General features: G+C 45.2%; 1 protein-coding gene across 1 annotated transcript; it reads left to right on the forward strand.

The window, feature by feature from the left end:
• The first annotated feature begins 57935 nt into the window (after positions 1-57935).
• On the forward strand, positions 57936-121454 carry LOC309550890 (zinc finger protein 777-like). Its single transcript, XM_082251272.1, has 8 exons — positions 57936-58022; positions 66812-66899; positions 69149-69275; positions 72155-72265; positions 72438-72551; positions 80038-80142; positions 85924-86037; positions 120137-121454. Exons 2-8 carry the CDS (start codon positions 66828-66830, stop codon positions 120979-120981), a joined length of 1488 nt encoding a protein of 495 aa, XP_082107398.1. The 5' UTR covers positions 57936-58022; positions 66812-66827; the 3' UTR covers positions 120982-121454.
• Positions 121455-121896: the final 442 nt, after the last annotated feature.

The following is a 121896-nucleotide window of genomic DNA, read 5'->3' on the forward strand; positions in this document are numbered from 1 at the left end:
AAACACTATTTCTTAGACAACAGCGACACCTACTGGTGGAACTGGATCACTGTTCTCTTACCACCTTCTCAGATATCAATTCGTTTCTAACTGTGATCAGGAATACCACCATTTGAGATGTGCTGATGGCGTGATCTTGTGGCCTTATCTCTAACTTTTTACCCCTTTCCTTCAAGGTTCTTTATAGTGAAAATCTGAGCATTGGGACTGACTATGCATGAGGTTCACTCTTATTCTCTCCTTAAACCATCTTTATCCTCAGGTATCAACAAGCAATAACATAGGAGATATCAAAGAGTAGTGATTCAATACATCATTAAAAGATTCAACCCTATTTGAACTCATACCCTCTCCGTGTCAAGAACTTAATAACTGATTAACTGTTCATATATTATGTCATCACATATTCTGTCTCTATTACATTTTTTTATCGTTGCCTACTCTTTCCAGCTGCCCCGCGCTTGCACAAGCCGCACACACTCGGCCTAATGGGAGCCGGTGGGGCTACAGAGGCAACAGGGAGTTCCCTTCCGACTCTGATTCCAGGGTTGGTTCTCTCTGCTGGCCACGCCGGTCCCCTGAAGGGCTGTTTAAGAGGATGTTTTCCTCTAATATGTTTTTTCATTTTGTTTCAGTACCTTTTTGGTCAACTGAACCCTAGTTCAAATTTCTGGTTTATTATGTTTCATACAACAGGCTACGTTCCAAGCCTGCTTAGTTGTATCAGATATAGATTAGTTCATATTGTCGATGGTAATAACTTCGCGATAAGTCTCAGATCATATTATTGCATCAGTTCCTCGTCCCTAATATCTCAGAGTAAATTTGTTGGAATATTGTATAAGGGTTGTTCTTTATTGCCCAGCTGTCCTTCTGCAGACCTCACTCCTCTGATGGCGTTTACTACTATCTTGCGAGGTATAATTTCCAGTAGTGCTGAGCCCGGATCTACCCTTATAAATGATGATTAAATGCATTTCGCATAACGTCCAAGGTCTTAACTCCCCCAATAAAAGGAAAAAAGCCTTTCACCAATACAAACGATTGGATGCGAAAATCATTTTACTACAAGAAACACATTTCGCTGAAAGCAATCACCCGAAATTTTTTCATAAGGCTTATTCTAAATGCTATTACACTTTATTCTCAGCGAAAAGCAGGGGAGTGGTGATTTTTGTGCATAACACTTTGCCATTGGAGGTCCTTGAGGTCTGTAGGGATAGCGAAAGTAGATATATCATCCTTAAGGGCAAGATCCTAGGAAAAGAGATAACAATTGCGAATGTATACGCCCCCTCAGATTCCCCCACCCTATTTTTTCTTCAGTTCTTTGAACAATTAGACAAATATCGTTCATCACATATGATACTAGGAGGTGATTTCAATATGGTAGCACACCCTTCTCTAGATCGCAGTAATCCCTCTTCTCTATCAAAAACTTTCCCCAAAACTATTACTAAGAAGCTACAAGAATTTCAAATGACGGACACCTGGCGTTGTATGAATACGGGCTCTAGAGAATATACCTTTTACTCCCACCCCCATAATTCTTCAGCAAGAATCGATTATGTATTCTCTTTCCAAGTTATTTTAGCAAATTCCATCTCAGCAGAAATCTATCCGTGTGTCTGGTCGGACCACCACATGATGATTTTTGACACTAAACATATAGGCTTCCCACCTTCCTCCTATACTTGGAGATTAAATGATTCTATACTTTCAGACCCTCAGGTTATACAAGAATTTACAGAAGCAATTACAGACTTTTACACACATAATCTACCTATTGATACATCAAATGCTAATACATGGGTCACCCATAAGGCATATATTAGGGGCATTGCCTTTGCGGCAAAGAAAAATAAGGAAAGATCTGCAAAAATACAGGAACTTAGCATAGACCTTCAAAGACTATACAAAAACCCGAACACACTTCATGACCCTCTCATCAGGCAACAAATTAACGATAAAAGATCAGAATTAAACAATATTCTGTCCGAAAATGCGGAGAAGTCATTACGCTTTTCTAGATCTAAGTTCTTATTATATGGCAACTCTGCCTCCACTATGTTGGCAAGAAAACTCAACCTTTCAATAAAACCCCCACACATTTATAAACTGAACACCCCATCAGGCTTACCCTCCTCTCACCCTAAGGAAGTACTAGAAGTTTTTGAAAAATTCTACTCTAATTTACTTTCCCCCCAAACGACCGATACTTCACAAGACACCATGAATTGGTTTAATAACATCCCACTACCGAAAATTTCTCCCTCAGATTTGAATATACTAAATTCCCCCATCTCTGAGCAAGAAGTATCCAATACCATTCGAGATCTAAGAAACTCCTCGGCCCCTGGACCAGATGGCTACACTGCCATTTATTACAAAAAATTCTCTTCAATACTTGCCCCGAGGCTTTCGGCCTTATATAATGATATATTTCAAGGTACAAAATTTCCTGCGGAAATGTTATTGGCCAACATGACGCTCTTGCCTAAGCCCAATAAAGACCTCTCACATCCCCAGAATTATAGGCCCATATCGATCATCAATAATGATTTAAAAATATTCAGTAAGATACTAGTCTCCAGATTATCCTCAATCATCCATAAACTGATATCTCATGCACAAACTGGTTTCATACCGAACCGCCAAATTACTGATAACATCAGAATGGCATGTAACATTATTCAAGATGCGGGGTTATACAACAAAAAGTTACTATTGCTTGGATTGGATATCCATAAAGCATTCGACAGTGTGTCTTGGACATACCTTCAGGGACTTTTACCTGCCTTTGGATTTGAAAGGGAATTCCTTAATGGCTTTTCAGTGTTATATAACAACCCTAAAACCAGAATAAAAATACCAGGCTGCAATTCCCAATTCTTCCCATTAGGCAGAGGCACGAGACAAGGTTGCCCCCTGTCCCCCCTCCTATTTGCCCTTGCTCTAGAACCCCTTTCCTTGGCAATTGAAAATCACCCTGAAATAATTGGCTATAAGAAAAGAAATGACAACTATAAATTGAGTCTCTACGCAGACGATGCCCTTTTATTCCTTTCAGACCCCCTCACCTCGCTACCAACACTTCTACATACCCTGGACAAATTTGCATCCCTCTCAGGTCTAGGTATAAATGTTACCAAGACAGTAGCACTTCCTATCAATATCACTGAACCAGAACTCTCACAGCTCAAAACAATATATCCCTTCTCTTGGTCCACAGATAAACTCCCATATCTTGGTATAAAATTAACTAAGGAATATAATAACCTTTTTGAAAACAACTTACCCCCCTAATTCGCAAACATACGAAATACCCTCAAATCCTGGTCTTCATACCCGTTATCATTTCTTGGAAGAATAACAGCAGTCAAAATGAATATTCTCCAAATATTAGTATATTTGTTCAGAGCCCTCCCCATCTACGAAGACGTATATCTCCAAAATACAATCTTCATTGAATAAATTCATATGGAATAACAAAAGACCCAGATTTGCTCAAAACATATTGTATCATCCTCAACCCTCAGGTGGGATGGGTGCCCCTAACATTTGGTCCTATTACGTTAGTTGTAGATTATCTCAGATAACGCAATGGCACATTAACAAGAATACTCCTCCATGGGTCAGCTTTGAAGCGAATGCCATTAAACCCTACCAATTATCTAGTACTCTATGGCACAGAAATATCCCTATTAGAAATATTTCCATACGAAATAAAATTGTCTCAGATACCCTGAAAATCTGGGTTAAGATAGGGGGCTATAAAGATTTATCCTCTAACCCTCCTTTGGCAACCTCCTTTTTTGGGGACCCCAGATTTAGGGAAGCATTTCAGAATCCTGAGCAATTTACTTGGTGGAACACCGAAAATCTGCATATGATGAAAGACCTCTATGATGGAGGAACATTTCTCTCTTCATTTTTCATTTCTCTCTTCATTAAACTTAGAGAAACTCGCAATATCCCTGAATCAGAATTATCTAATTATAATGAAATTTAATTACATTTTGAATCCAACTACCCTCTCCCCTCTCTCAATTCCTTGAGCCATTTCGAGCACCTCTGTTTGAACAATCCTAAGGGGAAGGGTCTTATCTCTACTATTTACACTAATCTTATTACAAAAGCTCCATTATATGATCAAATGGGAACAAATGGGAACTTCAGTCCACTTTCTCTTCAGTGGAGTGGTCCACAATGTCGCAGAATATTCGTAAATCTACCATATCCTTAAATATTAGAGAAACGGCATTGAAAGTCTTTACCCGTTGGTATTACACTCCAGAACAACTTAATAATCTTTTTCCGGATACTCCACCAGTCTGTTTTAGGGGTTGTGGCGAAATAGGCAACCTGAAACATATTTTCTGGGATTGTAGTATAATTACCAATTGCTGGTCCCAGATTTTTGCAGTGATAGAGAAATTGACAGACAAGAAAATCACTTTTCTGCCACAACACTGCTTACTGTTTCACAGCATTCCAGAGATATCCCCCCATTTCACAAAGCTAATTCACACCATATGTGTTGCAATGTTGTGGACAGTGGCCTATCACTGGAAAGACACTGTGGTCCCATTTTCTCAGGTACTAAATAGAGTGGAAGAGATCAAATCTATGGAGAATCTACACCATACAATAACTAATTCTAAAAAACCATTTGATCTGAAATGGAACCCATGGTTTCTTTATAAGAGTTCCTTAATCTCATAAGACATATTTTATATCACCTTTATGGTATTGTCCACGTACAAAGTACCTTAATATATACAAATCTATGTTACAAGGATATACTTGATAAATCTCTAACATCGACTCCCCGCAAGGTTTGGAGAACAATAACCGGTATTATCCTTTATAGTCTTACTTTGATTTGTGGATTACTTTGAAGTTCCTCTAGACTTGTACCATCCATAATAATTTTTATGACAATGTGATATTTTTCTGATACCTTTATTTTCTATATAAATATAGTTATTTAAAAAAAAAAAAAAAAGTTCCATAAGAGAATCCTATTTCATTCATATATTATTATATAATGATGAGAATGCTAAGATTTTATGCATTGTAAAATCCTAATGCTAACTTCTACTTCACTGTTGTTGTATTTCAAATTTTTCAATAAACGTTTTTAAACAAAAAATAAATAAATTAGACCCCAGAGATGACCAGGGCAATGCACACCCACCCAATCCGCTTATGGAAGTAACTGAAAAAAACGATCCATCTGGAATCGAGTCAAAGAATCCGCCAGGTCATTATTTTTCCCAGGGATAAAAGTAGCCTTGATCCAAATATTAAGTGATAAACACTTAAAAACTAAATATCTTAAAAATACAATGACCGGCCTAGAGGTCAAATAATTTATTGCATATAGTACTCCTTTATTGTCTGTTCTGACCATAAGTCGTTTATTTCTAAAATAATGACCCCATATTTCTAAAGCCACTATTATGGGAAAGAGCTCTAGCAACACTATATTTGTAAAGCGGAGTCCCGGCCTCGGAAACTATTTTTCAATAAAAATACCCCCGGGACAGTCGGGGCTGGTGCATTTAATAATGGATAGCCTCTGAACTGTCCCAGGTTGCACTTACCTTTTAGAAGAAATACTTACCTTGAAAATGTCTTGTCCAGCGCTGCCATCTCTATATATGGAGAGAGGGTTGGGACTTTAAATGAGATTACAACAATTGTACCTCCATCCCTAATTATTTGGAAACAAAAAGAAAAGATTGGGACTTTAGATGAGGCATGAGACCGAGTCTGATTGTAAAACACAAGAATGTGGGAGTAAAAATAATAACAAATTTATTGAATACAACAGATAGTAACGATGCATAGAATCGCATACATGAATGATATTGATCTAACCAAGACATATTAAACGTATACAATGTATCAATGATTTAAACGAGACAATGATAAAAGACAGACACATAAAAATTGTATAAAATGTTATTTCATGAAGATTGCATCCTGTTCTGCTCTACGCGTTTCGTGTTTCCACACTCTTTAGGGGCAGAAGCAATCGGTTGTCTATCAAAAAATGATGTGTATGTCAGAAAAAGTAACAAAAATGTATAGCAGTTTCATTGCCTGCTCTGGGCAATGTCTAACAATGGATGATTTACTTACAAAATGGTTCAAATTGTTGCCACATGGGGCTTATGAAGGGGGGTCCTCTGAGACCGTCTACCCCGGGAACTGAGGGAGCAATGCCATGCGGATGTAGGGGTAAAAGCAAAGAGTAAAACAAACACCATCTCCATGGGAAGAAAACCACAGCTGAACGTCCAATATGATCCTAAAAATGTATATATTGAAGTAAGTATATACATATATAAAGGGGTATGGATATGATGGAGTATAAATGCAATAACTGAGTATCATGCATGGTGAGGCTGGGAATAAGTCCCAAAACCAGGCCGGGAAAGAAAGAAAGGAGCATAGAATCTATGCAGAAAGTCTGTACTAACGGAGTTTTTCTCCATTCCGGATCCTTCTGTGTGGGCCACCAAGGGAATACTCTATTTATCCCACATTTGCCGGGGGAGATGCTTGCGACATTTGATCAATTGAAGACGGACTTCTCCTTGCCCAATTCCCACCTTTTCTGCTACCTGCAGCTCCGCCATGCCTTTCACAAACAGTTCGGTGACTCTCCCTGCGACTTTACTCTAGCTGACTTGGAGGCTATTCTCCGGAATGAGACGTTGCAAAAACCTCTCTCTACCATTTATAGTACCCTACTCCCTAGCGTGCATTCTGGGTTGGAGGCTCTGCAGGCCTTTTGGGTGGTGGAGGCTCCCGACCTGGATGCGGAGGATTGGGAGGATGTCTGGGATTACCCATTCCGTCACTTGGTGGCCACCAGAGACCGCTTGGTGCAGTTTAAAATCCTCCACAGGTTTCACCTGACACCGACTAGACTGCATAGGGCCTCTCCTGACACACCCGCGACCTGCTGGCGCTGCGGTGCAATGGACCCCGCCTATACCCATATGCTCTGGAATTGTCTGCACTTGGTTGCATACTGGACCAAGATTCTGGACTTTGTAGCTCGAGTAACCACCATCCGCGTGCCTCTCAAGCTTGAATATTGCATTCTGGGACTTGTAAATGATTTGGCTCATTCTGTGGCGTCTCGCACTCTTCTGGGCCTTTTGCTGTTTTACGCAAGGAAATTGGTGGTTCTCAGATGGCGGAAGCCTGATGTGCCCACCCTTTCCTCGTGGAAATCCCTGGTAAATTCGGTGATCCCGCTTTACAAGGCAACTTATGTCAACAGAGGCTGCCCACAGAAGTTTGCGAAGGTTTGGGACATTTTGTTGGAATCTGGTGACACAACTAATGATGCTGAAGGCTCTGATGGGGTGACCTCGGAACCTTGATTGGTATAGATATTTGTTCCCCCATGTGCAGTGGAACCTGGACTTTTGCCATCCTTCTAGACTAGGAGGAGTGCCCAAGGATAATCACTGGTGTGGCAGCATGAAAAGGGTGAAAAGGGTGATGGGAGTGGGAGTGAAAAGGTGATGGATAAGAAAGTAACCTAAACCCCAGACACCCAACTGGGGTTAGAGAGAGAAAGAAAATACACATAAGAAAATCAAGTGGCAAATACCGTGGAAGGATTACCTTGTCTGGATAAATATAATCATGGGAGTGATTAAAAAAAGCAAATGTGCATCCAGGAAATGCCCACTGAAAGTGACTGGTAGACGAGGTACATATGTACCCCCTCAAATCCACACAGGGTATGCTCCCAGCATCACATGGCAGTTCGTAGGAGGGGGTACGTGCCAATCCTGTCAGGAAACCCGACAGGCGTATGGCGCCACAACTCCCTTGTGAATGAATGCTGATGGAAGTATCAACGTGCCGGAGGTACACCACCACCGTAGTGATGTCATGTCCGGTACGGATAGGATGTGGCGCCGATGCTCTGCGGCCGCAACGCGCCCACAACCTGTCCACCATCACAGAGAGGAAGGTGAAGGAAGTGAGAAGAGAGCGCCAGGGGCGCATCGCAGCTCCCGGAACAAGGCAGAGCCCAGACCATCCATCCCTTCATGATCAAAAAGAGAGAGCTAGAACCAAAAAATCAATGTCAGGATCATGTCATAATGAATATCAACCAAATGTATAGTAACAATAAATAAGTAAAGAATATAAAATAAAATGAGAAAATAATTGCCGACCCAGGTGTGGGCAGCTGAAGCCAGCACGTCCTCTTCGGTGTCCTCTTCTGTGTCCTCTTCGGTCCCACAATGCTCTGCACCGGCCCCACTCATCACTTCCAGGGCAGGTGCGTCATCCCTGTACAGCTTCAGTGAACAGGGACGGCGCTCCGCAATGACATATCGGAGTCCGGGACTTGAACAGCGCATGCGTAGATAGATTCTATCTACGGATTTTAAATTTCTAACTATATTACAACCTGAACCTTTGTATTGCAGGAGTCTAAAACCATCTCTAAAACCTTTAGTTAATAGCTGAGCCTTCCACCTGTCTGGGAATATTTGGAGCCAAGGAAGCATTTCTTGCCACTTCACTGGGGTTGAGGCTTTTTTGAACACCTCCAGTTTGCTGCTGGTTAGCTGCCATTCTCTTAAAGCACTTGGAAACTGGGTGGGTGCCTGCACAAAAGGCACACTCATGCCTGTATTTGCAAGAACCCGGCCATTTACACTGTGAGTCATTGAAATTGAAGCAGATCCCTTTTTTATAATTGGGTAACCCACATGTGGATTGCTAAGAATCGGTTGGCTGTTTATGAAAGAGGGGTCTTTGTGGTAGAAAAAGATCCAACCATAGCCCCACATCTTTCAAACCCAATTTAAGACTAGGGTGAACCGCCAACTTCTGACGAAAAGCGACATCATAATTAAACCAGGCGGAACCCCCAAATTTTTATAGGCCTCTAAGATAATATCCAAATGCTGGAAAAGACCCACACTTTTAAAAGGAAATTTTTCACACATGACAGATAAGAAAACACAAAATGCCTGTAACCAATTGTAAAATGTTTTTGGAATATACCTTTTCCTATCATTTTCATCATCCTTTTTGTCACTCTTAACAACAAATTCTTTAGCAGAAGGCAAAAGTGATAAAATATCAATATATGCACCCTGCCAAATCTTTTCCTTTAACCACTTGCCGACCGCCCACAGTATATTTACTGCGGCAGGCAGCCCCTCCTGGGCAAAGCGACGTAGTACTACGTTGCTCGCCCAGGAGCCTGCAGGGGGCGCGCGCGCACCGCCGGAGGCCCCAGCCCCTGCTCGCCCCCCGCTCGTTACCCTGCATCCCCGCGCGTAGAGAGGGAGAAAGGCAGGCGGCTGATGTAAACAAAGCCGCCTGTCTTTCTCCCTGGTGTAACAGCAGAGATCATACGATCCTGCTATGTAGGATCGTATGTCTCTGCAGTTACATCACATGCCACGCCCCTTTACAGTTAGAAACACGTCCCTAGGGACACACCTAACCCCTTGATCACTAATAAAATTAACCCCTTCCCTGCCAGTGTCATTTTTACAGTAACAGTGCATATGTATAGCACTGATTACTGTAGTAATGTCACTGGTACCCCCAAAAGTGTCAAAAATGTCAGTCAGGGGTCTGATCTGTCCGCCGCAGTGTCGCAGTCCCGCAAAAAAAAAATCGCAGATCGCCGCCATTACTCGTTAAAAAAAAAAACAATAAAAATTACATAAATCTTTCCCTTAGTTAGTAAACGCAATAACTTTTACGCAAAACCAATCAAAATATGCTTATTGCGATTTTTTTTACCAAAAATATGTAGCAGAAAACAAATTGGCCTAAAATGTTAAAAAATTTTGATTTTTACATTTTCTTTTTGGGGAATTACATATAAAAAAGTGTGAAAAATATTGTTATTTTTTCAAAATTGACGCTCTTTTTTTGTTTATAGCGCAAAAACGAAAAATCGCACAGGTGATCAAATACCACTAAAAGAAAGCTCTGTTTGTGGGGAAAAAAAAAGGACATCAATACAGCGTCGCACGACCGCACAATTGTCCGTTAAATTCACGCAGGGCCGAATCGCAAAATAGGCCCTGTCTTTGAGCAGGAAAATCCTCCGGGGCTTAAGTGGTTAAAGAGTCTGATAAATTAAAGCCTAGAGGGGATAACTCACAAAGAAATTTCTCTTTTAAGCATTTTTCAGGTAGATTCTGAGATATTGCCATATTAAAAGCATTGGATAAAGTGTTAGAATTGTCCTACTCTAAAGCGCCACTAGATGGCGCCCATACATTAGCTGCAGAAATGATGGTACTGGGAATGTTCTCTGTTAGGAACAGCTGATTTAAATTAAAATTTAAATTAACCACTTGCAGACCTCCCACCCACAATGTGTGTATATGTATATTACATATATATATATATATATATATATATATATATATATATATATATATATATATATACACACACACACACACAGAGATGTGAACACTCCCAGAAGAGCAACATGCATCCACAGAATTTAACATTGACTTTCTTCGGTGATTACACATCACACAATATGTAATCTATGTAAATTAAGATTATATTTATGCTTTGCACTCTGTAAAGCTGCATTCACAGCTGAACGTTTTCTGGACGCTCTCAAAAGCGTACAGATTTGTGTGTGTTTTCACGAACCGCGTGTAAAAAGACAGGGGTTGTCAACTTTTAGTAGATTTACACACACTCTGTAAAATCCATATTTTTACATCTTCCTGTCAGCGTCACCTGCGGGACCAAGTGACAGGGAGTGCACCACTGAGGTTGTGATCGCAACGGCCGACTGCTGAGGGTCAATGGCTCAGAGAAGCAGCTGCACAGGGTCACAGCCACGGTCCTGGGAGCTAGAGCATAAGATCCCCCACACCGCATTGTCTAAGAGCCAGCAGGTTTTCACCAGAGCCTCTGAGGGTGAGGATGGACTTGGCTGTAGCTGTCTCCAGGTCACGGTCCCCCGGCTCCCATAGCTCACACTCACTGCTGGCGCTGGTGGATGGAGAGGAAGCATCAGTCCAGGGCAACAAGGGATAGTCAGGAGAACAAGCCAAAGGTTGCGTCAACAAGCAGACAGGGATAGTCAGAATGACGAGCCGAAGGTTGGGGGCAACAAGCAGACAGGGATAGTCAGAAGGACGAGCCGAAGGTCGGGGCAACAAGCAGACAGGGATAGTCAGAAGGACGAGCCGAAGGTCGAAGGCAACAAGCAGACAGGGATAGTCAGAAGGACGAGCCGAAGGTCGGAGGCAACAAGCAGACAGGGATAGTCAGAAGGATGAGCTGAAGGTTGGGGGCAACAAGCAGACAGGGATAGTCAGAAGGATGAGCTGAAGGTTGGGGGCAACAAGCAGACAGGGATAGTCAGAAGGACGAGCTGAAGGTTGGGGGCCACAAGCAGACAGGGAAAGTCAGAAGAACGAACCGAAGGTTGGGGGCAACAAACAGACTGGGATAGTCAGAAGAACGAACCGAAGGTTGGGGGCAACAAGCAGAAAGGGATAGTCAGAAGGAAGAGCTGAAGGTTGAGGGCAACAAGCAGACAGGGATAGTCAGAAGGACGAGTCGAAGGTCGGGGCAACAGCCGACAGGGATAGTCAGGTGAACAAGACAAAGTCGGTACATGGAGATCAGACATAGCGCACTCGGCAAGAAACACTCAGGGAAGTCTTCACACAATTGTTGCTCAGACAAAGCTGACTTGCAGTGCGCACATTAATATAGTTAGAGGCTGGGATGGAGACATGCTGAGAGAAGATTACCTAAACACACAGGTGTGAGAGAATGGTCCCTAAAGCTGATACACAGACCAGAGAGGTAAGCAGACAGTGCATAAAACATTACTGCAGATTCATGACACCGCCCATATTTGTCCGATACGTCGTCTATGGAGATTTTTAAGTACCATAGTTTGTTGCCATTCCATGAGTGTGTGAAATTTTAAAGCGTGATATGTTGGGTATCTATTTACTCAGCGTAAAATCATCTTTCACATTATACAAAAAAATTGGACTAACTTAAAAAAAATTTGTTTGAAAAACCGCTTCGCAAATACAGTATGACATAAAATATTGCATCCATAGCCATTTTATTCTCTAGGCTTAAATATATATATATAATATTTGGGGGTTCTATGTAATTTTCTAGCAAAAAAAATACAAATTTATACTTGTAAACAAAAAGTTCCAGAAAAGGCCTGGTCAGCAAGTGGATAGCAAAGTGCTAATTAGGATTTTATGGTAAACAAAATCTATGAAACGTGTAGTGTGGGACTCTCAGTTTTACTGCAGCAGGCAGCCGCTCCCAGGCAAAGCGATGTAGTACTACGTCGGTTGCTCCCCCCCACTGTTTGGGCGCGCTCCCACGCGCCCCCGGCACCGCTAATGGTCTGATTGGGTTCAGAACCGATCAGTCATCAGGTCCAGGCCAATGATTTTTGGACTGGACCTGTTGATCGGTCCTGCCCAATCAGATACTGACTTGTGCCTGTGTAATGTAAACACAGGCACAGAAAAGACCCGCTCTCCCCTCCCCAAATCCTTTTTGGATTCATCGAGAGAAGAGAGAGGATCAAAACTGTGAGTACTGCACACAGCACACCCACACACACCTAGCTAGGCACACTTAACCTCCCATCCCCCCCCCTAGTTAACCCCTACACCCCCTGTCACAACACATACTGTATACAGTATATAGCTGTTTCCTATATTCCTGTATTAGTGTGACTTGTGACCTAGTTTAGCGCTTGTGGCCATTCCTTTTAGGGTTAGGATACCCGCAACACCCCTCCCCCATAAAGATTTAACCCCCTGATCACCCCCAGTTAACCCCTTCCCCCCTGTCACATTGCACACTATACACATCCTAATTTCAGGCACTTTATATATTTCTATCTGGTAAGCAGTTTGCGCATACTAGTGATATTTCTTGTATTGAAGAGCGATACTTCACTCTGGATGCACTTATCTCATATGGACTATTGGACACCTCTAGTCAAGAATTTTCTACTATATTTTTCACTTATTTTCACTAATTTTGTGCTAATAGGACTTTATATGGACTATTGCATTTAACACTATATACAATTCCACAATTGTTCAATTTTTAGCGCAGCTTGTTTTATATTACTTTTGCTGGGTGTATGTCACACTTTAAGTTGCTACTTTGATTTATTATTATCTAGCGCGGTTACCCCCCACATATATTGATCTCTTAATTTGACAACATTAGCTGGTGCTGATAAATTTTCAAAGATATAGATCCATTCAGTATGGACATATTTGAGTATCGAGCTGCCAAGGTAGTCAATACCGATGGGGTATTTGAAGTTTTTTCCACGAATAATGATGATATGAGTGGTCTCTTTAGTCGTTACAAGACTGCCTCTGCTGATCTCCTCAAAAATCTAGAGAAGGAGGAGAAGGACCAGAAAATAAAAAAGAGGAAAAAATACAATAGGGATGTATTAGACTATCAAAATAGTTGTGTGTTCGAGTGGCAGAAAAAACTTCTTGAACATGTTAGGGGTGAGGAGTATGAAGTAATGGATGTTACCAACTCAATTCCATCTACCTCTGCCCCAAATTCCTCTAACCAAAAAGCTAAGTCTAAGACACCTAATGGTAATAACTTCAAAGCACCTTTTCCTAATATAAAAAGGCGCTCTTCATATAGGTCACCATCTAGGGGCCAGAATCCGTCCCGAGGGAAACCTCAATCCTACCAGGCGAGGCGTGGAGGACAATACCCCCCTTACAATCAAACCTGGAATGGTAATGATAGAATGATAGAGGACCACGGGACACTCCGTGGAATGGACCACGGTGGAGAACAGGTCCTAATAATAATCAGGGCCCCTACCGTGGGTATGGACCTCAATGGAGACCTTATCAAAACCAACAAACGGGATCTGGATACAACCAGACTCCGCAATGGAGACAGGGGCCACCACAATTTAGACCCAACCAACAATGGGTTGACCCTGAGTATGGTCCGGACCAGTATCTGGATTTTGAGGAAGACCGCCCCTAGACAGCGTCCAATGGAATACCAATATAATGTACCAGTCAGAAATCAATTTTTCCCATTAAAGGACAGTGAAGGTCCTGATGACATAGAACAACTTAATCATCAATTGATCCAACAGCAAAGGGAAATTGATGGAGGGGCTACGGCTCAAGCACTGTTACCCAATCAAAGCTATCCTGGTTGGGGTTTTCCCAGGGAAAGCTAGGGCACAAAAAGATTAGCAGAACCAAGCGAGGCACAAGGGGAGGGAGGCGAGTCCAGTACAAAAAAGGTCAGGATGTAGCAGGGACGGGCATATTTAATTTGAGTAAGGCGACACTCTGAATCAGAAAAGCGAATCCTCGATAAGGGTTTAAAATATGCCCCCCCTAGAACTTTAAATAAGTTTGAAACATACATGGACTTTCACAAGTTTATAAGAAAAATTAATATCAAAAGATATGTTGTCAGTAACCCCATCAAGGACAATCATATTGTATCCACTAATTTCCAACACTCTGGACTATCTAACGCCTCTCTCTTTAACCACTTGCCGACCGCCGCCCGACTATATACGGCGGCGGTCAGCCCCTCCCAGGCAAAGTGACGTACCGGTGCGTCACTAGCCTGGGAGCGAATAGGGGGAGAGTGTGCGCCGCCGTAGGTAGAGAGGGAGAAAGGCAGGCGGCTAATGTAAACAAAGCCGCCTGTCATTCTCCCCTGTGTAAAAGCACTGATCACTCGGTCCTGCTATGTAGGACCGTTGATCTGTGCTGTTACACACACAGCAACATCCAATGACAGTTAGAAACACGCCCCTAGGGACACACTTAACCCCTCCCTCTCCAATAAAGTTAACCCCTTCCCTCCCAGTGTAATTTTTACAGTAACAGTGCATATGTATAGCACTGATTACTGTAGTAATGTCACTGGCACCCCCAAAAGTGTCAAAAATGTCAGTCAAGGGTCCGATCTGTCCGCCGCAATGTCGCAGTACTGCAAAAAAAATCGCAGATCGTTAAAAAAAAACAAAACAACAAAAATGACAAAAATCTTTCCCTTAGTTAGTAAACGCAATAACTTTTGCGCAAACCAATCAAAATACGCTTATTGTGATTTTTCTTTACCAAACATAGGTAGCAGAAAACAAATTGGCCAAACATTTTATAAAATTTAGATTTTTGCATTTTTTTGGGGGAGAATTTCATATAAAAAAAGTGAAAAATATTGTTATTTTTGCAAAATTGTCGCACTTTTTTGTTTATAGCGCATGATCAAAAAATCGCACAGGTGATCAAATACCACCAAAAGAAAGTTCTGTTTGTGGGAAAAAAAGGACGTCAAATTCATTTGGGTACAGCGTCGCACAACTGCGCAATTGTCCGTTAAAGTCACGCAGTGCCGAATCGCAAAATACCCCCTGGTCAGGAAGGGGGTAAAATCTTCTGGGGCTTAAGTGGCTAATCCCCCCGGCTCTTTGGCCCCCTTCAAAGTTTTCAGAGATGTGGTTCTCAGAGACCTAGACAAAATGAAGATCCATAAATGCAATATGAGAAGGGACTTACAAGTTGGCCTAGTCTCCCTTTGTAACAACAAACAAATAATTATTAGACCAGCGGATAAAGGGGGTGCCATAGTCATTTTGGATAGGCAAGACTATATAATGGAAATGTATCGTATACTCAATGATCGTCTGACTTATACCCCCCCTCTTAAGAGACCCTAAATATCAGTACAAATGGGAATTGGAATCTATTGTCAGTAAAGGTTATCAGCTGAATATTCTAAATAAAAAAGAAAAATCCTTTCTAATACCTAAGTGCCCACGCACACCTATAATATATTACCTGCCTAAAATTCACAAGTGTCAGATTCACCCCCCCCCCCCCCCCCCCGGGGCGTCCCATTGTCAGTGGCATTGATTCTGTGACGTCCCGGGCAGGGAAATACATTGACTTCTATTTACAACCATTAGTGCAGAATATGCCTTCTTATATCCGTGATAGCAGACATGTAATCAACTTAATATCAAACATCACCCCTACCAAGGACATGTGGATGGTTACGGCTGACGTATCCTCATTATATATAGTCATACCACATGAATTAGGTTTGGATGCGGTCTGTATGTTTCTAAATAGAGACTCCACATTATCGCCGGTGCAGATTTCATTCATCATGGAATTATTAGACTATGCTACCAAACATAATTACTTTTGGTTTGGCGGCCAGTTTTATAGACAAGACACAGGTGTTGCAATGGGCGCTAAATACGCCCCATCTTTAGCCAATTTGTTTATGGCACAATGGGAGGAGGATGTCATCTATGCCCACAGCAGACCACAGGTTTTGTTGTGGGCTAGGTATATAGATGACATCCTCCTCCTATGGGACGGAACTGAAGAGGATTTGATCTAATTTTTGGATTCTTTAAATATCAATTCCAGAGGCATTTCTTTAAATTACGATAGGGTGTGAGACGGCTATCAATTTCCTAGATTTAACTATTGCCATTCATGATGGAACTTTTGTCACTTCCACACATTTTAAGGCAACGGATAGAAATGCCTACATACCAGTCGATAGCTGTCATCGTAGCTCCTGGTTAAGGGCAGTGCCTAAAGGCCAATATATGCGCATGCGTCGCAATTGTTCTAACCAAGCCGATTTTTTGAGGCAAGCCAAGGTACTCACGGAGAGATTCATTGATAAAGGTTATGATCGTGACTTTCTCCGTGGATCCCTGGAGCAAGTAAGCCAGATGGATAGATCCCGGATGTTACAAACACGTCCTTCTGGCGCCCTTGAGGAATTTACGTCAAGTCCTTGCTTTATCAGTACATTTTCCAATTAGTCTATGGGAATAAAAAAATTGTTGATGCGTCATTGGCACATTTTAAACAATGACCCGATTTTAAAAAATGTTTTACCTGAAAAATTTTAAGGGTACCCCAAATCTGCGAGACGTGGTGGCACCAAATGTGATTGAAGTCCCTTCAAATAAACCTACCTTTTTACATCAGTTGAACGGCTTTTACAAGTGCAATAGGTGTCAAGTTTGCCGTCTGAATTATATAAAGCAAAAGAACACTAAAAGTTTTTTATCAACAAGTACTGGGAAACCAGATAAAATTAACCCCTTTATTTCCTGCACTAGCACTGGAGTGGTATATCTTCTCCAGTGCTGGTGCGGTTTTCAGTATATTGGGAGGACCAAGCGTCCTCTATTTCTATGCCTTAATGAGCATATTGCAAATATCCGTAAGGGCTTTAGAAATCCTTTGGTTTCTAAGCATTTTCTGACATCTCATAATAAGGACCCTTCAAATATCATATTTCTAGGCATTGACAAGTTCTCTCCCAAGTGGCGGGGTGAGCCTTTGGTGAGGGGCTTGTCTAAGATGGAGATGGCCTGGATCTATAGGGTCAAGACGTACACGCCCTTTGGACTCAACGTGGATATTGATGTCAATGCGTTTATAGATAATGCATAGCCCCCTTCTATTCCCTGTCTGTTACCTTTGCTGTTTGAAGTTTGAGGCATGGTAGTAACATCTTGTTATTAGGGACGAGTGATGACACATATATTGTGTCTCTCTTTTGACCTGATTTGAGACGTGTATGTTATCTTTCACTGAGGGAATACTAATATGTTCACCACATAATGAGTCTATTGATAATTTTTAATTTGTTTTATTGAAATGTAATTTTCCCAGTGCTATTTTTTGTATTTATATATGGATCAATCCCAGTGTGACTTGTGCAAACTATGGGTTCAGTTGACTAATAGTATACATACTGTTTGGTCATCATGTATGCAAATTGATTGTTGATGATATCATATTTTTCATATTTTTAATATTTTTGTTTTCCAGTTTATATAGTTCAATTTTACTATGTAGTATCTGGCTTTGTATGGTACTTGCTTTATCCATATATATATCGGCTAATCAGGTATATGTTTTGAACAGCTGGTTTGATTCTTATTGCTGTTTAGCACACAAAATGTATCTGGTCATATCTAGCTACATATTTTATATTAGATCCATTTAAAGCATCTTGTGGATTCTAATATTGTTTTTCTTAAACGATCTTTGTGGAATGTTCACTAATCCCAATTGATGTGTCAGTATGTGAGGGCATATCATTGAGGCATACCTTAACAAATATGGTGGATGGTTCTCTTCCTGGAGGTCACGCTGGGAGGATCCTTTATTGCAAGTGTATTTAATTGGTGTCGTCAGTGCGCCGCCCGTACCTTGAAAACGTCATTTCTGACGAAACGTACGTCTGTCGCGGCGTGCTGACGTCACAAACACAAGACGGAGGACGGGTGGTAGAGTCGACCGGCCGGCGGCTCAGACAAGCGCTTTTATCCCTGCTGTTTTTAAGTGGCTTTTCAGTTTATGCTGATTAAAATGTATGGTTTTACACTATGGGGCACTTTATTTCTTTTATGTGACCATATGACTTGACGCCTCTGGGGAAATCCTTTGGAAACAGTATCTTCTCTCATTTGGGACCTGTACAATCCATGCTCCTGAGGGGATCAGTATCTGCTGTTTGCATTTCAAAAGTGTACATCTGGTAAGCAGTTGTATATGTCAGAGGTGGTCGCGGCTTTGGACTGAAGTTTGGCACTCCTATGGGTTCTACCCTTCTTTGGCTATATAAGTGAATTGGTATCTGCTATTTGGCACTTAATTGTGTACATCTGGTAAGCAGTTTGTATATGTGGGTGGAGGTCACGCTTATGACTGACGTCTGGCACACATCTGGATCTGTATACCTTTCTTTGGCTATACATATTTGTATGTCTGGTAAGCAGCTTGTGGGGTCGGTGGAGGTTACTGTCTTTCACTATAGCACTTAATCTCTAATCTGCAGAGTGGATTACACTTATAGGTGCAAGTCACATTACTAGGTGCAATCTATGTGGTATGTGCACCTTCTAACCTAAATACAGTATCACGCTATGAGTTTCCATATTTTTTACATGCACGTTTGACGCCTGCTGAGTGTACCTTGTCATCGGAGACCGGAATTTAATCTTTTGTCTACTGTGGATCCGGAGAATATACATTCTAATTTCAGGCACTTGAAATATTTCTATCTGGTAAGCAGTTTGCGCATACTAGTGATATTTCTTGTATTGAAGAGCGATACTTCACTCTGGATGCACTTATCTCATATGGACTATTGGACACCTCTAGTCAAGAATTTTCTACTATATTTTTCACTTATTTTCACTAATTTTGTGCTAATAGGACTTTATATGGACTATTGCATTTAACACTATATACAATTCCACAATTGTTAAATTTTTAGCGCAGCTTGTTTTATATTACACTATACATGGATAATATAGTGGTTTACTATATATCTGTGATAGTGTGATTGTGACTTCAGTTAGCGCTAGCGAGTTAGTTTCTGTCCCAAGTATGATTAGGGTCCCCGCCACCCCTTCCCAATAAAGATTTAACCCACTGATCACCCCCAGTTAACCCCTACACCCCCTGTCACAACACACACTGTATACAGTATATAGCTGTTTCCTATATTCCTGTATTAGTGTGACTTGTTTAACGCATGCGGCCGTTCCTTTTAGGGTTAGGATACCCGCCACCCCCCCAATAAAGATTTAACCCCCTGATCCCCCCCTGATCACCCCAAGTTAACCCCTTCCCCCCTGTCCCATTGCACACTATATACAGGTAATATAGTGGTTTACTGTATATCTGTGATAGTGTGATTGTGACTTCAGTTAGCACTAGCGAGTTCGTTTCTGTCCCAAGTAGGTTTAGGGTCCCCCCCAATAAAGATTTAACCCCCTGATCCCCCCTGATCACCCCCAGTTCATTGAAAAATGTGTAAAGGGTGCGCTGATAAGGTAAAAAAGTGCTGCAACCAAAGATCCAAATGTGGTCAAAATTATGAAATAAATAGTCTGGTGCGCTAAATAATTATGATGTCACTCTAAATGTCAACCACACAGTGACAAAGAAAATATAGGTGCACTACAACAAATGTAACCAATAGTTACCAAAAATCTTATAGTGAATATTAATATAAACACAAGTGAACAATAATAAATTGTGCAATAATCCAAAGGAATATACAAAAGTCCCATATACGGTGTCTCTAATGTAAGTCCCAAATTTTGCAAATGTTGAAAAAAACAAATGTAAACAGCTCCAAGTGATGAGAATAAAATATGATGTGTTGAGTGCTCCAAACAAAACACGTGTCAGGTGCTTGTGTCCTGCATCCTACCACCTTAAAGCGAAGTTCCGGCCTTGGGGGTGAATTCTAGATAAAAATACCCCCGGGACAGTAAGGGCTAGTACATTCCACAATGGATAGCCTCTGAACTGTCCCAGGTCGCACTTACCTTTTAGAAGAATTACTTACCTTGAAAATTTCTTCTCCAGCGCTGCCATCTCAGGTGTGGGCAGCTGAAGCCAGAGCATCATCTTCTGCTGCCTCTTCAATGACGTCGGAGTCCCAGAATGCCATGCACCGGCCCCGCTCGTCACTTCTGGTGCAGACACGGCATCCCTGCACAGGATGACGTTCAGCTCCCAGGAGTCATCGCAAGCCGGAAAAGACGGCGCGTGGCCGCAGAAGGAGGAAGTGGAAGGAAGGTGAGTATATTTTCTTCTATAACGAGGTAAGTGAACAAAAAAAAAAAAATCAGGAGCATCCATTTCTTTTTCAGGTGACCCTCAGCAAGCGGATTGCCCAAAATCAATTTTTTCGATTTTGAGGCCGAAACTCCGCTTTAAAGATTTACTTCTTACCAGCTGGTAGAAGTCAAGGGCAGAGAAACAGCCATCTCAAGAGTAAGCCCCTAATACTGTGAGGGTGATAGATTATTTCCACACCTCCTGCAGGGATTTGGAAAGCCTCTTACCAGATGGATGTGGATCCAAGGCGTGTGTGCGTCCCCTTAAAAGGGGCTCTTCCCTGTCACAGTGAGTCTGTTCCTGGGTGTGATGCGGAATATCCCTGGTAGCCTTTATATTCCTTCCTGGTCCCCAGATGTTCTCATATGCAAGGAACAGAAGGATGGCCCAAGGAACAGGAGGATGGCCCATAGGTGCTCCTATCTCAGTGGATACCCATGTAGGGAAGAAACGCGTCAGGGAGGTGGCGCCACGCTGTTACACATACATCCACGGTCTGCACTGCAGGCAGCCGTGGACTTCTACATTTAAACGGCTGATTGTTGCGGTGATTATGTAAGTGTTTTACCCAGGGCTTTTTTTCTCAGAGAAGAGGTGCAGGAACTCCCCCTTCTGAGTCACCCCTTGTCTCCGCCCCTACCCACCTCTGAGCAGCACCCCTTGGTTCCACACCTACCCACCTCCCAGTTCCGCCCCTTTTAGAGAATACAAAACCCAAATATAATTTATGCTAAATAATTTGTATGGAATTTGCTAATGATAACAAGAAAAGCAGTAAAATACATCTCCTGTAGCCAGCAACAATAGACCCCCCCCCAGAAACAATAGACCATACCTTAGCAACAATAGACCCCTCACACTACAATAGACTCCCCAGCAACAATGAACCCCACCCCAGCAACAATAGGTCACCCCCACAGCAATAGATCCCCCCTACAGTAACGATGGACCACCTATAATAAAATACCACCCCCAACAAAAAAAGATCCACTCTAGCAATATTAGACCCCCCCAGCGGCAACAACAGATCTCCAAGCAGCCAGTATCAATAGATCCCACAGCGGCAAGCAACAATAGACTTCTCCCTCAACAGTAAATTCCTACCAGCAACATAAATCCCCCCCAACAACAATAGATTCCCCACTAGCAACAATAAACCCTCATACAAAAACAGATTCCCACCAGTGACAATAGATCCACTGGCAGGCAGCATCAATAGACCCTCTAGCACACCCCACACCCCTTGCCATTACATACATTCAGTGATGGAGGTGCCGGAACTGCGTTCCCCCACGTTCCCGCTGAAAAAAGCCCTGGCTTTACCTAATTTTTAATAAAGTTATTTGGGATATGCACTATGGGCCATCCTTCTGTTCCTTGCATATGAGAACATCTGGGGACCAGGAAGGAATATAAAAGCTACCAGGGATATTCCGCATCACACCCAGGAACAAACTCCCTATGATGGGGAAGAGCCCCTTTTAAGGGGACACACACACACACCTTGGATCCACATCCATCTGGTAAGAGGCTTTATAAATCCCTGCAGGAGGTGTGGAAATAATCTATCACCCTCACAGTATTAGGAGCTTACTCTTGAGATGGCTGTTTCTCTGCCCTTGACTTCTACCAGCTGGTAAGAAGTAAATCTTTAAGGTGGTGGGATGCAGGACACAAGCACCTGACACGTGTTTTGTTTTGAGCACTCAACACATCCTATTTTATTCTCATCACTTGGAGCTGTTTAAGTTTGTTTTTTTCAACATTTGAAAAATTTGGGACTTACATTAAAGACACTGTATATGGGACTTTTGTATATTCCTTTGGATTATTGCACAATTTATTATTGTTCACTTGTGTTTATATTAAAGCGGTAGTATCCCGCTTGTTGACACTTTTACCTACAGGTAAGCCTATAACCGTGCCGGTTTAGGAGATATTTGCAGTGCATGCAGCCGCTCACACGAGTGGTGCATGCGCTCTGAAGGTCGGGGGGGACTTTCAGTTTTCCTTGCCGGGAGCTTGCCGGAAAATCATGCATGTGCGCGAGTGACGTCATCGCCGCTCCGGCCAATCACATTGCTAAAATGTCCAAACGGTGGTACAGTAGTGAAGAGGCCTACAGGATACTGACCATGTCAGATGAGAGCGATGGTGAAGCCTCACTGGCAGAATCAGGGTCAGTATACGAACCTGAAGAGAGCAGAGACTGGCAGATAGCTCCGACAACGGATGGGTCCCTGTTAAGGCCACGCGTACCCAACCCCATTCTGGAGTTGCTGAGGTGCAGGAATTGCAGGGTGCTCGTATGGAACAGGGAGCCAGTACTAGTGCCGCTCACCCTTCTGGTGAACTGGCAAAAAGCAGCGGCCTAGTACACCCTGGACCTAGAACAACCAGCACTGCATTATCACTTGGTGACGTGGCGAGTTCCATAAGTGCAGTTGAAGCTTGTGCGGTCGCTAGCACAAGTAGTGGCCCACAGCCACCGCAAATTCAAAGACAGGCCCGTAGAGCCCATAGTGCCCTCCCTGATGCGCTGGCATATCCTAATTGGCAGCCCACTGATACTACAGCGCCCGTACTTCCCCCATTCACTGCCCTACCTGGAATCCACGTGGAAACAGCCAATTTTACTCCCCTGAATTTTTATGAGCTGTTTTTCACGGAAGATCTTTTCAGATCTATAGTGGACCAAAGCAATTTATACACTGGTCAACACATCGCCGCCAACCCAAATGAGTCCCTTGCCAGACAATTTGGCTGGAAACCTATAACGGTTTCCGAGTTTAAACCCTTTCTGGGCCTGAATATGACCAGCTCCACAAAATTCGGCCCCTCGTAAACCACTTCAATCAGCGTTTTGCAGCCTTGTTTACTCCCCAACAAGTTGTCTGCGTTGATAAATCCCTGATTAAGTTTACTGGCTGCCTTGCTATGAAACAGTATCTACCCAGCAAGCGTGCCAGATAAGGGGTCAAGCTGTATAAGCTCTTTGATAGGGCCACAGGCTATACAGTTAGTTTCCGGGTTTACGAGGGAAAAGATAGCACTGTGGAACCCCCCAACTGCCCAGACTACATAGCATAGGGAGCAGCGGCAAGATAGGTTGAGATTTGGTGTCACCCTTATTCGGAAAGGGGTACCATTTGTATGTGGACAATTTTTATACAAGCGTGCCACTTTTTAGTCACTTGCCTGAATTACAAATTGGCGCATGTGGCACCGTGCGACCTAATCACCGGGGCTTCCCACATTGGCTTGTAAATTCCTGTCTTAGTCGGGGTGAGAGAGCCTGCTTGAAAACGGACAAATTGCTTGCAGCGAAGTGGAGGGATACACGGAATGTTTTCATTCTGTCCTCCCTTCACGCAGACACGACGGTCCAATTTCCTACGGCAACTGGTGTTTTGGAGAAACCCCTCTGTGTCCACGACTATAACCATAAAATGGGAGGGGTGGACCTCAACGACCAGCTTTTGGCGCCGTAATTAGTTGCCCGTAAAGCCAGACGCTGGTACAAAAAAGTGTCTGTTTATTTATTCCAATTGGCTATGCTGAATGCCTTTGTGCTATACATAGCATCAGGACACGCTGGATCCTTCCTAGAATTCCAGGAAGAGATTGGAGCCTACCTGTATCCAGGAGGTGCTCCTGCCCAACTTCCCCTTCCAGATGCAGTAAGCCGGCTGCATGAGAGGCACTTTCCACATGTCCTCCCGCGTACCCCTAGCCAAAGACACCCCCAAAGAAGATGTTGTGTCTGTAGCAGGCACGAATTTAGGCGTGACACCCGTTATTATTGTCCCTTCTGTCCTGACCAACCTGGGGAATGTTTCCAACGCTACCACACACTAGTGGAGTATTTGCATAGGGTACAGCACGACACAGTGTAGCCACACTAACACAGGGTCTCGAAAGATGTTCGATGGCTATCGACATTTTGAGAGACCCTAACCTGGAAAGTTGCAGTTCAGAAAAAAAAAGTATAAAAAAAAAAATTAAGTTACAAAAAAAAATATAAAAAGTTACAAAAAAAAGTATAAAGTAAAAAAGCCAAAAATAGTTGTCATTTGAGTTATTTTTCTGTTCTTCTACTCTTCCTACTGTACTTTTACTGTACTTTGTTTGTTTTTCATTCTATTGTTAACCAGTTTGCCTTGCAGGTACACTCATCGGCTGCCACACTGATTTTATATATTCTGACACAAACAGCGTTTGCGCTCAGCATATATGGATACCTCTGATGGCAGCGCTGTGGTAGGTGATTTCACCACTGCAGTTAAAAAACAATTAGGTATACATGGAATTTTGTCATGTATACCCACCATTAAGAAGTGGGCTTGGATGTTTGGACGGTTAATAGTGTGTATACTACACAATTTTCCTGTGGAGATTTCTGTTAGGTTCTCTTTTTTTCGTTCAGCCCACAGGCTGCATGAAAAAAAAAAACTACACTATATATGCCAAACAAGGACCAGCAATGTACTGGTACGTTGCTGGACTTTGAGTGGTTATACCAGGTTGATGTCTGCAGATTTAGGCATCATCTTGGTATTGTTTTTTACAGCCAGCGGTCGGCTTACATGTAAAAGCAATCCTAGTGGATAATTGGCCACTAGACTGCTTTTACAAGCAGTGGGAGGGGACTCCCCTCCCTCCCACCGCCTTCCGCGGTTTTTCTTGTGCTCTTCTCTCCCACCGGTTAACCCGAGAGTGCAGCCGGTGGTTCAATTATCTAACCATAGAGCTGATTGGAGACGAAAATGGCTCCAATCATCTCTATGGCCTAAGATACTGGAAGCTACGAGCATTTCATGACTTCTGTTTCGCCAGAATAAAACAGCGTCATTGGGAAATTAGGAAAGCATTTTATCACACCAATCTTGGTGTGGTCAGATGCGTTAAGGTCAGAGGAGAGATCTAGAGTCCAAAAGATCCCAATTTTATTTAAAAAAAGAGTACCTGTCACTACAGATTGCTATCATAGGGGATATTTCAATTCACTGAGATAACAATAAATATTATAAAAAAAAAAAAATGAAAAGAAAGGTGTCAACATAAAAAAGCAAAATAAAAAAAATAAAAAATCAAGCCCCCCTGTCCGCCCATGCTTGTGCACAAAGGCGCAGGCAAACGTTGGTCTGGTGTCATATGTAAACCGCAATTGCAGCATGCATGTGAGGTATCGCCGCGAACGCCAGGCTGAGGGCAGTAATTCTTGCAGTAGACCTCCTCTGTAAGTCTAAAGTGGTAACATGTAAAGACTTTTAAAGGCTTTTAAAAATGTATGTAGTTTGTTGTCACTGCACGGGAGTGCGCAATTTTTAAAGCATGTCATGTTTGGTATCTATGTACTTGGCATAACATCATCTTTTAAATTTTAGCAAACAATTTGGAACTATATAGTGTATTTGTGCATTCATTTTTTTTAAAAGTGTATTTTTTTGCAGAAATTGCGTTTGGAAAATCTGTGCGCAAATACCGTGTGACAAAAAAAATTTGCAACATCCACCATTTTGTTTTGTAGGGCCTCTGCTTTAAATAAAATATATAATGTTTGGGGTTCAAAGTAATTTTCTAGTAAAAAAAAAATATATTTTTTCATGTAAACAAAAAGTCACAGAAAAGGCTTGGTTTTAAAGTGGTTAAAACAGTGGGTGATGTGTGGCTAAGATTGAGCATAAAATGCTGGGACAGTTCAAACACCCCCCAAATTACCCCTTTTTGAAAAGTAAACACCCAAAGCTATTTGCTGAGAGTCATACTGAGTCCATGGAGTATTTTATATTTTCCCCTAAGTTTCGGGAAGGTGACAATTTGTTTTTCTTTTTTACACAAAGTTGTCACTAAATGATATATTGCTCACACATGCTATGAGTATATGTGAAATGACACCCCAAAATACATTCTGTTGCTTCTCCTGAGTACAGGGATACCACATGTGTGAGACTTTTTGGGAGCCTAGCTGTGTACGGAACCCCGAAAGCCAATCACCACCTTCAGGTTTTCTAATGGCGTAAATTGCTTATTTTACCTCCGTACTACCTGTCACAGTTTCAGAATCCCCGAAATTTCAAGATAGCACAAAACTCCCCCAAATTACCCCATTTTGCAAAGTAGATACTCCAAGCTATTTGCTGAGAGGCATGGTGAGTATTTTGCAGCTCTTATTTATTTTGGAAAATGAAGAAAAAAAAAAAGGAAAAAGGAAAATGCACTTTTTTCAATTTCCAAAACTTTGTGACAAAAAGTGAGATCTGCAAAACACTCCACATGCCTCTCTGCAAATAGCTTAGGGTGTCTACTTTCCGAAAAGGGGTCATTTTTTTTTTGGGGGGGGGGGGGTTGTGCTGTCTTGGCATTTCATCGCCTCCGAAACTGTGATAGGTAGTGAGGAGTGAAATCAACAATTTACGCCCTTGGAAAGCCTGAAGGTGGTGATTGGTTTATTGGTTTTCGGGGTCCTGTACGCAGCTAGACTGCAAAAAAGCCTCACACATGGGGTATCCCTATAGGAGAAGCAGCAGAATGTATTTTGGGGTGTCATTTCACATATACTCATGGCATGTGTGAGCAATATATCATTTAGTGACAACTTTGTGTAAAAAAACAAAAAAATAAATAAATAATAATTTTCCCGGCAAAATATAAAATATTCCATGGACTCACCATGCCTCTCAGCAAACAGCTTGGAGTGTCTGCTTTGCAAAATGGGGTCATTTGGGGGGGTGGGGGGTGTGCTATCTTGAAATTTCCGGGCCTCTGAAACTGTGACAGGTAGTGCGCAAGTAAAATGCACAATTTACGCCATTAGAAAACCTGAAGGTGGTGATTGGTCTTCGGGGTCTCGTACACAGCTAGGCTCACCAAAAGTCTCACACATGGGGTCAGTGGCGGCCTGCCCATAGGGGGCGCAGGGGCGCCGCCCCCCCCCCCCAAAAAAAAAAAAGAGCAAGTAAAAAAAGACGAAATTTAAAAAAAAAAAGTCTATTTTTCGCCCACTAGGGGCGCCGGACTACTGCTGGGTATGGGGTGGGGTGGGGTTTTTGACCCACCCTCCGCTGGCAGAGGCACCGATTGATGCTCTTCTGGGGGTCCTCGGGGTGCAGAGCAATGCGCCCCGACACACCCCACTTTAATGATGTCCGGGATGGGATTGGTCCAGAGTCCAGCCTGGACCAATCACAGGAGGACATGGTGACTGGCCCGGCGTCACGATCACCTTCCGTTCCCGCCCACGGCCCGGCGAAGAGAGAGGGAGAGGAGCGACGAGGGAGAGGCGCGTGACCAGTACCGGCTGCTCGGCAGCTCACTCGGCTGTGTAAGTGTCGCTGAGTCCCGGCCGGGAGCAGTGCTGTACACCGCACTAGGAGAGGAGAGGGCTGCCTACACCGGACACCTTCTTCCACCCCGACCCCCGGACATGCAGCCGCCCCTTTCCAGGCAGAGGAGCAGCAGGAGGAGGAGATGAGGCTCCGACAATCCGCACAGTGTAGTCCCGCCACCGCTCCGGCCGACTCAGAGCAGCATGCCACGCAGGTGTAATGTTCTGGTACCTTTGGGTACCCTAATTACTCTTTCATAAGTGTATGCGCCCCACCATTCTCTTTTGGTAAGGTGCGCATACACCTTTAAGACTGATGCTGTCATCACTGAGCGCCGGACTGGATGGCTATTTAGATCGCCCGCTCTCACTCACATGTGTTCGTTCAAACTGCTTTGTGCCTTGATGCTAACCTGTCTTGAAGCTCTCATGCTTGCAAGCATACCTCGCTGTCGGAACCACGCTGCGCTGATCCCTGTATCCCGCTACCGGATCATCCGCTCTTGCCGAACCTCTCCTCTACTACATTGCTATTAGTGATAAGTACCCCACAGGGGAAACCTCTATAACTTTCATACTAAAGCTTACACTATCTAGCTCTGCATACTAAGGACTATTACTACATCTGCATTATCTAAGATTGCTAGCTCTTGAGCCTACTACCACCTGTTCTTGCACTGGGTTGATCTCTCTTGTATGTCCACCTGCTACTCTGTCATCTGCTACCATACATGATTGCTAAATCTATCTGCATCCCATCTGCTACTATCTTACTTTCAAGAACATTTCCTTTCAAGTGTCTGTCATCTACCATCTCTACCCAACCTGTCTCTTCAGCCTATCATCACTGTGTTACTATATACATAAGTCACTCTAGGAAACATCTTATTGAGTGTGTGTATTTACTTGCTGAATTGAGATCATCCACACATGATGAGTCATTGAGAGTTGGGATTGGTGTCTCAGCGTTTCTCTACATGACTACTGAAGTGGAATATTTCTGCAGCTGAAAATCCACATCATACATAAAACGCAGGAGCGTTACAGATTGAACGAACCCCAAATGGATTCAGCAGAAATAACCACTCAGATGACACAATTAAAACAGCAAGTAACTGCGTTAATACACGCACTTGCTGAATTAAAAGAAGACAATCAGGCTCTGTCGCAGCAGGTAATTAGACTGACACAACTTACCACTGCTCAGTCCCCTGAACCCAAAATAAATCCTCCTTTGGTATTTACAGGCGATCCTCGGGCCTGGGCAGACTCTCTTTTTGAGAAAAGTGATCAGCTTCTCAACTCCTATGCCTTGTTCCTAGCAGAACTCACTAGCCTATATGATGATCCCAATAGGCAGAGTATTGCCGATCTTCAATTAAGATCCTTGAAACAAGGTGGGAGACGTGTAGAAGACTTTGTCGCAGAATTCAAGAGATGGACCCTTGATTCAGAATGGAATGATGCATCTCTGAAAACCCAATTTAGGCTTGGCCTATCAGAGGCCGTTAAAGACGAGCTCGCCCGAGCGGATCTGCCAAAAACCCTGGATGCATTGATACAACTCAGTATCACCATAGATAGAAGACTACGAGAAAGAAAGGCTGAGAAAATGGGAATGCCATTATCCAGTTCTTCTCGGATTTCGGCCGTTGACCCCGTTCCTATGAAGGTAGGATCCATACGCCCACCTCTATCAATTATGGAAAGAGCCAGAAGACGATCTGGTAATCTCTGCTTGTACTGTGCATCCCCGGATCACAAGATAAACGTCTGTCCCCTAGTCTACAAAAAGAAGGGTGAGTGTTCACATGTCCTCCTAGGGGGATTGACAACTTCAATCACTAACCCTTATCTTTCTGTTTGCTTAACATTACAGTGGGACCAGAACAGGATTACTACTAAGGCCATGATTGACACAGGATCTTGTGGAAATTATATTGACATACGTTTTGCTGCTTTAAATAAAGTTCCTATTATTTCTAAACTTAAACCTGTCTCAGTGAGTCTTATTAACGGTGTTCCTTTATCCTCTGGTCCGATCACTGATCAGACACAGGCACTCCTAGTCACTACTAACGGGTCTCATATGGAGACCACTACCTTCGATCTAATACCTTCACCCCACTTTCCTATTGTTTTGGGACTTCCCTGGTTGCACACACATCAACCAACCATAGATTGGAAGGAACGGACCCTGACCTTCCTCTCTTGCTATTGCGAGGGTAAGTGTAACCTCCCGTCTTTCGGGAAGATCCTGTCTGTGGTGACAGATGAGATTGCACCACTATGTTATCAGGATCTCTCTGAGGTTTTTCTTGAGAAAAATGCTCAAGCACTACCTCCCCATCGAGACTATGATTGTAGCATTGATCTACTCCCAAATAGCAAATTGCCGTTCGGTCATGTTTATCCTCTTTCACAGGATGAACTTTCCCATCTCAAAGACTATTTGGATGAGAATTTGGAAAAAGGTTTTATTAGACCTTCCACTTCTTCCACAGCAGCAGGACTCTTTTTTGTCCGCAATAAGGACTCAAGTCTCAGGCCTATCATCGACTATAGGCAATTGAATGCTATTACAATAAAAGATCGCTATCCTCTACCGCTTATCCCTGAGCTCATTGAGCAGGTGCGTGGAGCTACCTATTTTTCAAAATTGGACCTGAAAGGAGCATACAATCTCATTCGAATCCGTGATGGACACGAGTGGAAGACTGCATTCAGAACCAGATACGGATTGTTCGAATATCTTGTAATGCCATTCGGGCTATGCAACGCCCCTGCAGTTTTTCAACGATTTATAAATGATATTTTCAGAGACTTACTAGATGTCTGTGTTGTGGTATATCTGGACGATATACTTATATGTTCACGATCCCTGTCTGAACACATAAGACATGTAAGACTAGTATTATCGAGATTGCTTGCACACAACCTTTATGTGAAACTGAAAAAATGCTTGTTTCATAAAGAAGAGGTACTCTTTCTAGGCTACATCATATCCAAAACAGGAATCGAGATGGACATGAGTAAGATATCCTGCATTCAGGATTGGCCTACACCAACCACACGCAAGGCGCTACAGCGATTCCTTGGATTTTCGAATTTCTACAGGAAGTTCATTAGAAACTTCTCTGCCATTGTGAGACCCCTCACACAGCTCACTAGCATTAAAAACCATTCAAATGGTCAGATGAAGCAAATAAAGCTTTTCACCTGTTAAAGACAAGGTTTACTTCTGCTCCCATACTACGCCATCCAGACCCATCCCTCCAATACATTCTGGAAGTAGATGCGTCAAACATGGCAGTAGGAGCAATACTCTCCCAACGACCAACTCACACTTCACCACTTCATCCAGTCGCCTTTTTTTCTAAATCCCTAAGCAGTCCCGAGATAAATTACCCCGTGGGTGAAAAGGAACTGCTTGCTATAAAATTGGCTCTGGAGAATTGGCGACATCTACTCGAAGGCACCCAATTACCAATACTTATATACACGGACCACAAAAATCTCCAATATCTTCAGACTAACAAAACTCTCTCGCACCGACAGGTACGATGGTCACTATTCTTTTTAAGGTTTAACTTCCTAGTGACCTACACACCTGCAGATAAGAACAAAAAGGCGGATGCACTATCACGACTAACTGAAGAAAACTACTTCGAAATCCCTTCCGTTCCTATAATACCTCACAAACGCATTATTGGAGTTGTCCGTTCCTTGAAGGAAGAGGTTTTGCATGGTATAAGTTTGGATTCACCCCCACCACAACTAAATACTGATGCAGAAGGCTTCCTCTACTACAACGACAAACTTTACATACCACCTACCATACGCACCAAGATCTTGGAATTATCGCATGATGTGCCTATGGCAGGACATATGGGTATGACAAAGACTCTTAATCTGATTACCAGGCAATTCTGGTGGCCTGACATGAAAACATCTATACAAAAATTCGTCTCTTCATGCAATGTCTGTGCCAGGTCCAAAATTGACACTACGAGACCATCCGGTCTACTATGCAGTCTACCAATACCCCAAACTCCATGGGAAGTTGTGTCCTTGGACTTTATAGTGGAATTGCCTCCTTCCAAAGGATTTAATACCATCTTAGTGTCAGTGGACCATCTGACAAAAATGGCACATTTCATTGCTATTCGCAGACTACCTTCGTCCAAACAAACGGCAGAACTCCTGAGGAAACATGTCTTTAAGTTACATGGTATCCCAAAAACTCTTCTGTCTGACCGTGGATCACAATTTATTTCCAAGTTCTGGCAAGAACTATGTCACATACTACGGATCGAGCGGAAGCTCACTTCTCCTTACCATCCGCAGACCAACGGACAGACTGAAAGAGTCAACCAATGCATCGAGCAATATTTACGTTGTTACACTTCTTACCAACAGGATGATTGGGTGGATCTTCTCCCTCTGGCAGAATTTGCCTACAACAACGCAACCCACAGTACGACCAAGCAGAGTCCGTTCTACTTGAACTATGGGTTTCATCCCTCTATTCTTCCACCACGCATCCTTCCTTCAAATAACCCAGTAGCTTCAGACTATCTTACCCAAATAAAGGACTCTCTGGGTTTGCTTAATACTACCATTGCACACGCTCATAGTCAACAAAAGAAGTACTATGATCTTCGCAGAAGACCTTCTCCTCAGTACGCTAACGGGGACCTCGTTTGGCTCTCAACAAAAAAGACTGAAAATCCCTAGCAAAAAGCTTGGACCTCTGTTCTTGGGACCTTTCCCAATCAAGAAACTTATTGGAAAAGCTGCAGTACAGCTTACATTGCCAATAGACCTCAAAATACATCCCATTTTCCATGTGTCGCTACTGAAGCCCCATTTTCCTGACCAAGGAATAAGGCCTACTATCCCACCTCCTCCTCCTGTACAAGTTGAAGGTGGAGAAGAATACGAGATAAAAGAGATTCTGGATTCTCGTATCCACAGAGGAAGACTTCAGTACTTGGTTCAATGGAAGAACTATGGGCCCCAAGACGACACCTGGCTAAACACCTCTGACATACATGCCTCTAGATTAATCCGCAATTTTCATGCGAAGTACCCAGACAAACCAGCTCCAGAGGCCTTCAGGAGCCGGCCTTAAGGGGGGGGGGGGTACTGTAATGTTCTGGTACCTTTGGGTACCCTAATTACTCTTTCATAAGTGTATGCGCCCCACCATTCTCTTTTGGTAAGGTGCGCATACAACTTTAAGACTGATGCTGTCATCACTGAGCGCCGGACTGGATGGCTATTTAGATCGCCGGCTCTCACTCACATGTGTTCGTTCAAACTGCTTTGTGCCTTGATGCTAACCTTTCTTGAAGCTCTCATGCTTGCAAGCATACCTCGCTGTCGGAACCACGCTGCGCTGATCCCTGTATCCTGCTACTGGATCATCCGCTCTTGCCGAACCTCTCCTCTACTACATTGCTATTAGTGATAAGTACCCCACAGGGGAAACCTCTATAACTTTCATACTAAAGCTTACACTATCTAGCTCTGCATACTAAGGACTATTACTACATCTGCATTATCTAAGATTGCTAGCTCTTGAGCCTACTACCACCTGTTCTTGCACTGGGTTGATCTCTCTTGTATGTCCACCTGCTACTCTGTCATCTGCTACCATACATGATTGCTAAACCTATCTGCATCCCATCTGCTACTATCTTACTTTCAAGAACATTTCCTTTCAATTGTCTGTCATCTACCATCTCTACCCAACCTGTCTCTTCAGCCTATCATCACTGTGTTACTATATACATAAGTCACTCTAGGAAACATCTTATTGAGTGTGTGTATTTACTTGCTGAATTGAGATCATCCACACATGATGAGTCATTGAGAGTTGGGATTGGTGTCTCAGCGTTTCTCTACATGACTACTGAAGTGGAATATTTCTGCAGCTGAAAATCCACATCATACATAAAACGCAGGAGCGTTACAGCAGGTCACCGTCCGTGACTAGTGAGGTAAGTGACAGACAGTGTTCAAGTGTTCTGACACTGCCTGCTTTAAAGGGGGCACGAACGCTAAACTCTGCATTGGGGACATGTATGCTGGTGACTGCATTGATTGGAGGCACGCACGCTAAACTCTGCATTGGGGACATGTATACTGGTCACTGCATTGATTGGAGGCACGCACGCTAAACTCTGCATTGGGGACATGTATACTGGTCACTGCATTGATTGGAGGCACGCACGCTAAACTCTGCATTGGGGACATGTATACTGGTCACTGCATTGATTGGAGGCACGCATGCTAAACTCTGCATTGGGGACATGTATACTGGTCACTGCATTGATTGGAGGCATGCACGCTAAACTCTGCATTGGGGACATGTATACTGGTCACTGCATTGATTGGAGGCACGCACGCTAAACTCTGCATTGGGGACATGTATACTGGTCACTGCATTGATTGGAGGCACGCACGCTAAACTCTGCATTGGGGACATGTATACTGGTCACTGCATTGATTGGAGACACGCACACTAAACTCTGCATTGGGGACATGTATACTGGTCACTGCATTGGAGGCACGCATGCTAAACTCTGCATTGGGGACATGTATACTGGTCACTGCATTGGAGGCACGCACGCTAAACTCTGCATTGGGGACATGTATACTGGTCACTGCATTGGAGGCACGCACGCTGATCTCTGCATTGGGGACATGTATGCTGGTCACTGCATTGATTGGAGGCACGCACGCTGATCTCTGCATTGGGAACATGTATACTGGTCACTGCATTGATTGCAGGCACGCACGCTAAACTCTGCTTTGGGGACATGTATACTGGTCACTGCATTGGAGGCATGCACGCTAAACTCTGCATTGGGGACATGTATACTGGTCACTGCATTGGAGGCACGCACGCTAAACTCTGCATTGGGGACATGTATACTGGTCACTGCATTGATTGGAGGCACGCACGCTAAACTCTGAATTGGGGACATGTATACTGGTCACTGCATTGATTGGAGGCACGCACGCTAAACTCTGCATTGGGGACATGTATACTGGTCACTGCATTGATTGGAGGCACGCACGCTAAACTCTGCATTGGGGACATGTATACTGGTCACTGCATTGATTGCAGGCACGCACGCTAAACTCTGCATTGGGGACATGTATGCTGGTCACTGCATTGATTGGAGGCACGCACGCTAAACTCTGCATTGGGGACATGTATACTGGTCACTGCATTGATTGGAGGCACACAGGCTAAACTCTGCATTGGGGACATGTATACTGGTCACTGCATTGATTGGAGGCACGCACGCTAAACTCTGCATTGGGGACATGTATACTGGTCACTGCATTGATTGGAGGCACACACGCTGATCTCTAGATTGGGAACATGTATACTGGTCACTGCATTGATTGCAGGCACGCACGCTAAACTCTGCATTGGGGACATGTATACTGGTCACTGCATTGGAGGCATGCACGCTAAACTCTGCATTGGGGACATGTATACTGGTCACTGCATTGGAGGCACGCACGCTAAACTCTGCATTGGGGACATGTATACTGGTCACTGCATTGATTGGAGGCACGCACGCTAAACTCTGCATTGGGGACATGTATAACGGTCACTGCATTGATTGGAGGCACGCACGCTAAACTCTGCATTGGGGACATGTATACTGGTCACTGCATTGATTGGAGGCACGCACGCTAAACTCTGCATTGGGGACATGTATACTGGTCACTGCATTGATTGGAGGCACGCACGCTAAACTCTGCATTGGGGACATGTATGCTGGTCACTGCATTGATTGGAGGCACGCCCGCTAAACTCTGCATTGGGGACATGTATACTGGTCACTGCATTGATTGGAGGCACGCAGGCTAAACTCTGCATTGGGGACATGTATACTGGTCACTGCACTGGAGGCACGCACGCTAAACTCTGCATTGGGGACATGTATACTGGTCACTGCATTGGAGGCACGCATGCTGATCTCTGCATTGGGGACATGTATGCTGGTCACTGCATTGGAGGCAAGCACGCTGATCTCTGCATTGGAGACATGTATACTGGTCACTGCATTGATTGCAGGCACGCACGCTAAACTCTGCATTGGGGACATGTATACTGGTCACTGCATTAGAGGCACGCACGCTAAACTCTGCATTGGGGACATGTATACTGGTCACTGCATTGGAAACACGCACGCTAAACTCTGCATTGGGGACATGTATACTGGTCACTGCATTGGAGGCACGCACGCTAAACTCTGCATTGGGGACATGTATACTGGTCACTGCATTGGAGGCACACACGCTGATCTCTGCATTGGGGACATGTATACTGGTCACTGCATTGATTGCAGGCACGCACGCTAAATTCTGCATTGGGGACATGTATACTGGTCACTGCATTGGAGGCACACACGCTAAACTCTGCATTGGGGACATGTATACTGGTCACTGCATTGGAGGCACGCACGCTGATCTCTGCATTGGGGACATGTATGCTGGTCACTGAATTGGAGGCACGCACGCTGATCTCTGCATTGGGGACATGTATGCTGGTCACTGCATTGGAGGCACGCACGCTGATCTCTGCATTGGTGGGGACATGTATGCTGGTCACTGCATTGGAGGCACGCACGCTGATCTCTGCATTGGGGACATGTATACTGGTCACTGCATTGATTGGAGGCACGCAAGCTAAACTCTGCATTGGGGACATGTATACTGGTCACTGCATTGATTTGAGGCACGCACGCTAAACTCTGCATTGGGGACATGTATACTGGTCACTGCATTGGAGGCACGCACGCTGATCTCTGCATTGGGGACATGTACACTGGTCACTGCATTGGGGACATGCATGCTGGTCACTACATTGAAAGGGGCATGTATACTGGTCACTACATTGAAAGGGGGCATGTATACTGGTCACTACATTGAATGGGGCATGTATACTGGTCACTACATTGAAAGGGGGCATGTACGCTGGTCACTGCATTGAACGGGGGCCTGTACTGTGGGGTTTGTGCTAGGGGGTCTGTACTGTGGGATTAGTGCTAGGGGGCCTGTACTGTGGGGTTTGGGCTAGGGGGCCTGTACTGTGGGATTAGTGCTAGGGGGCCTGTACTGTGGGGTTTGTGCTAGGGGGCCTGTACTGTGGGGTTTGTGCTAGGGGGCCTGTACTGTGGGGTTTGTGCTAGGGGGCCTGTACTGTGGGGTTTGTGCTAGGGGGCCTGTACTGTGGGGTTTGTGCTAGGGGGTCTGTACTGTGGGGTTTGTGCTAGGGTGCCTGTACTGTGGGGTTTGTGCTAGGGGGCTTATACTGTGGGGTTTGTGCTAGGGGGCCTGTACTGTGGGGTTTGTGCTAGGGGGTCTGTACTGTGGGGTTTGTGCTAGGGGGTCTGTACTGTGGGGTTTGTGCTAGGGGGTCTGTACTGTGGGGTTTGTGCTAGGGGGCCTGTACTGTGGGGTTTGTGCTAGGGGGTCTGTACTGTGGGATTAGTGCTAAGCGGCCTGTACTGTTGGGTTTTTGCTAGGGGGCCTGTACTGTGGGGTTTGTGCTAGGGGGTCTGTACTGTGGGATTAGTGCTAAGCGGCCTGTACTGTTGGGTTTTTGCTAGGGGGCCTGTACTGTGGGGTTTGTGCTAGGGGGCCTGTACTGTGGGGTTTGTGCTAGGAGGTCTGTACTGTGGGGTTTGTGCTAGGGTGCCTGTACTGTGGGGTTTGTACTAGGGGGCCTGTACTGTGGGGTTTGTGCTAGGGGGCCTGTACTGTGGGGTTTGTGCTAGGGGGTCTGTACTGTGGGGTTTGTGCTAGGGGGCCTGTACTGTGGGGTTTGTGCTAGGGGGTCTGTACTGTGGGGTTTGTGCTAGGGGGTCTGTGCTGTGGGGTTTGTGCTAGGGGGTCTGTACTGTGGGGTTTGTGCTAGGGCAGTGATGGCGAACCTTGGCACCCCAGATGTTTTGGAACTACATGTCCCATGATGCTCATGCACTCTGCAATGTAGTTGAGCATCATGGGAAATGTAGTTCCAAAACATCTGGGGTGCCAAGGTTTGCCATCACTGTGCTAGGGGGTCTGTACTGTGGGGTTTGTGCTAGGGGGCCTGTACTGTGGGGTTTGTGCTAGGGGGTTTGTACTGTGGGATTAGTGCTAAGGGGCCTGTACTGTGGGGTTTTTGCTAGGGGGCCTGTACTGTGGGGTTTGTGCTAGGGGGTCTGTACTGTGGGGTTTGTGCTAGGGGGTCTGTACTGTGGGGTTTGTGCTAGAGGGCCTGTACAGTGGGGTTTGTGCTAGGGGGCCTGTACTGTGGGGTTTGTGCTTGAGGGGGGCCTGTACTATGGGGTTTGTGCAAGGGGGCCTGTACTGTGGGGTTTGTGCGGGGTTTGTGCTTGAGGGGTTTGTGCTAGGGGGTCTGTACTGTGGGGTTTGTGCTTGAGGGGTTTGTGCTAGGGGGTCTGTACGGTGGGGTTTGTGCCACTCTCAGTCAGTGTATCCCATAATAGGGTGTCTCTCACAGTATATCCCATAATAGGGCCCCTGCTCCCTATTATGGGATATACTAGTACTGATGGACCCCTTAATATGTGATATATTGGGAGAATTTGTTCACGCAAGCTAAATACAGGGGACAAAATGGGTGGAGTATATAAGGGGTGGGGCTTCTGAGAAATGTGAGGGGTCAAAATGGAAGGGCGGGGTCTTGCTCCCCCCCCCATCTTAAAACTTCACCAGCCGCCACTGCATGGGGTATCCCTGTACTCAAAAGAATCAGCAGAATGTATTTTGGGGTGTCATTCCACACATACCCATGGCATGTGTGAGCAATTTATCTTTTAGTGACAACTTTGTGTTAAAAAATAAAAATAAAAAAAACAAAATATAATTTTCCCAAAACTTGTGGCAAAATATAAAATATTCCATGCACTCACCATGCCTCTCAGCAAACAGCTTGGGGTGTCTACTTTCCAAAATAGGGTCATTTGGGGGGGCCTCCTAAACCGTGATAGGTAGTGAGAAAATGCAATGAAAAATGTACACCCTTTGAAATTCTGAAGGTGGTGATTGGTTTTCGGGGTCCCGTACACAGCTAAGCTCCCAAAAAGTCTCACACATGTGGTATCCCTGTACTCAGGTGAAGCAGCAGAATATATTTTGGGGTGTAATTACACATATACCCATGACATGCATGAGCAATATATAATTTCAATGAAAACTTTGTGTAAAAAAAAACAAAAAACTTTTTTTTAGTCATTATTCAAACACCTGTGACAAAAAAATGAAATATTCAATGAGCTCAACATGCCTCTCAGGACATTCCTTAGGATGTCTACTTTCCAATAAGTGGTAATTTGGGGGGGGGGGGGGGGGTTGTACTGCCCTGCCATTTTAGCACTTCATGAAATGAGATAGGCAGTCAGAAAGTAAAAGCTGCATAAATTCCAGTATTTACACCATAGTTTGTAGACGCTATAACTTTTGCGCAAACCAATAAAAATACGCTCATTGAGATTTTTTTTGTCAAAGACATGTAGCTAAATACATTTTGGTCAAAATATATGACATCAATTGAGTATATTGGACATTTTTTAAAAGACAAAGTTGAAAATGTCATTTTTTTCTCAAAAGTTTCGCTCTTTTTTTATTAACATCGCAAAAAATAAAAAGTGCAGAGGTGATCAAATACCACCAAAAGAAAGGTCTGTTTGTGGAAAAAAGGATGTAAATTTAGTTTGGGTACAGCATTGCATGACCGCGCAATTGTCAGTTAAAGTCACGCAGTGCCAAGTTGAAAAAAAGGGCCTGGTCTTTGAGGAACCAAATCCTCCGGTCTGAAAGTGATTAAACACTGCACAGTGAGATTGTTTATTATATCTCCCCTATGTATGAGATCTTGGATTGTTTGTTTTAAAATTGAGGAAACCACCCCACCATCACCACCCACCAAAAAAAAAAAAAATTAGGAATATCAATTTGATGTGGGATTTGCCATTGCCTTAATTATCCTGGATTCTAATTGATGGGTGAAGTCGTTTTCAACTGAGGACACATTTACCTAAAACGTTTTTGACCTTCTTTTAGGGGCACAAATCGGTGGATTATGTTTACCATATAATCACTAGAGATGAGCTCAGATGTCTTCAGGATCCTAGTCCCAGCCCACCTGCCCGATCCTGCCAGGAAGCCAACACTGTACACCGCTAATCACAGGTATTTAGGCATTTCCCGATCTGTGTGAAGTAATCTATGTATATAAGATAACCTATAGCGCTTGCTAAAAAATATTTAAAATATATGTTGCGTATAAACCCCGTGTTGTGATACAATTAATTACAAAATTTTATATACTTAATGTGCACAAAAATAAAATAATAATAATTAATAAATACAAATATATATAAAAAAATAACAAGTTAATATATATATAAGGTGCAAACTTTAGTGTTCTCATGAAAGTCCTTAAAGTTCATGTGCCAAATAAACTTATATGCAAAAGAAGCAAAAAATAGGGGGGGGGCAAGTGGGACTTTAGATGAGTACGGCTAGACACCGGGGCTGGACACTGTTTATAAATAGAGATAAATAAACAAAAATATATAACATATCCATGTATTGCATATAAATATAGAAAGTCGAATTTTCATTGGTAAATACACGACTTTATTGTGAAAGCGATTTCTCCGTGGGTGCCAATTATACATGATGCAAAAAACAAAACTTTATATAAACCCAAAAGGGGGACCAAGGGAGAGCTGCCACAAATCGAATATCTAATTGATCAATAAAAACTCTAACATAATAAGTCTAATTGGTAATAAAAGACATTAATCCATACAATGGGTCATAAATAGGAATACATGGATAACAAATACAATGCATTAGGACAGTTGTAGTCAAGGACTAAATGAAGTAAAAACATTAAATAAAAATGAAAATTGGATATGATTATATAGTTGATTTTCGGCTCATGTTTGTGAAGCCTTGAATCAAATTATCTGAATATGTGTCTGCTCTACACGTTTCGTGGATCTCTGTCCACTCGTCAGGAGCATTGGTAAATCTGAGAATAAAAATGTGGGTTAAAGAATTATAACCACGAGAAAAAATAAATATGAAATGAATCAGAATGGACACTAACTTGTAAGTGTCCAAAATCGAGGAGCAATCCAAATTGAAATCGGAGGACCCAGGGTGATCCAGGGGAAGCCTGACCCGGGGCTGAGGCATGGTGAACGCCAGCACATAGGGACAACCGAGATTTGCGACAGGCGGGAAGAGTGAGTGGGCACAGAGAGAGAGACAACCTGCTGCCAGAACTACAACTCCTAGCTGGGGTGAGAGCGACACTGTGTGGCACAAAATTAAAAAAAAAAATATATATATATTAATTGGTTTGCTCAAAAGTTATCACGTCTACAAACTAGGGGAAAGATTTATGTCATTTTTACTTATTTATTTTTTACTAGTAATTGCAGCAATCTGCAATTTTTAGCGGGACTGCGACATTTCGGCGGAATGATTGGACACCTAACTGACCTTTTTGACACTTTTGGGGGGACCAATGACATTACTACAGTAATCAGTGCTAACAGTCCCAGGGGGTATACTCCCACTCTCAGCTATAGGCACTTTTGCTACAAGTAGTGTCAGATAGTGATGGACAAACATCGGCCGGGGCGGTTCGCGAACGTCAGCCACAAATTTTCTCAAATGTCCGCGAACTTTAATGAAAGGCGAACTTAAAAAACCTTTAGGTCATATTTGCAGCCACAAAATACTTACTAGCTGTGCACAAATAGTTCCACCACATGGACAATGTCATAACAGAAGTATTGCAGTTGGAAAAGTTGCCCTTAACCACTTGCCGATCGCCCACAGTATATTTACTGCGGCAGTCAGCCCCACCTGGGCAAACCGACGTAGTACTACGTCGCTTGCCCAGGAGCCTGCAGGGGGCGAGCGCGCGCCGCCGGAGGCGCACTCCAGCACCTGCTCGTTCCCTGACATCCCCGCGTGAGTGACCGGTGGCTCTGATGTCCACCGGTCACTCGTGATCTCCCGCTGGAGAGGGAGAAAGGCAGGCGGCTGATGTAAACAAAGCCGCCTGTCATTCTCCCTGGTGTAACTGCAGAGATCATACGATCATGCTATGTAGGATCGTATGTCTCTGTGGTTACATCACAAGCCACAGCCCTTTACAGTTAGAAGCACGCCCCTAAGGACACACTTAACCCCTTGATCCCTAATAAAGTTAACCCCTTCCCTGCCAGTGTCATTTTTACAGTAACAGTGCATATGTATAGCACTGATTACTGTAGTAATGTCACTGGTACCCCCAAAAGTGTCAAAAATGTTAGTCAGGGGTCCGATCTGTCCGCCGCAATGTCGCAGTTCAGCAAAAGAAAAATCGCAGATCGCCGCCATTACTAGTTAAGAAAAAAAACAATAAAAATGACATAAATCCTTCCCTTAGTTAGTAAACGCAATAACTTTTGCGCAAACCAATCAAAATATACTTATTGCGATTTTTTTTTACCAAAAATACGTAGCTGAAAACAAATTGGCCTAAAATGTTAAAAAAAAAAATAATCACACAGGGGATCAAATACCACCAAAAGAAAGCCCTGTTTGTGGGAAAAAAAGGACGTCAATTTCATTTGGGTACATCGTCGCACAACCGCGCAATTGTCCGTTAAAGTCACGCAGTGCTGAATCGCAAAATAGGCCCTGGTCTTTGAGCAGGAAAATCCTAAGTGGTTAAAATGTTTTTTTTTTTTTTTTTTTTACAGCAAAAATTTATTTATTTTTTTTCATAAAATCAGCCAGAACTGACAGCAGCCGGTAAATGCATGTCAAATACATATAGGGTCCATTCACACGTCTGTAAAATTGGTCCGCATCTATTTCACAATTTGGCGGAACCTTTACAGATCCATTGATTTTCAATTCCAGTCTGAAAAATTAGGCATTCACAGGATAAAGATGTAAGTGTCGGCCATTCCAGGCCCCAAAAATTAGCCCACATGGGTTTACCTGACAGCTAAGAACGTTGTATTCTGTGGCTGGAGGTACATTAGGCATTCACAGGATACGGAAGTAAGTATCGGGCATAAAAGGCCCCAAAAATTAGCCCACATGGGTTTACCTGACAGCTAAGTATGTTTTATTCTGCCGCTGGAGGTACATTAGGCATTCACAGGATACAGAAGTAAGTGTCGGCCATTCAAGACGCCAAAAATTAGCCTACATGGGTTTACCTGACAGCTAAGAACGTTGTATTCTGTGGCTGGATGTACATTAGGCATTCACAGGATACAGAAGTAAGTGTCGGCCATTCAAGGCCCCAAAAATTAGCCCACATGGGTTTACCTGACAGTTAAGAATGTTGTATTCTGAGGCTGGAGGTACATTAGGTATTCACGGGATACAGAAGTAAGTGTCGGCCAATATAGGCCCCAAAAATTAGTCCACATGGGTTTACCTGACAGCTAAGAACATTGTATTCTGTGGCTGGAGGTACATTAGGCATTCACAGGATACAGAAGTAAGTGTCGGCCTGTATAGGCCCCAAAAATGAACCCACATGGGTTTACCTGACAGCTAAGAACGTTGTATTCTGTGGCTGGAGGTACATTAGGCATTCACAGAAAAAATAATTGTGGGCCATGAAAGGCCCCAAAATTGTGGCATTCAATGAACGAGATCTCGGAGTAGGCAGCAACAGCGGGGACCAACCTCATTGGGCTGATCTGGGTATTGTCATCAGACTGCTGAGTGGCGGCTGTTGCTACCTCCTCTCCCTGATCCGATGCCAACAATGGATGCGCATCGCAAATGTCTTGTGATGGATCGGAAGATAATTCCAGTGACTCAGGTGGAGGGTATATGGTGGTGGTGGTGGTGTCTCTGGGGGTGCACACAGCAGAGAGTGAAGAGGGTGCAGATAGAGAGGATGAGGAGAGTGCAGAAGTGGAAGGCTGAGTGAGCCACTCAACCAAGTCTGCTGCGTCCTTTAATGTAATCGAACGCACCTTTTGGCACTGTGTGTAGCAGAGTTAATGCAGCAAAAGAGGCAATATTTTTGCAGGACACAAATACACTTATAAAAGTATACTCAGATAACACCCCACTTCAATATGTGGTATTGGGGGGCCACTGGTCTATCACACCAGTTGTACAAAAAATTGGCCAGTGCGTTTGGCACTGTGTGTAGCAGACTTAACGCAGCAAAAGAGGTAATATTGTTGCAGGACACAAATACACTTATAAAAGTATACTCAGATAACACCCCACTTCAATATGTGGTATTGGGGGGCCACTGGTTTATCACACCAGTTCTACAAAAAAATTGGCCAGTAACTGTTGTCACTGTGTGTGTAGCACAGTTAACGCAGCAATAGAGGCCAAATTTTTGCAGGACTAAAATACACTGTTATAAAAGTATACTGTTAAATAACACCCCGCTTCAATATGTGGTATTGGTCTATCACACCAGTTGTACCAAAAATTGGCCAGTAAGTTTGGCACTGTGTGTAGCAGAGTTAACGCAGCAATAGAGGCCAAATTTTTGCAGGACTAAAATACACTGTTATAAAAGTATACTGTTAAATAACACCCCGCTTCAATATGTGGTATTGGGGGGGCCACTGGTTTATCACACCAGTTGTACCAAAAATTGGCCAGTAAGTTTGGCACTGTGTGTAGCAGACATAACGCAGCAAAAGAGGCAATATTTTTGCAGGACACAAATACACTTATAAAAGTATACTCAGATAACACCCCACTTCAATATGTGGTATTGGGGGGCCACTGGTTTATCACACCAGTTCTACAAAAAATCGGCCAGTAACTGTTGTCACTGTGTGTAGCAGAGTTAACGCAGCAAAAGAGGCCAAATTTTTGCAGGACTAAAATACACTGTTATAGAAGTATACTGTTAAAAACACCCCACTTCAATATGTGGTATTGGGGGGGCACTGGTCTATCACACCAGTTATAATACATTAAAAGTGCTTTTGTCACTGTTTGTAGTATTGCTGCAGCAACGCTCACCACACTAGTCCCAATGCTGCACAGTGCACAATACAAATCCACTATAATATTGTTTCTATATTAGAAAGTATATTATAAGTGGATTACACCCCTATATAGTGTACTGCACACCAAAGAATAGTACACCTATACCAAATACCAGTCCTTAAAATGACTTTTGTGGACCTTAACAGAGCGATTTGTGTTACTGACGATCTGTCCAAGGTGCACACAGCAGACCTCTCCCTACACTGACAAAAAGCAGAATGTGAAATGGCCACCAGCTCAGGTCTATTTATAAGGTAGGGGGTATGTCCATGTGCTGCAATGTTTCAATTGGCTGTCCCGTTCCACCTAATGGCTGTGTCATGGGTCAAAGTTCTCCCCAATGTAAACTAATATGGCCGCCGCAAACAACGCCATAAGTTTGCAAAATCGGCGGGCTGCGAACGAGCAAAGTTCGCTGCGAACCGCAAGGCCATTCCTACTCCTGGACCATGCTCTCTGTGTGTATCGTGTACTCCTAAACTCAGCACTGACTACAGCACTCCTGTGTTACATACTCCTGATTCTTGAACACATTGCATTGCACACCCTGGACTCCTGCAGTCTGCTTTATGTATCCTAAACCTGTCACTGACTGACTGCAGCACTCCCCAACCCCTGTGCTCTGCTTTACACACTCCCCAAAACCTGTGCTCTGGTTTACACACTCCCCAACCCCTGTGCTTTGCTTTACACACTTCCCAACCCCTGTGCTCTGCTTTACACACTGCCCAACCCCTGTGCTCTGCTTTACACACTCCCCAACCCCTGTGCTCTGCTTTACACACTCCCCAACCCCTGTGCTCTGCTTTACACATTCCCCAACCCCTGTGCTCTGATTTAGACACTTCCCAACCCTTGTGCTCTGCTTTACACACTCCCCAACCCCTGTGCTCTGCTTTACACACTCCCCAACCCCCATGCTCTGCTTTACACACTCTCCAACCCCTGTGCTTCTGCTTTACACATTCCCCAACCCCTGTGCTCTGCTTTACACACTCTCCAACCCCTGTGCTCTGCTTTACACATTCCCCAACCCCTGTGCTCTGCTTTACACACTCCCCAACCGATGTGCTCTGCTTTGCACACTCCCCAACCCCTGTGCTCTGCTTTACACACTCCCCCAACCCATGTGCTTTGCTTTACATACTCTCCAACCCCTGTGCTCTGATTTACACACTCCCCAACTCCTGTGCTCTGCTTTACACACTCCCCAAAACCTGTGCTCTGCTTTACACACTCCCCAACCCCTGTGCTCTACTTTACACACTCTCCCAACCCCTGTGCTCTGCTTTACACGCTCCCCAACCCCTGTGCTCTGCTTTACATGCTCCCCAACCCCTGTGCTCTGCTTTACACACTCCCCAACCCCTGTGCTCTGCTTTACACACTCCCCAACCCCTGTGCTCTGCTTTACACACTCCCCAACCCTGTCCTCTTCTTTACACACTCCCCAACCCCTGTGCTCTGCTTTACACACTCCCCAATCCCTGTGCTCTACTTTACACATCCCCCAACCCCTGTGCTCTGCTTTACACACTCCCCAATCCCTGTGCTCTGCTTTACACATCCCCAACCCCTGTGCTCTGCTTTACACACTCCCCAACCCCTGTGCTCTGCTTTACACGCACCCCAACCCCTGTGCTCTGCTTTACACACTCCTGCACTGTATACACAATACTGTACATGATATACTTCTCAGCAAGGTCTTCATTGTCTCAACAGCTGCTGGTTTCTAGCAGTCCCTGACTTTTTTGACGAAGTTCTTCTTTAAGGTAGGCTCAAACAAAGCAATAAAAGCATATTTTATAGATACAAGGAAGCCTGGGTTTTGGTTACCCACATCCCTTAAGCCCCTCCCACTGCTAAGCGATTGACCACTCCTGCATTTTACGCGCCACAGGTTTTGTCCCTGCTCCAATGTCCCTCATTCTGAAATTCAAATTTTGGGAGGTATGGTGGTGGGACAATAGAGTGTAAGCTCCTCTGATGCAAAGACTGATATGAACAGCTCAGTGTGGTGTTATGTGCAGCACTGTGGTATATGTCAGAGCTATATAAATATATAACAATAATAGTGAGTGACCGTGGTGGGACAATAGATTGTAAGCTCCTCCGATGCAAAGACTGATATGAACAGCTCAGTGTGGTGTTATGTGCAGCACTGGGGTATATGTCAGAGCTATATAAATATATAACCATAATAGTGAGTGACCGTGGTGGTACAATAGATCGTAAGCTCCTCCGATGCAAAGACTGATATGAACAGCTAGGTGATCTATGCGCAGCACTGTGGTATATGTCAGAGCAATATAATTATATAACAATAACAGTGTTGTGACTGTGATGGGACAATAGAGTGTAAGCTCCTCTGGTCCATGGAGGTATCGGTAAAACATGGACTTTTTAGGCACCAATTGTAAAATCAATAAAGTTTATTCATAACAAAATGTACATAGTGATATAAAAACACATAAAATCAGGGGGTCACCAGTCTGCCCCACTGCATATTTATAGGGGCACCCGGCAGGGATGCCCCCTTTCACCAATACTTTTTATCTTGGCGCTTGAGCTCCTAGCGATTAAAATTAGGAATAATGTAGACATTCAGGGTATTCAATGTGGAGGTCTGGAAAACAAATGCATGCTTTTTGCAGATGACATCTTGATGATGTTGTCCTCCCCGGTCACCTCCATCCCCAATTCATACTGGACACTTTGCCATTTTTCTCAGATCACGGGACTCACGGTCAGTCATGTAAAATCACAGGCACTGAATCTATAGCTAGAGCATAGCACAGTGGAGACCCTGCAACTGACTTTTTCTTTTCAATGGCAATCAAAGACGCTTCCATATTTGGGGGTCCAACTTACTCCTTTCTCTGCACACTTTATACTGCCACAATTTCCCGCCATTGTTTAGAAAGCTTTCGGAGGATTTAACGAGGTGGCAACTCAGACCACCATCGTGGTTTGGCAGAATACACTCCCTCAAGATGATGGTACTTCCAAAAATGTTGTATCTGTTTCGCACTCTCCCTATACCACTTAATAGGTCTGATATTGTATCTTTCCAGAAGAAGATGCTTTCCTTTATCTGGGGGACAAAGAAGCCGAGAGTGAATAAACATACGCTCCACGCCCCCCCGGGGGAGAGGTGGCCTGGGGGTCTCGGACCTCATTAAATACTATTATGCCTCTCAACTTGCTCAGCTCATAAGATCCCACTCACTAGCTACACATCCACTGTGGCTGCAAATGGAATCTAGCTCTGGTGGGGGGTGGCCGATTTCCCATCTGTTGTGGTTGTCGCCAAAATCTCGCCTGGCCATTATGTGCCCCTCGCTTTCTCTCTCCCTGGGATTGTGGGACAGGCTCTCCAGGGCCTTCCAATTTGGGTCCCCTCATAAGCCGCTGGCCCCTCTGTTCAGAAACCCTGACTTTGCTCCGGGCCTTGAGCCCCGAGCGTTCTCATGGTGGACGAATAAGGGTTTGTTACGCATTGCTGATATATGTGATCATAAGGGTCTGTAAGCCAAACAAACTTTAGTCAATAAACTGCAAATTTCTGAGTCTGAATGCTACCAGTTCTCTCAAATAACACACTATGTTAATACCTTGAAACGCACGCCAGACGTAGCCTGTAGACCTTGCATGGAATTTCTATGTGGAAAATTTGATAAGCTAAAGGGTCATATTTCAGAAATGTATACTATCCTCACGACTTCTGATTCTAGGAAATTGAATTATATGAAAACATGGGAGGGTGACCCACAGGAATCTTTGGAGCTGGAAGACTGGCACAAGTTAACTTGCACTGCTTCTAGGGCCCTGATCAACACCTCCATAATTGAAGCGAATTACAAGGTCCTCCTGAGGTGGTATATGGCCCCCACTAGGCTGGTGACGTATGTCCCGGGAGCTTCTTCGCTATGTTTCAGAGAATGTGGTCAACCGGGCACGGCTTTCCATGTTTGGTGGCAGTGCCCTAAGGTACGAAGGTACTGGATACGGGTATACAATTTCATCTATTCCTTGACCCAGGTGAACTTGCGGAAGTCCCCGAGGCATGCGCTGTTAGGGGAAATGGTGATAGATGCTCCCAAGGGGGCTAAATTGCTAATCAGGGTTTATATTTGTGGCAGCCAGGATAGTGATTGCACGGTCGTGGAAGTTGGCCACTATACCCTTTGAATTGCTAAAAGCGAAATTGTCTTGGTTGCTGATCAATGAGCGCCTATCGGCCATGCTCAACGAAAAGGTGCAACTCTTTAAAAAGGTCTGGAACCCGTGGCTTAGATACCTGGAGGACCCCTGAGCTAAGCAGTCGTAGCTCTCCATAGACAGTCGTAGCTCTCATCAGACGTATGGAGTACCCAATATAACTTGTATCAGAACTCCTGCATGTTTGGTACCACAACCTTGCCTTTAGCAGTCCTTTGGTGCTTTTCCTCTTTCTTTCTTGCTTCCTTCTTCTTTTCTTGTTATTCCCTTCTATGTGCTGTCTCTCCTTTCCTCTTTTCTCTCCTTTTTCGTTTCTTCTTCTTCTGGGAAGGTGACTCTCATCTGTCCCTTTATGCCTTCCTGGGGTATCCGATCACCCACATGGACCCCACATTTGACAGAGCCCTATGATGAGTGGGGTGAGACTCCAAGGGGGTCTGTCCACATTGTGATGTTTGCAGACTTCAGTTATGATTACACCCCGCCCCACCTTTGCATACCTCCCTACTTTTGAAGTTCGCAATGAGGGACACTGAAAGAGGAATATAACATGCGGCGCGCGTAGTGCGCTGGGGCAAATTGTGGGTGTGGCCAATTGCGTAGCAGTGGGAGGGGCTTAAGGGATAGGGTAAACAAAACCCAGACTTCCTAGTACTCATAAAATATGCTTTGATTGCTCAGCCTACCTTAAAGAAGAACTTCATTAAAATAGTCAGAGACTGCATAGAAACCAGCAACTGTTGAGACAATGAAGACTTTGGTGAGAAGTATATAATGTACAGTACTGTGTATATAGTGCAGGAGTGTGTAATGTACAAAATGCAGGAGACAGGAGTATGTAATGTACAAAATGCAGGAGACAGGAGTGTGTAATGTACAAAATGCAGGAGACAGGAGTGTGTAATGTACAGAATGCAGGGGACAGGAGTGTGTAATGTACAAAATGCAGGAGACCGGAGAGTGTAATGTATAGAATGCAGGAGACCGGAGAGTGTAATGTATAGAATGCAGGAGTGTGTAATGTACAGAATGCAGGAGACCGGAGAGTGTAATGTACAGAATGCAGGAGACAGGAGTATGTAATGTACAGAATGCAGGAGACAGGAGTATGTAATGTACAGAATGCAGGAGACAGGAGTATGTAATGTACAGAATGCAGAAGACAGGAGTATGTAATGTACAGAATGCAGGGGTTGGACTCTGCACCATCCACCCCCCAGCTCTATCCACCCCAAATGCCCATCCCAGCTCTATCCACCCCAAATGCCCATCCCAGCTCCATCCACCACCCATGCCCATCCCAGCTACACCCACCCCCCCAGCTCTATCCACCCCAAATGCCCATCCCAGCTCCATCCACCCCCAGCTCTATTCACCCCAAATGCCCATCCCAGCTTCATCCACCCCCCCAGCTCTATACACCATAAAATGCCCATCCCAGCTCCATCCACCCCCCCAGCTCTATACACCCCAAATGCTCATCCCAGCTCTATCCACCCCCCCAGCTCTATACACCCCAAATGCCCACCCCAGCTCTATCCACCCCCTCACCGGCTCTATACACCCCAAATGCCCACCCCAGCTCCATAACCCCCCCCAAGCTCCATACACCCCAAATGCCCACCCTAGCTCCATACACCCCCTAGCTCCATCCCTCCCCCAGCTACACCCCCCCCTCAGCTACATTCACCCCCTTCCCAGCCTCCCATTCCAGCTCTATCCATCCCAAACACCCACCCCAGCTCCATATACCCCAAATGCCCAACAAAGCACCATCTACCCCCCAGCTCCATACACACCAAATGCCCACGCCAGCTCCCTACACCCCCCCAGCTCCATCCACCCCAAATGCCCACCCCAGCTCCATACCCCCCAGCTCCATCCACCCCAAATGCCCACCCCAGCTCCATACATCCCTCCCCAAACTCCATCCACCCCCCCAGCTGCATTCACCCCCTTAACAACCTCCCGTCCCAGCTCTATCCATCCCAAACACCCACCCCAGCTCCATATACCCCAAATGCCCAACAAAGCTCCATCTACCCCCCAGCTCCATACACCCCCAAATGCCCACCCCAGCTCCATACACCCCCCCCTGGCTAAATACCTCCCCAGTCCATCCACCCCCCCAGCTACATCTACCCCAAATGCCCACCCCAGCTCCATACACCCCCTCGGCTAAATTCCCTCCCCTAGGTCCACCCACCCCCCAGGTCCATCCACCCCCCCAGCTACATCCTCCCCAAATGCCCACCGAAGCTCCATACACCCCCCTGGCTAAATCCCTCCCCCAGGTCCATCCATCCCCCAAGTCCATACACCCCCCCCCCGCTACATCCACCCCAGCTCCATACACCCCCCCGGTTAAATACCTCCCCCAGGTCCATCCACCCCCCCAGCTACATCCCTCCCCCAGCTCTATCCACCCCAAATGCTCACCCCAGCTCCACACATCCCCCCCGGTCCATCCACCCCCTCAGCTACATCCCTCCCCAGCTACATCCACCCCAGCTCCATACACCCCCCCAGCTAAATCCCTCCCCTAGATCCATCCACCCCCCCCCAGGTCCATACAACCCCCCCAGCTACATCCACCCCAAATGCCCACCCAAGCTCCATACACCCCCCTGGCTAAATCCCTCCCCCAGGTCCATCCACCCCCCCAGCTACATCCACCCCAGCTCCATACACCCCCCGGTAAAATCCCTCCCCCAGGTCCATCCATCCACCCCAGCTCCAAACAAACCCCCCCAGCTACATCCCCCCCAAATGCCCACCCAAGCTCCATACAACCCCCTGGCTAAATCCCTCCCCCAGGTCCATACACCCCCCAGCCACATCCATCCCAGCTCCATACACCCCCCCGGTTAAATCCCTACCCCAGGTCCATCCATCCACCCCAGCTCCAAACAAACCCCCCCCCAGCTACATCCACCCCAAATGCCCACCCAAGCTCCATACAACCCCCTGGCTAAATCCCTCCCCCAGGTCCATACACCCCCCCAGCTACATCCACCCCTCTCCCCCCCCTGGTTAAATCCCTCCCCCAGGTACATCCATTCACCCCAGCTCCATACAACCCCCCCCCCCTCGGCTAACACCGCAGCAAGAGGTAGGGAGTTCCAAAAAGGACACTAACCTCTCGGAAGAAGTAAGGGAGACAGGGAGATCCCGAGAGTAGACAGATCACAGAGACCCCGGGTCCCGCTGCACCCGCCCGCAGGTCCTGCTCGGCACTTCCTGTAATGTGTCAGGGGAAGATAACTCCGCGGCCGCCTGACACAGACGGTAGTTAAAAAGTGCAGGAGTGAATCTCGCTGCAGCATTAACTACAGACTGTGTCAGGCGGCCGCGGAGTTATCTTCCCCTGACAGGTTCCTCTGATTTTCCCCCGCTGCAGCAATCGCGGCCGGCGCAGCGGCGCTGAGAGGCAGGATCGGGAGGCGGAGCTGGGAGAAGGAGGGGGGAGCAGAGATGGCCGGCCAGATTTTCCGGGACTTCAGCCCAGCTCCCGGGACCGCGGGACTCACGCCAAATTGCGGGACAGTCTCGCGGAATCCGGGACGGTTGGGAGGTATGCCTTTGTTTGCCCCTTCAATGTCTTTTGAAGGTAATTGGTTTTATTAATGTTATGGTTCATATGCCTTTCTCTGTTTGGTTCATACTGCTTACATGTATACTATGTTGTTATGACAAAAAACTTTATTAAAAACATTAAAACACAAAAATCAGACTATTGTAGTTGAGTGTCTGACCAGATCAAATATTGTCGCTGGACCAGGGCCAGCTGGTGAACCAAAACCCTGTGGTGATTCCGAGCACAATTCGAATTGGTCACCATTAATGATTGGAGCTCAACATGTTTAGCGATACTTCACTTCTTCTGGAGCTTACTTAACCACTTTAGCCCCAGGAGGTTTACCCTCTTAATGACCAGGCCATTTTTTGCAATTCGGCACTGCGTTACAGAGAGGATACAGTATATAGAGAGGTGTGTCCTGCAAAGCTAACACTCTAATATACAGAGGGTACAGATACAGTATATAGAGAGAGGTGTGTGTCCTGCAGAGCTAACACTCGAATATACAGAGAGGATACAGATACAGTATATAGAGAGAGGTGTGTGTCCTGCAGAGCTAATACTCTAATATACAGAGAGGATACAGATACAGTATATAGAGAGAGGTGTGTGTCCTGCAGAGCTAACACTCTATTGTAAAGAGAGGATAGAGACAGTATATAGAGAGAGGTGTCCTGCAGAGCTAACACTCTAATATACAGAGAGGATACAGATACAGAATATAGAGAGAGGTGTGTCCTGCAGAGCTAACACTCTAATATACAGAGAGGATACAGAGACAGTATATATAGAGAGAGGTGTGTGTCCTGCAGAGCTAACACTCTAATATACAGAGAGGATACAGATACAGTATATATAGAGAGAGGTGTGTGTCCTGCACACTCTAATATACAGAGAGGATACAGATACAGCATATATAGAAAGGGTGTGTGTCCTGCAGAGCTAACACTCTAATATACAGAGAGGATACAGATACAGTATATATAGAGAGGTGTGTGTCCTGCAGAGCTAACACTCTAATATACAGAGAGGATAGAGACAGTATATATAGAGAGGTGTCCTGCAGAGCTAACACTCCAATATACATAGAGGATACAGATACAGTATATAGAGAGGTGTGTGTCCAGCAGAGCTAACACTCTAATATACAGAGAGGATACAGATACAGTATATAGAGAGAGGTGTGTTTCCTGCACACTCTAATATACAGAGAGGATACAGATACAGTATATATAGAGAGGTGTGTGTCCTGCAGAGCTAACACTCTAATATACAGAGAGGATACAGATACACTATATAGAGAGAGGTGTGTCTCCTTCAGAGCTAACACTCTAATATACAGAGAGAATACAGTATATATAGAGAGGTGTGTCCTGCAGAGCTAACACTCTAATATACAGAGAGGATACAGATACAGTATATAGAGAGAGGTGTGTCCTGCAGAGCTAACACTCTAATATACAGAGAGGATACAGATACAGTATATAGAGAGAGGTGTGTGTCCTGCAGAACTAACACTCTAATATACAGAGAGGATAGAGACAGTATATATAGAGAGGTGTTCTGCAGAGCTAACACTCTAATATACAGAGAGGATACAGATACAGTATATAGAGAGAGGTGTGTGTCCTACAGAGCTAATACTCTAATATACAAAGAGGATACAGATACAGTATATAGAGAGAGGTGTGTCCTGCAGGGCTAACACTCTAATATACAGAGAGGATACAGAGACAGTATATAAAGAGATGTGTGTCCTACAGAGCTAACACTCTAATATACAAAGAGAATACAGATACAGTATATAGAGAGAGGTGTGTCCTGCAGAGCTAACACTCTAATATACAGAGAGGATACAGATACAGTATATAGAGAGAGGTGTGTTTCCTACAGAGCTAACACTCTAATATACAGAGAAGAAACAGATACAGTATATAGAGAGAGGTGTGTGTGTCCTGCAGAGCTAACACTCTAATATACAGAGAGGAAACATATACAGTATATAGAGAGAGGTGTGTGTGTCCTGCAGAGCTAACACTCTAATATACAGAGAGGATACAGATACAGTATATAGAGAGAGGTGTGTGTCCTGCAGAGCTAATACTCTAATATACAGAGAGGATACAGATACAGTATATAGAGAGGTGTCCTGCAGAGCTAACACTCCAATATACAGAGAGGATACAGATACAGTATATAGAGAGAGGTGTGTCCTGCAGAGCTAACACTCCAATATACAGAGAGGATAGAGACAGTATATAGAGAGAGGTGTGTCCTGCAGAGCTAACACTCTAATATACAGAGAGGATACAGATACAGTATATATAGAGAGGTGTGTGTCCTGCAGAGCTAGCACTCTAATATACAGATACGATACAGATACAGTATATATAGAGAGGTGTGTGTCCTACAGAGCTAACACTCTAATATACAGAGAGGATACAGATACAGTATATAGAGAGGTGTCCTGCAGAGCTAACACTCTAATATACAGAAAGGATACAGATACAGTATATAGAGAGAGGTGTGTGTCCTACAGAGCTAACACTCTAATATACAGATAAGATACAGATACAGTATATAGAGAGAGGTGTGTGTCCTGCAGAGCTAACACTCTAATATACAGAGAGGATACAGATACAGTATATAGAGAGAGGTGTGTGTCCTGCAGAGCTAACACTCTAATATACAGAGAGGATACAGATACAGTATATAGAGAGAGGTGTGTGTCCTGCAGAGCTAACACTCTAATATACAGATAAGATACAGATACAGTATATAGAGAGAGGTGTGTGTCCTACAGAGCTAACACTCCAATATACAGATAAGATACAGATACAGTATATAGAGAGAGGTATGTCCTGCAGAGCTAACACTCCAATATACAGAGAGGATAGAGACAGTATATAGAGAGAGGTGTGTCCTGCAGAGCTAACACTCTAATATACAGAGAGGATACAGATACAGTATATATAGAGAGGTGTGTGTCCTGCAGAGCTAGCACTCTAATATACAGATACGATACAGATACAGTATATAGAGAGAGGTGTGTCCTACAGAGCTAACACTCTAATATACAGAGAGGATACAGATACAGTATATAGAGAGGTGTCCTGCAGAGCTAACACTCTAATATACAGAAAGGATACAGATACAGTATATAGAGAGAGGTGTGTGTCCTACAGAGCTAACACTCTAATATACAGATAAGATACAGATACAGTATATAGAGAGAGGTGTGTGTCCTGCAGAGCTAACACTCTAATATACAGAGAGGATACAGATACAGTATATAGAGAGAGGTGTGTGTCCTGCAGAGCTAACACTCTAATATACAGAGAGGATACAGATACAGTATATAGAGAGAGGTGTGTGTCCTGCAGAGCTAACACTCTAATATACAGATAAGATACAGATACAGTATATAGAGAGAGGTGTGTGTCCTACAGAGCTAACACTCTAATATACAGAGAGGATACAGATACAGTATATAGAGAGAGGTGTGTGTCCTGCAGAGCTAACACTCTAATATACAGAGAGGATACAGATACAGTATATAGAGAGAGGTGTGTGTCCTGCAGAGCTAACACTCTAATATACAGAGAGGATACAGATACAGTATATAGAGAGAGGTGTGTGTCCTACAGAGCTAACACTCTAATATACAGAGAGGATACAGATACAGTATATAGAGAGAGGTGTGTGTCCTACAGAGCTAACACTCTAATATACAGATAAGATACAGATACAGTATATAGAGGTGTGTCCTGCAGAGCTAACACTCTAATATACAGAGAGGATAGAGACAGTATATAGAGAGAGGTGTGTCCTGCAGAGCTAACACTCTAATATACAGAGAGGATAGAGACAGTATATAGAGAGAGGTGTGTCCTGCAGAGCTAACACTCTAATATACAGAGAGGATACAGATACAGTATATAGAGAGAGGTGTGTTCTGCAGAGCTAACACTCTAATATACAGAGAGGATAGAGACAGTATATATAGAGAGAGGTGTGTCCTGCAGAGCTAACACTCTAATATACAGAGAGGATAGAGACAGTATATAGAGAGAGGTGTGTCCTGCAGAGCTAACACTCTAATATACAGAGAGGATACAGATACAGTATATAGAGAGAGGTGTGTTCTGCAGAGCTAACACTCTAATATACAGAGAGGATACAGATACAGTATATAGAGAGAGGTGTGTTCTGCAGAGCTAACACTCTAATATACAGAGAGGATACAGATACAGTATATATAGAGAGAGGTGTGTCCTGCAGAGCTAACACTCTAATATACAGAGAGGATAGAGACAGTATATAGAGAGAGGTGTGTCCTGCAGAGCTAACATTCTAATATACAGATACAGTATATAGAGTGTTAGCTCTGCAGGGCACACATCTCTCTATATACTGTAACCTCTCTCTGTATATTAGAGTGTCAGCTCTGTGGGTTAGTTCTCTGTACATGGTACACCGGGGTTGGTGTATGAAGTAAGGTTGAGTTCACTTGCTTGTCATCAGACAATTAAACTAAAGAATCAATTCATGAATCGGTTTATTTCAATGATTAGTGAACCGATTCACTTCAAAGAATTGAACTTCCCATCCCCGCCCCGTACTCCCAGGAACATTGACATCCCCCGACCCTACACAGGACTCTGCCTGCCTGACAAGGCCCGCCCCTGTGGGCGGGGCTCCACACAAAGTGCCGCCCAAGGCCTGGCGGTAGATACGCCCCTGTTGGTATGAGGGGTGTGCACACAGGGAGGAGGACACAGGCTGGAGGTGGGGGTGAACATACTACCAACCCAATAACCACAGTACGCCCTCCCCTTACATCCGGGCTCTGCCAACCCGTGTCTATCCCCCCTCCTATGTCTTGCCTTCCATGTGACGTCAGCCCGCATCAAATATGGCCACGCGAGGCAGCGCAGACGCCGTTCTTACTGCGTTTGCGCAGTCTGCCAAGCCGATCAGCCTGGCACTACGCATGCGCAGCAGATATGAGCTCCTGTCCCTATGTTTTCTGTTTAGGAGGCTAAAGCACTGGAGAGAGGTGAGAGCTGACACCTCCATATCCTCATGACACCCTGCACAGACACCTTACTTCACCCCAAAAGTGAGAGGTGACACCCCCAAACTTCACACAGCCCCCTACTCTACCTTAATATTAGAGATAGGTGACAACTGACACACCAACACCCTACTGTACCCCAAAACTTGTGAGAGCTGACACCCTACACAGACACCCTACTTCACCCCAAAACAGTTGACACCTCTATACCCTACACAGCACTGTACCCCAAAATTAGAAAGGTGACAACTAACACCCTACCGTGTACCCCAAAACTGGAGAGGTGACAGTTTACATACCCCATTACACCCTACACAGCCCACTACTACTTCCCATAACACCCCACTACATCCTGCACCCCAACACTATACACAGATAACAGTTGACACCCCAAAACCCTTTACAACTCCCTCCTACACCTGACTGAACCCCAAACCTGGAGAGAGGTGACAGCTGACATACCCTATTACTCCCTACTACTCCCCTCACCTCCCCACTACATCCTACACCCCAACACTATAGACAGCTGACACCCCAAAACCATGATATACCCTTACACCCTTTACAACTTCTACACACAACTAAACCCTGAACCTGGAGAGAGGTGACAGATGACACCCCAACACCCTACTGACATATTCCATAGCACCCTACTACACCCCAGCACCCTACAGAGAAACCATGTGCAGTCCCCTACTACATCTCTGAACACCTTACTGTACCCCAAAACTGTAGAGAGGTGATAGCTGACGCTTCCAAACACTACTATACCCCCAACCCCCTACTGAAATACTCTGTGCCAACCTAATGCACCCTGCTACACCCCAGAACAACCTGCTATACCACTACACTGGAGAGAGGTGACAGCTGACATCCCAAAGTCCCTACTGAGATACCCCATGACACTCTACTGCACCCTGCACAGCGCCCCTAATACACCCTACCACACACTGCACCCCAAAACTATATATATCCCTTATACCCTACTGACTTACCCCATTATATTCTACTGTTCCCCTCTACACCCTTCACCCTTAATACTGGGGTATGGTAATGACAGACACCCCAACACCCAGAGATATCTCATTACACTCTGATGCACTTACCTTAGCATAGACCCCCCTACCTCCTATTAAACCCTAATACACCCTGCACCCCAATACTGGAGAGAGCAGACAGCTGTCACATCCAAACACCAGCTGCACTCCCAAAACCCCATATTTACCTCAAATACTCCATACCACCTGCAACGCCCACTGTAACCCTACTATACTCCATAACAAACTACAACCTCCCAGCACCCTACTATACTCCATAACGCTCTACAACCTCCCAGTACCCTACTATACTCCATGACACTCTACAACTTTCCAGCACCCTACCCTACTATACTCCATGACACTCTACAACCTCCCAGCACCCTACTATACTCCATAACACTCTACAACCTCCCAGCACCCTACTATACTCCATAACACTCTACAACCTCCCAGTACTCTACTATACTCCATGACACGCTACAACTTTCCAGCACCCTACTGTACTCCATAACGCTCTACAACCTCCCAGCACCCTACTATACTTCATAACGCTCTACAACCTCCCAGTACCCTACTATACTCCATAACGCTCTACAATCTCCCAGTACCCTACTATACTCATAACACTCTACAACCTCCCAGTACTCTACTATACTCCATGACACGCTACAACTTTCCAGCATCCTACTATACTCCATAACACTCTACAACTTCCCAGCACCCTACTATACCCCATAACACTCTACACCCTCCCAGCACCCTACTATACCTCATAACACTCTACAGCCTCCCAACACCCTACTATACTCCATAACGCTCTACAACCTCCCAGCACCCTACTATACTCCATAACACTCTACAGCCTCCTAACACCCTACTATACTCCATAACGCTCTACAACCTCCCAGTACCCTACTATACTCCATAACACTCTACAGCCTCCTAACACCCTACTATACTCCATAACGCTCTACAACCTCCCAGTACCATACTATACTCCATAACGCTCCGCAACCTCCCAGCACCGTACTTTACTCCATAATACTCTACAACCTCCCAGCCTCCTACTATACTCCATAACACTCTACAACCTCCCAGCGTCCTACTATACTCCATAACACTCTGCAACCTCCCAGCGTCCTACTATACTCCATAACACTCTGCAACCCCCAGCGTGCTACTATACTCCATAACACTCTACAACCTCCCAACACCCTACTATACTCCATAACACTCTACAACCTCCCAACACCCTACTATACTCCATAACACTCTGAAACCACCCAGCATCCTACTTTCTCTTTCCTTCATCGACGAACACAGCGCTCTATAATTCATAACTACTGGGTTATATTGCCTCTGCTGGGTGACGGGCTGGATAATCTAGATTCAGTGGCCTGCCCAGCCAGCGAGCACATGCAGACCGCAGCTATGCGCTAGATTGGCCATGACATAGCCTCACAAACAGAGGCTGGCCCGCGAGTTAAACTTCTGCGACTGGGCTTGGGTCTGAGTCGCAGCGGTCCCTTGGCCGACAGCTCCCCTACTTCGGTGACAAGGAGTCTGTCTGACAGGAGCCTTACCCGCACAATGCACACCCTCTTGCAGAGGGTGCAGTGTTGCAGAGGGCGCAGGGGAGATCCTGGCAGCATGCTTCAGTGTTTGTAGCTGATGGTGGCCATTTTCCCCTAGTCTGGCTGGTCTCCGCTTGGCGACCATGTTTGTGTAGCCTGATGATGTCAAAGGGCCCATTTTCCCTTAGTCTGGCTGGCCTCTGGCTGGTGGAGATGTTTGTGTAGCCCAGTGATGTCACGGGGGCCATTTTCCCTTAGTCCGGGAGAGGCTGGAGACGACCGAAGCCTCCTGGGGAATGCGGAAGCACCTCTTCCTCCTCAGTTTCCTCTTCCTGTGCCCAGCATATATGAACAGGGATGGTGTCCATGATGATGTGCTGGGTTCGAATTATCGGCGCTCCTCTGGTCGGTAGTGTGAGTACCTGGGGGTCCCTCCTCTCTCTCTCTCTCTCTCTCTCCCCCTCTCTTCTGATAGGTGCCTTGAAGGGATCCTTTAGTGGTGCCAAAAGATCTTTTTTTTTACCGCAAGGTCTCCCTTTCCTTCTGGAGCCTCAGGATTACATCTCCCCCACTGACCCCCTTATGGAGGTGGCAGGTCCCTCGGAACCCCAGCTTCCCATGGCTGCAGTCCTTAGTGTCCCGGGTGGAAGTGGCCTGTGGGCAAAGGCCCAGGGGGAAGCATCTCCCTGCCTTCCCCTGCTCATTTTGTTTCATTTGATTCTTAGCCTGATGCCGCTGTTGACCCCACGTTGTTGATTTCACACTCCCAGATCCATCAGATTGTGAGGATGATTCCTCCATGGTTGCAGCAGCGAATGAAAAAGCACTGGTAAATGCACTTATCACTGCAGTGCGTGAGACTTTAAAAACGGAGGATGTAGCCACGGACGTGGCTATGTCAATGGAAAAAGAAATTTGGATTCGGTGGTTTTCCTGGGAGTTGCCAACATCCCTAATGCAATATCAAAAAGACAGAAATCCCCTGAAGGGTGGGACTTTGGATGGCAAAAACCAGGAATTGAGTAATACAATGTCAAAGTTTATTGCATAAATATATAAATTCCAATGTCATACAGAATCGTACAAAAACAAGATACAAAACATATTAAAAACATGTGGCCAAAATTATACGTCACAGAAACTAGAGATGGCTGGGATGTCCTAAGAAAGACCAGACGCGTTTCGGTGGGTAACCTTTCTCAGTGGTCCAACAGGAAAATCTCAGACTTGTACAGACATCCTAGGTGTGATGGGAGAAAGGGGGAGGAAAAAGGCCACAAAGACTAAAAACGGGAGTGGAAAATCACCCGTAACTTATAATGTCCAAAGACTGCTAAACACCCACACTCCTGACCATGTATCTTGCTGTCGGGAAGTTGTACCTTTATGTCAAAGGATTGAGTAATGGTTGAAAGGTAAGGTGGAGGTGGTTATAGCAGCGAGAGAAAGATGCTGCGCTTATCCCAGGGGGCTCCCACGAGGATCCGGAAGATTAGCCAACAATAAGAGGCGTAATCAGAGTGGTCTCCATCTATATATTCTTGTGAGAGTATGTAGTATTCAGGTAATAGGGAATGTAGAGTCCCGGTACAAAGGGACGCCCTTACACATTTCCTGCGGGGATACCAGGAGATCTTTGTACTGGGACTCTACATTCCCTATTACCTGAAAACTACATACTCTCACAAGGATATATAGATGGAGACCCCTCTGATTACGCCTCTTATTGTTGGCTAATCTTCCGGGATCCTCGTGGGAGCCCCCTGGGATAAGCGTGGCATCTTTCTCTCGCTGCTATAACCACCTCCACCTTACCTTTCAACCATTACTCAATCCTTTGACATAAAGGTACAACTTCCCGACAGCAAGATACATGGTCAGGAGTGTGGGTGTTTAGCAGTCTTTGGACATTATAAGTTACGGGTGATTTTCCACTCCCGTTTTTATTCTTGGTGGCCTTTTTCCTCCCCCTTTCTCCCGTCACACCTAGGATGTCTCTACAAGTCTGAGATTTTCCTGTTGGACCACTGAGAAAGGTTACCCACCGAAACGCGTCTGGTCTTTCTTAGGACATCCCAGCCATTTCTAGTTTCTGTGACGTATAATTTTGGCCACATGTTTTTAATATGTTTTGTATCTTGTTTTTGTACGATTCTGTATGACATTGGAATTTATATATTTATGCAATAAACTTTGACATTGTATTACTCAAGTCCTGGTTTTTGCCATCCAAAGTCCCACCCTTCAGGGGATTTCTGTCTTTTTGATATGGCTATGTCAATGGGTATGCATAAGTCGCCTCATACTCCAAAGGTGTTTCCTTATGTGCCTTATTTTGACAGGTTTTCCTGTAAGGAATAGGAACAACCAAAATTACCCTTTGTGTTCCCTGAATGTTTTTCTGTACATTACCCTTTTGAGGAGTCACTTATAAAAATGTTGTGGACTAGTTCACCAGTGGTGGACCATGCTGTTTTCAGGTTGAATAAAGCAACCATGATCCCAGTAAAGGTATTCCCGTCCTTTAAGGACCCGGCTGACAAGAAAGCAGAGGCTGTGGCACGCAGCATTTTTACTATGTCTGGTTCAGCATTGTGGCCAGTCTTTGCCTCAGCCCTGGTGTCTTAGACCCTAACTGAATAGGCCAAGCTTTTGCGGCAGGGCCTGGGGAGTGAGCAGGTCCCCGCTGCTTATGTTGATTTAGCGGACCAGTTGGTCCATAGGCTGCAGTTTATTTTCTGTAAACTTTCTGTTTCAGCGGGGGTGATTAGGCGCTTGCTGTGGCTTAAGAATTGGTCCGCAGACCAAGCCTTTAAGAAAGCTCTCATTAATCTGCCCTTTCAAGGCGATCGCCTGTTTGGGGCTACCCTGGATGACATCATTACGGGTATCAGGGGGAAGGGTACCTTCCTGTCACAGTCGAGGAAAGGGAAGGAGCCTCGTCGCATACGGGGGCCCTCCTTCTCAGCCCATATAAATAGATCTTTTAAATCTTCCCAGGGAGGTTCCAAGCAACCTTGGTCTGGTAAGCCTTGAGCTAGCTTCTTCAGTTCAGCAGACAAGACCTCTTCATTATGAAGGTCTGCCCTCATCCATTATTGGGGTGGGGGAACATCTTTGCTGCTTTCGGGCCCCATGGACTTCTTTTGTGAGCGTTAAGGAGATCCGCAAAATGTTTCTTTTGGGGGTACCTAAGGTCCCCCCTATCCCTGTCTATGGAATTGATTTAGCTAGGTCTGATTTTAATTCTGACCAGGGTGGTCCTTCCTCTGGACAAATTTCAGGAACCACAGGCCATCATTCACAGGCTGCTATCACACAGACAGTTCTCTCTCCTGATTTGCATACAGGATCTGAGTCTGCTGGTATCCACCTTCAAGACAGTTCTGTTTGCACAGTCCTACATGCAGCTCCTTTAGCAGGTTCTGCTCCTCAGGAGAATACTGAAGTCCGTGACAAGGTCACAGAGTCCTCTGACAGATGCCGCAGGCGTCCAAGGGCCATGGTAAGGCCAGTATTATCCTCAGCTCAGGTTTCTTCCGCAGTTCCTGCAAGAAATCAAGAGCGAGGATGTTCCTATCATCCTGGTGGCCGTAAACGTCCCTTGGTGGCTTCCTCTCAGAGAAGACCAGTTGTCCCAAGGGCTAATCTACCATCCTGCTTTACAGTTGCTGGTTTTAATGGCTTAGCTTTTGAAAGCCAGGTACTGAGGGATAGAGGTTTGTCTGGATCAGTGATCCCTACTATGGTGAAGGCGAGGATGTCGTCTTCCAGCAAGATATACCATTGTACGTGGAAAGTGTACATTTCTTGGTGTGAGCCGGTTGGCGCTCATCCTCCATCCTTTTCCGTGGCTCGGATCTTATCCTTTCTTCAATGGGGCATTGGTCAGAAGTTTGCCTTGAGTACCATCAAGGGCCAGGTGTCTGCCTTGGCAATCTTCTTTCAGCGACCCCTAGCCATGCGCTCTTTTTAGCTCGTACCTTCATTCAGGGGGTTCAAAATGTGGCTCCACCTGTACGGTCTCTTTTGCCACTATGAGATTTAGATTTTGTGCTTTCGGTTCTCCAGAAACCTCTATTTGAGAATATTCGGGAGATTCCCTTGTCTACGTTTTTCCAGAAGGTGACATTCTTGGTGGCTATTACCTCGGCCTGCAGCGTATCGGAATTGCAGGCATTATCCTGTTGCAGTCTCTATTTGGTGATCTATAGGGATAAAGTGGTTCTTTGACTCTGTCATCATTCCTGCTCAAAGTTGTCTCTAACTTCCATTTGAATGAGGACATTGTGTTGCCTTCCTTGTGGCCCAAGCTGGCTCGTCCAAAGGAATTTGCTTTGCATACCTTCGATGTGGTTCGTGAGATTTGGATGTGGTTCGTGAGATTTGGATGTGGTTCGTGAGATTTGGATGTTGTTCATGAGATTCGGATGTATCTGGCAGCTACCGAGTCCTTTTGGAGCTCAGACTCGCTTTTTGTAGTTACAGATGGACCAAGAAAAGGGCTGGCCGCTTCTTCGGCTATCATGTCCACATGGATCAGACAGAAAGCGACTCAGGCCTATTCCATTAAAGGTCAGGTTCCACCTTTCCCTGTCACAGCGCATTCTACTCAGGCGCTAAGTGCTTCTTGGGCCTTCCGTCATCAGGCATCAATATCGCAAGTTTGCAAGGCGGTCACTTGGTTGTCGGTGCATACCTTTGCAAAATTCTATAAGGTAGATACTTTGGCATCTGCGGATGCTTCTTTTGGCCTCAAAGTTTTGCAGGCTGCTGTTTTAGAGGGGTGCTTTCGTTAAACTTTTTCTTTTTTTCAGACGGGGCTCTTGTGACCAGGTTAAGACTCCGGTGTCCTGGTTAAGGGCACTTTTATGTTAAGCCTTGGGTTATTTTCCCCACCCTCATTTTCCCTTTGGCACTGCTTTTGGATGTCCCAGTGGTTATGATTTATGGAGCTTTGTGTCCGTCGATGAACAAAAGAGAAAATTGAATTTTTGTACTTACCGTAAAATCCAGTTCATCGACGGACACAGCACCCACCCTTCTATGGAGTTCTGATACTTCTAACACTACTTGCTACTAAACGTATTACCTAGAGAGGGGGGTTATATACCAAGCTGAGGACGGCCCATGGGCATAGCCAGGTGTTTTTTGTTCTGCCTAGTCCTACTCCTGGAGGAGGCAATCTAACCCAGGAGTTATAATTTATAGAGCGCTGTGTCCGTCAAACTCAGAGAAATTGATTTTACAGTAAGTACAAAAATCCCATTCTGTCCCATAACTCTCTACAACCTCCCAGCACCCTACTATACTCCATAACACACTACAACCTCCCAGTATCCTACTATACTCCATAACACACTACAACCTCCCAGCACCCTACTATACTCCATAACACTCTACAACCTCCCAGCATCCTACTATACTCCATAACATTCTACCACTCCCAGCACCCTACTATACTCCATAACACTCTATACCTCCCAGCACCCTACTATACTCCATAACACTCTATACCTCCCAGTACCCTACTATACTCCATAACACTCTACAACCTCCCAGCACCCTACTCTTCTCCATAACACTCTACAACCTCCCAGCATCCTACTATACTCCATTACACTCTACAACCTCCCAGCACCCTACTATACTCCATAACACTCTACAACCTCCCAGCATCCTACTATACTCCATTACACTCTACAACCTCCCAGCACCCTACTATACTCCATAACACTCTACCACTCCCAGCATCCTACTATACTCCATAACACTCTATACCTCCCAGTATCCTACTATACTCCATAACACTCTACCACTCCCAGCACCCTACTATACTCCATAACACTCTATACCTCCCAGAACCCTACTATACTCCATAACACTCTACAACCTCCCAGCACCCTACTTTACCCCATAACACTATCATTATCAGTCAGTAAAGTGTGGTATCAGTTATTATCAGTAGGTAAAGTGTGGTGTCCGATATTATCAGTCAGTAAAGTGCGGTATCAGGTATTATCACATAGTAAAGTGTGGTGTCAGTATATAACTGCTATCACGGTGAGATTTCGGTTATAAAGGTGAAGCTGGCAGTGGCAGATGCAGTATTGGATTCCTCAGTACAGACAGATCTAACAGACCCTTGTTCCCTCAGCATCACATCGGCTGCCATGTCAGAGTTGGCAGATCCTGGTCTCTGTCCATTGGACTCGGCAATCCTCCCCCAGCAGGTCTCAGTCCGGGTAAGGAAACTCACAAGTGCCATCACTTTGCCTGTTTGTGCCATTCTATAACAATGTGTATGTTGTTATTTTTCACACACGAGAGATTCCCGAGTCACGGCACCAATATTCTTCTGGTGTTTGGAGTTCTTTTCACGATGGCAGATGTAGATAAGCTGTGTAGGGAGTATGTATGAGCAGTGACAGAAAATAGTTTACCTCCTATTTATTTATTTATTTTTTGTACACACAGATACCCGAAAGAACATTTAGGCCCCTTTCACACATACGGTCCGTTCAGTTCATCAGTTCAGTCACGTCAAATGTATCAGTTTTTCATCCGTTTTTCATCCGTTTTTCGTCAGTTGTCATCCGTTTTTCGTCAGTTGTTATCCGTTTTTCATCAGTTTTTCATCAGTTGTTATCCGTTTTTCATCCGTTTTTCATCCGTTGTCGTTTGTTTTTCATCCGTTGTCATCCATTGTCATCAGTTGACATCAGTTTTTCATCCATTGTCATCCGTTGTCATCAGTTGACATCCGTTTTTCATCCGTTGTCATCCGGTTTTCGTCTGATCCGTTTTTTTGACGGATGAAAAATAGGGCATTCATCCGTTCAAAAAAACGGACATTGACGGAAGTGGATGAAAACGGATGTTAACTGATGATCATCAGTTGTCATCCGTTTTTACATAGAGATGCATTGATGTCCGTTTTTCATCCGTCAACGGATGGATGAAAAACGGACAAACGGACAGCATGTGTGAAAGGGGCCTAAAACTCAAAATGAACATGCTACATGTTTTGACAGGAAAGTGAGAGGGACTTAACTGGAAAACAGACAACAGTAAAAACTTGACACTGGCTTTAACCCAGGCTTGTCAAACTGGTGTTATGTGGGCTGCATGTGGCCCTCCTCCTTTTTGTCTGTGACCCTTAATGTTTTAACCCCTTTCCCGCCAAAGGTACACATATACGTGGCCTCATTTGGACTGGGCTTTTTTTTTCTGTGGGGCTGCATATATGCATACTTCTCTTTGCGGCGCTCCCAGCACAGAGATCGGACTCTGAGAGCTCCAGGTCTCATACTTAAGATTGGGACTCGAGATTCCCGATTTCAGGTCACCTGATTGATGTGATGGCCTCTCATTGGCGATCACAGCGATCAATCAATCTTCAGCCTGCCCTCTGAATGGAGAGGAAGATGTAAAAAAAATTGTGTAAGGCCCCTTTCACATGGGTTGTCCGATTGGGTCCACCTGTCAGTTTATTTGGCCTTGATTGGACCCTCCAGTTTCTTCTATAGAGCGGAGGAACAGCAGACACACATCCGCCCACCATCCAATCTGATCATGGGCCTTCGTAGCGTTAATGTGGACCCCAGTAGACCTAATGTGGTGTTCAGTTGACGGGGCGTGGCGCTCAGTTGGCGGGACGTGGCGCTCAGTTGGCTGGACGTGGCGCTCAGTTGGCTGGACGTGGCGCTCAGTTGGCTGGACGTGGCGCTCAGTGGGCGTGGCGCGGCGCTCAGTGGGCGTGGCGCTCAGTAGACGGGACGTGGCGCTCTGTAGATCTAATGTGGCCCTCAGTAGAGCTGATGTGGCCCTCATTAGACCTAATGTGGCCCTCAGTAAAGCTAATGCGGACCTTAGTAGGCCTAACTCTAACCCTCATAGGCCTAATGTGACCCATTTAAAACTTGGCTCAAGCTGGAGTAAAGGGGTTAAGTTCCAAAGTAATAATAGCAATTTTTAGAAATAAAAAGGTCTAGACCTAACGCGGCCCTCAGCAGAGCTAATCTTGCACTCAGGAGTTACGTGGCCTTCCTTAGACCTAATGCAGCCTTCAGTAGACCTAATGCACCCCTCAGTGGAGCTGATCTGACTCTCAGTAGACCTAATGTGGCCCTCGGTAGACACAATGTGGCCCCTTGAAGATTTAGCCCACAGTTTTAGCAAAGTTTGACATACCTGCTCTATCTATCTCTACGCTCTACAAAATAAAAAGTTTTGGCTAGATTTGGGCTTTAAACCTTTAGATTGAGATGTATAATAAATTATTTTTAAAAGAAAAACCCTCCAACTCTACAAGTCATAAAAAAAATGCAAAACTACTTCCTAGTCTCTGTAATCCCTCTGATGGTGAGCGATTTGTCTAATGGCACCTGGACTTAATGGTCCCTGAATTCTTCATGAAACTGTCCATTGCTGAGTAGCTGAAGTCTGCTCAGTGGCTCCACTGACAGTCTTGGATTTTTTTTTCCCACTCTAGGCCCTAGTGACCTTCCATGATGTGTCGGCCTGCTTCTCGGCCGAGGAGTGGGGCGCTCTGGAGGACTGGCAGAAGGAGCTGTACAAGAATGTGATGAGGGAGATTCACGCCGCTCTGCTGTCCATGGGTGAGAGCGCTTCTCTTGCGGAAGCCAGGGTTTGATTGCTGGTACTTGGCAACTGCCAGGATTTTTTTTCTTTTAAACTTTAAGTAGATATAGAAAAATACAAATCGGCCTAGTTTTAGGTTTTAACCACTTTACCACCAGAGGATTTTGCTGTCTTACGTCCAGGCCACTTTTTGCGATTCGGCACTGTGCGACTTTAACTGACAATTGCGTGGTCGTGCAACGCCGTACCCAAACGAAATTTACGTTTTTTCCCACAAACAGAACCTGTGCGATTTTTACTTTTTGTGCTATAAACAAAAAAAGAACGTAAATTTTGAAAAAATAACAATATTTTTCACATTTTTTTATATGAAATTCCCCCCCAAAAAATGTAAATTTTTGGCCAATTTGTTTTCTGCTACCTATGTTTGGTAAAAAAAAAAAAATCACAATAAGCGTATTTTGATTGGTTTGCGCAAAAGTTATTGCGTTTACTAACTAAGGGAAAGATTTCTGTCATTTTTGGTGTTTTTTTTTTTTTTAGCGAGTAATGGCGGCGATCTGCGATTTTTTTTTTTTTTTTTTTTTTTTGCGGGACTGCGACATTGCGGCGGACAGATCGGACCCTTGACTGACATTTTTGACACTTTTGGGGGTACCAGTGACATTACTACAGTAATCAGTGCTATAAATATGCACTGTTACTGTAAAAATGACACGGGCAGGGAAGGGGTTAATTTTATTGGAGAGGGAGGGGTTAATGTATGCCTGGTGCTTACTAACGTGTGTGGGGGGAGGTGACTGAGTGACACAGGGACAGATCGCAGGTTCGGCTATGCTGAACCCTGCAATCTGTCACTGTTTGTCACTTAGGAGATCCGCCCACTTTGTTTACACAAGCGGGAGGATTTCCAAACTCGATTCCCCGACGATCGGGGAAGAGCAGCGGCGATCGCCGCCGCTCCTCCCCTGGCCCGACTCCCGCTGTGACTGTGCGCCGCCCACAAGGGGAGGAGTCCAGCGACGTAGGTCTACGTTGCTGGACGGGAACGAGCCACTTTGCCGCAGTAGTGCTCGAGTGAGCGGTCGGCAAGTGGTTAAGAAATTAGGAACTTTTGAATGAACCAGATTCTGTCTGGATATTGGTCTGTAGTAATTAATTGCAGAGAAGGGGCAGAATCAGGTTCTGCTCTATTACTAAAAAACAGTATCTCTCCTGCGCTCGAGTGGTGTGCGGGAAGGTAAATGATCTAGGTGTTTTTTTAGGCACAAATGAAGTGGTCTTGCTGCCCTCCTCAGGACCAAGGGTATCCAAAAAGCACTAGAAGAAAACAACAAGAGAAGGGCGCACCGACCTTGTGCATTACCACTAAAAAAGTTTATTAAAATCAAAGAAGGTAGCGTACAATATACTCACAAACATAGGATATGTACCAGCATTTAGGAAATTGGGACTGCTCGCTTCCAGGACACTTCTCTGCTGCTGGATAGCATGATGGCGTCCTCACAACCTTGTATGGCTTACGTGTTTCGAGGGAGGGCCCTTTGGCAACTTTGGCTCTGAGGAAGAGGGTCCTCCCTCGAAACACGTAAGCCGTACAAGGTTGTGAGGATGCCATCATGCTATCCAGCAGTAGAGAAGTGTCCTGGAAGCAAGCAGTCCCTATTTCCTACATGCTTGTACATATCCTATGTTTGTGAGTATATTGTACGCTACCTTCTTTGATTTTAATAAACTTTTTTAGTAGTTATGCACAAGGTCGGTGCGCCCTTCTCTGCTCTAATACTGTCTAGTCAGCAGGCTGGGGGGGGGGGGGGGGGTGTTCTTGACCAAAGGGATGTGGAGGTCCAGCACCTGACTATACATTCGGGTGGGTGTGTCAAATGACCTGTATGATGTGAAAAGGGCAGCTTCTTGCACTTTCCCAGTCTGAACACCCTTGGAAACTGAGATAGGGGTGATGGAAGGGTGTAAGTGCCAAGGGGTGATGGAAGGGTGTAAGTGCCAAGGTGCCGGAACAGAAGACTGTAATCTAGGTGGGTGCTGGTATCAGATGAGTAGGTGTATAGCTGGTAGTACATGGAGGATACACTAAGTTTAGTTGTTTCCATTATGGGTGACTTGAATGACTGGTGTCAAACAATCCAGGATCCTCGAGGTGACCCGTGCCCAGGGTTGCTGTTAGAAAACACAGGGCCCTATACAGCCTACCTGACTGGGCCCCCCTGGCCAAAAGTGACTGAGGACATAGATTTATCATTCCCTTTCTCTGCAACCTCGGCTTCATAGATGAATAAATAGGAAGCGCTCTGAGGCTTCCTGCTCATTCACAAACTGAAGAGTAGCAAAAACAGTTTTCTGTGCGTCAGTAATGAATGGACACAGAAGTGACTGGTACTGATTGCTCACTGTGTTCATTCAGAAAAGGAATGGGACATAATTTAACATATTTGCCAGTCCCTTCCTCCACTCTGCATCCTGAAACATCCATTTTTGTGCCTGCAGCAGCTGCCAGCAGGAGAGGAAAGGAGGGAAGCTAGCAGCACTGTGGGGGAAAGGGGCACACAGGGGGCCCGGACGGCAGATGGTAGTGGTGCATGTGCCAGAACCAATCCCACTGCAATGCAGCCAGAGGGAGAAAAAGAGGAGGAGAAGCTGGCAGAGCTGCAGGGGGAGGCAGAAGAGGATCGGTGTCTGCAATAAGAAAGTATAGCCAGCCCTTCTGCTCAGCAGGTGCCTGGGCCCCCCCTTTTGAACTCATGGGGCCCAGGCTGGCCTTATCTACCTGCCCATCCCTATGCATTACACACAGGTCCCTATTTCCAGGACGGCTGACTACAGGTTTTCCCTCGTTTATACTGCAAAATATATTATATCTCTCCGTCTTCCCCACCAGGATACGCCATCCTGAACCCAGAGCAGCTGCTGAGAGTAGAGGGGGTGAAAGAGTCTTCACCGGCCAGAGAGAAGATTCCAGAACACGAGAACCATAATGTCATCACAGCCGGTAAAGCTTTATTATAGGTCTGTGATAACCCACAACCCTTTACCTTTTCAATATTACACCTCATACGCTGCAAACTAGGAGCTTTCTGTGTTTTAATATGGACCCCTCTGTACCAGAATACTTCCATCATCACTACTGTGCACAATCAGACCAATATTTCTGTCCTTCCTAGGAGCCCCGATGTTTAACCCCGACATTTCCCTATGGATTCGCGAGGTGGTGGAGGAGGACACGACCCAGCCAGAGAAGCCGGAGCAGTCAGCGGTGTGGGAGAGTCCCAGCCCAGGTATATTTCATAGGATATTCTATTGTTATTTTAGTATATAGTGCTGTACAGGAAACTAGTCCCATCAGTCTCTGTACCAGAAAAGCTTAAATTCTAATGTCCTACCACGGTCACACAACATTAGTATTATATATTTATATAGATCTACTGTATTCCGAAATGCTGTACAGAGAAAACTCCGCCATTGACAACAGTATCTGCAGCAGAGGAACTTACACTTTTATTGCCCCCCCCCCCCCTTCTCTCACTATTATTGTTATACATTTATATAGCTCTGACGTATACCACAGCACTATGCATAGAACACTGGGCTGATCATATTAGTCTTTGCACCAGAGGAGCTTACACTCTGTTGTCCTATCAAAGTCACACACAATTATATACACTATATTATACATTTATATACAGTAGCTGTGACATATACCACAGTGCTGTACAGAACAGGGGCAGAGAGCCAGTAACATCAATCTTTGTACCAGAGGAGCTTACACTCTGTTGTCCCATTAAAGTCACACACAATTATTATATACACTATATTATACATTTATATACAGTAGCTGTGACATATACCACAGTGCTGTACAGAACAGGGCCAGAGAGCCAGTAACCTCAATCTTTGTACCAGAGGAGCTTACACTCTAATGTTCCACCACAGTCACACACTATTGTTCCTTTACATTTATATAGCTCTGACATATACCACAGATCTGCGCACAGAACACCGAGCTGTTTATATCAATCTTTGCATCAGAGGAGCTTACACTCTATTGTCCCCCACATTCACTCACTGTTATTATTATATATTTAAATAGCTCTGACATATTCTGAAATGCTGTATTGAGATCACTCAGTCTTTGACAACAGTATCTGCACCAAAGGAGCTTACACTTTTTGTCCCATTACAGTGACACTATTATTGTTCTACATTTATAAAGCTCTGACATATACCGCAGTGCTGCACATTGAACACTGATCTGTTCATATTAGTCTTTGCGTCAGAAGAGCTTACACTCTATTGTCCCCCCACGGTCACACACTATCATTGTTATATATTTATATAGCTCTGACATATACCACAGTGCTGCGCATAGAACACTGAACTGTTCATATTAGTCTTTGCATCAGTGAAGCTTACACTTTATTGTCCCACCGCAGTCACTCACTATTTTTATATATTTAAATATCTCTGACATATATGGAAAGGCTGTACAGAGCCACTCAGCCATTGACAACAGTATCTGCACCAAAGGAGCTCATGCTCTATTGTCACACACTATTATTTTTATATATTTATAAAGCTCTGACATATACCAAAGTGCAGTGCATTGAACGTGGAGCTGTTCATATTAGTGTAGGAAAAAGAGGGGGGGAGGTATTGAGGGGGTAAAGATCCTCTCAAGATAGTTGCAATTACTTGGCTCACAAGTCACTGAGGTGCATAAGTAGACTTTATTGGTGATATCAAAAAAAAGGAATTGCAAAAAACAATAAGTTAACATATAAAATTGAAAGTAGAAAAAGATGACTAGTTATAATCATCTATTGTAAACATTGCTCTCTGGACCGGTTTCGGTGGGGCAGCTTATCAATAAGCAAGATACCCCGCCGTGCCTAGCCCACCCTCAGAGGTAGTGGTAATTGGGAGTGAGAGCTCCGATGGGACAGAGTATTTCTTCTTTGATTAGATATATTTATAATGGAACCATATGTAGCCTTTGGAAATGAAACACTTGCAAATCACAGGTAATTGTATATACTTCTATCAAAACAAACAAATAAAGTATTAAATCTCAATGTGTGTAGAGTATGCCAGTGGTGTAACCAAAGGGGCTACTGCCGACTCTCAAGTTGTATAGGAAAAAATTGTCAAAGTCACAATATGTTTTTCCAAGTATGATATAAAAGAATTTTTCTTGTTGTGGAGGAAGTTCAGTAATCGAAGAAAAAAATATACATTTTACTAATGATCTTTTAGATATGTACGTTGGAGCTCATATTTGTGAAAAGATGACAGCGCTGTAAGATAGTCTTAGTCTTATCTTTATGGGTACAACACTATGCAGCAAATGTTATTGGTATAATCTGTACGTGAGGGGGAGGAAAGATCGGGGAGGGGGGGAGGGTGGAGGGGGTCGGGTGAAGGATGTCAGATCCAGTAGATCCTGATTGCGGAAGGAGGGAGATGAAGCTGTATTTCTTTTTTGCTTCTTTGTATTTAGGGGGTAATATCTGTGTTTAGTTCACCGGCAATGGGAGGCTCTTGATACCCGGGACCTGGACACAAATGAGTGTGATGAGTATCTTCTGGGCTATGCCCGATTGTAAGACAGTGTATCGAACCGTGTGTGTGTTGTCTCTACTCACCGCTCGTTGTCCGGTCGACCTGCCTCGGTATCTTAGAGCTACATTACCTCAAAGCTTCACGGGAACATCCAGATTTTGTAATCCTCCATGTGGTTTAAAACACCACGTTGTTTGCTGCTGTCCGTTGCTCCGTTCCACCAATATAGTGCTTTGTGTTAGATGCTGTGTTGCGGGATCTGGCAGGGGGGGGAAGAAGGTAAGGGGGAAGCTTTCTTTTCCTCCGAGCAAGTGCTTGGTCTTTTTCTGGTTGCTGTCTGAAAGTGTTGAGTCCTTTTTTGTTCAGATGTTGCAGCGGTTTAAAATTTCCATGGAGTCGGCCGGTTCCTATGCTGAGGATGGGCTGTTTGTGGTGGCGTCTGCCGTAAGCCGTTGACGCGTTTCGCGTGGTTTTACACGCTTCTTCAGAACGTAGAGGGCGTTATTTGATGATAGTTTAAATAGTCTGTGTTCATTTCTGATTGGTTAGTTTTAATTAGTGATTTTTTCTATCATCCGGTTTGAATGGTGCCATCTTGTGGATGAAGTAGGTAATGCCCTCATGCTATAATTATTCCAGATTACTGTGCGGTTTTAGATAATAATGGAGTGAATAAAAAACTGACTAAGTATACAAGTTACAATTAAAGAATAATGGAGACTTAGAGTAGAGAAAGCTTTAAAAAACTTATGTCAGTTTGATTGGTGATTATGCAGATGGCGTCTGCAGAGGGGACATAAAGATGCAGACATCGAATTCGACGTATTTAGTGGGTATAAAGAAAAACTGTATACTTTTCTTATAATGAGGCTAAATTTTAGGGTTCTTATTTAGTGTATATTTTAGGGTGGATATTCCAAGAAATTAGGTGTTGTAGGGCTATATAGAGGGTGTACCCTAGAGAGGGGTTATGTTTGAGTTTCACGAATGGGCTTATGGGTCCAGAAATATTTTGAGGCTTAATTCATTATTAAGGCCTTTTGGGGTCAAAGTATCTAATCTAAAAATCCAGGCTTTTTCGTTGCGTAGCAGGACTTGATCGAAGTCTCCGCGTCTTGCTGGAATTTTTAGTGCCCAGAAGCCTTTAACTTTGAACCACCAATGCTCCACGCGCGTGTTCATATTAGTCTTTGCACCAGAGGAGCTTACAATCTATTGTCCCACCACAGTCACACACAATTATTTACACTATATTATTATACATTTATATGGAGTAGCTCTGACATATTCCACAGCACTGTACAGAACACTGAGCTATTGATATCAGTCTCTTCACCAGGGGAGCTTACACTTTAATGTCTCCCCCACAGTCACACACTTATTATTATACATTTATATAACGCTGACATATTCCACAGTGCTGTACTGTCCTGAGAACACTGAGCTATTGACATCAGAATCTGCACCTGAGACGTGTACACTGTAATGTCCACCGACAGTCACACATTATTATTGTTATTATACAAACCCGATTCCAAAAAAGTTGGGACACGTACAAATTGGGAATAAAAACAGAATGCAATGATGTGGAAATTTCAAATTTCAATATTTTATTCAGAATACAACATAGATGACATAACAAATCTTTAAACTGAGAAAATGTATCATTTTAAGGGAAAAATAATGATTTTAAATTTCATGGCATCAACACATCTCAAAAAAGTTGGGACAAGGCTATGTTTACCACTGTGTGGCATCCCCCCTTCTTTTTAGAACAGTCTGCAAACGTCTGGGGACTGAGGAGACAAGTTGCTGAAGTTTAGGAATAGGAATGTTGTCCCATTCTTGTCTAATACAGGCTTCTAGTTGCTCAACTGTCTTAGGAGGTCTTCTTTGTCGCATCTTCCTCTTTATGATATGCCAAATGTTTTCTATGGGTGAAAGATCTGGACTGCAGGCTGGCCAATTCAGTATCCGGATCCTTCTTCTAGGCAGCCATGATGTAATTGATGCAGTATGTGGTCTGGCATTGTCATGTTGGAAAATGCAAGGTCTTCCCTGAAAGAGACGACGTCTGGATGGGAGCATATGTTGTTCTAGAACTTGGATATACCTTTCAGCATTGATTGTGCCTTTCCAGATGTGTAAGCTGCCCATGCCACACGCACTCATGCAACCCCATACCATCAGAGATGCAGGCTTCTGAACTGAGCGCTGATAACAACTTGGGTTGTCCTTGTCCTCTTTAGTCCGGATGACATGGCGTCCCAGTTTTCCAAAAAGAACTTCAAATTTTGATTCGTCTGACCACAGAACAGTTTTCCACTTTACCACAGTCCATTTTAAATGAGCCTTGGCCCAGAGAAAATTCCTGCGCTTCTGGATCATGTTTAAATTTGGCTTCTTTTTTGGCCTATAGAGTTTTAGCCGGCAACGGCGAATGGCACGGTGGATTGTGTTCACCGACAACGTTTTCTGGAAGTATTCCTGAGCCCATGTTGTGATTTCCATTACAGTAGCATTCCTGTATGTGATGCAGTGCCGTCTAAGGGCTGAAGATCACGAACATCCAGTATGGTTTTCCGGCCTTGACCCATACACACAGAGATTGTTCCAGATTCTCTGAATCTTTGGATGATATTATGCACTGTAGATGATGATAACTTCAAACTGCAATTTTTCTCTGAGAAACTTCTTTCTGATATTGCTCCACTATTTTTCGCCGCAGCATTGGGGGAATTGGTGATCCTCTTCCCATCTTGACTTCTGAGAGACACTGCCACACTGAGAGGCTTTTTTTATACCCAATCCTGTTGCCAATTGACCGAATAAGTTGCAAATTGGTCCTCCAGCTGTTCCTTATATGTACATTTAACTTATCCGGCCTCTTATTGCTGCCTGTCCCAACCTTTTTGGAATGTGTAGCTCTCATGAAATCCAAAATGAGCCAATATTTGGCATGACATTTCAAAATGTCTCACTTTCAACATTTGATATGTTATCTATATTATATTGTGAATAAAATATAAGTTTATGAGATTTGTAAATTAGTCCATTCCTTTTTAACTCACAATTTGTAGTGTCACAACTTTTTTGGAATTGGGTTTGTACATTTACATACAGTATCTCACAAAAGTAAGTACACTCCTCACATTTTTGTAAATATTTTATTTTATCTTTTCATGTGACAACACTGAAGAAATTACCCTTTGCTAAAATGTAAAGTAGTGAGTGTGCAGCTTGTATAACAGTGTAAATTTGCTGTCCCCTCAAAATAACTCAACACACAGCCATTCATTCATGTCTAAACCGCTGGCAACAAAAGAGAGCACACTCCTAAGTGAAAATGTCCACATTGGGCCCAATTAGCCATTTTCCTTCCCAGGTGTCATGTGACTCGTTAGTGTTACAAGGTCTCAGGTGTGAATGGGGAGCAGGTTTGTTAAATTTGGTGTTATCGCTCTCACTCTCTCATACTGGTCACTGGAAGTTCAACATGGCACCTCATGGCAAAGAACTCTCTGAGGATCTGAAAAAAAGAATGATTGCTCTACATAAAGATGGCCCAGGCTAGAAGAAGATTGCCAAGGCCCTGAAACTGAGCTGCAGCATGGTGGCCAAGACCATACAGCTGTTTAACAGGACAGGTTCCACTCAGAATAGGCCTCGCCATGGTTGACCAAAGAAGTTGAGTGCACGTGCTCAGCTTCATATCCAAAGGTTGTCTTTAGGAAATAGATGTATGAGTGCTGCCAGCATTGCTGCAGAGGTTTAAGGGGTGGGGGGGGCAGCCTGTCAGTGCTCAGACCATACGCCGCACACTGCATCAATTTGGTCTGCATGGCTGTCATCCCAGAAGGAAGCTTGTTTCTAAAGATGATGCACAAGAAAGCCTGCAAACAGTTTGCTGAAGACAAGCAGACTAAGGACATGGATTACTGGAACCATGTCCTGTGGTCTGATAAGACCAAGATAAAATTATTTGGTTCAGATGTGTCAGGTGTGTGTGGTGGCAACCAGGGGAGTAGTATAAAGACAAGTGTGTCTTACCTACAATCAAGCATGGTGGTGGGAGTGTCATGGTCTGGGGCTGGATGAGTGCTGATGGCACTGGGGAGCTACTGTTCATTGAGGGAACCATAAATGCCAACATGTACTGTGACATACTGAAGCAGAGCATGATCCCCTCCCTTCGGAGACTGGGTCATAGGGCAGTATTCCAACATAACGACCCCAAACACACCTCCAAGATGACCACTGCCTTGCTAAAGAAGCTGAGGGTAAAGGTGATGGACTGGCCAAGCATGTTTCCAGACCTAAACCCTATTGAGCATCTGTGGGGCTTCCTCAAATGGAAGGTGGAGGAACGCAAGGCCTCGAACATCAACCAGCTCGGTGATGTCCTCATGGAGGAGTGGAAGAGAACTCCAGTGGCAATCTGTGAAGCTCTGGTGAACTCCATGCCCAACAGGGTTAAGGCAGTACTGGAAAATAATGGTGGCTATACAAAATATTGACACTTTGGACCCAATTTGGACATTTCCACTTAGGGGTGTACTCACTTTTGTTGCCAGTAGTTTAGACATTAATGGCTGTGTGTTGAGTTATTTTGAGAGGACAGCAAATTTACACTGTTATACAAGCTGTACACTCACTACTTTACATCGTAGCAAAGTGTCATTTCTTCAGTGTTGTCACATGAAAAGTAATAATATATTTACAAAAATGTGAGGGGTGTACTCACTTTTTTGAAATACTGTAGCTCTGACATATACCGCGGTGCTGTACAGAGATTGAGCTGTACTTATGAGCCACTGGTCGTCTGGTTGCCTGCGTATGGCCTTTGGGCTTTCGGGCAGCAAAGTGGCACTGGAATGCTCTTTGTATTCTAGCACCCGCCACTGAAAGAGAGACTATACTGTGGGTGGAGTTATCTCAGCCTGGCCTGGGGGTGGAGGGGGAGAGAGAGTGATGCGGGAGCCTGTAATGATCAACGAGGAGGGGGGTTGTTAAGATTCACTGCCATGACCACCTGCATTGGTGGTCAGTGGCAGTGAAAGTTTAACTTTAGCATTTTTCTCACCTCACTGTTACCATGACAGCCATAGGAGGTTAGGTGCAGGAGAGCTAGGTGAATATTGGATAATTCTCTTAGAGCAATTTGATATGTTTATAGAATGTGCTGACTGTGCTGTGTTTATACAGAGGTCCCCATCCTAAAACCGGATATCTGTCTGCGAATAAAGCCGGATGAGCTGCTCTTTGAGGCTTGTCCGGACCCGGAGCCCGGGGATACAGACAACGAGGCTGGTATGTAACTACTGGGGTATATTTTAAATAAATATAGGTGGAACCCCTTGTTTTCTTCTATCTTCTGGTGAGTCCAGCACTGAAATCCTCCTGACTAAAACCCTGGCTCTGTTAACAACCCAAAGAATTTAAAGTCAAACTCCAGTCCATTTTTTAAAAAGTTTTAGAGTTGTGGAAAGTTTGTTGTTTAAGTTATTAGAGATTTTGTTCTTCCCTATGTTAGATCAGTTTCTCAGGCTTTATACATTTCAGATTGATAAAAAACCTGATCAAAGGATCCAAGGCAGCCTAAAAGTTTCCATTTATCAATCAAAACATTGTCAGAAGTTCTATCCCTTCCCCATTCTGCTAACAATACTTCCCTGCCTTGGATTTGATGAGATTAGGAATGACACCGGGGCCTTCAAACCAGGAGAGGCTGAACCTGGGTAGGTGGTAGGAGCTGTACTGCAATGAAATGGACCTCCATCCATGATTTGTCTTTAATTCAGTGGATTTCTGCATCACATGTGGGTATTACCTAGGATGAATAAATGTGAAAAAAGTTTCTGCCCTATTCCTATATACAGTAATCCCCCGCTCCATTGCGGTTCAGTTTTTGCGGTTCCGGTATATTGCGTTTTTTTTTGTAATGTTATTTTACTATATAAATCATTAAAAATGAAATATTTTTGTGTTTTCCATAGCTCTTGCTCTGTCTCTCCGTATCTTGTATGTGTTTAAATGAGTTTCTCTTGTTTTAAAAGTGTGTTTAAAGACCTTAAAATGCTTTTACACGTACAGTGACAGTAAAAAAAAAAACATGCCTACAATGCATTTTAATAGGGTTTTTCTATTTCGCGGATTTTCACTTTTCGCGGCTGGGTCCGGAACGTAACCCCCGCAATGGAGGGGGGTTTACTGTATACACCACCTACTGATCTAAACCAAAAAAATATAAATCCGTGATAAACCCTAAAAAACTACAAGAAGCAACTAGCACCAATATGCATCCATCAACCTGTAAAAATGCAAAAAATATATATACTAACTCCCAATTGTGCTAACCTCAAGCGCGTGCTTCATATAAGTTACCATCTTTCAATAAGTGCATAAATCATTGGTTATCATGAAATATTTAAAAAAAAAATTGATATATATATCTATATATATATATATCTATATATATATATATATATATAGTGCATTGCGAAAGTATTCGGCCCCCTTGAACTTTGCAAACTTTTGCCACATTTCAGGCTTCAAACATAAAGATATAAAACTGTAATTTTTTGTGAAGAATCAACAACTGGGACACAATCATGAAGTGGAACGAAATTTATTGGATATTTCAAACTTTGTTAACAAATAAAAAACTGAAAAATTGGACGTGCAAAATTATTCAACCCCTTTACTTTCAGTGCAGCAAACTCTCTCCAGAAGTTCAGTGAGGATCTCTGAATGATCCAATGTTGACCTAAATGACTAATGATGATAAATAGAATCCACCTGTGTGTAATCAAGTCTCCGTATAAATGCACCTGCACTGTGATAGTCTCAGAGGTCCGTTTAAAGCGCAGAGAGCATCATGAAGAACAAGGAACACACCAGGCAGGTCCGAGATACTGTTGTGGAGAAGTTTAAAGCAGGATTTGGATACAAACAGATTTCCCAAGCTTTAAACATCCCAAGGAGCACTGTGCAAGCGATAATATTGAGATGGAAGGAGTATCAGACCACTGCAAATCTACGAAGACCTGGCCGTCCCTCTAAACTTTCAGCTCATACAAGGAGAAGACTGATCAGAGATGCAGCCAAGAGGCCCATGACCACTCTGGATGAACTGCAGAGATCTACAGCTGAGGTGGGAGACTCTGTCCATAGGACAACAATCAGTCGTATACCGCACAAATCTGGCCTTTATGGAAGAGTGGCAAGAAGAAAGCCATTTCTTAAAGATATCCATAAAAAGTGTCGTTTAAAGTTTGCCACAAGCCACCTGGGAGACACACCAAACATGTGGAAGAAGGTGCTCTGGTCAGATGAAACCAAAATCAAACTTTTTGACAACAATGCAAAACGTTATGTTTGGTGTAAAAACAACACAGCTCATCACCCTGAACACACCATCCCCACTGTCAAACATGGTGGTGGCAGCATCATGGTTTGGGCCTGCTTTTCTTCAGCAGGGACAGGGAAGATGGTTAAAATTGATGGGAAGATGGATGGAGCCAAATACAGGACCATTCTGGAAGAAAACCTGATGGAGTCTGCAAAAGACCTGAGACTGGGACAGAGATTTGTCTTCCAACAAGACAATGATCCAAAACATAAAGCAAAATTTACAATGGAATGGTTCACAAATAAACATATCCAGGTGTTAGAATGGCCAAGTCAAAGTCCAGACCTGAATCTAATTGAGAATCTGTGGAAAGAACTGAAAACTGCTGTTCACAAACGCTCTCCATCCAACCTCACTAAGCTTGAGCTGTTTTGCAAGGAGGAATGGGCAAAAATTTCAGTCTCTCGATGTGCAAAACTGATAGAGACATACCCCAAGCCACTTACAGCTGTAATCTCAGCAAAAGGTGGCGCTACAAAGTATTAACTTTAGGGGGCTGAATAATTTTGCATGCCCAATTTTTCAGTTTATTTGTTTAAAAAGTTTGAAATATCCAATAAATTTCGTTCCACTTCATGATTGTGTCCCACTTGTGGTTGATTCTTCACAAAAAAAATTACAGTTTTATATCTTTATGTTTGAAGCCTGAAATGTGGCATATATATATAATATACATACATACACAGTATCTCACAAAAGTGAGTACACCCCTCACATTTTTGTAAATATTTTATTATATCTTTTCATGTGACAGCACTGAAGAAATGACACTTTGCTACAATGTAAAGTAGTGAGTGTACAGAGACTGGGCCGCAGGGCAGTATTCCAACATAACGACCCCAATCACACATCGAAGACGACCACTGCTTTTCTAAAGAAGTTGAGGGTAAAGGTGATGGACTGGCCAAGCAGGTCCCCAGACATGTTGAACTTCCAGTGACCAGTATGAGAGAGTGAGAGCGACAACACCAAATTTACTACACCTGCTCTGTATATACACCTTAGAACTTGTAACATTAATGAGTCACATGACACCAGGGAGGGAAAATGGCCAATTGGGCCCAATTTGGACATTTTAACTTAGGGGTGTACTCACTTTTGTTGCCAGTGGTTTAGACATTAATGGCTGTGTGTTGAGTTATTTTGAGTGGACAGCAAATTTACACTGTTATACAAGCTGTACACTCACTACTTTACATTGTAGCAAAGTGTCATTTCTTCAGTGTTGTCACATGAAAAGATATAATAAAATATTTACAAAAATGTGAGGGGTGTACTCACTTTTGTGAGATACTGTGTGTGTGTGTGTGTGTGTGTATATATATATATATATATATATATATATATATATATATATATATATATATATATATATATATGAGTCCATCTTAAAAAAAAAAAAAAAAAAGTCCTTAAAGTAAGGAATATCCAATCTTTCCTTGAATAGTGCAATCCCATACACCACAGGAGTCTTGAATTTATTCACTACAGTGCCCTTCACCCCACTTATGAGTGTCCTCTCACCTCTTAGCCAGACTTCACTAACTAAAGGAGGTCAGTATGCGCTTTTGCAGTAGTGACACCACGCTGAGAGGTGCGGAGCGGGACTGACCAACCAGTGGAGCAGTGCCACTTTTATACTGCAAAAGCGCATACTGACCTCTTTAGTTAGTGAGGTCTGTCCAAGAAGGTGAGAGGACACCCATAGGTGGGGGTGAAGGGCACTGTGGTAAAGCCAGGACCTGAATGCAGGGATGGTGGGAGCTCCTCTATAATTGGCACAGCAGGTGTTGAGACCCAGCAACTGGTAAGAACCCCTCATAATGGTCACAGTATGTAAGCAGATCCAGCAACTGGGGAGAACCCCTCATAATGGTCACAGTATGTAAGCAGATCCAGCAACGTAAAAACCCCTCATAATGGTCACAGTATGTAAGCAGATCCAGCAATGTAAAAACCCCTCATAATGGTCACAGTATGTAAGCAGTTCCAGCAACTGGTGAGAACCCCTCATAATGGTCACAGTATGTAAGCAGATCCAGAAACTGGTGAGAACCCCTCATAATGGTCACAGTATGTAAGCAGATCCAGTAACTGGTGAGAACCCCTCATAATGGTCACAGTATATAAGCAGATCCAGCAACTGGTGAGAACCCCTCATAATGGTCACAGTATGTAAGCAGATCCAGCAACGTGAGAACCCCTCATAATGGTCACAGTATGTAAGCAGATCCAGCAACTGGTGAGAACCCTCATAATGGTCACAGTATGTAAGTAGATCCAGCAACTGGTGAGAACCCCTCATAATGGTCACAGTATGTAAGCAGATCCAGCAACTGGTGAGAACCCCTCATAATGGTCACAGTATGTAAGCAGATCCAGCAATTGGTGAGAACCCCTCATAATGGTCACAGTATGTAAGCAGATCCGGCAACGTAAAAACCCCTCATAATGGTCACAGTATGTAAGCAGATCCAGCAACTGGTGAGAACCCCTCATAATGGTCACAGTATGTAAGCAGATCCAGCAACTGGTGAGAACCCCTCATAATGGTCACAGTATGTAAGCAGATCCGGCAACGTAAAAACCCCTCATAATGGTCACAGTATGTAAGCAGATCCAGCAACTGGTGAGAACCCCTCATAATGGTCACAGTATGTAAGCAGTTCCAGCAACTGGTGAGAACCCCTCATAATGGTCACAGTATGTAAGCAGATCCAGCAACTGGTGAGAACTCCCTCATAATGGTCACAGTATGTAAGCAGTTCCAGCAATTGGTGAGAACCCCTCATAATGGTCACAGTATGTAAGTAGATCCAGCAACTGGTGAGAACCCCTCATAATGGTCACAGTATGTAAGCAGATCCAGCAACTGGTGAGAACTCCCTCATAATGGTCACAGTATGTAAGCAGTTCCAGCAATTGGTGAGAACCCCTCATAATGGTCACAGTATGTAAGCAGTTCCAGCAACTGGTGAGAACCCCTCATAATGGTCACAGTATGTAAGCAGATCCAGCAACTGGTGAGAACTCCCTCATAATGGTCACAGTATGTAAGCAGATCCAGCAACTGGTGAGAACCCCTCATAATGGTCACAGTATGTAAGTAGATCCAGCAACTGGTGAGAACCCCTCATAATGGTCACAGTATGTAAGCAGAACCAGCAACTGGTGAGAACCCCTCATAATGGTCACAGTATTTAAGCAGATCCAGCAACTGGTGAGAACCCCTCATAATGGTCACAGTATGTAAGCAGATCCAGCAACTGGTGAGAACCCCTCATAATGGTCACAGTATGTAAGCAGTTCCAGAAACTGGTGAGAACCCCTCATAATGGGCACAGTATGTAAGCAGAACTGGGAACTCTGAGCAAGGATGGAAGGAGCCCCTCATAATAGGCACAGTAGGTGTACAGACCCGGAAACTCGGCACAGGAATGGTGGAAGACCCTCATAATGGGCACAACGTAGTTCAAAATTCCACCCAACAGAGTGCCCAGGAGATAAAAGAAATCTTTGGGTGGTTCATCTCGCCAGCGTCCACCAAGAACTAAAATTTAGAATTTCGGGGGGGGGGGGGGGGGGGTGGCTCCAGCCCTGGCTGGCCCCTCCAAAGCAATATCGGGGTGCACAGAGGTAATGCAACCCAGGGTGCTGATACCCTCCTCTTGTCCCGGCAGGATCGGGCATCTCCGTCACCATAGAGAGCGACGCTGAACCTTTCTGGCTGAACGTCCAGGAGGCGGATACAGATAACGAAGAGATGCTGAGCAAACAACACAAACAACATATGGGTAAGCAATGTTCTGTGTGATTGGGAGTCCTGTCAGCGGAAGCCATCTGATCAGGGTGGAGGCCTTAGCTTTAGGCTCCATTCACATATATGTAAATTGGAGCCGGTTCACATATCTGCAGTGTAGCAGCAGTGCAAATTTTAAAAAGAGTCCTTATGCGTTTTCTGAGCGGTTCAGATGCGAATTACAGGCTCATTGCCTTCTATGGGAATGCTTCTGAATCGCACATGTCATCAGTTTTGAAGGCAAATGGAGAAAAAAAAAACAGCATGGGTGTCGTTCCCACCGAAGCCCTACCTATTCCACATAAGTCCCTTAGGTCAAAACTTATGTAAATGTTATCTGCAGCATTCTCATCTTTGCATCCATTCAAAGTCCAGCATTTATAAAGCTTGTCTTATGGCACTTTTCCACTGCAAGTACCGGCTCGGCCCTGCTTGGCCCAGTTTGCTTTTCCACTGCTGGTACCGCATGGTATGGTGTTGGAATGGTTCGGTATGGTATGGTTTGCTTTTCCACTAAAGTAGTACTAAAGTTAAGTGGGTGGGATAACAACGGGGTGGGTGGGATTCTCTGACCAATCAGTGGCTAGTAGTGACTGCATGCAAAGGATTGTGGGATATGGTACCGGTATGGTACCTCTTGGAACCACAATCGAGGTGGTACTGTTTTTGAGAGCCGTACCGTTCGGTTCCATGCAGTGAAAAAATGCCGCCGTACCGTACCGAACCGTTCCTACACCGTACCATGCGATACCAGCAGTGGTAAAGCACAAAAGCGAGCCGAACCGTTCGGTTCCATGCAGTGGAAAAGCGCCGTTAGCTGTCAGAAAAAAGGGGAGGGAGAGCTGATGTAACACTTTACATAGCTCAGTTAGGAGAGGTGTGAGCTGATTGGAGGGAAGGGACACACCTCCCTCCACACATGAACAGAGCTTAGGCTGTCAGTCAGCTGGAGGTTCCTCCCCTGTCACCTTTTCTTCTCTTGGTGTCAGGAAAACTTGTCAGAAGTGATTCATGCTGATAGCAGAGGAACGAAGCAGCAAACAGAAGAGACATTTAGTGCTCTTAACTGAGACTAGTACACCCAATAGAGGGATGTGCTTTGTTCTTATTTCATATTTAAGGTTTACTACCAGTTTAACAGGAAAGGGCAGAGACGCTTATTAGCTGGGTTTTCCTTTCCTGGGTCTCCCAGCTGGCTGCCGCCGTCATCCTCACAGCAGGGCACAGGCAGGAGGTGGTGCTGCAGATCTGGACAGAGGGCAGGAGCTTGCCAACTCATTATATTAACCCCTTGCCGACCAGCCACCGTAGTTTTACTGCAACAGGTCGGCTCTGTTCCACGAAATAACGTACCTGTATGTCGCTTCGTGGGACTGCTAGTGGTGGCGCCTGCGCTTCGCCAGAGGCGCACGCGGGCGCCCATTGGCCATGGGGGAGCCAATCAGCGGGTCAGGTGGCCGCGATTGCCGCCGGGCACCTGTGATCGCTCCACGTGCAGACAGAACGGCGGTCTACTGTTGTAAACACGGCAGACCGCTGTTCTGTCAGTTATGAACACAGGGATCCTGTGTTCCTCTTATTTTGGAACACGGGTCTCTGTGTTCATGCAGCAAGCCCATCCCCCACACAGAAAGCACCCCCTAGGCTCCCATTTAACCCTTTGATCGCCCCCCTCCCCCAGTGTTAACCCTTTCCCCTTCCAGTGTCAGTACAGTAACAGTGCATATTTTTAGCACTGATTGCTGTAATAATATCACTGGTCCCCCCAAAAGTGTCAAAAATGTCAGTTAGGGGTCCTATCTGTCCGCCGCAATGTCGCAGTCCCGCTAAAAATTGCAGATCGCCGCCATTACTATTAAAAAATAAATAAATAAAAATGACAGAAATCTTTCCCCTAGTTTGTAGACGCGATAACTTTTGCGCAAACCAATCAATATACACTTATTGCAATTTTTTTTTTTTTTTTCCAAAAATATGTAGCAGAATACAAATTGGTCTAGAATGATGAAAAAATTTGATTTTTAAATGTTTCTTTTTATTGGGAATGTTCTATAGCAGAAAGTGAAAAATATATATATTGTTTTTCAGAATTGTCGCACATTTATTGTTCATAGCGCAAAAAAATAAAAATCGCAGAGGTGATCAAATACCACCAAAAGAAAGCTCTATTTGTGGGAAAAAAAGGACATCAATTTTATTTGGGTACAGCATTGCACGACCGCGCAATTCTCAGTTAAAGTAACGCTGTGCCGTATCGCAAAAAAATGGCCTGGTCATTAACCACTTAAGCCCCGGAAGATTTTACCCCCTTCCTGACCAGGGCGTATTTTGCGATTCGGCACTGCGTGAATTTAACGGACAATTGCGCGGTCGTGCGACGCTGTACCTAAACGAATTTGACATCCTTTTTTTCCCACAAACAGAGCTTTCTTTTGGTGGTATTTGATCACCTGTGCGATTTTTACTTTTTGCGCTATAAACAAAAAAACAGCGTAAATTTTGCAAAAATAACAATATTTTTCACATTTTTTATATGAAATTCCCCCCCAGAAAAAAGTAAAAATCAAAGTTTTAACATTTTGGGCCAATTTGTTTTTTTACCATATGTTTGGTAAAAAAAAAAAATCTCAAAAAGCATATTTTGATTGGTTTGCGCAAAAGTTATCGCGTTTACTAACAAAGGGAAAGATTTTTGTCATTTTTGGTGTTTTTTTTTTTTTTGACCCGTAATGGCGGGGATCTGCGATTTTTTTTTTTTTTTGCACTACTGCGACATTGCGGCGGACAGATCGGACCCTTGACTGACATTTTTGACACTTTTGGGGTTACCAGTGACATTTATGCAATAATCAGTGCTATACATATGCACTGTTACTGTAAAATTACACTGGCAGTGAAGGGGTTAACTTTTTTGAGAGGGAGGGGTTATGTGTATCCCTAGGGGCGTGATTCTAACTGTGATTGGCTGTGGCTTGAGGTGTAGGAACAGAGATCAACTGTCCTACATAGTAGAACCGTATGATCACTGTTTCTACACAGGGGAGACTGACAGGCGGCTTGTTTACATTAGCCGCCTGCCTTTCTCCCTCTGGACCGACGCTCGCCGAGTGACCGGCGGACATCGGGTCCGCCGGTCACACGCGCGGGGGGGGGGGGGTCCGTGACCATGCGGGAGCGCGCCTCCGGGGGCGCGCGCTCGCTCCCTAGAGCCTCACAGGCTAGCGACGTAGATCTACGCCACTCTGCCTGTGAGGGGCTGACCGCCGACGTAAATAGTCGTGCGGCGGTCGGCAAGTGGTTAAGGGGGGTAAAACTTCCGGTCCAGAAGTGGTTAACAAACGTTTGTTAACTTGAAAAGATTCCTGCTCTCTGTGCAGATCTGCAGCACATCCGCTGTGAGGGTGACAACGGCGGCCAGGCAGGAAACCCACAAGACAACACCCAGCCAATAAGTGGCACAGCCACAGTCTGGACAGGACTGTCACTTGGTCTGGGTCAGGCCCACCATTTAGTGATCCCTGTGCTGGTACATCTAACACCCCCCTCAACCAAGACTGACAATGCTGCTGTCCAAATGTGCCCCCTGTGTTCCTTCTTCATCCAGAGTGGGGGCACTCTAATACAGGAGGTGTGATACTGGCCAGATCACCAGGTGAAAACAGAGGGGGAAAAAAATAAAAAAAGGAAACTAATGCAGCCACCACATTTATTGATAGGTAAGCTGCAGTATATTACATTTTTGATTTTGAGTTTAATACTTATTTAACAGCGCACACCGCAGTCTCCAGTCAGTCTTTTAAAGCTGAACTCTGGGCAAATTTTATTTTTTTCAATGCATTGGGGCTGTGCCTGCCCTGCGTGAGTTAACTGCTCTCTTTGGCATAGGACAGTGTCTCCAAACTGGGGCCCACCAATGATGGGGCACTATTCCCCACACTGACACCAATGATAGGACACTATTCCTCCCAATGACACCAATGATGGGGCACTATTCCCCACACTGACACCAATGATAGGACACTATTCCTCCCAATGACACCAATGATGGGCACTATTCCCCACACTGACACCAATGATAGGACACTATTCCTCCCACTGACACCAATGATGGGGCATTATTCCTCCCACTGACACCAATGATGGGACACTATTCCTCCCACTGACACCAATGATGGGGCACTATTCCCCACACTGACACCAATGATAGGACACTATTCCTCCCACTGACACCAATGATGGGGCATTATTCCTCCCACTGACACCAATGATGGGGCACTATTCCTCCCACTGACACCAATGATGGGGCACTATTCCTCCCACTGACACCAATGATGGGGCACTATTCTTCCCACTGACACCAATGATGGGGCACTATTCCTCCCACTGACACCAATGATGGGGCACTATTCCTCCCACTGACACCAATGATGGGTCACTATTCCTCCCACTGACACCAATCATGGGGCACTATTCCTCCCACTGATACCAATGATGGGGCACTATTCCTCCCAATGATGGGGCACTATTCCTCCCACTGATACCAATGATGGGGCACTATTGATCTTTTATTGAAAAGAATCAAGCAACATATTTTATACAAAAGTAAAAAACAGAACTATAGTACAATATTCCAACAGAAAAAAACAAAGGAATTCACATCCATGTGCAGAATATATACAATATATACATAATCCACTTCCAACATTCTTAGAAAACTATTTACATAAAGCAGCAGAGAGGGCCTAAGAGGCACAACCCATCACCTATGTATGCAGCCATTTATCAAAAACTGAGCATTAAGAAAAAATCTAGGGTGATAAGAGACAGAAAGCCACACCCGGGAAAGAGACTCCTGGCAGTCAGGGAGGCTTGAAACCCCTCCACGCCTTCAGCCAAGCCCTCTGACCCCACTTGTCTCTCTCAAGCGCCCGAATCTTCCCCACCTCATGCAGAATGTCACACACCACCACCTGAACAGGAAGGATTTTACGCCGAAGGGTGACCTGACACCGTGCGTTCCATGTGTAATAACGGACTACTAAACTAACTAAAAAAAGTGTATCCAAACAAAAGCCCCCACCAGTATTGAATGCTCCATACACCCACTCAGCATAACCCAGCCTGGAGAGGAAAGGAACACAGAGGGCCCGCCCAACCTGTTTGTATACCTCTATGTTAAAAGGGCAACGAAGCAGAAAATGGTCCATAGTCTCCTCCTCACCTGCACATTCCTCCCGAGGACAACCACGATCCATCCCACTGCGGAATTTCAAATTGCCCCGAACATAGAGCCTCCCGTGGAAGCACAACCAGGCCAGATCCCTGAATTTAAGGGGGACTCTAGCCAAATTAATCAATCTTAACCCTTCCCTCAAAATTGGGCCTGGGCAATCCCTTAAGGCCAGTGGGTCATGAAAGACTTCACTCAAGACTCGGCTCATAAGGACTTTCCTCGGAGCGGATCTGAGATCTTCAGCCGACAGTCGCCACTGCCGCAGCAACTTCAGACACGGAGCGACATAGGCTGGGAGCTGACCACGATGACCCCTGAGATTCTTCACTTGGCCACCTTCTTCCCAAAGTCGCAGAAAAGGCCTAAACCAAGATCTAAACATGCCTGCCCATCCAGGAGGTTCCACTGCAAGCATACTACCAATATTAAACTTGAGAAATAGCAGTGAAAAGAAAAGAACGGGGTTGACCATACCTAAGCCACCCTCCCTCCTGGATAGATAGGTGACATTCCTCTTGATGGGGTTCAGTCTGTTCCCCCACAGCATCTGGAAGAACACACTATAGATCCTAGCATAGAGAGACACTGGCAAGATGCAGACAGGGCTGACATACAAGAAGATCGGTATCAGGTAAGTCTTAATCAGATCAACCCTTTCCCTCAGAGATAACTTCCATCTCTTCCAGCTGACCACCTTAGTATTGGCAACTTCCAGCCTGCCTTCCCAGTTTTTGAGGCCATAATCGCCAGGTCCAAATTCAATGCCTAATATCTTAATTTTTTCCTGGGGCACTGGAAAGGTGTCCGGGAGATCAAACCCCTCACCTTCCTTTCCCATCCAAAAAACTTCACTCTTTTCCTGATTGATCTTGGAGCCTGATGCTTCAGAGTACCGTGATGTCAGAAAGACCACCTCCTCCGCTTCATCTGTCCCAGTGACAATCACTGACACATCATCCGCATAGGCAACAACCCTCAAAGGCGGCTCACCCGGGATTCCCACTGGTACCCCACACAACATGCTGCTCTCTAGCCTCCTGATGAAGGGGTCGATTGCAAACACATAGAGCAGGGGACTCAGCGGACAACCCTGGCGCACCCCAGAACCAACCTCAAAGGACTGTCCAACCCAACCATTAACAAGAGGGAAGCTTTCTGCCCCCTTATACAAAACTTTTAACCAATCGACAAAACCACCCGGCAGACCGTACTTACTAAAGAGCAACCACAGGTACTCATGGTTGACACGATCGAAAGCCTTTGCCTGATCCAATGCCAGTAGATACTTTCCCCAGCCTGCAGCCCTGCACTGCTCCAAGGCCTCCCGGACAGCTAAAACCGCTGTGAAGGTGCTCCTACCCTGGATCGAACAGTGCTGATGGCGAGAAAGCAAAGACTCTGCTACTGCCGATAGGCGCCAGAAAAGTATCTTCGCCAGCACCTTTCTATCGACATTGAGAAGGCTGATGGGGCGCCAATTCTCAATCATCGAAGGATCTTTACCTTTTGAAAGAAGAATCACAGCTGAGTGTCTCATGGAAGGGGGAAGCACCCCCTCCGCAAGACAACTGTTAAAAACCTCTACCAAATGTGGGGCCAGAATAGACTTAAAGGCTTTGTAAAACTCAGCCGTCAGACCATCCGGTCCAGGTGACTTTTTGATGGCAAGCTGTTCAATTGCCCTCGTCACCTCTTCAACTGTGATCTCTTCTGTCAAATTCATCAAAGGGACATCTCCACCATTTAGACCTGGAGTAGAGTCCAAAAAGCTTTCCATCTTGTCTCGGTCAAGCTCTTTCCTCCCAAGAAGTTCAGCATAAAAAGACCTTACGACCTCCAGGATCCCTGACCTGGACTTTGTCAAGGAACCTGTACTATCCTTAAGGCCAACGACCATCTTAACAGCTACACCCTGTTTGCAGTTCTGGTAAGGGTCAGGCGAGTGGTATTTCCCATAGTCCCGCTCCAGAACCAAAGAGGTATGCCGGTCATATTGACACTTCCTGAGGAGGATTTTCACTTCAGAGATTGCCCCAGGATCTCCTCCTCTCGAGACAAGAATATCCAGCTTCCTCTGCAAACGTTGGTAGGTCATGTATCTATTAAACTGTTTTTTATTGGCTAGGCCCCTGAAGAATCCAGCAATCCTCTTTTTGGTCAGCTCCCACCACTCAGCCTTGCTGCTACAAAAGTCCAGGATGGTCACCTGTGCCTGAAAGAATTCCTCAAAGGATTGTCTAACATGTTCTTCCTCAAGGAGAGTCGAATTTAATCTCCAGATGCCTTTGCCCCTCTGAGGGAAGTCTGAAGCATTCAAGACCACAGATAGCATACAGTGATCAGAGAACTCCACTGCCTGCACCACTGGGGGTGAGAAAGCAGAGGCCTCCTTTAAAAAAAACCTATCTATTCTACTCTGACTATTACCTCGATGAAATGTGAACCCTGTGTCATCCGGGAGGTGCTTAATGTGCACATCCACAAGACCAGCATCCCTAACCATACTATTTAAAAAAACGCTATCATATCCCAGCCGGTCATTGAAGTCCTTCCTGTCCTTGGGCCTAGTCACAGTATTAAAGTCACCTCCAAAAACCACTTGCCGGGATGTAAAAAGAAATGGCTTGATCCTTGTAAAAAGGCATTTCCTGTCCCACTTTGTGTGCGGCCCATAAATATTAATTAGGCGCAGGTCCTGCCCTCCCACAAGGACGTCTAAGACCATACATCTCCCAATCTCCACCTCAATAACCCGCCGGACAGTTACCATGCCGGTTTTAAACAACACCGCCACCCCGCCGTAAGGCTCGGCCGCAAGAGACCAGTAAGATGGACCATACCTCCACTCTCTCTTGGCCATATGAATATCTGCCAAGGAGGTGAGCCTAGTCTCCTGCAAAAATAAAATTTCAGCATCTAATTGGCTGAACAAAAAGAAGGCCATAGAACGAGCTCTTACTGACTTAATACTGGCGACATTTATTGTCACCACTTTTAACGGAGGGGGAACCGCCATTTGGGTTATTGAGTGGATTGCTTCTTAGCTCCCCTCTGCTGCTCATCACCAGAAGCCTCTCTCTTTCTTGAAGCCTCCTCCAACTCCATTTCAATTTCTGAATTCTGCTCAGAAGAATCCCCAGATGAGGAGATATCCCAAGTAGAAGCCCTAGAACGGTTGGGGACAGACACTGGGGCATCCTGTCCCTGTTCCGTCCTCACCGTCTGTCTCTTCCGCCTCACAACCTTCCTTCTCTCCTCCAGGTACTGCAGGTCAGATTCAGAGATGCTTCCATCTCTTGTTTTCTTCTTCTTCTTTGAAGTATTCACAGAAGACTTCTTTACAGAGGAAGCCGCAGCAGCACCCTTTTTGGTACCCTCTACCACTCCTGGTGGGTGGGGGGCTTCTTTAAGGTCACACTTAGGAAGGGAAGATTTATCGGGAATAACTGACTTGGGGGGCACAGACTTGGAAGGTTCTGACACAAGAGGAGCAGGGACAGTAGGCTGGGGGGACACAGGGACAGACACAGAAGGAATACTTACAGATACAGGAGGGGTGGGCACAGGGACTGGGGAGGGATCCTGAACAAGACCAGGGGGGTCAGTCACCGCAGAGGAGGGTGGTACACCAGGGGCCTCATCCTCCATCCTGTCCAGCCTTAAGAGGTCATCTATCACCTCTCTATCCATATTATGCAAGGCTTCAGGACATCGGCTGTAGGGGTGGCCAAGGCGCAGGCACAGGTTGCACCTTATCGCCTGGGTGCAGTCCCTGGCCACATGACCCTGCCCCCGACACACTGAACAGATCAGAGCTGAACAAGAGGAGCTAAAATGCCCCTTTTCTCCACAGCGGTGACACAGTTTTGGCTGACCGGGATAAAAAATGGTCATCCTATCCCTCCCTATAAAGGCAGAGGAGGGCAGGTGACGGACAACATTCCCATCCCTAGCCAACCTGACCGTTACCGACCAACCCCCGGTCCAGATGCCACGCTCATCATAAATTTTATCTGGCCTGGTCAAAACATCCCCATAATTTCTCAACCAGACCTCTAAGTCCCGAGCAGGAACACTCTCATTTGTGAGGATAATAGTGATTTTCTTTACTGTTGACCTTTGGGAAACTGCCACTGGCACCAGACCTTCCCATTCGGGTCTTGACCTGCACCGAGCCATATATCGTTCCCAGAACAGGTCAAGACCCTCTGGTCTGGTGAAACTAACCGTGTACTCCCGACTTCCAGCCACATGTATCAAGGCATATAGGTCATTAGCCCCAAAACCCATATCCAAGATCAGGTCCACAACCATACGCCGTGCTACAGGGACTGCACCACCTTCCCATTTAAGGAGGACTACGTTCCGCCTTGGACCCCCAGCAGGAGCCATAGACCCAAGACCAGATCCAATGGTGCTCATAGTGGCAGCCTGCAAGGGAAAACCCCGATTGGAAGCGGAGCTCCTCCTTGATTGTATTCCTGGCTTGATGATATTGCCAGGAGCACAGCTTACCACCTGTGCAAATGTAGGCTTATTAGGGCCAAGACCCCACACTGATGTCACATTATCAGGTACATTTCTATTATTATTTTCAGCTTGGCCTAAATCAGCAGCATTATCAGTTAAACATACAATGGTGGGTCCCACCACACCTGCAATGTTATTAGGTGTAGTTACTGTTTCTAATGCAGTACCAAATGCTTCCTGCTGCTGCGCTGTAGAGTCCTGGTTAGTTATTACTGAGACAGTTTTGGGCTCAGCAGAAGCAGGGTTAATCGGCTCTTCTGGGTTTTGTAGTTCCTGAGCAGAAATGTCATTTTTTAAACGTAACATTTTCTCAGCAGGCAAAGCATTGCTGAGCACAGGGGTATCATCCTGGGTGTCACTGGGAAAACCCTCATTATTAGGCAAGGTGCTAAAAGGCACAAAAACAGTTTTGTCTATTACCTGAGACTTGATAGCCTTTATCTTATCAGGTACATGATCCGGCAAGTCCTCCACACCACCAAACACCAGCTTATCTCCCTGTACTGGAGACTCCATTACCTGGATTACCTTTAGCATGCCTCCTGAGCCCTGAGATGGCAATGGGCTGCTTACCTCACCTTGAGGGGGAAGGGGGTCAGAACATGGGGTCTCCTCCTCCACCTCCATCTTTGCAAACCTTCGGTCGTTGCTAAACTTCTCCCTGAAGGGACCATCCCTGCCTTCCATCATGGCCACGATGGTTTCCTGATGTTCCACACGGACCTTAGCTAATTGGACCTCTGAATCCATGGATCCGCGATTCTTGCTGAACAAGCCTTCACGCTGCTTTCTCAGGCGCTTTAAATCCGCTCTAAGCTTGTAGAGCTTGTCTCTTTCCTTATTGAGGACTTTGATCCCGGCCACCACTCGCTCCCGAATGGATCCAGCATCTTCATCCTCACCAGGTGCAGAGAGATCACCAACCACGGCTTGTCCAGGAGCAGGGGTGCCATCCATCCGACCAGGGGATGGCTGAGAGCCTCCAGCAGGAGAGGCCCCGCTGGCCTGCATGGCCTCCCCAGGAAGGAGCCAGCAGGGCTGGGAGGGATTTCACCTCACTCCCCTCTCAAACAGATCACCTGGAGCAGCTCCAGACACACAGCCAGAGAACCTTGCAGCAGCCACACCCGAAGCTGAATGATGGGAAACGACTCCTCCCACTGACAGCAATGATGGGGCACTATTGATCTTTTATTGAAAAGAATCAAGCAACATATTTTATACAAAAGTAAAAAACAGAACTATAGTACAATATTCCAGAAAAAAACAAAGGAATTCACATCCATGTGCAGAATATATACAATATATACATAATCCACTTCCAACATTCTTAGAAAACTATTTACATAAAGCAGCAGAGAGGGCCTAAGAGGCACAACCCATCACCTATGTATGCAGCCATTTATCAAAAACTGAACATTAAGAAAAAATCTAGGGTGATAAGAGACAGAAAGCCACACCCGGGAAAGAGACTCCTGGCAGTCAGGGAGGCTTGAAACCCCTCCACGCCTTCAGCCAAGCCCTGTGACCCCACTTGTCTCTCTCAAGCGCCCGAATCTTCCCCACCTCATGCAGAATGTCACACACCACCACCTGAACAGGAAGGATTTTACGCCGAAGGGTGACCTGACACCGTGCGTTCCATGTGTAATAACGGACTACTAAACTAACTAAAAAAAGTGTATCCAAACAAAAGCCCCCACCAGTATTGAATGCTCCGTACACCCACTCAGCATAACCCAGCCTGGAGAGGAAAGGAACACAGAGGGCCCACCCAACCTGTTTGTATACCTCTATGTTAAAAGGGCAACGAAGCAGAAAATGGTCCATAGTCTCCTCCTCACCTGCACATTCCTCCCGAGGACAACCACGATCCATCCCACTGCGGAATTTCAAATTGCCCCGAACATAGAGCCTCCCGTGGAAGCACAACCAGGCCAGATCCCTGAATTTAAGGGGGACTCTAGCCAAATTAATCAATCTTAACCCTTCCCTCAAAATTGGGCCTGGGCAATCCCTTAAGGCCAGTGGGTCATGAAAGACTTCGCTCAAGACTCGGCTCATAAGGACTTTCCTCGGAGCGGATCTGAGATCTTCAGCCGACAGTCGCCACTGCCGCAGCAACTTCAGACACGGAGCGACATAGGCTGGGAGCTGACCACGATGACCCCTGAGATTCTTCACTTGGCCACCTTCTTCCCAAAGTCGCAGAAAAGGCCTAAACCAAGATCTAAACATGCCTGCCCATCCAGGAGGTTCCACTGCAAGCATACTACCAATGTTAAACTTGAGAAATAGCAGTGAAAAGAAAAGAACGGGGTTGACCATACCTAAGCCACCCTCCCTCCTGGATAGATAGGTGACATTCCTCTTGATGGGGTTCAGTCTGTTCCCCCACAGCATCTGGAAGAACACACTATAGATCCTAGCATAGAGAGACACTGGCAAGATGCAGACAGGGCTGACATACAAGAAGATCGGTATCAGGTAAGTCTTAATCAGATCAACCCTTTCCCTCAGAGATAACTTCCATCTCTTCCAGCTGACCACCTTAGTATTGGAAACTTCCAGCCTGCCTTCCCAGTTTTTGAGGCCATAATCGCCAGGTCCAAATTCAATGCCTAATATCTTAATTTTTTCCTGGGGCACTGGAAAGGTGTCCGGGAGATCAAACCCCTCACCTTCCTTTCCCATCCAAAAAACTTCACTCTTTTCCTGATTGATCTTGGAGCCTGATGCTTCAGAGTACCGTGATGTCAGAGAGACCACGTCCTCCGCTTCATCTGTCCCAGTGACAATCACTGACACATCATCCGCATAGGCAACAACCCTCAAAGGCGGCTCACCCGGGATTCCCACTGGTACCCCACACAACATGCTGCTCTCTAGCCTCCTGATGAAGGGGTCGATTGCAAACACATAGAGCAGGGGACTCAGCGGACAACCCTGGCGCACCCCAGAACCAACCTCAAAGGACTGTCCAACCCAACCATTAACAAGAGGGAAGCTTTCTGCCCCCTTATACAAAACTTTTAACCAATCGACAAAACCACCCGGCAGACCGTACTTACTAAAGAGCAACCACAGGTACTCATGGTTGACACGATCGAAAGCCTTTGCCTGATCCAATGCCAGTAGATACTTTCCCCAGCCTGCAGCCCTGCACTGCTCCAAGGCCTCCCGGACAGCTAAAACCGCTGTGAAGGTGCTCCTACCCTGGATCGAACAGTGCTGATGGCGAGAAAGCAAAGACTCTGCTACTGCCGATAGGCGCCAGAAAAGTATCTTCGCCAGCACCTTTCTATCGACATTGAGAAGGCTGATGGGGCGCCAATTCTCAATCATCGAAGGATCTTTACCTTTTGAAAGAAGAATCACAGCTGAGTGTCTCATGGAAGGGGGAAGCACCCCCTCCGCAAGACAACTGTTAAAAACCTCTACCAAATGTGGGGCCAGAATAGACTTAAAGGCTTTGTAAAACTCAGCCGTCAGACCATCCGGTCCAGGTGACTTTTTGATGGCAAGCTGTTCAATTGCCCTCGTCACCTCTTCAACTGTGATCTCTTCTGTCAAATTCATCAAAGGGACATCTCCACCATTTAGACCTGGAGTAGAGTCCAAAAAGCTTTCCATCTTGTCTCGGTCAAGCTCTTTCCTCCCAAGAAGTTCAGCATAAAAAGACCTCACGACCTCCAGGATCCCTGACCTGGACTTTGTCAAGGAACCTGTACTATCCTTAAGGCCAACGACCATCTTAACAGCTACACCCTGTTTGCAGTTCTGGTAAGGGTCAGGCGAGTGGTATTTCCCATAGTCCCGCTCCAGAACCAAAGAGGTATGCCGGTCATATTGACACTTCCTGAGGAGGATTTTCACTTCAGAGATTGCCCCAGGATCTCCTCCTCTCGAGACAAGAATATCCAGCTTCCTCCGCAAACGTTGGTAGGTCATGTATCTATTAAACTGTTTTTTATTGGCTAGGCCCCTGAAGAATCCAGCAATCCTCTTTTTGGTCAGCTCCCACCACTCAGCCTTGCTGCTACAAAAGTCCAGGATGGTCACCTGTGCCTGAAAGAATTCCTCAAAGGATTGTCTAACATGTTCTTCCTCAAGGAGAGTCGAATTTAATCTCCAGATGCCTTTGCCCCTCTGAGGGAAGTCTGAAGCATTCAAGACCACAGATAGCATACAGTGATCAGAGAACTCCACTGCCTGTACTACTGGGGGTGAGAAAGCAGAGGCCTCCTTTAAAAAAAACCTATCTATTCTACTCTGACTATTACCTCGATGAAATGTGAACCCTGTGTCATCCGGAAGGTGCTTAATGTGCACATCCACAAGACCAGCATCCCTAACCATACTATTTAAAAAAACGCTATCATATCCCAGCCGGTCATTGAAGTCCTTCCTGTCCTTGGGCCTAGTCACAGTATTAAAGTCACCTCCAAAAACCACTTGCCGGGATGTAAAAAGAAATGGCTTGATCCTTGTAAAAAGGCATTTCCTGTCCCACTTTGTGTGCGGCCCATAAATATTAATTAGGCGCAGGTCCTGCCCTCCCACAAGAACGTCTAAGACCATACATCTCCCAATCTCCACCTCAATAACCCGCCGGACAGTTACCATGCCGGTTTTAAACAACACCGCCACCCCGCCGTAAGGCTCGGCCGCAAGAGACCAGTAAGATGGACCATACCTCCACTCTCTCTTGGCCATATGAATATCTGCCAAGGAGGTGAGCCTAGTCTCCTGCAAAAATAAAATTTCAGCATCTAATTGGCTGAACAAAAAGAAGGCCATAGAACGAGCTCTTACTGACTTAATACTGGCGACATTTATTGTCACCACTTTTAACGGAGGGGGAACCGCCATTTGGGTTATTGAGTGGATTGCTTCTTAGCTCCCCTCTGCTGCTCATCACCAGAAGCCTCTCTCTTTCTTGAAGCCTCCTCCAACTCCATTTCAATTTCTGAATTCTGCTCAGAAGAATCCCCAGATGAGGAGATATCCCAAGCAGAAGTCCTAGAACGGTTGGGGACAGACACTGGGGCATCCTGTCCCTGTTCCGTCCTCACCGTCTGTCTCTTCCGCCTCACAACCTTCCTTCTCTCCTCCAGGTACTGCAGGTCAGATTCAGAGATGCTTTCATCTCTTGTTTTCTTCTTCTTCTTTGAAGTATTCACAGAAGACTTCTTTACAGAGGAAGCCGCAGCAGCACCCTTTTTGGTACCCTCTACCACTCCTGGTGGGTGGGGGGCTTCTTTAAGGTCACACTTAGGAAGGGAAGATTTATCGGGAGTAACTGACTTGGGGGGCACAGACTTGGAAGGTTCTGACACAAGAGGAGCAGGGACAGTAGGCTGGGGGGACACAGGGACAGACACAGAAGGAATACTTACAGATACAGGAGGGGTGGGCACAGGGACTGGGGAGGGATCCTGAACAAGACCAGGGGGGTCAGTCACCGCAGAGGAGGGTGGTACAACAGGGGCCTCATCCTCCATCCTGTCCAGCCTTAAGAGGTCATCTATCACCTCTCTATCCATATTATGCAAGGCTTCAGGACATCGGCTGTAGGGGTGGCCAAGGCGCAGGCACAGGTTGCACCTTATCGCCTGGGTGCAGTCCCTGGCCACATGACCCTGCCCCCGACACACTGAACAGATCAGAGCTGAACAAGAGGAGCTAAAATGCCCCTTTTCTCCACAGCGGTGACACAGTTTTGGCTGACCGGGATAAAAAATGGTCATCCTATCCCTCCCTATAAAGGCAGAGGAGGGCAGGTGACGGACAACATTCCCATCCCTAGCCAACCTGACCGTTACCGACCAACCCCCGGTCCAGATGCCACGCTCATCATAAATTTTATCTGGCCTGGTCAAAACATCCCCATAATTTCTCAACCAGACCTCTAAGTCCCGAGCAGGAACACTCTCATTTGTGAGGATAATAGTGATTTTCTTTACTGTTGACCTTTGGGAAACTGCCTCTGGCACCAGACCTTCCCATTCGGGTCTTGACCTGCACCGAGCCATATATCGTTCCCAGAACAGGTCAAGACCCTCTGGTCTGGTGAAACTAACCGTGTACTCCCGACTTCCAGCCACATGTATCAAGGCATATAGGTCATTAGCCCCAAAACCCATATCCAAGATCAGGTCCACAACCATACGCCGTGCTACAGGGACTGCACCACCTTCCCATTTAAGGAGGACTACGTTCCGCCTTGGACCCCCAGTAGGAGCCATAGACCCAAGACCAGATCCAATGGTGCTCATAGTGGCAGCCTGCAAGGGAAAACCCCGATTGGAAGCGGAGCTCCTCCTTGATTGTATTCCTGGCTTGATGATATTGCCAGGAGCACAGCTTACCACCTGTGCAAATGTAGGCTTATTAGGGCCAAGACCCCACACTGATGTCACATTATCAGGTACATTTCTATTATTATTTTCAGCTTGGCCTAAATCAGCAGCATTATCAGTTAAACATACAATGGTGGGTCCCACCACACCTGCAATGTTATTAGGTGTAGTTACTGTTTCTAATGCAGTACCAAATGCTTCCTGCTGCTGCGCTGTAGAGTCCTGGTTAGTTATTACTGAGACAGTTTTGGGCTCAGCAGAAGCAGGGTTAATCGGCTCTTCTGGGTTTTGTAGTTCCTGAGCAGAAATGTCATTTTTTAAACGTAACATTTTCTCAGCAGGCAAAGCATTGCTGAGCACAGGGGTATCATCCTGGGTGTCACTGGGAAAACCCTCATTATTAGGCAAGGTGCTAAAAGGCACAAAAACAGTTTTGTCTATTACCTGAGACTTGATAGCTTTTATCTTATCAGGTACATGATCCGGCAAGTCCTCCACATCACCAAACACCAGCTTATCTCCCTGTACTGGAGACTCCATTACCTGGATTACCTTTAGCATGCCTCCTGAGCCCTGAGATGGCAATGGGCTGCTTACCTCACCTTGAGGGGGAAGGGGGTCAGAACATGGGGTCTCCTCCTCCACCTCCATCTTTGCAAACCTTCGGTCATTGCTAAACTTCTCCCTGAAGGGACCATCCCTGCCTTCCATCATGGCCACGATGGTTTCCTGATGATCCACACGGACCTTAGCTAATTGGACCTCTGAATCCATGGATCCGCGGTTCTTGCTGAACAAGCCTTCACGCTGCTTTCTCAGGCGCTTTAAATCCGCTCTAAGCTTGTAGAGCTTGTCTCTTTCCTTATTGAGGACTTTGATCCCGGCCACCACTCGCTCCCGAATGGATCCAGCATCTTCATCCTCACCAGGTGCAGAGAGATCACCAACCACGGCTTGTCCAGGAGCAGGGGTGCCATCCATCCGACCAGGGGATGGCTGAGAGCCTCCAGCAGGAGAGGCCCCGCTGGCCTGCATGGCCTCCCCAGGAAGGAGCCAGCAGGGCTGGGAGGGATTTCACCTCACTCCCCTCTCAAACAGATCACCTGGAGCAGCTCCAGACACACAGCCAGAGAACCTTGCAGCAGCCACACCCGAAGCTGAATGACGGTCACTATTCCTCCCACTGACACCAATGATGGAGCACTATTCCTCCTACTGACACCAATGATGGGGCACTATTCCTCCCACTGACACCAATGATAGGGCACTATTCCTCCCACTGACACCAATGATGGGGCACTATTCCTCCCACTGACATTAATGATGGGGCACTATTCCTCCCACTGACACCAATAATGGGGCACTATTCCTCCCACTGACACCAATGACGGGGCACTATTCCTCCCACTGATACCAATGACGGGGCACTATTCCTCCCACTAACATCAATGATGGGGTACTATTCCTCCCACTGACATCAATGATGGGGTACTATTCCTCCCACTGACATCAATGATGGGATACTATTCCTCCCACTGACATCAATGATAGGGCACTATTCCCCACACTGACACCAATAAGGGGGCACTATTCCTTCCACTGACATCAATGATGGGGCACTATTCCTCCGACTGACATCAATGATGGGGCACTATTCCCCACACTGACACCAATGATGGGGCACTATTCCCCACACTGACACCAATAATGGGGCACTATTGATCTTTTATTGAAAAGAATCAAGCAACATATTTTATACAAAAGTAAAAAACAGAACTATAGTACAATATTCCAACAAAAAAAACAAAGGAATTCACATCCATGTGCAGAATATATACAATATATACATAATCCACTTCCAACATTCTTAGAAAACTATTTACATAAAGCAGCAGAGAGGGCCTAAGAGGCACAACCCATCACCTATGTATGCAGCCATTTATCAAAAACTAAGCATTAAGAAAAAATCTAGGGTGATAAGAGACAGAAAGCCACACCCGGGAAAGAGACTCCTGGCAGTCAGGGAGGCTTGAAACCCCTCCACGCCTTCAGCCAAGCCCTCTGACCCCACTTGTCTCTCTCAAGCACCCGAATCTTCCCCACCTCATGCAGAATGTCACACACCACCACCTGAACAGGAAGGATTTTACGCCGAAGGGTGACCTGACACCGTGCGTTCCATGTGTAATAACGGACTACTAAACTAACTAAAAAAAGTGTATCCAAACAAAAGCCCCCACCAGTATTGAATGCTCCGTACACCCACTCAGCATAACCCAGCCTGGAGAGGAAAGGAACACCGAGGGCCCGCCCAACCTGTTTGTATACCTCTATGTTAAAAGGGCAACGAAGCAGAAAATGGTCCATAGTCTCCTCCTCACCTGCACATTCCTCCCGAGGACAACCACGATCCATCCCACTGCGGAATTTCAAATTGCCCCGAACATAGAGCCTCCCGTGGAAGCACAACCAGGCCAGATCCCTGAATTTAAGGGGGACTCTAGCCAAATTAATCAATCTTAACCCTTCCCTCAAAATTGGGCCTGGGCAATCCCTTAAGGCCAGTGGGTCATGAAAGACTTCACTCAAGACTCGGCTCATAAGGACTTTCCTCGGAGCGGATCTGAGATCTTCAGCCGACAGTCGCCACTGCCGCAGCAACTTCAGACACGGAGCGACATAGGCTGGGAGCTGACCACGATGACCCCTGAGATTCTTCACTTGGCCACCTTCTTCCCAAAGTCGCAGAAAAGGCCTAAACCAAGATCTAAACATGCCTGCCCATCCAGGAGGTTCCACTGCAAGCATACTACCAATGTTAAACTTGAGAAATAGCAGTGAAAAGAAAAGAACGGGGTTGACCATACCTAAGCCACCCTCCCTCCTGGATAGATAGGTGACATTCCTCTTGATGGGGTTCAGTCTGTTCCCCCACAGCATCTGGAAGAACACACTATAGATCCTAGCATAGAGAGACACTGGCAAGATGCAGACAGGGCTGACATACAAGAAGATCGGTATCAGGTAAGTCTTAATCAGATCAACCCTTTCCCTCAGAGATAACTTCCATCTCTTCCAGCTGACCACCTTAGTATTGGCAACTTCCAGCCTGCCCTCCCAGTTTTTGAGGCCATAATCGCCAGGTCCAAATTCAATGCCTAATATCTTAATTTTTTCCTGGGGCACTGGAAAAGTGTCCGGGAGATCAAACCCCTCACCTTCCTTTCCCATCCAAAAAACTTCACTCTTTTCCTGATTGATCTTGGAGCCTGATGCTTCAGAGTACCGTGATGTCAGAGAGACCACCTCCTCCGCTTCATCTGTCCCAGTGACAATCACTGACACATCATCCGCATAGGCAACAACCCTCAAAGGCGGCTCACCCGGGATTCCCACTGGTACCCCACACAACATGCTGCTCTCTAGCCTCCTGATGAAGGGGTCGATTGCAAACACATAGAGCAGGGGACTCAGCGGACAACCCTGGCGCACCCCAGAACCAACCTCAAAGGACTGTCCAACCCAACCATTAACAAGAGGGAAGCTTTCTGCCCCCTTATACAAAACTTTTAACCAATCGACAAAACCACCCGGCAGACCGTACTTACTAAAGAGCAACCACAGGTACTCATGGTTGACACGATCGAAAGCCTTTGCCTGATCCAATGCCAGTAGATACTTTCCCCAGCCTGCAGCCCTGCACTGCTCCAAGGCCTCCCGGACAGCTAAAACCGCTGTGAAGGTGCTCCTACCCTGGATCGAACAGTGCTGATGGCGAGAAAGCAAAGACTCTGCTACTGCCGATAGGCGCCAGAAAAGTATCTTCGCCAGCACCTTTCTATCGACATTGAGAAGGCTGATGGGGCGCCAATTCTCAATCATCGAAGGATCTTTACCTTTTGAAAGAAGAATCACAGCTGAGTGTCTCATGGAAGGGGGAAGCACCCCCTCAGCAAGACAACTGTTAAAAATCTCTACCAAATGTGGGGCCAGAATAGACTTAAAGGCTTTGTAAAACTCAGCCGTCAGACCATCCGGTCCAGGTGACTTCTTGATGGCAAGCTGTTCAATTGCCCTCGTCACCTCTTCAACTGTGATCTCTTCTGTCAAATTCATCAAAGGGACATCTCCACCATTTAGACCTGGAATAGAGTCCAAAAAGCTTTCCATCTTGTCTCGGTCAAGCTCCTTCCTCCCAAGAAGTTCAGCATAAAAAGACCTCACGACCTCCAGGATCCCTGACCTGGACTTTGTCAAGGAACCTGTACTATCCTTAAGGCCAACGACCATCTTAACAGCTACACCCTGTTTGCAGTTCTGGTAAGGGTCAGGCGAGTGGTATTTCCCATAGTCCCGCTCCAGAACCAAAGAGGTATGCCGGTCATATTGACACTTCCTGAGGAGGATTTTCACTTCAGAGATTGCCCCAGGATCTCCTCCTCTCGAGACAAGAATATCCAGCTTCCTCCGCAAACGTTGGTAGGTCATGTATCTATTAAACTGTTTTTTATTGGCTAGGCCCCTGAAGAATCCAGCAATCCTCTTTTTGGTCAGCTCCCACCACTCAGCCTTGCTGCTACAAAAGTCCAGGATGGTCACCTGTGCCTGAAAGAATTCCTCAAAGGATTGTCTAACATGTTCTTCCTCAAGGAGAGTCGAATTTAATCTCCAGATGCCTTTGCCCCTCTGAGGGAAATCTGAAGCATTCAAGACCACAGATAGCATACAGTGATCAGAGAACTCCACCGCCTGCACCACTGGGGGTGAGAAAGCAGAGGCCTCCTTCAAAAAAAACCTATCTATCCTACTCTGACTATTACCTCGATGAAAGGTGAACCCTGTGTCATCCGGGAGGTGCTTAATGTGCACATCCACAAGACCAGCATCCCTAACCATACTATTTAAAAAAACGCTATCATATCCCAGCCGGTCATTGAAGTCCTTCCTGTCCTTGGGCCTAGTCACAGTATTAAAGTCACCTCCAAAAACCACTTGCCGGGATGTAAAAAGAAATGGCTTGATCCTTGTAAAAAGGCATTTCCTGTCCCACTTTGTGTGCGGCCCATAGATATTAATTAGGCGCAGGTCCTGCCCTCCCACAAGAACGTCTAAGACCATACATCTCCCAATCTCCACCTCAATAACCCGCCGGACAGTTACCATGCCGGTTTTAAACAACACCGCCACCCCGCCGTAAGGCTCGGCCGCAAGAGACCAGTAAGATGGACCATACCTCCACTCTCTCTTGGCCATATGAATATCTGCCAAGGAGGTGAGCCTAGTCTCCTGCAAAAATAAAATTTCAGCATCTAATTGGCTGAACAAAAATAAGGCCATAGAACGAGCTCTTACCGACTTAATGCTGGCGACATTTATTGTCACCACTTTTAACGGAGGGGGAACCGCCATTTGGGTTATTGGGTGGATTGCTTCTTAGCTCCCCTCTGCTGCTCATCACCAGAAGCCTCTCTCTTTCTTGAAGCCTCCTCCAACTCCATTTCAATTTCTGAATTCTGCTCAGAAGAATCCCCAGATGAGGAGATATCCCAAGCAGAAGCCCTAGAACGGTTGGAGACAGTCACTGAGGCATCCTGTCCCTGTTCCGTCCTCACCGTCTGTCTCTTCCGCCTCACAACCTTCCTTCTCTCCTCCAGGTACTGAAGGTCAGATTCAGAGATGCTTTCATCTCTTGTTTTCTTCTTCTTCTTTGAAGTCTTCACAGAAGACTTCTTTACAGAGGAAGCCGCAGCAGCACCCTTTTTGGTACCCTCTACCACTCCTGGTGGGTGGGGGGCTTCTTTAAGGTCACACTTAGGAAGGGAAGACTGATCGGGAATAACTGACTCAGGGGGCACAGACTTGGCAGATTCTGACACAAGAGGAGCCGGTACAGTAGGCTGGGGGGACACAGGGACAGACACAGAAGGAAAACTTACAGATACAGGAGGGGTGGGCACAGGGACTAGGGAGGGATCCTGCACAAGACCAGGGGGGTCAGTCACCGCAGAGGAGGGTGGTACAACAGGGGCCTCATCCTCCATCCTGTCCAGCCTTAACAGATCATCTATCACCTCTCTATCCATATTATGCCAGGCTTCAGGACATCGGCTGTAGGGGTGGCCAAGGCGCAGGCACAGGTTGCACCTTATCGCCTGGGTGCAGTCCCTGGCCACATGACCCTGCCCCCGACACACTGAACAGATCAGAGCTGAACAAGAGGAGCTAAAATGCCCCTTTTCTCCACAGCGGTGACACAGTTTTGGCTGACCGGGATAAAAAATGGTCATCCTATCCCTCCCTATAAAGGCAGAGGAGGGCAGGTGACGGACAACATTCCCATCCCTAGCCAACCTGACCGTTACCGACCAACCCCCGGTCCAGATGCCACGCTCATCATGAATTTTATCCGGCCTGGTCAAAACATCCCCATAATTTCTCAACCAGACCTCTAAGTCCCGAGCAGGAACACTCTCATTTGTAAGGACAATAGTAATTTTCTTCACTGTTGACCTTTGGGAAACTGCCACTGGCACCAGACCTTCCCATTCGGGTCTTGGCCTGCACCGAGCCATATATCGTTCCCAGAACAAGTCAAGACCCTCTGGTCTGGTGAAACTAACTGTGTATTCCCGGCTTCCAGCCACATGTATCAGGGCATATAGGTCATTAGCCCCAAAACCCATATCTAAGATCAGGTCCACCACCATACGCCTTGCTAGAGGGACTGCACCACCTTCCCATTTAAGGAGGACTACGTTCCGCCTTGGACCCCCAGCAGAAGCCATAGATCCAATACCAGATCCAATGGTGCTCATAGTGGCAGCCCGCGAGGGAAAACCCTGATTAGAAGCAGAGCTCCTCCTTGATTGTAACCCTGGCTTGGTGATATTGCCAGGAGCACAGCTTACCACCTGTGCAAATGTAGGCTTATTAGGGCCAAGACCCCACACTGATGTCACATTATCAGGTACACTACTATTATTATTTTTACCAGCTTGGCCTAAACAAGCAGCATTATCAGTTCCACATATAATGGTGGGATCCACCATGCCTGCAATGTTATTAGGGATAACTGTTTCTGATGCAGTACCAGATGTTTCCTGCTGCTGCGCTGTAGAGTCCTGTTCAACAGTGACTGAAATAGTTTTAAGCTCAGCAGAAGGGGGGTTAATCGGCTCTTCTGGGTTTTGTGGTTCTTCAGCAGAAATGTCATTTTTTAAACACAACTTTTCCTGTTTAGAGACATCAGCAGCAGGCACAACATTGCTGAGCATAGGGGAATCACCCGGAGTGTCATTAGGAAACCCATCATTAGGCAAGGTGCTAAAAGGCACAAAAACTGTTTTATCTGTAAGCTGGGGCTTTATATACTTTACTTTATCAGGCACACTCTCAGGTAAGTCCTCCACATCACCAAACACCAGCTGATCTTCCTGCATTGGAGACTCCATTACCTGTATAACTTTCAACATGCCTCCTGAGCCCTGAGATGGCAATGGGCTGCTTACCTCACCTTGAGGGGGAAGGGGGTCAGAACCGGGGGTCTCCTCCTCCACCTCCATCTTTGCAAACCTCCGTTCATTGCAAAACTTCTCCCTGAAGGGACCATCCCTGCCTTCCATCATGGCCACGATAGTTTCTTGATGATCCACACGGACTTTCGCTAATTGGACCTCTGAATCCATTGATCCACGGTTCTTGCTGAACAAGCCTTCACGCTGCTTTCTCAGGCGCTTTAAATCCGCTCTAAGCTTGTAGAGCTTGTCTCTTTCCTTATTGAGGACTTTGATCCCGGCCACCACTCGCTCCCGAATGGATCCAGCATCTTCATCCTCACCAGGTGCAGAGAGATCACCAACCACGGGCTGCACAGGAGCAGGGGTGCCATCCATCCGCCCAGGGGATGTCTGAGAGCCTCCAGCAGGAGAGGCCCTGCTGGCCTCCATGGCTTCCCCAGAAGGGGGCCAGAAGAGCTGGGAGGGATTTCACCTCACACCCTCTTACACAGATCACCTGCAGCAGCAACAGACACACAGCCAGAGAACCTTGCAGCAGCCACACCCGAAGCTGAATGATGGGAAACGACTCCTCCCACTGACAGCAATGATGGGGCACTATTACTCCCACTGACACCAATAATGGGGCACTATTCCCCACACTGACACCAATGATGGGGCACTATTCCCCACACTGACACCAATGATGGGGCACTATTCCCCACACTGACACCAATAATGGGGCACTATTCCTCCCACTGACATCAATGATGGGACACTATTCCTCCCACTGATACCAATGATGGGACACTATTCCTCCCACTGATACCAATGATTGGACACTATTCCTCCCACTGATACCAATGATGGGGCACTATTCCTCCCACTGATGCCAATGATGGGGCACTATTCCTTCCCCTGACACCAATGATGGGGCAGTAGTCCTTCCACTGACCCCAACGGTGGGGCACCATTCCGCCCCTGACACCAACGATGGGGCACTATTCCTCCCACTGACACCAATGATAAGGCATTACTCCAATCACTAATTCCCATTATGGGGCACAATTCCTCCTCCTACTGACCACAGGTGCTATGTCATTTTTTTTTCTCACTGACCACAGCCTGTCCCAGCCCCCCCCCCCCCAAGTCTGAAGGACAGTAAGATAGCCATTTGTTTAAAAAGTTTGGAGACCCCTGGTCTAGGGGATTGGAGAGCCGAGGTTTACTCGCCTAATCCTCCGATCCTCCCAGCACAAGACCCTGTGGCTCCTGCCTCCCCCGCACACTAGCGATCTTGTGTGATGGACTTTTCCTGATGTTATCACACCCATAGACAGTCTCTGGATGTGAAGGTTTCAGGACCAGTCCACCGCTGGATGTGGGGGAGAGACATTTTTTGGAGGATCGAAGGGTGGGATGAGTATAGGCTCTGTATTCACCCATAGACAAAACAAGCAGGTAACCCGTGCAGGCACAGCCCCACTGGGAAACCCCAAAAATTTGCCCTGAGTTTGGATCTAAATTGAAGAATTGAGGTGAGGGTAGAAGCAAGGGAGTGTCTTTCTATCCCAGGCTATGGGGCTGTGTGTTTTTATTGATGCACACAGTGTAGGAAAGACTACTCAAGTCCTTGCATGCAAGGTTGACTCCATAGGACACTGCAAAAGAGCCCCCCTTAAACAGGAAACCTGGGGCAGCAGCCATGGCACCGGCTTTAACTGCAACATGAGCAAGGATTAAAAGATTAAGGAGCTGCATGCTCAGTAAGTGAATAAATGAGCTTCTGAAAGTTTAGTATTACTTTAACTTGGCAGGCTTTACTCCGGGAGGATTATTAACCACTTGCCACCAAATCATGTATCTGGTACGTCATTTGACTTCAAGTGGTTGCATCAAGCCGGTACTGTTTTTTAGAGCTGACGGTTGGCTCTCTTGTAATAGCAACCAGGGTGGCTAACTAGCTACTGGGTTGCTATTGCAAGCAATGGGAGGGGACGTCCCTCCTCCGGCTGCCTTCTGCCGCTCGCTAAGGCTCTCCCGTCCCACGAGAGACCCGAGCCACCAGCCAGCGCGTCCACCGGTAGGCCAGAGATCCTTACAACGCTGGAATGGGCTTTGATCGGGTTTCCGCTATAGTAACCCGGAAGCCATGACATGACATCACTTCCTGATTACCTGGCTGTCGTCTGAGGAATTTTTGAAAATCGAAAGTATTAAAATGCCAATCTTGGCGCTTTTAATGCTTTCAAGTGCAAAGTAAGGATTTGGGATCTTATTGACTCCCGATCGTTCCATAAAGAGTACCTGTTACTGCCTATTACTGTCACAAGGGATGTTTACATTCCTTGTGACAGCATTAAAAGTGATCAAAAGAAAAATTTAAAGCAAGTGTAAAAAAAATAAAAAATACTAAAATAAATTAATAATTTTACAAAAAATAGAAATTTAAAGTGCTAGCACGCAAAGGTGAACTCATGAAAACAGCGATTTTTCCCACACGGGAAGTATCGCCACTAACGTCAGATCATGGGCAGTAATTCCAGCACCAGACCTCCTCTGTAGATTTAAAGTGTTAACCTGTAAAGGCTTTTTAATAAAGCGTTGCCTATGGATAGTAAATTTTACATTGTTTGTCACCAATGCGGGGGGCGTGCGCAATTGTAAAGCTTGACATGTTTGGTATCTATTTACTCGGTGTGACATTATCTTTTATATTTTAAGAAAATAAAACCGTTATATATTGTGTGTTTTTTGCATACAATTAAAAAAAACGGTATTTTCCCCCCCAAAAAAGGTGGAAAAACTGCTGCGCAAATACCGTGTGACTTAAAAATTGCAATGACTGGCATTTTATTCTGTAGGGTCTCTGCAAAATAAATAAAAATATATATGTGCGTGTGTATGTATGTGTGTATATATACTGTATATATATATATATATATGTGTATACTGTGTGTGTGTGTATGTATATATGTATGTGTATATATATATATATATATATATATATATATATATACATACAGGGCCTTGCGAAAGTATTCGGCCCCCTTGAAACTTTGCGACCTTTTGCCACATTTCAGGCTTCAAACATAATGATAGAAAACTGTCATTTTTTGTGAAGAATCAACAACAAGTGGGACACAATCATGAAGTGGAACGAAATTTATTGGATATTTCAAACTTTGTTAACAAATAGAAAACTGAAAAATTGGGCGTGCAAAATTATTCAGCCCCTTTACTTTCAGTGCAGCAAACTCTCTCCAGAAGTTCAGTGAGGATCTCTGAATGATCCAATGTTGACCTAAATGACTAATGATGATAAATAGAATCCACCTGTGTGTAATCAAGTCTCCGTATAAATGCACCTGCACTGTGATAGTCTCAGAGGTCAGTTTAAAGCGCAGAGAGCATCATGAAGAACAAGGAACACACCAGACACGTCCGGGATACTGTTGTGGAGAAGTTTAAAGCCGGATTTGGATACAAAAAGATTTCCCAAGCTTTAAACATCCCAAGGAGCACTGTGCAAGCGATAATATTGAAATGGAAGGAGTATCAGACCACTGCAAATCTACGAAGACCTGGCCGTCCCTCTAAACTTTCAGCTCATACAAGGAGAAGACTGATCGGAGATGCAGCCAAGAGGCCCGTGATCACTCTGGATGAACTGCAGAGATCTACAGCTGAGGTGGGAGACTCTGTCCATAGGACAACAATCAGTCGTATACTGCACAAATCTGGCCTTTATGGAAGAGTGGCAAGAAGAAAGCCATTTCTTAAAGATATCCATAAAAAGTGTCGTTTAAAGTTTGCCACAAGCCACCTGGGAGACACCAAACATGTGGAAGAAGGTGCTCTGGTCAGATGAAACCAAAATCAAACTTTTTGGCAACAATGCAAAACGTTATGTTTGGCGTAAAAGCGACACAGCTCATCACCCTGAACACACCATCCCCACTGTCAAACATGTAGGTGGCAGCATCATGGTTTAGGCCTGCTTTTCTTCAGCAGGGACAGGGAAGATGGTTAAAATTGATGGGGCCAAATACAGGACCATTCTGGAAGAAAACCTGATGGAGTCTGCAAAAGACCTGAGACTGGGACGGAGATTTGTCTTCCAACAAGACAATGATCCAAAACATAAAGCAAAATCTACAATGGAATGGTTCACAAATAAACATATCCAGGTGTTAGAATGGCCAAGTCAATGTCCAGACCTGAATCCAATCGAGAATCTGTGGAAAGAACTGAAAACTGCTGTTCACAAACGCTCTCCATCCAACCTCACTGAGCTCGAGCTGTTTTGCAAGGAGGAATGGGCAAAAATTTCAGTCTCTCGATGTGCAAAACTGATAGAGACATACCCCAAGCGACTTACAGCTGTAATCGCAGCAAAAGGTGGCGCTACAAAGTATTAACTTAAGGGGGCTGAATAATTTTGCACCACCAATTTTTCAGTTTTTTATTTGTTAACAAAGTTTGAAATATCCAATAAATTTTGTTCCACTTCATGATTGTGTCCCACTTGTTGTTGATTCTTCACAAAAAATTACAGTTTTATATCTTTATGTTTGAAGCCTGAAATGTGGCAAAAGGTTGAAAAGTTCAAGGGGGCCGAATACTTTCGCAAGGCACTGTATATATTACAATGCTTGGGGGTTCTACTATACCGCTACTGTGCCAGGGATAATGTGAATATTGCAGTGAAAGCTTATTTTATTTTACCAGTAGATGGGCAATTTCTTTATTTTTTTAATTAGCTGGAGCTGGGCTTCAGCAGAGGAAAATTAATTGAAATGAAACTGCCCAGCATTAAAAAAAATATATAGGTATCTCTTTTCCAGCCACCTTCCAGTGTCATCCAGTCCACTTCCTGTGGATGAAAGCTGTCAAAACCTGCCCCCCTAGGGGTACATTATTACACAGACTGGGCTCACAGTACTCCTGGACTTAGCACACTCATTAGCCACGTTAAGACCAGGCCTAGTCTGACACTTCTCACAAATATGTGAAAATCAGCATTTTTTTTTGGTAGAGCATTCCATAGAACCCCCAAACATTATATATCATTTTTTGTTGCATAGGCCCTAGACTGAGGAATAAAATGGTGGATGTTGCAGTCTTTGCTGTGCAAATTCCACGCGACATACGTTTTTCAAACTATTTTTTTCTTTTTTGTGAACAATACACTTTAACTTGCCGACCAGCCGCCACACTTTTACTGCGCCAGGTCGGCTCTATTGCGCGAAACGACTTACCTGTACGTCACTTCGTGTAATAGACAGTGGGGGCACACGCACGCCACCGGAGGCGCGCGCACACACGCCGATTGGCCAGAGGGGGGAGACAATCAGCGGGTCCAGTGGATGCGATGTCCGCCGGCCACCCGTGACCGATCCCCATGGAGACAGAATGGCAGTCTGCAAACAAGGCAGACTGCTGTTTTGTCACAGATGAACACAGGGATCCTGTGTTCCTACTATTTAAACACAGGTCCCAGTGTTCATCTATTGAGTACATCCCCACACAGTTAGAAAGTACCCCCTAGGAGCACACTTAACGCTTTGATCGCCCCTGGCGTTAAACCCTTTCCTGCCAGTGTTAGTAGAGTAACAGTGCATATTTTTAGCACTGATTACTGTAGTGTCACTGGTCCCTTCAAAAGTGTAATTTGGGTGTCCGATCTGTCGCAGTCCTGCTAAACCCGTTTATCGCCGCCATTACTAGTAAAAAAATAAATAAAAAATGACATAATTCTATCCCATAGTTTGTAGACGCAATAACTTTTGCTCAAACCAATTTAATATACCCTTATTGGGATTTTTATTTACCAAAAAAAATATGTGGCAGAATACATGTTGGCCTAAATTGATGAAAACATTTTATTTTTTAATTTTTTTATTGGATATGTTTTACAGCAGAAAGTAAAAAATATTTTTTTTTTTCAGAATTGTCGCTCTTTTTTTGTTGATAAAAAAAATAAAAACTGCAGAGGTGAGCAAATACCACCAAAAGAAAGCTCTATTTGTGGGGGAAAAAAGGACATCAATTTTATTTGGGTACAGCGTTGCTCAACTGCGCAATTGTCAGTTAAAATAACGCAGTGCCGTATCTCAAAAATGGCCTGGTCATTAACCACTTCTGGACCGGAAGGTTTCACCCCTTTAATGACCAGGCCATTTTTTTGCAAATCGGCACTGCATTACTTTAATGGGGGGGGGCGTGGCTTCTGAAATGACCATAGAGACATGTGATCCTATATAGAAGGATCACAGGGGCTCTATGATCATCCCAGGGAGAAGAACGGTCAGCTGTGTTTACAACAGCCGACCATCCTTCTCTCTCAGCGGGGGAACGATCGCGGGTGTCAGACGGCAATCAGAGCCGCCTACCTGCTGCATCAGCTTCCCCGCTGACGAGCGGGGGCGGAAGCACGCCACCTGCGGCGCCCGCTTGCCCCCTAGCCTCCCGAGAGCAAGCGCCGTACATGTACGGCGATTTGCCTGGGAGCGGCTGCCTGCCGCAGTATAACTGCGGAGGGCAGTTGTTAACCAGGTAAATTATCCATAGGTGACGCTTTAAAAGCCTTTACAGATTACCACTTTAGATTTACGCAGGCAGTCTGGTGCTATAATTATTGCTGTTATTATACCTCCCATGTTTGGTTTGAATGCTGCTTACGTACGCATGCAGGACTGACGCATGCATTCACCTTTGTGCACAGGGACAAGGGGGCGCTTTAAGAATTTTTTTTTATTTGATTAAAATTTTTGGGGATAAACAATATCCCTTGTGATAGCATTTACAGTGACAGGTGCTCTTTACTGAGAGATCTGAGGTCTGTTAGAACCCCAGATCTCCCCTCTGCCATTTAAAAGCATCAGCTCAAACCAAGATCGGTTTGATCCAATGCTTTCTTCCAGTAATGGCCTGTTTACATCCTGGCAAAACAGTGGCGCAATACCCCTCGCTTCCAGTTTCTTAGACTACAGATATAATCAGGGACATTCTGGTCCTCATTCATCTCTTTGGTCAGCCAGTCAGTCCTGGGCTCTCCGGTGGGATGGAACAAAAAACTTACCAGGATGATGCTTGTAGGTGCCTCATCCCAGTATAACCACTTCAAGCCAGCAATGTATTGGTACGTCACGGAAGCTGAAGTGGTTAAGTAATCTCTGCTCAGTCCAGGAGAAATTAACCAATCACTACCAGAGAAGTGGAAGAACCTGTGAGGTCATTGCACCCACCTGAAACCTGAAGTAGGGCATGTATAGGGTGTTAAAAAAAAAAAAATCCCAGGGGGACCCGGGCGGAAGGGGTTCATCAAAGCCAGACTTCAATTTTCAGTGGCAAAATCATGCTTGAAAATTCTTGTATGTGAATGTTTTTATCTATAAAGAGCAATTACTAAACCCGCTTTAAAATCAATTTTATTCTATAATTACTGCTGTGAAGGAAGGCTGTATTTGCCAAAATGCATTAGCCGTGTCACACTGTGTTTATCTACAGTCAGGTCCATAAATATTGGGACATCCACGCAATTCTAATCTTTTTGGCTCTATACACCACCACAATGGATTTGAAATGAAACAAACAAGATGTGCTTTAACTGCAGACTTTCAGCTTTAACTTGAGGGTATTTACATCCAAATCAGGTGAACGGTGTAGGAATTACAACAGTTTGTATATGTGCCTCCCACTTTTTAAGGGACCAAAAGTAATGGACAGATTAACAATCATAAATCAAACTTTCACTTTTTAATACTTGGTAGCAAATCCTTTGCAGTCAATTACAGCCTGAAGTCTGGAACACATAGACATCACCAGACGCTGGGTTTCATCCCTGGTGATGCTCTGCCAGGCCTCTACTGCAACTGTCTTCAGTTCCTGCTTGTTCTTGGGGCATTTTCCCTTCAGTTTTGTCTTCAGCAAGTGAAATGCATGCTCAATCAGATTCAGGTCAGGTGATTGACTTGGCCATTGCATAACATTCCACTTCTTTCCCTTAAAAAACTCTTTGGTTGCTTTCGCAGTATGCTTCAGGTCATTGTCCATCTGCACTGTGAAGCGCCGTCCAATGAGTTCTGAAGCATTTGGCTGAATATGAGCAGATAATATTGCCCAAAACACTTCAGAATTCATCCTGCTGCTTTTGTCAGCAGTCACATCATCAGTAAATACAAGAGAACCAGTTCCATTGGCAGCCATACATGCCCACGCCATGACACTACCACCACCATGCTTCACTGATGAGGTGGTATGCTTTGGATCATTAGCAGTTCCTTTCCTTCTCCATATTCTTCTCTTCCCATCACTCTGGTACAAGTTGATCTTGGTCTCATCTGTCCATAGGATGTTGTTCCAGAAATGTGAAGGCTTTTTTAGATGTTGTTTGGCAAACTCTAATCTGGCCTTCCTGGTTTTGAGGCTCACCAATGGTTTACATCTTGTGGTGAACCGTCTGTATTCACTCTGGTGAAGTCTTCTCTTGATTGTTGACTTTGACACACATACACCTACCTCCTGGAGAGTGTTCTTGATATGGCCAACTGTTGTGAAGGGTGTTTTCTTCACCAGGGAAAGAATTCTTCGGTCATCCACCACAGTTGTTTTCCGTGGTCTTCTGGGTCTTTTGGTGTTGCTGAGCTCACCGGTGCGTTCTTTCTTTTTAAGGATGTTCCAAATAGTTGATTTGGCCACACCTAATGTTTTTGCTATCTCTCTGATGGGTTTGTTTTGTTTTTTCAGCCTAATGATGGCTTGCTTCACTGATAGTGACAGCTCTTTGGATCTCATATTGAGAGTTGACAGCAACAGATTCCAAATGCAAATAGCACACTTGAAATAAACTCTGGACCTTTTATCTGCTCCTTGTAAATGGGATAATGAGGGAGTAACACACACCTGGTCATGAAACAGCTGAGCAGCCATTTGTCCCATTACTTTTGGTCCCTTAAAAAGTGGGAGGCACATATACAAACTGTTATAATTCCTACACCCTTCACCTGATTAAAGCTGAAAGTCTGCAGTTAAAGCACATCTTGTTTGTTTCATTTCAAATCCATTGTGGTGGTGTATAGAGCCAAAAAAATTTGAATTGTGTCAATGTCCCAAATATTTATGGACCGGACTGTATGTGAAGCTAATAAAGAATCCCCTTCAAGAGTTTGCCAAGTGGTCGGCTATATTTGCTATTGGTTCTGTAACCACTCCTGGGCCAGGCCTTTTCTGGCACTTTTTGTTTGCGTTAAATAATTAATCAGTATTGTTTGCTGGAAAATTTCTTAGAACCCCCAAACATTATATGTTTTTAAGCAGAGACCCTAGAGAATAAATTAGTGGGTTTTGCATTTTTTTTATGTCACACGGTATTTGTGCAGTGGTTTTTAAAATGCAATTTTTTGGGAAAAAGTACTTTTTTGAATTTAAATGCAAGAAAACTCAATACATAACCCATTTTTTTTGTCAAATATAAACAATGATGTTACGCTGGAAAAATAGATAACAAACATGTCACGCTTTAAAATTGCATGCGCCCATGCAACGATGACAAACAATGTAAATTTTACTATCCGTTGGTGACGCTTTAAAAGCCTTTACAGGTTATCGCACTTCAGATTTACAGAGGGGGGTCTAATGCTAAAATTACTGCCCATGATCTGACATATGCGGTGATACCTCACATGTGTGGGACGACCGATGTTTGGGGGATCGATATGCACATTCTCCTTTGCACGGGGGGAGGGGGTTGATGGGGGCACTTCAAATATTTAAATAAAAAATATATATATATAATATTTATTTTTTGCTTTCATTTTTTCAATTTTTTTTTATTATTTTCATTGCTGTCACAAGGAATGTAAACATCCTTGTGACAGCAATAGGCATGTGACAGGTCACTTTATGGAGAGATCTGGGGTCTATAAGTCCCCAAATCCCTCCTTCTGCAGGTAAAAGTATTTACAACACCAAGATCTGTGTTTTCAAATGCTTTAGATTTTTTAAAAATGGCGCCGTTGACATCCGGGTAAACAGGAAGAGATGTCAGGTCATCACTTGCAGGTTACCATAGCCGAGAGCTGATCAAAGCTAATCTGGGCTTTGTGATCTGGGCAGTGAAAGCGCCAGCTGTTCGTTCGAGTCTCCCGAAGAGATGGGAGAGCCTGAGAAAGCTGCAGAAAGGAGAGGGGACATCCCCCTCCCACTGCTTGTAAAAGCAATCCTGCAGCTATTTTGTCACTTGGATTGCTTTTACAAGAGAGCCAACCGCCGGCTCTAAAAAAAAAACAGTACTGGGATGATCCCTGCAGCTGCAGACATCATAACCACTAGAAGTCCAGCGACCTACGGTTACATCGGTGGTCCAGAAGTGGGTAATCGCTGCAAAGATTAAAAGTGGATTTTGGTTTTCTTTAAAGTTTTTTTTTTTTCCCCATATAACCTTCAGCTTTCTTCTTCTTCTTGTTCCAGATAACGGGTTCTTAAGCAGTCCCGCTGAGGACCATCTGTCAGACCTCCAACCCAATGGTCGGTCCCTGGAAAATGGTTCCTTTGAGGAATGGGATAACCCATCCCCCATTCGCCTTCCACGTCCCAGAAAATGCCAGTCTATATTTAGGATCGGTCAGCCGATTTCTGAGCAAGCATATGACTTCAACGAGCCGTCGAGCCCCACGCAGATGCGACCGTTCCAATGTTCACAGTGCCAGCAGAGCTTCAGCGAGAGGGAGACCCTCCTCTTGCATCAGACTGTTCATGCCACTTGGAACTGCGACACACAGGAAGTTCGAGGAGACGAGTACATTGTCCCTGCCCATACATCTTCTGCCATTATCCGAAGCTGCCCTGCCCCGTACCTGTGCGGGGACTGCGGCAAAGGTTTTAACAGCTCCTACAAGCTGAAGATCCACCAGAGGATTCACACAGGGGAACGCCCTTACAAGTGCCTCGTATGCGAGAAACGGTTTCACAAGAGCGCCCACCTGAAGGTCCACCACCGTACCCACACAGGGGAACGGCCTTACGGCTGCCAGGTGTGCAACAAGAGGTTTACCAAATCCTACCATCTGAAGGTCCACCTCCGGATCCATACTGGGGAACGTCCTTACCAGTGCCCCATTTGCCACAAAACCTTCAGCGTCAACTCACACCTGACTGTCCACATTAGGACTCACTCGGGTGAAAAGCCTTTTGTCTGTTTCGAATGCGGCAAGAGCTTTCGGCAAAAGACCAGCCTTCTTGGCCACCAGAAGTCTCACCAGCGCTTAGTAGAGCGGCGAAAGCTGACGTGGAAGACTTTGTGGCCGGAGAAGTGAAATTACCTCTGAAGGTTCTAGCACAGGACTTAACTCTTATAAGAGCGGTTACTAACTGGCAAGAAGCAGTTTTTCTTCTTGAGGAACATTTAACGGTGACGCAACTAATAATCTCTGTGCCAATAAGGGATTGTTGCCAGTTTCAGGAGTAGTATTGCCAAGAGTGGATCCAGGACACTAACTTCAAGGCCTGCTTGGGCTCTTTATAACATCCTAAAGGTGTTGCGTACAATCCTAACTTGAAATAATTCATTAGCTGCTAGTTTAGATGTTGATGAGTTCCTAACCAAACCTTGTCAAACTTGAGCTCTATTATATATGACATAATGGAGCCCCAGTGTTTGACCATCCATGCCCCTGGCCTTTAAGGGCAAATGTCCACGGCTGTGAGATGACCTGGGTAATATATCCTGGCCAGATCAAGCATTATGGGCCGAAGCACAGACCAGAAATCAGAACATGCTTTCTGATCTCCTCACGATAGACTTACCAAGTATTAAAAGCACTTTAAGATACATTTTAGATTATACCAAGGATAACAAATAAGCTAAACGATAAGCTAAAACTAGAGGGCCTCCTTAGCTCTTCTAGAGGTCAAATTAGGCCTGTGATGCCGCGAAGGAGCACTGAACATTTTCCTGCAAGCTCCTGACCCACCGCTGTGACTTTAGCATCTGCAGGGGCTGTACACAGAATAGGCAGTAAGTCGGTCAATTGTTTTTTTGCAGCGAAAGAAGCTCCACCACGTCGTAGGAAGCTCCAAAGACATCGGGTTCTCAGAATGGAAAAGTATTGTCTATTTCCCCACTAGGGTTCTAGGTTCAATTTTATACTGTTATTTCAGAGAGGTGTCGATTTTATTTGTAGCTTTGTGACCATACTGAACCACAGTATTAAAATTCTCAATATCCCCCA

This window comes from Pelophylax lessonae, assembly GCF_965119305.1.
Source record: "Pelophylax lessonae genome assembly, chromosome: 3".
NCBI classification, from domain to species: Eukaryota; Metazoa; Chordata; class Amphibia; order Anura; family Ranidae; genus Pelophylax; species Pelophylax lessonae.

Excerpts from the sequence above, each read along its gene's own strand:
- LOC309550890 (XM_082251272.1), top strand. The coding sequence starts at position 66,828 with ATGTCAGAGTTGGCAGATCCTGGTCTCTGTCCATTGGACTCGGCAATC. Across the intron at positions 69,276-72,154 it reads CGCCGCTCTGCTGTCCATGG|GATACGCCATCCTGAACCCA; the intron begins GTGAGAGCGCTT and ends CTTCCCCACCAG. Across the intron at positions 72,552-80,037 it reads GTGGGAGAGTCCCAGCCCAG|AGGTCCCCATCCTAAAACCG; the intron begins GTATATTTCATA and ends GTGTTTATACAG.